Source organism: Macrotis lagotis, chromosome X (genome assembly GCF_037893015.1).
Source record: "Macrotis lagotis isolate mMagLag1 chromosome X, bilby.v1.9.chrom.fasta, whole genome shotgun sequence".
Classification (NCBI taxonomy): Eukaryota; Metazoa; Chordata; class Mammalia; order Peramelemorphia; family Peramelidae; genus Macrotis; species Macrotis lagotis.
The window spans coordinates 624,956,960-625,076,304 of record NC_133666.1 but is presented as its reverse complement, the minus strand read 5'-3'; the positions used below and the strand labels follow the sequence as shown (position 1 = coordinate 625,076,304).

Below are 119,345 nucleotides of genomic sequence, written 5' to 3'. Positions count from 1 at the left end.
AACATCTAAATCCAACTGGAAGTGATGCTCCAACAAGGCACGTAATCATGGAGCTTATGAAGACATAGCTATTGTACCCATAGCCACTGGCTGAAAAGGAATTCTTTCTGAAATAAAGAACATTAAAGCTAAGTAATGTTTGTCACATGACTACTGTTGTCAGATGTTAATGCTACACGCGATTTACCAATATTGCTATATTGCAGTCATGATAAGCAGAAAATCAAGATTTAAATGACTGGAAACTCACTGCCTACTGGAAACTCACAATTCCACTTATAACCCTTGATTTATTAGCAGTTTTTTTCTGACATGAAGTCTAAATTTTCCTTTTTATGACTTCCATCCATTGCTACTGATTCTATTCTCTGGGGTCATTCAGAACAAACTTCCCTCTACTACATGATGAACCTTCAAATATATGAGTACAGCTATTATGTCTCCTCCAAGTCTTCTCCAGGCTAAACCCAGGTTCTTCCAACCAATTGTTCCATAATAGGAATTCAAGTCCCTGCACCATCCTGGTTTCTTTCCCTTATTAAGAATATGTGTGTGTTTGTCATTATCAACTGATTAAAGTCGATAAAAGATAGCGCTATATTCTCTATGGTAGAATAGAGATACCATCATCTTCTTTTAAGAAGCTATGTCTTTCAATTTAACCTGAGATTACAACTTTGCCAACTCACATTGCTGACTCAAAGTATGCTTTTAGGCCATTGAAGTCCCTAGATCTTTTCCGAATAAATTTCCATTTATCCCTGAATCCCTAGTCCTTTGAAGTTGATTTTTTTAACCAAATATAAGATTTTTTTAAAATTTAATTTTATTATCTTGTGATTGAATGTGGATTAGCTTTCACTCACAGCTTTGAGTCACCTATAAATTTTTTGATGCTGTCTATGTTTTTATTCAAGTCATTGATAAGAGTGTTAACACAGGGCCATGTATAGATTGGAGACCTGCCAATGTGACATAAGATTATTAACTAACTTCTGAGCACAGCAGGCTCTAAATTCACCTAGCTTTATGATTGGCTAGTTCACATCTTAATATTTTTTTCCACAAGGATAGTATGAGATGCTATACTGGATGATTTACTAAAGTCTAGACATTTTTTGAAGCATTATCCAGATCAATTAGTTCAGGAACTCTACAAAGAAGGAAATAAGGTTAGTTGATAGTTGACAGAGACTGTCCCTCATGAAATCAGGTTGGTTCCTTTTTTAAACTGCTTCCTTTTCTGATTGTTTATTCATCTCTTTGTAACAGATTATCTTCTTATGGATAGAAGAACTGATAGAGACCCTTACTGAGAATTCTGGGACTTATAAGCTTTTCTTTTTTTCATTAGTTAAGGCAATGGGGTTAAGTGACTTGCCCAAGGTCCTACAGCTAGGCAAATATTAAGTGTGAGGTGGGATTTGAACTCCAGTCCTCTTGACTACAGGGCTGGTGCTCAATCCACTGTCCCCTAGCTGTCCTTTGCTTCTTTTCTTAGCTCAAAAAAAAGATGAAAGAAACGTCATGAAATTTAGGTCTGGATTATGCAGAATCAAACCTTATGGAAGTTTGAAGAAAGCTAGAATGGAGAGTGGAGAAGATCCATTAGAGGGAGCAAAATGGCAGACAATGTGATCAGAAGTGATTGCAGCAGTGACAGGTGGTATCTTCCTCTCAGAAAGCACCAATGGCGATGAGAAGGCTAAGACTGGGGAACACAAGCCTAGATGGCAGAGCAGGGACTTGCCTTCAAAACTTCTTTAAATAATACCTCAAAACGAATTCTAGAACAACAGAAACCACAAAAGGACAGTGAAAACTTTTCCAGCCCTAGACAACTTAGAAGATTAACAGGAAAGGTCCGTTGCACCAGGCTATGTGGAGTAAACCAGCAACAGACCTTGGAGACAACTGAATTAGTGGTGGCAGGGGCAGTTTGGCAGCAGATCAGACAACTGGTCAGAAAATTACTGGGGTTCTTTTACCTACCAAGGGTAGGTAGGACTTTGTTGCTTTGCCCATCCTTGGATCAGGGTCACAAGTTCTGGCTCTCAGTTCCAGGGCCAGGAAGAGCATTGGCATACCAGTTTGTGGACACAAGGGGAGCTGGGACTCTGATCACAGTTCCAGGGTGGAAAAGAATGCTGTGGTGGCTCAAAAACACACTTCTCCCTAGATCATACTACCTTGGAAGAAAAGGAAACTTGCAGGTCTCTAGAATTAACTCTGAAAAAAACTGTAGCTTTGTATAATGCTACCTCCATTCCGGAAGCAGAGCCCCACTTTGGTATATAGCTTAAAAAAATAACCTGGAAAAAATGAGCAAATAGTAGAAAAAGATCCTGAAATGACAGGAGAAATCAAAACAAACTCAGAAGACTTCAAAGTCAAAAGTCCTACATCCAACACCTCAGAGAAAAATATTGACTCCAGGATATGCCTCAAAAAGATTTTAAAAATTAAGTAAAAGAGATAGAGGAAAATCATGAATGAAGTCAATACTTGATTAAGGAGGCACAAAAAAATTAAAGAAAATAACACCTTAAAAAACAGAATAGGTCAAATGGTAAAAGAGGCACAAAAATCCAACAAAGAAAAGAATGACTTGAAAAACAAGAGTTGGTCAAATGGAAAAAAGAAATTTAAAAAAAAATTGTCCCTGCAGAGAACTCCTTAAAAAGGAGAATTGGCCGAATGAAAAAGGAAATACAAAAACTCACTAAAGAAAATAATTCCTTAAAAATTAGACCCGGGCAAATGGAAGCGAATGACTTCATGAGACATCAAAAAAAAAAAAAAACAACCCCAAAATCAAAAGGATAAAAAAATTGAATAAGATATGAAATATCTCATTGGAAAACTACTGACCTGGAAAATACATCCGGGAGAGTTAATTTGAGAATTATTGGACTATAGGGGACAACAAGTGGACAGAGCACTGGCCCTGAAGTAAGGAGGACCTGAGTTCAAATGTGGTCTTATACACTTAATACTTGCTTAGCTGTATGACCTTGGGCAAGTCACTTACCCCATTGCCTTGCAAAAAACAAAAAAGAAGGTAATGGAGGGTAAAAAGAGGGAGATGGGAGGATAAATAGGAGAATAGGAAGGAGGGGAAATACATAGTAATCATTATTGTGAAAAAAAATTTTTACAGTAAGTTTCTCTGGTAAATACATTTCTCAAATATATATATATATATATATGGAGAGAGAGAGAGAGAGAGAGAGAGAGAGAGAGAGAGAATTGAATCTAATTTATAGAAATAAGGCCTATTCCTCAATTGATAAATGGTTGAAGAATATGAATAAATATCAGATGAAGTAAAGGTATCTATAATCCTATGAAAAATGCTCTGTTATTATTGATTAGAGAAATGCAAATTAAAACAACTCTGAGCTACTACCTGAACCTATCAGATTGACTAATATGACAGAAAAAGAAAATGACAAATGTTGGAGAGGATGTGGGAAAATTAAGACACTAATGCATTTTTAGTAGTTATGAACTGATCCAACCAATGGTCGGAGAGCAATTTGGAATTATGTCCAAAGAGTAATAAAAATGTGCATACCCTTTGACCAAGCAATACCACTTCTAGGTCTATATCCCAAAGAGATAAAACAAAAAGAAAAAACCTATGTGTATAAAAATATTCATAGCAGCTCTTTTAGTGATAGCAAAGAATTGAAAATCGAGGGATGCCAATCATTTGGGAAATGGCTGAACAAGTTGCTAAATAATGTGATGGGAATAGTATTGTGCTATGAGAAATCACAAGTAGGATGCTCTCAGGAAAACTTGGAAAGACATAAACCAAGGCAAAGTGAAGTGAGCAGAACTAGAAAAATGTACACAGTAACAGCAATATTGTATAATGTTATAGTGTGAATAACTTAGCTATTCTTAGCAGTACAATGATCCAAGACAATTCTGAAAGATTTAGGATGAAAAATGGTACCCATCCCTAGAAAAAGAACTGAATCTGAATGCAGATTAAAGCATAATTTTTCTTTACTTATTTTTTCTTGGGATTTTTTGGTTGGTTTTCTTTCACAGAATGACATACATGATGGCACAGGTATGACCTATGTTAAATTGTTTGCTTTCTCAATGAGGGGAGGAGGGAGGGAAGAAAATAATTAGGAACTCATAATTTGGTAAAAAAGAAAGCTATAGTTGTTTTTGCATGTAAATGTAAAATCAAATTATTTTATATTGTAAATTAATATTGAATTATAAAGTAAAAAATGGATATGAATACTCCATGGTCAACTAATATTTTACATAGTTATACATGAATAACATATTAGATTATTTGCTGTTGAGGGAAGGAAGAAGGGAAAAAATGTGGGACTCCAAAGCTTACTAAAAAATAAATGTTCATCAAAAGAAATGTAGTAAATTGGGAAACAATCTTTACAACTAATGATTCTGACAAAGGACTCATTTCTAAAATATACAGAGAACTGAGTCATATTTTTAAAACAAAAAGCCATTCCCCAATTGACAAATGGTCAAAGGATATGCAAAGGCAATTTACAGGTGAGATCAAAGCAATTCATAGCCATATGAAAAAATACTCTAAATCATTAATTATTAGAGAAATGCAAATTAAAGCTTCTCTGAGGTACCACCTCACACCTCTCAGAATGGCCAATATGACCAGAAAGGATAATGATCATTGTTGGAAGGGTTGTGGGAAATCTGGGACACTATTACACTGTTGGTGGAGCTGTGAACTCATCCAACCCTTCTGGAGAGCTATTTGGAACTATGCCCAAAGGGCAACAAAAATGTGCATACCTTTTGACCCAGCAATACCACTACTGGGTCTATATCCTGAAGAGATGAAGAAAAATGGTAAAAACATTACTTGTACAAAAATATTTATAGCAGCCCTGTTTGTGGTGGCAAAGAATTGGAAATCAAATAAACGTCCTTCATTTGGGGAATGGCTTAGCAAACTGTGGTACATGTATGTCATGGAACACTATTGTTCTATTAGAAACCAGGAGGGACGGGATTTCAGGGAAGCCTGGAGGGATTTGCATGAACTGATGCTGAGTGAGATGAGCAGAATGAGAAAAACATTGTACATCCTAACAGCAATATGGGAGTGATGATCAAGCTTGAAGCACTCACTCATTCCATCAGTGCAACAATCAGGAGCAATTTTGGGCTGTCTGCAAAGGAGAGTACCATCTGTATCCAGATAAGGAGCTGTGGAGTTTGAACAAAGTTCAAGGATTATTCCCTTTAATTTAGGAAAAAACATATTGTCTGATCTTGTTACCTCTTAGAATTCTTGTCTCTTTTCTAAGGATATGATTTCTCTCTCATCACACCCAATTTGGATCAAGGTACAAAATGGAAACAAAGTAAAGACTGACAGAGTGCTTTCCGTGGGGGGTGGGGTGGGGGGAGGGAAGTAAGATTGGGGGGAAAATTGCAAAACTCAAATAATATCTTTAATAAAAATTAATAAAAAACAAACAAAAAATGAATGTTCAAAACTGTCTTTGAGGGCAGCTAGCCCTGGAGTCAGGAGATCTTGAGTTCAAATCCAGCCTCAAATTCTTAATAATTGCCTAGCTGAGTAGTTAACCCCATTGCCTTAAATAAATAAAATTAAGAAAAACAAACAATCCTATTAATTCCTTAAAAAACCCAGGAATTTGGTGTCTTCTACATATATCTTTTGGGCATTTTTTTTTAAAGCTTTAAAGTTTTGATAACTTCCCTGTCCATCTACATCAATCTCTTAAAATAACTCCCCTTCTTCTTGGGGCATAACTGAACCTGTTATTATTAGCTGAGTATATAGCTCACTAAGTCTCTTATTCCAGTGGAGGCAAGATGAAATAGGACTGTGATGATCCCTGAAGAAAAAGCCTCTGCATCTTATTGAAAGGGAGGGGAGAAATCAGACTAAACCTGCACTGAATCTGACCCAATGGAGCGAGATAGATGTGATCTAGGAGTAATCTTATTTCACTCCTTTTCCTAGAGGGTGGGAGAGATAAGAAGGTTGCTCTCCATAGCAACACCTGTTGGTTACATCTTTCCTAACTTATTCTAGAATTTTCCCAGAAATTGACATCAAATCCACCAGTATATAGTTTCCAGATCGTTCTTCCTTTTCAGCTTCCAGGCCCCCATTTTTAAAAAGTTGGATCATCTGACCTTGACTAGTACTTCAGCATGTCTGTTCTCTATGACCTTTTAAATATCTTGGCAGGACTCCAGGAATCCCATTTGCAAGAATATAGTTCATCTGGACCAGGTGACTTGATTTCATTAAGGTCAACTAGGTGATGCCTTCCCATTGGCTCTTTTTGTTCTGTCTCTTTCATTTTGAAGATCTTTCCCTTTTGTAGAGAAACCAGAAGTAAAGTAAGAGTTAATTAGTTCTAACTTCTCTCAGTTGTCAGCTTACCCTCTCCACTCCAAGTTAGAAGTCCTAACTCTCGTTCCGCTCCTTTTTCTACCATTGTAGCTAAACAACAACAAAAAGACCTTACAAATTGTTTTAGTTTGAACTCTCCTGACGCAATTTTTCATAGCATTGTACCATAATCTTACAAGCCTCCTCTCTTTCCTTCCCTTGCTTCCTTCTGTGCATATTAAAAAAAATATGTCTTGGTTGATGAATTCTTTATGCAGCAGTCTCTTCAGTTAATTTTCATTCATTCTCCTTGTTGGAATTGATTTCCTTTGTATCTTCAGGGTCTGTTTGTTTTTTTTTGTGAAATTTATTTTTTTATTATTTTTCATTTTTCCAAGTATATCTAAAGATAATTTTCAGCCTTCATTTTTGTCTCCTTTTCCCTTTCTTTCCCCCACCCCTAGGATAGCAAGAAATCTGATATAGGTTCCTTATTAGTCATGACTCATGCTGGGAAAGAAGAATCAGAACAAAAAGGAAAAAAACCAAATTTAAAAAGTTAAAAATAGTATGCTTTGATCTTTTGGACAGATCAGATTCCATAGTTCTTTCTCTGGATATGGATGATGTTTTCCATTTCAGGTATTTTAAAATTGTCTTTGCTATATTGTCAGGGTTTGTTATCTGGAAATATCTATCTAGAAAACAATCCAACATCAAGGAGTTTAAAAAATGCTTCTGAGAAATCCCAATCAATATTGACATCCAGGTAACTGAAAGCTTCTTCACTCTATTCCATGTGGAATTCCAATGGAATTCACATTCCATTTTCATCTACTTTACATTCAATTCAAATAAATTTGGTGACCAACTTGGATGGATGGAGGTTTCTAGTAGAATTCCAACCATTGTTCAAAGACTAAGGATGGACAATTTTCAATTGAAGAAAAATCTTTTTTTTAGATTTTTCAAGGCCATGGGGTTAAAAGTGGCTTGCCCAAGGCCACATGGCTAGGTAGTTATTAAGTGTCTGAGGCTGGATTTGAACTCCGGTACTTCTGACTCCAAGGCCAGTGCTTTATCCACTGCCACCTAGCCACCCCTCAATTGAAGAAATTAAAGCTATCTATATAGCCATATGCAAAAATACTCTAAATCAAAACAACTCTGGGGTACCATACAACTATCAGATTGACTAATTTTACAGAAAAGGAAAATGTTAGAGGGGATAAGGGAAAACTAGGACATTGATTCTCTGTTGGTGGACTTATGAACTGATCCAACCATTCTGGAAAGTAATTTGGAACTATGAACAAAGGGCTATGTGCATTCCCTTTAATCCAATATTATCACTACCAGGTCTATAGCCCAAAGAGAACACAAAAATATAGCAGCACCTTTTGTGGTGGCAAAGAACTGGAAATTGAGGGGATACCCATCAACTGGGGAATAGCTAAAGAAATTGTGGTATATGAATGGAATGGAAAGCAATTGTCCTATGTGAAATGATGAGCAGGAAGACTTTAGAAAAAGTTTGGAAAGGCTTACATGTACTGATGCTGAGTCTAACCAGGAGAATATTGTACACATTAACTGCATCCTTGTGTGATGAACAACTATGATTGTGATCAAAGACAATTCTAAAAGACTGGTGATGGAAAATGTCATTCATATCCAGAGAGAGAAATGGAATCTGAATGCAGATCAAAGTATATACTATTTTCACTTTTTGAAGTTTGTTTCTGGTTTTTTCTTTCTTATGGTTTCCTCCTTTTGTTCTGATTCTTCTTTCACAACATGACTAACATGGAAATGTGTTTAAATGTGATTGTTTGTGATTAGCCTATATTGAATTGCTTGCTGTCTTGAGGAGAGAGGAGAGGAAGAAGGGAAGGATAAAATCTTACAAAAATGAATATTGAAAATTATCTCTACATATAAAATATGCTACTAAGTATATTGAAAAATATACTACTAAGATAAAAAAAGGATCAAAATCTCCATTAATTTTGACTCAGAGATCCCATTGCTAGTCCTATAATCCCAGGGGAGGTTTATGACAGAAAATACATATCTACATCAAAATATTCATAGCAGCACTTTTTTTTTGGTGATAAAGTAGATGAGCATCAGTAGGGAAATAGGTTTCTCAAATTTTTTTAAATTCTTCAATTACATCAGTCCTAGAGTCAGGAGGACCTAAGTTCACATCTGACCTCAGACACATTATAATTATTGCCTCAAATTTTTTTTTTAAATGCAAAAAATAAAAGAAGCAGAGTCAAGATATTAGAGTAGTAGGAAGCAGCACTTGGTCCCTCCATTTTCAAGCTCCTCCAAACAAATCTAGAAAATGCACCTGGGGAAAATCCAATGATAAGACATTTTTTCTAGCCCAGGTAAGCCAAAAGAGACAGACAGGACTGTTGGCATTGGGGTCTGCAGGAGGCACTCCAGTACCCAGCAAGAGAATGCAAAAGAAGAGGTCCCAGACTCATACCAGGGATATTGAGTGAAGGGTGAAGGGACACGTGCCAAATGGCAGCTTTGCTGCCCACTATTCAGGATGAATAGAGGAGGGGGAAACTGTGCCCAAAGGTAGAACTTCAGCAATATGGAGCAGAGGGTCCTGGGAAACAAGGTCAGAAGCCAGGAACAGAGTGGGGTCACAGTGCCAGCTTCTAGCTCAGTTTAAAGCATGCAAAGGGATAATCAGTTCAGAAATCTCACATCAAGAGAGCCTGCAGTTCTGTCTTTCTGAACTAGCAGAGCTTCCCAACTGGATGACAGTGACTTGAGTCCAACAGCAGCTTGGGTCAGGAATTCACAGTATTCACCAGGGTGGCAGCAATCAGACTCCCCTAGATCAGACCATTTTTGGGAGCCGTGGAAAGAAAAGTTACAGGTCCTGAGTTTAAGTTGTCCCCTTCTCTAAGAAGACTTCCAAGTATTCCTTTCTTTCCCCCCAAGTGTTCTTAATGAAAAGACCAGAGCTGTGTCAAAATTTTGAAGTTCAAACACAGGATTAAGATCGAAATAAAAAGGTAAAATGATCAAACAATCATAAACTATTAAAAACGAATAAAATGTTTACTTTCAAATTTTTGGAGATTCTGTATGTATCTCCTCTGAAATGGTCAAATGAGGGAAGGAAGAAGCCTACAAAGTTGAATAAGGAGGAATGGGGAGAAGGGAGAATTAGAGAGAAGATAGATTGCAAGGGATTATTAGTCTTAAGCAAAAGCAAAAATGTTAATGATGCTCAAAATATTTAAATTCTTTTAGAATTCTATTAATTCTCTAATTCTTTTAGACGTGGCAAAGAATTGTATATATGAGGAGGTGTCCATCAATTGGGGGTGGCTAATTAATTTAGGGTATGTGAATGTGATGGAGTACTATTTGTCCTGCAAGAAAGATGAAGAGCATGGTTTCAAAAAAACCTGGCAAAATTTATATGAACGGATGCAGAGTGAAATGAACAGAATCAGGGGAACAATTTATACAATAACAAGAACATAGTAAAGACAAACAACTTAGGAAATTTGTTCAGCATAATACCAGCTACAATTCTAGAGGATTAATGATTAAATGCTACTTTTCACCTGATAAATAGATGATGGATTAAGAATGCAAAGTAAGATTTTGGGGGGGATTGGTGGTAAGGGAACACTGCTATTGAGGAAATTTGTTTTGTTTGTTTATATATGTTTATAAAGAAGGGTGGTTTATTTTGCTTTCATTCTTAATTTGGAAGGGTATTGGAGTAGGAGGAAGAGAACATAGATTTTTGCTGATTGAAATGTATGTGTGTATGAATGATTTAAAAAATAAATTCAAACCCTTGCCAATCTGGTTCCAGCTCACTTTATTTCTTTTTACTGGTTATGTTCTAACCAAATTGTGTATTAGTTTACATACAGGAATAAGAAGGGGAAGAAGATCTTTTAAATGAACTGATGAAGCCAGCAGAACCGGAAAAACAATATGGAAAATGATTTATAATAATGTACATGGAAAGAAAAACAATAAAAATACAAGTGTGTAATTATGACAAACCTGAGTCATGGAAAATAATTGAGAAAATGCACCTTTATTCATTGCAGAGGTGGAGGTTATAGGTTTGAAATATTTCACAAATTGTCAGATGGAATTCATGTGTTGCTTTGCCAAAATGCTATTCCTTTTAATTTTTTTTTTTACAAGAACTAGGTCCCTGAGTAGGGAAGTGAGGATATATTTGGAAATGGAAGTGAAAGTGGCAAAAATAATAGACATCAATAAAAATAAGATGTTTTTTTAAAAATTCTGATGTTATTAAAGCTAGGAGGGAAGAATCATTCATCAAATAATTAATAAGTTAAATTTATGTTGGACATATTCCTTGAACATTAGCATTTGGAAAGAATTGGTGCCCATAAGATAGTATAGGATAAAGAAGCAAGGAGGAAGGGAATTAGAATACCATTAGAATACCCTGATCTGGGGAATAAGCTAAAGTCATTTCAATCAACTGCATCTGGGAAATTTTATCAGCCCCAAAAAAGTAACTTTAAATCGAGTTAGCACTACATGGTCAACATTTATAAAGTATTTATTAAGCATCATTTAGACTCTGTGCTGAACCCTGAGGATTGAAATGCAAGCAAAAGAAGAGACAGGCACAGTTCTTGCCCCGGAGAATTTCCATTCTAATCAGGAAAGATAACACACTAAAAGGCAGTTGAAAATTGAATACAAGGGGCAGAGGAGAGGATTCCTGCTGAGTCATGGTGGTAAAAGCAAGAGGATGAATGAAGTGTGGTTGGTCCAGTCCCTTCCTCAAAATGGAAGCCCAGAGAGTGGAGATGAAGGCAGGGAGACCTGTCCAGTTCAAAATAAAAGATCTTCTAAAATAAAAGATCATTTCTTCAATTGAATATGCAAATTCAAACATCAAAATCCTCTTAATCTGCCCTAGCCTACTCTATTTGATGATGTTTCTCCTTATCATTTAACTCTGTATTCTAGCCAAATAAATCTGTTTTCCCAAACTCAACATTCCATCTTCTGTTCCTTTGCTCAGGTTGTCCTCCATTTTTGGTACCTATTCCCTGCTCATCTTCATTTATCTATTAGCCTTGTGATCTGAGCTTCTCCACAGCAGGGACTTTTGCTTTTTTGTGTGTGTGTTTGATCTACAATAATTGCTTAATAAGTACAGGTCTTGTGGAATTTGAATTGGGATCCCCAGCTTACTCCAACTTCAGCCCAGGACAGGTTCACCTCATGGGAAGATGAGCTTTTGTGAGATCCTAGACTAAGTGCGCTCCTGTCTCTTTTCAGATTGTCTTGTTCTGTTTTTGTTTTTATTCCTAGAACAAAAGCAACTTGAGGGCAGGCCACATCAGTCTTTTTTTTAAATTATTTTTTAAATGATGGTTACAACCCTGTTATGCAGCATAGTGCTTCAACATAGCTAGATTTAAATGCTTAGCTTATTTGAGGAAGAGCTACAGTCACCCATGGACTGAAAGCCAAGGTGGTCAAGTCAACAAACTTTTTTTTTTTTATATGAAGCTACTATGTGTTTGACCCTGCAAGAAGTGCTAAAATATAATAATAATAGTAATAAAAATAAAATAAGCAAACAAACAATGCAGTCCCCACTTTTAAGGAGAGCCAAATAGGAGTGGTATTAGTAGTGGCTTGGATCCTAAGACCCAATCCTACATCTTTCCGGAGAAGGGTAAGAAGGCTCTTACAGTGGCTAGAACAAAAGTGATGTTTGTCCTTCATTCTCAAAGACCATGACATCAGGGAGGTGATGCCATTACAAGCACATGAATTGGATTTGAGTGAGAGGGTGCCATGATACTTCTTCAGCCTCACTTTCTCCTTCAGAGCCATCTGGGTCCAGATATGAATCAGGACAATTGAGGCTAGAACAAGAGTACTTTCAGCTGGGAGAAAGAAGAATAGATACAGGTGTATAGCATTTTCCCTAATTGGAAAGTAGGTAGCCAATCCGAGGTGTAGTTGCCCCCTGTGTGGGAGACAGGATGAATTTAAAATCCCAGTGGGAGAGGTACCATCAAGACAATCTGTTACTGGTTGTTAATCTGTTGGGTTTTTTTTTTTTTGCGGTAGAGTTGAGTGGAAGCTCTGTTGCTTTTGGTTTGACAGTACATTTTTTGGCACCATTGCTTGGATAAAGAATCAAGTTATCATTCAGCCTTGACTGGATGTCAGTTGGGTGTTTCAATACTTTTTTAAAAACTTGAAACCTATCGAGGAATTAAAGATTTTTTAAAGCAGTAAGTAACGTCTTTATTATTCTGTTCAGAAGACTGTAAGGTCGGGCAGGGAAGACTGACTTTGTTCTATGATTCTTGGGCTCTTTCCATTTATTTAAATTTCTTGGTCTTGCTTCTAAGAAATATGCTGTCTCTAGGACTCTTCTAATGAAGATGGGATATCTATTGGAATTGAGCTTTGAAAGTCCCACCTATTAACTTTGCTATTGTTTCTTTGCAGTGTGAACATGAAAATCTTTGGGACTATTGCTCCTGTTTTATAAAACCCATGATAACTTGTTTTCCATTTTTTTTCACTATCATTACCTTGCAGCCTATCTCCAAAAAAACAAAAAGAGAGAAGGGGTTTCTTAGGTTGGTCTACTGGTTAAATCCAGAGTTGTAGTGTATATGCACTATTACCACTAACTGTCTGGATAACCTTAGGCAATCATAGACCTTGTAAAAGAAAGCTGAACTAAATGAATAGCCATCTCTCTCTTGTCCATTGGGTTTCTCCAAAGGGTTCATCATTTTTGAACTGGTACACTTGTTATGGGTCACAAACATAGTCAAATTTGTAGCTGATGGCTCATCTGGCTCGAGTGTTTTGGCCAAATCTAAGTTAGGTTTTAGTCTTGTGGGTGTTGAGTACCACAACCTTACAATTCCACAGCTGGTAGCTTACTGTTGATTACATCAATTGGCTTACTTATATTAATAAGACCATGGGTTTCAACAGTCCAATGCCCCTTTTCTTTTGTATAAAGAATCTGGAAACCCAAGAAATGAACTGACTTGCCTAAAGTTAGACAGATAGTAAGTACAGCAGATCTGAAACTTTGACTTGGTAGGGCTTGGATTCAAAATCTCTCCAACTGAGTATTTACAGGATGTGACTTGGCCTAGTAGGGTGGTGCATATTATAACCCCTACTGGTGAGAAGGGGAGATGGCGGATGACTTGAGCTCAAGAATTCTGAACTGGAGTAGGCTGGAAGGCTATCAGATGTTTGATCACCAATATGGTGAACCTTAGGAATCTGGGAGCCACCTAGGCTGGCTAAGAGAAGTGAAACAGCCTGGACTGGAAATAAGAGGTCAAACTTTCTATTCTAATCAGTGTGGACTGGCTTTGCACTTCCAGACTGGGTGGTATAGGGAGACACAGTCGCCTTAAAAAGGAAAAAAAATTATTTAATTTATCTTTAGTAATTTCTTAGAATCTTTCCAATCAAGTCAGTTTTAGTGGTCTCCTTTCCTTAAACAAATTCCATAGGGTTAATGGACGTTTGAGAGAAGAGATTTGTATGGCATATATTTGATATTTTTTTTTTTTGTAAGGCAACTGGGTTAAGTGGCTTGCCCAAGGCCACACAGCTAGGTAATTAAGTGTCTGAGACTGGATTTGAACCCAGGTACTCCTGACTCCAGGGCTGGTGCTCTATCCACTCTGCTGCCTAGCTGCCCCTGATTTTTTAAAGATGTAATGCTGACATTATGTGATGACCAGCTATGATAGACTTAGCTTTTCTTAGCAATAAAGTGATCAAAGGAATTTCTAAAAGACTTGTGATGGAAAATACCATTCATATCCAGAAATAGAACAATGGAGTCTGAATGCAGATCAGTGCATTTTAAAATTTGCTATGTTTTCTTTTGTTCTAATTCTTTCACAATATGACTAACATGGAAAATATGTTTAACTTATATTGGATGATTGTCATGAAGAGGAGGGAGGGAAGAGAGGCAGAAAATCGTGTAACATAACATCTTAAAAAATGAATGTTGAGGGGCAGCTAGGCGGTACAGTGGATAGAGCACCGGCCCTGGAGTCAGGTGTACCTGAGTTCAAATCCGGCCTCAGACACTTAATAATTACCTAGCTGGGTTGGCTTTGGCAAGCCACTTAAGCCCATTGCCTTGCAAAAACCTAAAAAAAAATGTTAAACTATCTTTACATGTAATTGAAAAAAATTAAAACTAAAAAAGGATAAGGATTGCAGGGGAAGAGAGAATGCTGGAAATGGTTGGAGATGGCTTTCATACTCTAGTTGCTTCATTAACACAATCAATTGTTGCACTAATCAGCACTTTGTATCACTGAAGTACATTAAAAGATTTCTTTGACCTAATCAGTGAGATTAGGTACTTCTGTGACTTCTTTTCTTCAGAATAAAGACCATTCTGAGCTAGGAACTGGTGCTGACCCACTTATTATGCAGGATGAGATTGTTGCTATTGATATTTCCTTTGAGGTCCAGTTGCTTCCCTTTACAATAGAAAGTTCACTCTCCCTTTCCCTTCTCATGCTCCTTGATTTCATGTGAATATAAAAGCCAATTTATGGTAAAGTGATACATTTATATGTGCAGATGATGATGCTATGATATGAAATTACCTAGAACAAGCCTAGATATAGATTAGGGAGTCATTTTGCTATGGAATGAGGTTCTCTTCTCAGGAAATTGTTTGCCTTTTCTTACATTTTGAGGCATTCGCTCATCACGTAAAGCTATAATCTGGGCAGCATATAGATTAGATTTTGAGAACTTCATAATTAATGAGAAACTTACATTTACACATAGTTATTGGTTCTTTAAATAAAAATCTCATACCTTAGTGAGCCAAAACAGTAAAGGTCCACAGGTGGATTTCTAAAATATTAAAATAAATACTGGTTATTGCTAGACACGTATTGAGTCTGGAGAACAGGAAGACTTAAATGGTAAAGAATGAATTTAGCAGATTGTTCAATAGCTGGGACTTCCGATGTTGACTATAAATTCTTGTGATACACAGTGAAATGGGTTTAGGTAATTGTCTCTTATTCTTGGTTTCTGATGTCATCATTATACAACTAATAAATTATCAATTCCATCTACCTCTGTCCTCTCCAAGTGTTGACCAGACTATTCTGACAACAGAATAGTCATGATATCCTAATCTTTAGGAGTTTTTTTTTTTTGCAAGGCAAATGGGGTTAAGTGGCTTGCTCAAGGCCACACAGCTAGGTAATAAGTGTCTGAGACCGGATTTGAACTCAGGGACTCCTGACTCCAGGGCTGGTGCTCTATCCACTGCACCACATATTCCAATCTTTAGGTAATTTTGCAGTCATGTGAGCTATTCCAGCTGTTGAATAATTTGGCTGGCAGTTGTTAGAAGTTTAAAGTAATTAGGGAAAATGTTGCTCTTTTTTCCTAATTATCTTTTTTTCTCATGAGACCCAAGTACCAAACACTTAATATTTTTGGAAGCATTGCAAGCCTCTAATGGTTGAAGGAATGTCTCCTCCTTGATATTAACTTTTGTTAGTGTGTGGATTATTTTAACATAAGAAGCTAGTCTTTCCTAGCCTAATATTCTTGTTTTGTGTCTGTGTAAGCTTCATTTGTGCTGATCAAGAGTATCCCAAAATAACTATAGTCTTAATAAGTATGTTTGGTTATCTTAAGGTTTAAAAAGGGTTAGAAGATGAGGTTTTTTAGGTTATCTCTTTTAAAAATATTTATTTTTCCAACTATATGAAACTGGTGTGACTTTTGTAGATCACTTTTCCCCTCCAAAGCAAATGGGATTAAGTGGCTTGTCCAAGGCCACACAGTGTGTGAGACCGGATTTGAACTCAGGTACTCCTGATTCCAGGGCCAGTGCTCTATCTACTGTGCCACCTAGCCATCCCCTCTCGATCATTTTTTTTTTTTGCAAGATTGAGTTTTACATTTTCTCCCATCCTCTTTTCCCTCCCCCCTCCCCCTGAAATGAAGCAATCTAATATAGGCTATATGGGTAAAGAAGCATCAAATAAGAAAAACAATATTAGAGAGAAAATATATGAGAAATTCTAAAAATTGAAGATAGTAAGCTTTGGTCTGCATTTAAACACCACAATTCTTTTCTAGATATGGATGGCATTTTTCTATCACAAGTCTCTTAGAATTGTCTTTGATTATTGTACTGCTGAAGTGAACAAGTTCATCACAGCTGATCATAGCTCAAAGTTGCTGTTAGTATGTATTTGCTCTTCTAGTTCTGCTCATTTCATTCAACATCAGTTCATACAAACCTTTCCAAGCTATTCTGAATCCACATCCCTTGTGATTTCTTATAGAACAATGTTCAATCATAGTCATATACCAAAATTTGTTCAGCTGTTCCCTAATTGATGAACATCCCTTAAATTTCCAATTCTCTGCCACTACAAAGAGTTGCTTTACGATTCACAGTAATATGAAAAATTTCTCTAAATCACTACTTATTGGAGAAATGTGAATTAAAGCATTTGAGATACCACCTCACACCTCTCAGACTGGCCAATATACAGTAAGGACAATGATCAATGTTGGAAGGGATGTGGGAAATCTGGGACACTAATGCATTATTGGTGGAGCTGTGAACTCATCTAACTTTTCTGGAGAGCATTTTGGAATTATGCCCAAAGGGCAACAAAAATGTGCATACCCTTTGATCCAGCAATATCATTACTGGGTCTAAATCTCAGAGATTATGAAAAAGGGTAAAAACATCACTTGTACAAAAAATATTCATAGCAGCCTTGTTTGTGGTGGCAAAGAAGTGGAAATTAAGTGAATGTTCTTCAATTGGGGAATGGCTTAATAAGCTGTGGTATATGTATGTCATGGAACACTTTTTTGTTCTATTAGAAACCAGGACAGATGAGAATTCAGGGAAGCCTGGAAGGATTTGTGTGAACTGATTCTGAGTGAGATGAGCAGAACCAGAAAAACACTGTATAACTTAACAGCAACATGGGGGAGATGATCAACCTTGATGGACTTGCTCATTCCATCATTGCAGCAATCAGGGACAATTCTGGGCTATCTGTGATGGAGAATACCATCTGTATCCAGATAAAGAATTGTGGAATTTGAACAAAGACTATTACCTTCAATTTAGAAAAAAATTATCTTATGTAATTTTGCTGTCTCTTATACTTTTATTTTTCTTAAGGATATGATTTCTTTTAAAAAAAGAGCTGCTTTAAATAATTTTGTTCATATGAGTTTTTTTTACCCTTTTTTTACCCTTTTTCATGTAGTGATATTGCTGGAAGATGAGGCTTTTTTAAACAGAAAAGGGAATGCCTTTCAAGATGAGTGAGTTCTCTCGATATGTTATGGATAACTAGTCTGAAGATACATAGCTCAGATCATAGTTATGCCATAAATTGAGAACAAAATCTCACAATACCTTAGAACAAAGCTCTTGGTAGGACACCTAATCAAGCCTCTAAACTTATTTATCCAAAGGGGGGGAAAAAGATAATGTTTGTGGGTGACCAGTCTGATAGTGTCACTGGTCCCTCTTTCTAGATGGAAAGAAGAATTCACTGGATGGAGTAGTGAGAATCAAGAATTTTTTTTCAAGATTGTCACATGGATTTCTTCAAGATCAGCACCAGTGATTTATCTTAGATCAAATTTTACCAAAATAAATGCTGCCTTTAATGTGCAAGTCTTTTTTTTTTTAATTTTAAGAAAGATTTTATTTATTTTTACAATTTTCCCCCTAATCTTGCTTCCCTCCCCCAACCCCCACAGAAGGCAGTCTGTTAGTCTTTACATTGTTTTCATGGTATGCATTGATGTAGGTTGAATGTGATGGGAGAGAAATCATATCCTTAACGAAGAAAAATAAAGTATGAGATAGCAAAATTATATAATAAGATAATGGATTTTTTCTTCCTAAATTAAAGGTAATAGTCTTTGGTCTTTGTTCAAACTCCACAATTCTTTATCTTGATACAGATGGTATTCTCCATCACGATACCCCTAAATTGTCCTTGGTTGTTGCACTGATGGAATGAGCAAGTCCATCAAGGTTGATCATCATTCCCATGTTGCTGTTATACAGTGGTTTTTCTGGTTCTGCTCATCTCACTCAGCATCAGTTCATGCAAATCTTCCAGGCTTCCTTGAATACCCATCCCTCTTGGTTTTAATAGAACAATAATGTTCCATGACATACATATACCACAGTTAACATATACTAGAGTTTGTTATGTAAGTTTTTTAAATTCTAAATTGAGTTATTAGATTAATTCCTAAATTTAGCTATCCTAAATTGAAACTAGAAAAAATTAGCCTTGTTGATATAGGGTTTGTCATCTTTATCAGTTGCCATAAAATCTGAATTAAAAATGACTTGAGGGGTCTTTGCTGATTTACTTCTCTCTAAGAAGATGTTTATGCATCTAATGAATTATCTAATTTTTTCATAGGTTATTTTTTTTGGTTTTGAAGTATGAATCTATTTTTATTTAAGGCAATGGGATTAAGGTATTTGCCCAAGGTCACACAGCTAGACAATTAAGTGTGTGAAGCTGGATGGATTTGAATTCAGTTTCTCCTGACTCCAGGGCTGCACTATCCACTGAACCACCTAGTGCCCCTTGCTGTTCTTTCTTTTTTTTTTTTTTTTTTTTTTTTTTTTTGCAAGGTAAATGGGGTTAAATGGCTTGCCCAAGGCCATACAGCTAGGTAATCATTAAGTGTCTGGGACTGGATTTGAATCCAGGTACTCCTGACTCCAGGACCAGTGCTTTATCCACTACACCACCTAGCCACCCCTTGTTCTTTTCTTAATAGGAATTAATCCCAGATTTTTTTCCCTAAGAACAGAATTTGCAAATACCTCCACCAGGGCAAGTCAACTAGCACTTATTAAGGGCCTTCTATGTGACATGCACTATAGTAAGCCCTGGAACATAGCCTATGGGGAACCATAGCTTACTACCAAGCAACTAATTTGTTAGAGCTCAAAATTGTTTTTAAAACACTTCAACTGGTCTAGATCAGCATTCATTTCCTTGAGCCAGTAATCTTCATCCATTTAATTCTGTTCAGAGAAACAGATTTGGTTCTAGTGTTCAGTTTCTCATTTGATTTTTTAAATTAACTTTTTTGTTTTTACATGTCCCTTCTTGTCCATAGCCTTCCTTGTGAAAAACAGCCCTGGACACAAAAGCTGTGCTATATTCAATACATGTCTTTCCCCCAGCCACTGGTGGTGGGGGGGCATATTTTCTCATTTATCTTACAGTACCAAGGCCAGTAACTAAAATTGATGGGATTTCTGCAATCTTCTGTAATTCTTAATCAGTAATATTCACTGTAGATGTGAGATTTTCCATAGCCTTAGATGTTTTGTCTTCTCATTTTTCACTTGGCTCCTAAACAAAGGAGAAACTTTGCCCTAGGCATGGTGGTGGTGGTAATCTCAATCTTTTCTACTCCAGCTATGATGATGAGCCACACTGAAGTACCTTGTTACTGTGTTGTCTCATTGTGGTCTTCATTCTGTTGAACTTGGTCAGTATAGCAATGTTTCCAAGAATATTTTGAGTGCTTCTATGCCTGCATGAACAGTTGCTAATGTCACGTTTCTCTTCTGTATTTCTCTTTTTTTGCAAATTAGAGGAATTCTAATTATTCTTTCCTTCAGGGAAAAAATTGTTTATTGCATATTGTTCTGCAAGCACATTCATTTTTTTGTTTTGAATTCAAGTTACTTCATAGTCTGTGTTATTAAACATTTATTAAACACCTACTGTTTGCCAGGTATTTTGCTAAACTAGGAATACAAATAAAGACATAAAATGGTCTTTAGTCTTTCAAGGAGCTTAAAATTTAGTTTTGTCTTGAGGAATGATGTGTTTATGGAGACAAAAATCCAGAAAAGCAATAAGGTGGAAAATGATGAGAATTCCCTGGGTTCCTTACTTAAAAATAGTGGAAGATCTGCCTCCTATCCATTCTCTAGCTTCTCCAATTAGAGAGAGGCCGGCAGGCATCCTTAGGGGCAGAGTGTACTGAGGAAGTATGAATTTCTGAGTTGATTCCATCTTGTTGAGTGAAGAGTTTCTGAACATGAAAGAAAATAGTTAAGAAAAATTGTCTGAAGTCATCCTTACTGACCAATTTGGCCCATAGCTCCCTCCTTCTAGGACAGAAGGAAATTGCATGGATTTCTCACTTTTCCCTATACTAACTACTCTTAAAAAATGGTCTCTATCCTATTCTAGGGGAGGAAAGTTGGTTCAAGAGTTGATTCACTTAAAAAAAAGCATTGGCCTTGAGGAAAAGATCCTAGTCTTCCTCAGAAAGTGACAAGGAAATGAGGACTACAACGAGCTCCTCCTCAAGCTCTGAAGAAGAGAGTGAATGGGAGGGAGGAAAATGTGTTGCATTGAAGTCTTCACCCAGAAGTAAGTGAGATGGTGAGATGAAATATAATGGCAATTAAAACAATGGTGTACATGATATACAGGACTACTCACATGGCATCTGTCTTGAAAGCGAGAGACTTTCTAGCTTTCAGCCAAACAGTACAAGGATCTAGTTCCATCTCTATTATTCATTCTAGTAAGAACTCACTTCACTTCTTTATTCTTAGAAAAGTGAGTACTTGATACTATTTGAGACCTAGGATCCTGGGACTTCAGGCACAGGACTTTAGGTGGGTGTCAGATAGAATTATGGCTTCTTAAGGACCATGAACAGCACCTGGGGCAAGTGTTCTCATTTGAATGATTAAATGGGGGAGAAAAAACTCAAGTCTTTCTTTCTTCTATTAGTACTCAAGTCTTTCTTTCTTTCTTCCATTAGTACTCAAGTCTTTCCCCTGCAATCTCTTAGATGCTGAGTGCCAATAGTAGTTATTCTTAGAATATTTTAAGTATAGAATAAGTCAATAATGGCCTCATTTTAAAAAATGAGAATAGGTCAGTATTTAATGCATTAAAAAATGCATTCTTCATTATGGAAGTAGCAGTGCCTTGGAAGATTGTGAAAGGTTAAGATCAGCAAGAAACAGTACCATGCTTACACAGCACTGCTGCTCTCAGGGGAAAGACTAGAGTAAAGAAAGGGGTTGCTAAAGAAAATCTCAATTGCTATCTTTCTCTTCCCTAATCCCTTCTGATCACCTTTCCTTCCCAACCCACTGAAGACATCTCATTTTTATTCATAGTTGATTGATTTAGAGCTGGAAGAGATCTGAGAAGTCCAAATCTTAAGTGATTGGTCCACAGTCACATGGATTGTATGGTAGCAGAGACAGGATCCAAAGCCAGAAACCATTGAGCTCTCCATTTGTAGGCATCCAGGATACTGTTCTGCTTCCTCTGTCTTTAAACTCCCCTTCTCCCAAACAACAACAATAACACGATGACCTCACATTGCCTTCTTTAAACAGGATTGTCAGGTAGTAAAAGGGTCACCAGGAGCTCTACTATACAACGGAGATCTTCAGGGTGAGTATATCTGTAATAGTTTCCTTTTTTTTTCCAGATTTGTTTAAATCACTATTGGTTTAAATCACTATTGGTTTAAATCACTATTGGTTTAAATCACTATTGGTTTAAATCACTATTGGTTTAAATCACTATTGGTTTAAATCACTATTGGTTTAAATCACTATTGGTTTAAATCACTATTGGTTTAAATCACTATTGGTTTAAATCACTATTGGTTTAAATCACTATTGGTTTAAATCACTATTGGTTTAAATCACTATTGGTTTAAATCACTATTGGTTTAAATCACTATTGGTTTAAATCACTATTGGTTTAGAATGTTGGGAGGAAAATTTAGAGAATTTTAGTTATTCTTAAAACTTTTGAAGTATCTAGTTTTAGTTTCCATTCCACCTCTCCCCTACTTTTTTTTTTTGTTAGTAGGCTTCACCTGGCAAGCTTCATCTGCTTCCAAAGACCACATTTGTGAACATGTAAACTGATTAATATCAGACTAAAGCTTTGAGTGCTGTTTAATAGTCTCATTATATAATTCTTTTTAGGGGACGTAGGAATTGGTTGGTGGTAAACAACATTTTGTCATCTTGAGTTGATTGGGTTTATCTCCTATATGAAGTAGGCCAGACGTCTTGAAAAACTAGCTAGGTAAAATGGGGTCTAGCTTAGTAGTTAACACAAATAGTTCTCTTGATGGTGACCATGAGGAGAATGCCTCCTTTCAAACAAGGACTTCCTTTTGGTTGACAGAGTCATTAAACGGAAAGTAACATGGTCTTCTGAAACCTCTTCATCAACTGAGGAAGAAACTTCTAAAGTAAGTAGCTTGCTGTCCAAACATCTTGTTATTCAGTCATGTCTTCTAGTTTTCTTACATCAGATACTTTTGAGGAGGGGAAAAGGAATTCCCAAGAAAGTAAGTCTTATGTTCTATTTCAGTTATAACTATTTAAGTAAGGAAATCATTTAAATGATGATGAGTTATCTGCAGTTCCCATGGTATATGGGGAACTGTTATGGTCTCTGACCAATTGACTATCCTCTCTCAATTGAAAATAGAAAATACAAACAGCAAATAAATGAGGTAAGCTAAAAAGGTATTCAGATGTGAAAATACATCCCTGCCTTGTATCCCTTTGAGAGAAATGTTTTCATAACTAAAAAGGAAGTGAGAGCCTAGACAGAGATCAGGTTAAAAATGTATCATTACCCTAGAAGTCTTCAAATATCAAAGAGGTAGTTAACGGTTTTGATGAATAGACCAAGATACTTGTAATCAGGAAGACATGACCACTGGTACTTAATGGATACCTGTCTTATTCTTCCAGGGACAAGGAGGGAAGAAAATAAAGAGTCAACCCAAGAAAAGGTAAGAACAGTGGACACGTTCTTGTCTCTTGTATAATTTTGTGGGTGTTAAACCTGCCTTATTTAGAATCAGTCAGAGGATCAAACGTTCAGATCTAAACAGGACAGATGTTAAGTTGTGGTCAACTCTGGGCTTCTCCCTTCCTTTGGTCTAGATCTTACTGATAGGCAGTATAGTGAATAAGCTGTTGAAAGAACAGAGTTTAAATCTTATTCCTGAGGCTTAACCAGCTGCGTGATTCTGTTTACTCATCTGTAAAATGGGAATACATAGAGCAACAACCTCAGTTTTTAAGACTGAGGGGGAAAAAGACATTTGTTAAGTACTTTACAACCTTTAAGGTGTTAGATTAGCTATTTTATTATTATATCCATTATTAGCTATTATCAGAATTCTTCCCAAGGTGTTAATTTTAACATAAGGTTTTATTTTAGTGGATTTTTTCCCTCTTGGACACAACTCCTTATTTCATTGACATGTGACTTTGAGAGCAACTATTTTTCATAGCACAGAATGCCTATGGATCTAAGGAATTCCCTCTAACAATGCAAACCTTAACAGTTACTGTTGGTAGACTTGCCTGCCTTCTCTCATTGGGCCTGTGTTCAAAATATTTTCCCATTTGATAAAATCTGCCGGAGCTTATGCTTGGCCCAGGTTTGGCCTAGGTTTTTGACTCTAGAATTAATTAAGACCTTAGAACCTTTAAGAACTTATTGAGAATTTATTATATCAGAATAATGCTCCAAATCCTCCAAAAGAGGACTTTTCATTTTTTTCCTGGACTTGTTATGTTAAAGCACCAAACCATTCTGTCCCTAAATTTCAAATTTCATGAAATGCAACCAAATCACTTTTCCCTGAAGGACAAGGTCTGGTACATAGTAAAGCTTATAAATAAAATCTCATTAACCGTTTACCTTTTGAAGCTTGGAAATAGAGACTTGCAAGTCACCAGTAGATTAGAGCAATTAACTTCATCATTTGAAATAACTCCTTAGTAAAGTTATTGTTGTATCTTCAGCACTGATCTTAAATTTTTCTATCCAGGCCTCCTCCAAAAGAATCCACCTCAGCTTCAGCGGCAGCATTCAGAGAGGTAGGATTTTTCTTGTTTGGATGACACTGGATTTAGGAGGAATAGATTTTCGTTGTTTTAATCTATGAAATTGGTGTATTAGTATCTGCTTCTCAGAATGGTAAGGATCAAATAAAATAGGGTACATTTAATGTCTTGCAACTTTAAAATGCTTTTCCAAATGTTCACTATTAATGTACCATAAAATACTAGACCTCAGAGCCTGAACTCTAATTCTTCAGATGTTTTTTCTCACCATTGTATATGCTTTCACTATCTTGGGCAAGTTGTTTAATGTCTGGAGAAGTTTGTAGAAACTCTAAAATAAGAGGTTGAACTAGAAATCTAAGGAGTCCTTTTAGCTCAGTCTTATAACTTCCTCCTTATCCCTCCAACCGTATTATTGAAAGTAAAGGAACAGAATAATTGAATTTTTATGTTAGGAAGCATACTAGCTGAAACTCCCTTACCACACAAGTATCTAGGTGTATCTATATAGATATACGTATATATGTATATATTTACACATGTATATGTATTCCTAAGGAGATAGTCCCCTGGGAATTCTAGGTACAAGGTCCTTGCCTGTCCAGGGAGTAGAAGGAAATCTTCCTTTGCCCAGGTTCTGTTTAAGAAGAATGGACTTTCCTGGAATGACTGTTCTGAGATGATCCTTCCCTCTGGTTTATTCTCCCTGGTCTTTGCCACTCTTGCCCCAATACCACATAGAAGGATAAAGGAATGCCAGGCACAAGGCTTGGGAACCAGTTTGAGATTGTTGAGGGGGACAGGGTAGAGGAGTTATTATTTCTATGGCAGCTAGATGGTATAGTGGAACCTGCCTTAGATACCTGTTAGGTGTTTGACCCTGGGTAAGTAATTTGATTCTTTGTGCTTTAGTTTCTTCATCTATAAAGTAAGAATAATAGTACCCACCACACAGGATTGTTCATGGGGTCAAATGATCTGATCCATGTAATGGGCTTTGCAAACTTTAAGCTTCCATAAATAAACATTAGCAATTCTATACTCGCTCTAAATATCTGTTGGTAGAAAAGAAAGGTAACCTTTAGGTTTAGCCAGGCTTATTGAGGAGCCTTGGTGATTTTAACTAATGATCAATATAGAAGAACTGAAGTTTGATTCAGCCTTGACCATGTCAAATTGCAGTTGGAATGCACTTTCCCCTCTACCTCCCCCCACATCCTTTTACAATTAAGATTAATTATAAGGGGTCAGTGTGAAGGAATAGTTATTTTTTTCTTCTCTTTCTAAATCTGTTCCTTTGCAGAAAAGGTTTTTACTATAAGGGGAAAAAAGATTGGTACAAGGTCCAACTTGTAGAGTTATTCCTGTTCTTAGGAAAAGCTTTATCATATCGTTCAAAATGTTCCCTTTAAGGGGTAGCTAGATGGAACAGTGAATAGAGCATCACCCTGGAGTCAGGAGGACCTGAGTTCAAATCCAACCTCAGGCATTTAATAATGACCTAGCTGTGTGACCTTGGGCAAGTCACTTAACCCTACTGCCTAGAAAAAAAAAATTTGATACACTTGAAATGTGATTCATACTGTTCCCTACTGTTCCCTATACACAACTGACTGGGAATCAGGATGAGTTTGGTTTGCCTGAAGATAGGACCTGGATCCAATGCTTGTAGCTGGGAATGATGACTTGATTTATTTAATACTGGGTGACCTTTCTTTCAGATTCCACAGTGTCCACAGTGCCTGCAGTATCTGGATGACCCTGATCTGAAACATTTCATAGGAGACCCCAATGATGCTGTAAGTTTGTTGTGGGATTGGAGGGAGGAAAATGGGAGTTCTACATCTTTATCTTCTTAGCTCTTCTAACTCTGAAATATCTCTCAGTTGGAAGAACCAGAGATGCTGGCTGACAAACTCTTGTGCATTTTCGATGACAATGAACAAGATATAGAGAGCTTAGACTACTTCCCACAGCACAGAGTAACATGCTTCAGGTAACGTGAAATAGGGCTGGGGTGGGGAGGAGAGGTGGTTGGTTCTTTAATGCTTGGATTGATTAAGCTTATGTATTCAAGACACCTTTAAACAATTAGATGAATATAGTTTAGAATCCTCCCTTTCCATCTGCTAAAGGTCATTTGACCCAAGGAAGAAAGGAGGTAGTGATGCATTCAGGGCTTCAAATCGAAACTTAAATTCTTTTCTCAAACTGACTACCTATGTAAATTCATATGCATTTAGGTTAATCAGTAATGTAAGGATGAACTAACTATAAAATAATTACAAGTTGAAAAAAAAGGGGGGGTATTTTCCCAAAGGACTTATTTTTGAATACAAAGGGAATATCTTCTTTGGTTCTTGCCTAGAAAATCTGAGGATGTAACTGAGAGTCAAATTCATCTCCACAGACTGAAGGTTTCCTTCTCATTGTCAAGAATAGGGATTCTCATTTGTCAAATATTTTAAGAGCCAGTCATGACATCACCTTCTTGACTTCATGGTTTTCTTTCCCTTTTTGTATGTTATTTTATTTTTTTCTAACTACATGCAAAGAGTTTTCAACATTCAACATAATAAGCTTTTGATTTTTATATTTTTCTCCCTTTCTTGTTTCCCTCCCCCTTCCCCATGACAGTGAATAATATGATATAATTCATACAAGTATATTCAGCTTTAACAAATTTCCAAAATAGTCATATTTCCATATTATTCATGTTGTGAAAGAAGAATCAGAAAGAAAGGGAAAGAATCATGCAAAAGGGATAAAAAATATAAAAAATTATAAAAAAGTAAAAATAGTGTCTTGATTTGCATTTAAACTTCATTCTTTCTCTGGAAGTGAATGGCATTTCCTATGAGAAGACTTCTAGAATTATTTGTTTTCTGAACTGCTATGGAAAGCTAAGTTCATCATTGTTCACAGTAAAAGCAGTGTGATGATAATCTATGTTCTCCCAGTTTTGTTCCCTTCACCCATCATCAGTTCATATAGGTCTTTCAGGCTCTTTTTTTTGAAATCTGATCCCTCATGATTTCTTAGAGAATAATAGTACTCCATCACATTCATATACCACAATTTGTTCAACTATTCCCCAATTAGTAGGCATCTCCTTAATTTCCAATTTGCCATTGCATAAAGAGCTGCTATAAATACATATTTTTTAACTTGTTCTCTTTGGGATATAAACCTAGTAGTGGTAAAGATAGATCTTCCTTTTGAGTTAGAAGATCAAACAACAAAAACAATTTTTTTTGAATGGCTACTATTAGATGAAATATCAAGCTAGGTACTACAGGGAATAAGAAAACATAAAGACAATCCATGCTCTCTGACATCATAGCCTAATAAGAGAGATAAGGGTGCAGAAAGGTGTCAAAGTGCATAGAATGCCAGACCTGGAACCTGGGAAAAATTGAGTTGAAATCTAGCCTCAGACCCTTACTAGCTATGTGACCCTGGTCAAGTCACTTAAACTTTTTTGACCCAGTTTCCTTATCTGTAAAATGGACTGGAAAAGGAAATGGCAAAACCAATTACGTGTTTTTGCCAAGAAAATCCCAAATAGGGTCACAAAGAGTTGGGCAAGACAACAATGGCTATAGAGAGAACTACACATATCAGTGATCTGAATTTACCATAGATATATTTCATGATTATAGGATGCTTTTTATAACTTTCATTGAATTCTCACAACCTTATAAGAATATCATTATGTAAACTCAATCACAGGTGAAGAAACTGAGGTTTGGGGATCAGGAGCTTGCCTATGGTGATCCTACAGTTAGTAATTATTAATTATTAAGTAAAAACTTAAAGAAATAGCTTTAATCTTCTGGAGATTATTCTCTATTCTGCTACATATAACCTATAAGTTTATTTTTTCCATATATGTAATGCTATGTTTTTGTACTATATTAACCAAATGGGTTTCTGAGTCTAAGACTTTAGAATTTGTTTAAAAATTTATAAAGTTAACTTATATAATACAATATTTGTTCTAACTTTGTAAGATAGGTATTACAAGTGTTTTTTTTCCCTCTCCATTCACCAGTGTTTATGACAAACTGGGCCATCTGTGCCCCTTCGATACAGGCCTAGTCGAAAAGAACATAGAGCTCTACTTCAGTGGTATAGTAAAACCAATATATGATGAAAGCTCAAGTCCAGAGGGTAAGGATACTTTTCAGATTTTTTTTAAACTTTTAATAAATGCAAGCATAGGCTTTAAATAAAGAAATCACCCAAAGCTATCAACTCCTGATGAAGCATAATTGTTTAATTTGTTAATTCTGGATTTTTAAATTATAAATGTCATGTTTACTTTTTTGGTTAATTGTATATTTGGATTTGGTTACTCTTAGCATTGGTATCTGTAGTCAATGGTATGATAACACAAAACGGAGCCTATATAACTTCATTTCTTTTCTCAATATATTTGCCATTAGTAATACTAGTTATTCTGTTCTGATTCAGTATATCATTCAATAATTTTTCTAATCATTGCATATAAGTTTCCAGATTTTTGCTCTTGAAGATATAATTGCTATGAATTTCTGTCCCTGTTCCTCTGCCCCAATAGGTAAAGCGCAGTTTTCATCTGAAGGACTGATTAGTCTATGACCAATTCATTAGCTTCCATGCTACCACATGTCTTCTTAAAGACTACACAAATTCAGTGCTACTAATGTCATAGTATGCCTGTTTTAACACAACTATCGGCAATGAATTCTTGTTTCTAATATACTTATACCAACTGAATGAACAAAATTTTCACAGCTGCACTTTAGTAGCAGTTGTTTCTACCACTCAGAATATATACCTTTTAACTTAGGACTTCTCTATCAGAGTTGAGGTCTAAATTTTTCTTTATTAAAAGAGAAAACGTATTAAACATGCATTTTGATTTTTTCTTTTAGGTGGAATCAAAGCCAAAGCACTTGGTCCTATAAATGTATGGTGGATTACTGGTTATGATGGGGGAGAAAAAGCTTTTATTGGTTTCACAACAGGTATCTTAAAAGATGACTTCATCTGTCAGTTTGATGTGCCTGACTTTTTTTTTTTTAAACTAAAGGTCCCACTTTTTAAACCTATACAAAATTCTTTAAAGCTAGTTTTAGTTAGTTAATACTTGGCTAGTACTGGATTTGATACTAGGAATATCCAGAAGAATAATTTAATTAAAAAAAGAACCAGTTCAGAGATTATAGATATAATTATCATATTTGGACAACTTACTGGTCTATCTATAAATTGAAACTAAAGTGTCATATAAAAGGAAGAAGAGTCAAATTTTCATTCTATTCAGAGGGACCAAATTCTACCTGGAAACTGTCTCTTATTTATTAAATTGAGATCTAGGTTCTTGAGCATTTGTTTAGACATCATGATGGTTCAAAGACTGATTCTTAGTTATGTTTCCCAAATTTCACTATTTGAATATTCACTCTAATGTGCTTAAATGGCAACCCTGGAACTGTCTCTATTTATTTTTTTTCCTTCTCACAGTACCCCTTGTAGATTTTAAAAATCAAATTTAGAGCCAAGAATGATTATGTTGTTGGGGAGGCTGAGGCTGGTAGATCTTGAGTTTAGATGTTTTGTGCTACAAAAGAGCTTAAAGTTGACTGGGTATCCATACTAAACTTGAAACAAATCTGATTTCTCCCAAGAGTAGAAGACCACCAGGAAGGCAAAGGAGGTATAAATTGACTTTAAAAAATGGATCAGGTTAAAGTTTGCAATCTGATCCACATTAGGTTTAGACCCCAGAGTGGTCACTGTACTTTCAGTCTGAGAAAGATAGGGAGAACAAAAAGAATCATTATTTTAAACATTATTTTCATATTCCTAATCACCTCTATCCAACACTCCAATTAGGACTCTCTTCTTTTTGCTCAAAACCATTAAAGCAAACCAACAAACATAGGAACCAATTTGATATTTTGTATAATCTTTACCCATGCTTTTCACTTTCCAATTAAGGTATTAAGATCCTCTGAAACAATTTTATCTAAATTCTAATGCCTTGAGTGTTTGACATAATCTTTCTTGATATAGCTCTAAAAATTCTGTTCTTATAGGTTTTGCTGACTATATTTTGATGGAACCTAGTGAGGAGTATGCTCCCATCTTTTCACTGATGCATGAGAAGATGTACTTGAGTAAAACAGTTGTGGAATTTTTGCAGACAAATACTGATGCTACTTATGAAGATCTCATCCATAATATAGAAGTGAGTGTCCTGAGTCCTTAGTACTCTCCTGTGGAGACTCAATTCTTCAGAAAGTTAAGTTATAGCACAGCTTTCAGACTTCTGTTTTTTTTTTGTTTTTGTTTTTTTTTGTTAAAACAAAATAGAAGTTCAATATTGTCCCAGGGTAATTCATCTGGGGCTTGGTATGGATTTACTCTCTTCCCCCCCCCCCAATAAAACTTAATAGGACTTCTTTATTGGCAAAGAAAAATTGGTTCATTCTTGACTTCTGTCTCTTTTCTCCCCTCAATGCACTATTTTACTTCCTTTCATCTTTTTTTCTTTCTTTCTTTCTTTCTTTCTTTCTTTCTTTCTTTTTTTTTTTTTTTTTAAAAAGACAACAATTCTTCCTCCGGGACTGAATCTCAGTCGGTTCACAGAAGATTCCCTCCTTCGTCATGCCCAATTTATAGCAGACCAAGTGCAAAGTTATGATGAGGGTCGAGAGACTTATGAGCAACCTATCATCGTCGCACCCTGTATGAGAGATGTGATTAGCTTAGCTGGTGTTACCTTGGGACAAAGGTAAGTATGTAACCTCTTAGAGATTGTTTTTAATCTAGGTTCAATTTTATTTTCAGTTTTAAATTCTTTCCATCCCACTTTTCCTTCTTGCCTCATTAAGGGGGAAAGAAAAACAAACCTGTTATGAATATTTATAGTCTAGCATAACAGATTTTCACATTGGCTATATCAATTGTGTATGTATATGTCTTATATGGGGTGTGTGTGTATATATGTATATATGTATATGTATATATATAATATATATATATACATATATACACACACATACACACACTTCAATCTGCACTCTGAATCTGTTTCCTCTCAGTAGTTAGGGTAGCATGTTTCACATGAGTTCTTTGGATCTATAATTGGTTCCATTGTACTAAACAGAATTTCTAAGTCTTTCAAAAGTTGTTCATCTTTAGAGTATGTTTATTATATAGTCATATATTTGACTGTATATGAATATACAGATACATATAAATATAAACCAGGAAAACATGGTTGTGTTTGTTTCAATTGGCATCACTTAATATGTCTTCGCAGTTTTTTCTAGAACTATCTTCATTTTTTAAGCCCAAAGTATTCCATCACACACACATATACCAAAATTGTTTAGCCATTCCCTTGTTGCTGGGGAATTCCTTCAATTTTGAATTTTTTTGCCACCAATAAAGAGTTGTTATAAATTTTCTTGTACACATATCTTTAATTTTATTTTTTGATTTTGCCCAGTAAAATAACTAGGTCAAGTGGTATGTACAGATAAATAGCTTTTTAAGTATATTTTCAAATTGCTTTTCAAATTCATTGGAACAGTTCACAGATCCACAACAGTGCTTAATGTACCTATTTTCCTACAGCACCTATAGGATTTGTCGTTTACCTTTTTTGTAAACTTTGCCAAAAATATGTATGATTTTGCATAATTGTAGTGGTATAAAAGAGAAAGGGGACAGCACTTCTAGAAATATTCTTCCTTTCAACATAGATGATCCCTTTGCCATCTTCATACAAAAATAAAAAGTGACCACTATATGTAAGACATTCGGTCCTAGTAGTCTCATCTTTCTGAAAGAGAGCTACTTTATTTCTTCTCTAGTTTCATTATCAATAACTAAGAGGTTCATTGAATAAACTTAATTTTATAGACTAATCTTTAAAATTAGGGGCAGCTAGGTGGTGTAGTAGATAAAGCACTGGCCCTGGAGTCAGGAGTACCTGGGTTCAGATCCAGTCTCAGACACTTAAAAATTATCTAGCTGTGTGGCCTTGGGCAAGCCACTTAACCCCGTTTACAAAAAAAAACCTAAAAAAAATTAGATATCAGTATGGGGAATAAATCTGATTTAACTTACTCAATTTGGGACCTCCCCAAAGCATCAAAGAATAAATTTCAAGGGGAAGGGTCTATGAACTTAGATGGGGAAAAATTTTACATTTTGATTTTTCACTAACCTGTAATTGAAACTTGGAATTTCCATTTTTGTTGACTTGACATCTGTTTCTCTGTCAGACGAGCTGCTAGGAGGCAAGCCATGGCACACGCTTCCAAAGTAGAAAAAGGCAAAGCCCCAACCAAAGCCACTACCACCAAGCTTGTTTACCAGATCTTTGATAGTCTTTTCTCAGAGGAAATTGACAAAAATGGAAAAGAAGAAGGGGAGAATGCAGTGAAGCGTAGACGGTGTGGTATCTGTGAGGTAAAGCATATTTGGCTTGATTTGTGGAAAATGTTTCTGTCACCTCTCTGGATTTTACTTCTGCTACTTTCTGGTGTTATGTCCCATTGAATCCTCCCTTTAAGCAAACAGTTGAGAATGAGTAATTGACTTTAATATTCATAGGGAGTATATGACATTTTACCTGTGAAACTCCTACCTATATATCTTTTCTTTGGGTTTCAGATTTTGGTCGATACAATTCCCTGGAGTATGATTGCTTCTTAGCTTTCATGTGCATTGTTATACATTCAGCATTGTGCTTGTTTTGCACTGCAGTGATTGAGGTTTCTTACTGTGTTTCTCTGAATTTTTTCCTGTGTCATTTCTTTTGAAAATGCTCCTGTGACTTGTGAGTCAATTCTTTTCTGATGGGCAGGGTTCCTAATTTCTTGCTGCTATAAAGTGCAGTTTTGTGGTCTAGTATAGAGTTTCTTAACCTGAAATCTGTGGATCTGTAGTTGATAACTACTCTTGGTGCCCCACCAAGAGCTCTCCCTTCTCAAAGAAATGAGAAACTTGGTCATCTAGAATCATACTTTGAAAAAGTCTCTAGATTTGGAGGTAATGGGAATAGGGGAAAAAATTACACCTTTATTTCAATATAATTGATTTTCTTTGAAATCCTTTGTACTTTATGAATTTAAAACTATTCTCTTCTAAGAAATCCATGACTACAGGAGTTAGAGTGAGTTTCAGAAAGTGTTGTGGAAAATAAGACCAATCTATTCCTAAAGAAGTTGTAGAATGAGAATCAAAAGATTATTCCTCAAGTCAATGTTGCTACTCTAGACCAAGAAAGGCATATATATCTGTATCTATCTATCTATCTATCTATCTATATCTACATCTATATAAATATATATAAATGTGATAGAATGATATACAAAATATGATTGTGACTAGATTACTTATGATTTCTAATACAAATTTCACTAGACATGGTTTTTGACTAAAGATATTCTTGCTTATAGGTTTGTCAACAACCTGAATGTGGAACGTGTAAAGCATGCAAGGATATGGTTAAATTTGGTGGCAGTGGGAAAAGCAAGCAGGCTTGCCTACGAAGAAGGTAAGTTTCTAACAATCTGTGTCTCCTAAGTAGTCACCTACATTGTGTTCCCTCTCTAATACTGTAGGACAAAGTCTTACTAAAGTCCTATGTTAAGGGCCCACCTTATCAAAGGTTCCTCTCCATTCTTTTCTCATGACAACTTCTAGGTCTCTCCTTTCCTAGACTTGAAGGATAATTTCCCTGAATATTCCTTTCACCAATGCATTTGATACTACTTCTATGCCTTGGCAAATGGCAAGAGGTAGTAGACGAAATATTAGTCTAAGAATCAGGAAGATCTGGATCCAAATACTGCCTAAGCCACTTCCTGTGACCTGTGAACAAATCACTTGCCCTTTCTGGGCCTCAGTTTCCTTTATTCTTTAAATAAAATATGAGTTTTAGACTAGATGACCTTTTAATGTCCTTTCCAGTTTAAAGTTATGATTCTACAGTCTTCAAGAATTGCTATATCTGGTTTGCCATTGGCAATTTCTCTTGAGGGTAGCCTTAGACAATAAGTTTGCTGCCCTTTCTTGGGCTTTTATTTGAAAACTGTCCAATGTAGTTGGACCTGTCAATGTTTGTCCTTATTCTACTGGTGAAAGCTTTGAGAATCTGGAACCTTGTCTGTGTTTGTCCCAGGGAAGCACATAGAGTAAGATCAGTATGAAATTCCTCAATTCTCTTTTTTAAAAAATTAGGGTATTAAACCTGTAATGTCACTGATATTAGAAACTTCTACCAGTGCACATCGTTACTTTCTCAATAACTTATAATCTTATGGAGCTGTCTAGAGAACTGAGAGTAACTTGCTCATACCTTTAGTATGAGAGAGAAGGGGGCGGAGCCAAGATGGTGACAAGAGCTGATCATGTCTTAGGCGCTCTCTCATAAAACTTCTAAATTAAGGACTCTAAATTTTTGAGACAGAACCCACAGAGGAACTCAGTGAGGCAGTTCTCCTACTCAAGGTAACCTGGAAAAGAACAGAAAGGCTCTGCTCCCCGGGGTTGGAGGGGCGGCCTGCCAGAAGGGTAGCCTGCCAGAGTGAAAGAACTTCAGCCTCCTGGAGGCAGCCCCAGGGCTCTGGGAGTCTCAGCTCACAGCAGCGGGGGAGTTTCCTGACCTATATCCTGGGGAACACCAGGCACAAACTGGGGGAACAGCGGGGGACCTCTGCCAGAACAAACATGTAAAGTCCAGCACTCAGGGCACGCAGCAAGCAGCAGCATGGCCAAGGCAATCCCAATCCAGGAAAAAGAAGTAGGTGGAGCCGGTAAGCAGGAGCCCCCAGGGCATGAGCCCATTGAACCTAGGGAGGGGAGTGAAGAGAGACTGCTGAACCCTGTCCCTGGAACAGGAATCTGGGGTTCTGACCACATTCAGATCCTGATCGCAGTCTAGGCCCCCCATAGAACAGCAGGGCCCCCCATCTCAGCCCCGTGGCAGAGGGGGGTACACATGGTCATTCATAGACCAAGAAGGAAGACAGAGCCTCTCACAGTGAGACCCTTGTGGGAATGTCCCAAAAGTGCAGGAAGTACCCCCAAAACAGGCTAAGGCTGGGAAAATGAGCAAGCAGAGAAACAAGAAGAACACCATTGAGAAATATTTTACCTCTGAGCCCAAGAAAGATCAAAATAATCAGTCTGAAGATGAGGAAGCATAAGCTCCTGCATCTAAAGACTCCAAGAAAACCAGAAATTGGGCTCAGGCTATGACAGAGCTCAGAAAAAGACTGAAAATCAAATGAGGGAGTTAAAAGTAAAACTGGGAGAAGAAATGAGAGAGATGCAGGAAAAAAACATGAAAATGAAGTCAGCAGCCTAGTCAAGGAAATCCAAATAAATGCTGAAGAAAATAGCATGCTAAAAACCAGCTTAGGTCAAATGGATAAGAGTTCAAAAAGTTATTGAGGAAGGGGCAGCTAGGTGGCATAGTGGATAAAGCACTGGCCCTGGAGTCAGGAGTACCTGGTTTCAAATCTGGTCTCAGACACTTAATAATGACCTAGCTGTGTGGCCTTAGGCAAGCCACTTAACCCCATTTGCCTTGCAAAAACCTAAAAAAAAAAAGTTATGCTAACCCCCCCCCCCAAAAAAAAAAGTTATGGAGGAGAAGAATGCTTTAAAAAGCAGAATTGGCCAGATGGAAAAGAGTAAAGAAAGCTCTGAGGAAAACAAATCCTTCAGACAAAGAATAGAACTCAGGGAGATTGCTGAATATATGAGAAATCAGGACTCATTACTTCAAAACCAAAAAAATGAAAAATTAGAAGAAAATGTGAAATATCTCATTGAAAAAACAACTGATATGGAAAACAGATTTAGGAAAGATAATTTAAAAATTATTGGAATACCTGAAAGTCATGATCAGGAAGAGTCTTGACATCATTTTCAAAGAATTATTACAGGAAAATTACCCTGATATCCTAGAAGTAGAGGGCAAAATAGAAAGGGAGAGAATCCAAAAAAACCAACCCCCAGGAATATTATAGCCAAGTTCCAGAACTCCCAAGTCAAAGAGAAAATATTACAAGCAGCCAGAAAGACACAATTCAAATACCGTGGAACTGCAATCAGGATCTCACAGGACTTAGCAGCAACTACATTAAAAGCTCATAGGGCTTGGAATATAACATACCAGAAGGCAAAAAACCTTAGAATGCAGCCGAGAATCAACTACCCAGCAAAACTGAATGTCCTCTTCCAGGGAAAAAGATGGACTTTCAATGAACCAGGGGAATTTCAAATGTTCCTGTTGAAATGGCCAGAGCTGAATAGGTTTGATCTTCAAATACAGGACTCAGGTGAAGCATAGAGATTGGAGGAAAGGGGGAAAATATGAGTGACTTGATGATGATGAACTGCATATATTCCTGTATAGAAAAATGACACTTATAATACTCATTTGAGCCTTCTCAACTTACAGAGCAGGTAGAGGGAGCTTTTATAGATGAAGCACAGGAGAAAGCTGAATTTGAAGATATAATATATTGTAAAAATGGAATCAATAGGGAAATATAATGGGAGAAAAAGGAGAGGGGAAATAGGCCAAGATATTTCATATAATAAGACTTTTCTTTATTACAATGAGCTATTGCAATGATATGGAAGGGGGAAGGCAAGGGGGAATGAGGGAATCTTTGCTCTCATTAGAGGTAGCTTGGAGAGGAAACAGCATATATACTCAATGGGGTATAGACATCTGGAATAAGGAGGGTGGGGGACAGGGGGAAGAGGGGGATGTGAATGAAGGAGGAGGGGATGGACCGTGGGGGAAGAGTGGTCAGATATAACACATTTTCTTTTTTATTTCTTTCAAGAGGCTGGGATTGGATGGCCTGTCCAGGGCTATAGGGCCAGGTGGATGCTGGGCCTAAGGGGTGGTATGGGGGCTCCTCTTGGCCCCAGGGCCAGGGATCTGTCTGCTGCACCACTCAGCTACCCTACAGCAGAGTCAGAGTGAAAGGAGAGAGAAAATATAATACATGGTAACGGAGAAATACAAAAGGAAGGAGTTGTGATCAGCAATGGCAATGGTGGAAAAATATGGAAGTAACTTTTGTGATGGACTTATCATAAAGAATGTGATCCACCCATGACAGAGTTGTTGGTGTTGGAACACAGATTGAAGCACATTTTTTTATTATTTTTTGGGGGGTGCAGGGCAAATGGGGCTGGGTGGCCTACCTGGGGCCACATAGCAGGGTGATCGCTGGGTGTCTTAGGCCAGATTTGGACCCAGGTGCTCCTGGCTCAAGGGCTGTCTGCTCTGTCTGCCACCCAGCCACCCCTACTATTATTACTATTTTACTTTATTTTGGGTCCTTTTTTTTTTCTTTTGGTTTATGCAGGGCAGTGGGATTGGGGTGGCTTGCATGTCACACAGTTGTTGGGTGTACCAGGCCAGATATGGGCTTGGGTGCTCCTGGCTCCAGGGCTGGTGCTCCATCCACTGTGCCACCTGGCCATACCTACAATTATTACTATTATTTTTTTATTTTAATTTTAATTTTTTTCTCTCTCCTTTACTTTATTGCTCAAGTGAATTTATATTTTTTGGGGGGAGGGGGTACTTTGTTTACTCTTAAACAAGAATATTTTATTATATAAAAAAACATTGTACAAAATGAGAATAAATAAATAAATATTAAATTAGTATGAGAGAGAAGACTTAATGCAGGTGCTTTCAACTTTGAGATCAAATCTCCAGCTCTTTGGTCATGCTATTTACATAAAGATCTAAAAGAAAAAAAATAGTTGATTATTAATGAGTGATCAAAATTCCAGAGACACCTCAAAACCAAATGTATTGGTGATCTTCTAGGTGCCCAAATCTAGCTGTGAAAGAGGCAGAAGAGGATGAAGAAGTTGATGAAGATGTTTCTAAAGCAATCCCACCCAAGAAAATGCTCCAACAGAAGAAAAAGAAATGGAACAAGACTAAGATCTCCTGGATCGGATCTCCATTTAAGGTAATACTCAGGAAATTATTTTGTTTCATTAAAGGAAAAAAATCATGCTACCATTCTAATAAATACATAATTGTTGCTACTAGGTAAAAAAGATATCCCTCCAAACTTAACTCAATCCTTCAACCCTAAGATTTCATAACTGCTGAATAAATATCTTCAAAGTCTACTACTCCTGACACTAAAATAGAACTAGCATCATCAATACTCCAAATTTCTCAATATACCTACCAACAAAAATGCACTATTTCACAGGATTGTTATAAGGAAATTATTTTATAAACCTTAAATTGACATGTACAAATGATGGGGATGGAGTATATAGCAAGAGATCAATTTGTTTTGGATACCTTTTTTTGTCAAGCTTCTTAATTTCAGAGAAAATAAATAGTCACAGAAATAGAAATTGATGGCTAAATGGTTTTAATAATGGTTTTCTGAGTTGCCAAAATTAGGTTTCAAAACATGGAAAACAAAGCAAAACAAGACCCTTGTCCAACTTCTTAAAAATGAAATTTCTTAAAACAAAAAAAGAAAAAAAATGAAATTTCTTTAACTTTGGATCAGTTGTATTGGAGTTGAGTGTATTAGTGCCAGTCTTCATTTGGACACTCAACTATTTGTTTAATGAAGGTTACTTCAAAAATTAAGCCCTTTGTTTTCATTTGCTGGGGTGGGGGAGGTGGGAGGAGGTATGTGTTCTGAGGCCTTCTTCCATATCATATATACAGTTGAAGAAGAAAAATACTTGTGTTTTCTTAGATAACAACCTAATTTATTTCAGAACTTGGCCCATGTTGTTTTTTGGCACCTAGAAATTGATATGAGACTTTTAAAGTGGAAAGGACAGCTATATATTTACAACTTGCATAAAAGACATGGAAAGAAGACCATGTAACTTGTGGTATCAGGAACAGAGTTCTTGAAGCTTTTTACTGAATTAACATGAAATGGATATCTTGTGATGTTTTACAGGAGGGAGAGAAAACCTACTATAGGAAGGTGTACGTCAACTCTGAAAAACTAGAAGTAGGAGATTGTGTATCCATCAGTCCCGATGACCCCTCTAAACCATTATGGCTAGCTAGGTTTGTATTTTATGCTTCCTCTCTAGCTACCTTTTTTCCCTCTCCTCTTTCTATGTACTCCTCTTTTCAATGTGTTTGGACATTTCTTAGGGGCAGGGAAGCATTTGAGTTGACATTAAGAAAATTATATTCTTTGATCACTTATTCACTGGGGAATGATTGTTGGGTTCTATGTTTGCTGGATCACTACATATTTTGGATATTAAACACTTGACGAAAAAATGTTGCTTTGACTTTGATTCATAAGTTTTTCTAAATTCATATAGTCAAATTTATCTTGCTTGTCTTAGAACCTCCCTAAGCCATTGTAAGGAAAGTATCCTATGCTATTTTAACTATTTCAGGGTACAACATGTCTTGCTAAATTGTTTTCAAGTTTTAATAATACTTCTTGCCAACTAAAGAGTTCCTCCAAGAAATATTTCTGATTCTGTTGAAGAATAGGTTTAGTTGGATTCATTCTTCTTGTTTAGGTTCTTTGCTGAGTTTTTAAAATGGGTGCCAAATAGTTTACTGCTTTATTAAGTAACTGAAAATCTGAAAGTATTTTACAACTCCCCAGCCCCCATTATTGTTTCTTTTTCTTTTTGGTTTTTATAAGGAAATGAGGTTTAGTGACTTGGGCAAGGTCACACAGCTAAATAAGTATTAAATTTTTGAGGATAGATTTGATATCAGGTCTTCCTGACCCTAAGGCCATTGCTGTATCCTTTGCACTACCTAGGTGCCCCTCCATTATTTTTCTTGAGATTATGGGGATGGTTTTTGACTTACTGAAGAATGTTCCCTTGTTAATTTAGCATATGACTAAATCTGTGAACCTAGATAGTATAATCATTTGTAGTGTGTTATTGGCACAATCCAACATGAACAATGCAAGTGTTTAAGTCACATTTTATCTTTTAAAAACAAGTTTTTATTGAAGACCTTTTTTATCATCAGTTATCCCTAGATTTCTTCTTAGGGCTATCTCAAGATGGCAAATAGTATTTTTAAGGACCAAAAAAGAAGGGAAAAAATCAACACAACTGTATAGAAAAACTCTAAAAACTTGTACAATGTATAAAACCTCCTACTTCTATGAAGAGATGGATTGAAGATGTTCTCTCATCTCTTCACTCAAGTCATGCTTAGTCTTTATAATTTTTTTTACATTAGCTTTGGATTTTTTTGATATTTTTTCCATTTACATTGTTTTAGTCATCAAATATGTCTTCTTGGCTCAGCTTACTTCATTTTTCTCTATCAGATCATATAGATCTTTCCATGCTTCTCTATGTTCATCATAGTCCTCTCACAGCACAGCAGTATAGCATTACATTCATGTACTACAAATTTTTTTTAGCCGTTCTATAATTGAAGAGTTTCTATTCTGTTTTCAATTATTTTGTATCACAAGAACAGCTACTACAAATATTTTGGTATAAATGGGAACTTTCTTCTTATCAATGACTTTTGTGCCAAATAATGGAATCTCTAGTTCAAAGGGAATGGACATTTTAATCATTTTAGTTGATTAATTCCAAAATGTTTTCCACAATGCTTATACCATTTCACAGCTTCACCAAAAACATATTAGGGTACCTATCATTCCACAACTCTTCATCTTTGCCAGTTTGCAGGATGTGAGGTAAAACTCAGGACTGTATTTAATTTTTTTAAATTTCTAAAGTGAATATATATTTCTATGTGTATGAATTATATATAATGTTATTTATAAACCTTTAATGCCTTGGTAGATGTATTTTTTTATTTGGTCTGAATAAGACTTCTTTACCATCACTTCTTTCTGGATTCTGTGATTGCTATCTAAATACAGTATTTGGGCATTGGTGGTGATGGTTAGATTTTGATAGCCTGCTATTTTTGCTTTCAGCTGATTTGGGGGCACCTTTGGAAGTCACATCAGCAATCAGGGATAATTGTCTTCTGTGCCTATATATATATTTATTTCTCATAATTATCACTTACATTCAAGTATTATGTCAGGCAGAAAAGGAGGAGCCTTTGCTTTAGCATGATATGCAAATTTAAAGATCTGATTTTCTTTTTCTGCTTCTAGAATCACTTCAATGTGGGAGGACAGCAGTGGACAGATGTTCCATGCTCACTGGTTTTGTACTGGGACAGATACTGTCCTTGGGGCAGCAGCAGACCCTCTGGAGCTCTTCTTGATAGATGCATGTGAAGATATGCAGCTCTCCTACATCCATAGCAAAGTGAATGTTATTTATAAAGCACCCTCAAAAAACTGGTCCATGGAGGTAGGCACAAATCTTGTGATCTAACTTGGGCTGTTGAGTCACCTAGAACATTTCTAAAATTTGAACTCTTGATGTGTGGAAGAAAAAAATAAAGGTTTTTTTCCCCCCCCCTTAATCTCCAAAGGGAGGGTCAGATGTAGAGCTCAAAATGATTGAAGATGATGGCAGGACCTATTTCTATCAGATGTGGTATGATCCAGACTATGCACGGTTTGAGACTCCTCCAAAGGTTGAACCTTCAAAGGATAATGAATACAGGTGAGTATATCAGAATGAATATTCACATTGGTCTAGTACACTTTTAGTTCAGTCAAAGGCTCTTTTGTGTCATTCTAAAACTATAAGATTCTGGGAACAATATGAGATATGGAAAAAATTTAGAGAACAGTTGTCATAAACATGCCAGGATAGCAAAGGAGACTAATTTTTTTCCTAATAAGTGGTTGCTACCCTATGGTAGAAATAAAATATCCTGACTGGTGCTTGTTACCACCCCCCTCACTGGCATTGCTGAGCAAGGTCCCCAGAGGTCCCATCTCTCTTCTTCAGATACTCAAACTAACCATCTGCTTTCTGAAATCTTAGTCCAAAGTGACAAGGATCATTGTAATACCAAAGCTCTCCTTAGAATGATGAAAAAGGGGGCGACTAGGTAGCGTAGTGGATAAAGCACCGGCCCTGGAGTCAGGAGTACCTGAGCTCAAATCCAGTCTCATACACTTAATAATTACCTAGCTGTGTGGCCTTGGGCAAGCCACTTAACCCCATTTGCCTTGCAAAAACCTTAAAAAAATGATGAAAAAGCTTCACAGACTAAGGTAAGCTGTGGGAAAAAAAGACTGGAACAAGGTGTAGGAGAAGGTGAACAAATTCAATATTCTATGTTTAACTAACTCTCCTTTTTTTTCCTTTTCCAATTCCTGTTTTTCAGAGTTGTAAGTAGCTTAAACAAAACTCTCTTCTCTGGATTTACTACCTATTTTCTTTTTTTTTAAATTTATTTTTATTAAAGATATTATTTGAGTCTTACAGTTTTACCCCATCTTGCTTCCCCCCCCCCCCCCCCACAGAGAGCACTCTGTCAGTCTTTACTTTGTTTCCATGTTGTATCTTGATCCAAATTGGGTGTGATGAGAGAGAAATCATGTCCTTAAAAGAAGAGACAAGAAGTCTAAGAGGTAACAAGATCAGACACTGGATACAGATGGCACTCTCCTTTGCAGACAGCCCAAAATTGTTCCTGATTGTAGCACTGATGGAATGAGCAAGTCCTTCAAGGTTGAACATCACTCATGTTGCTGTTAGGGTGTACAGTGTATTTCTACTTCTGCTCATCTGTTCCTTAAAATAATTAGCAGTATCTATCTGAAACCATCAACAAGCATTATATTCAATGGGGAGAGGCTAGAGGCATTCCCAATAAGATCAGGGGGGAAACAAGGGTACCCATTATCACCACTACTATTCAATATTGTATTAGAAATGTTAGCATCAGCAATTAGAGAAGAAAAAGAAATTGAAGGAATTAGAATTGGGAAGGAAGAGACAAAACTCTCACTCTTTGCAGATGACATGATAGTCTACCTAGAGAATCCCAAGAAATCATCTAAAAACCTACTGGAAACAATTAGCAATTTTAGCAAAGTTGCAGGTTATAAAATAAACCTTTATAAATCCTCAACTTTTCTATATATACTACCTATTTTCTTATGCCCATCAATCTCAGTTTTGCCCTTCCTAAGAACCCACTGGTTCAGAACCCTTCTTTCATTGTGCTTTCTTGAAACCCTATTGTATTGCTGATAAATTTCTCCTCATCTTAGACCTAGATCTCTTGTCCTTAAGATCCAGAACAATACCAGAAACCCTGTTTCCTTTTTTTTTTATCAGATCACTTGGTAAAGATGACTCTGGAAGAGGCAGTGAGAAGGAGGTCTTTACATAATATTCTCCTTACTTTAACCTAGTGTTCAAGTCATGTCATCACTCATTTGATGTCATGGTTTTCTTCAATTACAATAGACAATAATCATCACTCAAGGTTCTAGAGTTAACCCTGAAGAATTTATATACATTGGTTCTAGTCTTATCCATGAGCTTCCATCCAGTATGCTTTTCTACTAACTCCCAAATTGATTATAAGTTAGCCTGACAAATTTGGTTTTTGGAGAGATGGTATTTGTTGTTCAATTGTTTCAATGGGATCTATCTCTTTGTGACCCTATTTGGGGCTTCCTTGGCATCGATATCTCAAAATGTCAAGGTAGTGTAGGAGTTCCTTCTTCAGTTAAGTTTTCAGATGGGGAATTTGAGGCAAACAAGGATAACTGACTTGCCCAGTGTCACACAACTAATAGGTGTATGAGATTAGATTTGTAATCGGGTCTTCCTGAAAAGCTTTATCTACTGTCCCACCTAGTTGATGATGTGCTATAATTAGAAGAGCTTTTATTTAAAAATTTTTTTCTAGGAGATCTGAGATACATTTTTTATTAGCAAGAATATCTTTTACAGGGAACTGCTCAACAACCAGGTTGGTTTCTTTGGGAATTTCTGATTAGACTGACTTTTGCAGTCTTATCCAAGCCCTACAAGGAGAGACATTTCTCTTCAGCCAACTACAAATTGCTTCTATGTGTCATATCTGTTTATATTCAATTCATATTTTTTTTACACAATTGATTGAGGTCCCTGAGAATTATTTACACTTGAGTCGGCAGTTAGAGGCCTATCAGTTAAAGCATTTTTGTTAGTGACATTAACTAGGATTGGGGGATATGAAAAGCTATTTTTAAATAGAAAGAGGCTTAGTCTTTTTCTTAAATTCTTAGCCTCTTCACAAAGTATCTTTCTCCTCTTTCAGATTCTGTGCAAGCTGTGTCCGTATGTCTGAAATGATAGAAAAGGAAACTCCTAGAGTCTCAGAGCCTCTACAAGAAGTCAATGGCAAAATATTCTATAACATGGCAATGAAAAATGATGTACAGTACAGGAGAGGAGATGGAGTTTTCTTATTGCCTCAGGCTTTTGGATTTTTGTAAGTATTCACTTGTGCAATGTATCTGATTAGGTGACTTGGTGATGCTCATGATGGAAAAATATTGGTTTGTGGTATATGTCCTATACCCAGAATCATTTCAGGACTCAGTATAGAAGCTTATCTATATATATCTTAGGAAGCTCCTATTAAGTAGCCTTAACAACTATGAAAAGCTAAATAAAAATCCAGCAGTTATCATGCCCTGAAGAACTAGACAAGACTGGCTCTGATTAGAGTGGTTGTAATGATGGTGGTAAGAATATCTTCCTCTGAATATTGTGTTAAAAACCAAATGAGATAATTGCGAAGTGCTTAGCCTAATGCCTGCTACATCGCATTCCATTCATAGCATGAATGCTGTTTTGTTGCACTGTGTCTTTGAGTAGGCCAGGTGATCTAAGATGGATAATTTCTTTTTGACAATTGAAGCTCAGAAGTAAACTGGCAAATTGGCATTCAAATGCATGTTAATACTTCTAACTCTGCCTATTGCTATTTTTTTGGAGGCAACATTAGAGGGATTCCTTCAGACAGCACAAATCATATGGTTTCTGATCTGAGGATCCTATCCATGTTATATCCATATTTGAGGTATTGAGTGAAGGACTTTGGAAGAAGGATTCTTCTAGAGATCCAATAAATTCTTGTTAGGATAGATTTTTTTTTTGAAACATGAAAGAAATGAGTTTCCTTTTAAGTCAGATGAAAGGTTCATCCACCTTGAATATAAGCTTTTATTAAATATTTTATTTTGAGTTTTACAGTTTTTCCCCAATCCTACTTCCCTCCCCCCACCCCCTGTAGAAGGCAATCTGCCAGTCTCTACATTGTTTCCATGGTAATACATTGCTTCAAATTGAATATGATGAGAGAGAAATCACATCCTCAAGGAAGAAATACAAAGTAAAAGAGATAGCAAGATCAGACAATAAGATATCAGGCTTTTTTTTTTCTAAATTAAAGGTTATAATAGTTCTTGGTCTTTGTTCAAACTCCACAATTCTTTCTCTGGATACAGATGGTATTCTACATCAGAGAGCCCCAAATTGTCCCTGATTGTTGCACTGATGGAATGAGCAAGTGCAAGGTTGATCACCCCCATTTTGCTGTTAGGGTATACAGTGTTCTTTTGCTTCTGCTCATCTCACTCAGCGTCAGTTCATGCAAATCCTTTCAGGCTTCCCTGAATTCCCATCCCTCCTGGTTTCTAATAGAACAATTAATTTTCATTTCTCTAAGAAGTAATTATTTAGAGCAATTTTTCATATGATTATGGATTGCTTTGATCTCCTCATCTGTGAATTACCTTTGCATATCCTTTGACCATTTGCCAATTGGGGAATGGCTTTTTTTAAAAATTTAACTCTGTTTTCTGTATATTTTAGAAATGAGTCCTTTGTCAGAAATACTAGTTGTAAAGATTGTTTCCCAGCTTACCATATTTTTTTTTGATCTTGGTTACAGTGGCTTTGTCTATGCAAAATTTTCTTGTCTATATAAAAGCTTTTTTATTCAAAATCTAGTTTGTTTTTAATGACGTTTCCCATCTCTTGGTCATAAACTGCTTACCTTTCCATAGATCTGACAGGTAAACTAGTCCTTAATCTTTTAGTTTGCTTATAATATAATTCTTTTATGTCTAAATCCTGTACCCATTTTGATCTTATCTTGGTATAGGGTGAGAGGTGTTGGTCTAATCCAAGTTTCTTCCATACGAACTTCCAATTTTCCCAGCAGTTTTTATCAAAGAGTTTTTATCCCAATAGCTGGACTCTTTGGGTTTATCAAACAGCAGATTACTATAATCACTTCCTGCTATTGCACCTAGTTTATTCCACTGGTCCACCACTCTATTCCTTAGCCAATACCAGATGACTGATGCTTTGTAATAAAATTTTAGATCTGGTGGGGCTAAACCACCTTTTTTTGCACTTTTTTTCATTGAATCCCTGGAAATTCTTGACTTTTTTTTTTTTATTTCTCCATATGCATTTCTTACCACTTTTTCCTAACTCAGAATGTAAGCTTCTTGAAGACAGTCCCTTACTGCTTCCATTTGTATTTCAAGTCTATAACATAGTACTTAATAAGTACTTGTTGATCAACCAAGTAATGTCAATTAAATAGATTACATGAACTCTTAACAGGTTCCTCAAGAAAGGAGACTTTTCAAAATTTTTTTTTAAATTATTAAATTAAGATTATTAAATTTCCAGTGGTGGCACTGAAATCAGAAAAAACTAAGAAGTTAGCACTATTTGTTATGAGGGTTACCTTCCCCACCCCCAAGATTCAGAACATGGTCGACTTGACCAATGGCCTCTGATCAACTTTGTACAATAAAAGCCAACTCTCTGAATGGGAGTCAGTCCCTGAGAGTCCCGCAGTAAAAGTACTGATAAGCCAGTTATTTTGACTATGCCTTGAGACTGAAGAATGGCATTTCTACCATGAAAATATTAATTCTAAAGTCTGGATAATAAAATAGACTCATCTGTTTTTCTTTCCTCCTGGTAATAGCCTATGAACTAAGTTCATTCAACACTTTTTTTTTTATTGGTAACACATATTGACTTTAAAAAGTCTTATGACAGAAATTCTTTTGACCATACCAATAGAACAAGGGAGAGTTCTGTTTCAGACTACATAAAGTTTTCTTATTCTCTACAGCATCAAGACTCCAGTTATAATCAAGAAGTTGAAAGAATCAGTGAATGAGGACCAATACCCAGAATACTATCGAAAACAGTCAGATTATATTAAAGGCAGTAACCAGAATGCCCCTGAGCCATATCGCATTGGACAAATCAAAGAAATCTTCTGTGACAAGGAAAGTAATGGAACAGATATCAAACTCAGAATTAACAAATTCTACAGGTGGGCAGCAACTACAAACTTTAATTTCTCCAATTTTAAATAGACTTTATTCTCCAGGACAAGAATTGAATTTCTGTGTGTTTATAGTATGGATCAAGTACAACATTGTCCATTTCTCTCCCTCTGCACACATTTTTCCAGCTTGTTTCTTGACTTAATTGAACTCTGCTCCTGGGGTAAAGGAGCCACTATTTCAAGTTTCAGGTTTTTAGTTTTTTTTTTTTTTTCAGAGCTAGTTCTGGGGGGGGGGTGTATAAGTTTTGAATTCTTCCAAGATGGTATGATCTCAAGAGGTGTGGTCACTCTTCTTCTGGGCTGTGTTTTGGTCTGAGTGGCCACAAGCATTCTTTTCCACCCTGGAATTGTCCCAGAACTACTTTTTGGCAATGTAAGAGTCCCAGTGCCAGCCTAATATGTTCTAATATGTTGTCTGATCCTTCTACTGGTTGTGGGCTAAGAGCTCCAGAAGCTGTTGCTACTGATTCAGTGCCATCAAGACTTGCTGATGACTTGATGAAGAACATGACCTTTGGATTGTGTTCTACTCTTAACCCTGCTGACTTGTTTTTTGGGGGGAGACAATGCCATGGGGAGTTAAATGACTTGTCCAAGGTCACACAGTTAATAAGTATCAAGTATCTGAGGTCAAATTTGAACTTGGTCCCTCCTGACTCCAGAGTCAGTGCTCTATCTACTGTGCAATCTAGCTGTCCTTTCCTGCTGACTTTCTAAATTGTTTTAGACTACAAAAACATCTCCAGATGGGGTTGCCTCACCACTGAGGAACCTTTCCTCCCATGTAAGGTCTAGCTTCTCTGAACTTCGCAAAGATGGGGTTATAGTTCTCTAATTTTTTTTTCTGCTAATGCTCAAATTCTTCCTTCTCTATAAATTAGTTCTTATCCATCCAATGAAGTAATCAATGATTATTTCATCATGTTTGTTGAGGATCTTCTGTTTGTCTTCATTACCCTTTTTGCCTCAGTTTCTCATCCTCTATGGTAGCTTTCTTATTGAAATCACGTGATTCAAGAAAATTCTTGGAAAACATCTTGTCTCTCTGCTTCTCATCCTCAGTCTTATATTTCTGTTTCCTGAACAAGTTGCTTTCCTTGCTCAAACAACCTTTGTCACTGGTGTTTGTGATCTTGTTCTCTTGGCCTCTGTCTTTATTCACAGCAAAAATACTGAGGATGCCATTTGCATCTATGTCAAATGTTACTTCAACCCCTATATTCTGGGGTTGGGACAGGGAGTTCAAATTTACTAAGCAGGTTTTTATCCTTTGTCAGTATTCTCTCTACTTTTATAAAGCCAAATGAGTATATTGACTTGGTTGTCTGAGTAGGTGAAAAAGGTCTGTGTATGCTTGGGAACGGATGGTGCTATTGTATTGGATCAGAACAGTTTGCTTTTATTTTAAAATATATGAAAATTCAACAAGTAAGTTAAAAACAGTCCTGCTGATGTTTCCTTTTGAGCATTAAAAAATTGCTTTGACCTAACTTCATTTTTTTTTTTTTTTGGATTATCTTTGCCTTCCTCTCTCCCTCTTACTACCCTCCAATGGAGAATGGGCAGGAAGAAAGCCAATCTTTATTCTATATGAACAGTTGATCAATACAAAAAACCCCACATTGATTGTATCTGAATGTTTGTCTTATTTTGCACTTTGAGACATCAAGTGAGTAGCATATTATTATTTGTCCTCTGGAATTAGCCAATGAATGTTAAGGACAACAGAACTTTCATGGTCTGTCTTCAGAGTCAACCATAGGCAAAATTTGAAGTTGACAGTCCTTTTCTGCTGGCCTTTCCCCTCTTTTCTGGCTTTTAAAAAACATCAAAACCTAAACTCTATGAAACTACCATTCTCAGAAGAGGGGAGAGAGGGAAGGGAAAAATCTGGAACTCAATCTTATAAAACGAATGCAAAAATTCTCAATTTATAATGGGGGGGGGATAAAATACTATGTTAACTGCTTAGGGCTACTTATTTTAATAACCCAACTAGGTGCTCCAGATTTCAAGGCTTCTCAATACTTACCTTTATCCCCTGTTCTGACTACACATGCATGCGAACAATCCTGCTTTTTGCCATATGTATTCCATATATATTCCCTGGAGTTCTGACATCCTGTCAGACCTATAGGCATCTTGTAGAAAAGGATCTATGCTTACATCTGAGAAAGGGTAGTTCTTCCTTTGTAATATACCACTTCAGTGGAGCATCCTGAAATGAATCCCTACCTGGAGACAAAGTAGGACTTGTAGAGACTGGGGAAAGGTTGGTTTTATGGCATTGTCCTCTCGTGCTGAGATACACAAAATAATCTATTAAAGCTCTCTATTTTCTTTAACAGTGTCTTACAGTAAAGACTTCATCTCTTACAGACCAGAGAATACCCATAAAGGTTTGACAAACAAATTTTCTGAGGATATCAATCTGTTATACTGGAGTAAAGAAGAAGCTATTGTGGATTTTGAAGATGTACAAGGCCGCTGTACCATTGAATATTGGGACATGATGACAGAACCTCTTAAGAAATATTCTCTTGGTGACCCAGAACACTTTTATTTTCAAGAGGTAATCCTCTGCTTCTATGTCTGCCTCTTCTCCCCTCCCCCACCTTTTTTTTTTTTTTTTTGCAAGGTTTTGTATCAAGTATCTGAGGCCAGATTTCACCCCAAGGACTTCTTGACTCCAGGCTCTGGAGTCAGGAAGTCCTTGGGGTCAAAGAGGGTAAAAAGAAGTTGATAGGAGGTATAATTGAATGGTAGAAGTAGGATTTAGGATGAGCTTCCCCATGGAAAGTTTCAGGTGATGAAGTAGTCCAGAGGAGAGAATACTGAGCCTGGAATCTAGAAGACCAGAGTTCATATTTGGCCGGAGGCTCTTAACTATGTAACCTTAGATAAATCCCTTAAACCTTTTGTTTGCCTCAGTTTTCTCAAATATAAAATGAGGAGAATATTACCTAACATTTCATGGTTGTGAGGATGGAATGAGATAATCTTTGTAAAGTGCTAAGCATGGTCCCTGGCATACAATAGGTACTTACTAAATATTCATTCTTTTTTTCCATTGAACACACTAAACTCTATGAAACCATTGAAAGTGTTTATATAAATAAGAGTGCAATCTCTGAAGCTGGGAGATGTTTCATCTGTATCTACTTGAAAGATTTTATTTTGAGTTTTACAATGTTTCCCCCATTCTTGCTTTCTTCCCCCTACCCCCCACAGAAGGCATTCTGTTAGTCTTTACATGTTTCCATGGTATGCACTGATCTTAGTTGAATGTGATGAGCAAGAAATCATATCCTTAAGGTAGAAAAATAAAGTATAAGAGGTAACAAATCACATAAGATAATGGGTTTTTTCCTCCTAAATTAAAGGTAATAGTCTTTGTTCTTTGTTCAAACTCCATAATTCTTTCTCTGGATACAGATGGTATTCTTCATGGAAGGTAGCCCAAAATTGTCCCTAATTGTTGCACTAATTGATGGAATGAGCAAGTCCATCAGGGTTGATCATCACCCCCATGTTGCTGTTAGGGTGTATGGTGTTTTTCTGGTTCTGCTAATCTCTCTCAGCATCAGTTCATGCAAATCCTTCCAGGCTTCCCTGAATTCCCATCCCTCCTGGTTTCTAATAGAACAATAGTGTTCCATGACATACATATACCACAGTTTGTTAAACCATTCCCCAAATGAAGCACATTCACTTGATTTCTGATTCTTTGCCACCACAAACAGGGCTGCTATGAATATTTTTGTACAAGTGATGGGTTTTTTTAGGTTTTTTGCAAGGCAAGGGGTTAAGTGGCTTTCCCAAGGCCACACAGACAAGTGATGTTTTTACTCTTTTTTTTTTTTTCCATAATCTCTTCAGGGTATAGAACCAGTAGTGGTATTGCTGGGTCAAAGGGTATACACATTTTTGTTGTCCTTTGGGCATAATTCCAAATTGCTCTCCAGAAAGGTTAGATGAGTTCACAGTTCCACCAACAATGTATTAATGTCCCAGATTTCCCTCATCTCTTCCAACACTGATCATTGTCCTTTCTGGTCATGTTGGCCAGTCTGAGAGGTGTGAGGTGGTATCTCAGATGTTTTAATTTGCATTTCTCTAAATGATTTGGAGCAATTTTTCATGACTATGGAGATTGCTTTGATTTCTTCAGCTGCAAATTGCCTTTGCATATCCATTGACCATTTGTCAATTGGGGAATGGCTTTTTTTTTTTTTTTTTTTTTTGGAAATTTGACTCAGTTCTCTGTATATTTTAGAAATGAGTCCTTTGTCAGAAATACTAGTTGCAAAAATCATTTCCCAGTTTACTACATTTCTCTTGATCTTGGTTACAGTGGTTTTGTCTATGCAAAATCTTTTAATTTAATGTAATCAAAATTATCTAGTTTGTTTTTTAATTGTTCTCTATGTCTTCCTTGGTTATAAACTGCTTCCCTTTCCATAGATCTGATAGGTAAACTACTCCTTGATCTTCTAGTTTGCTTATAATGTTTTTCATGTCCAAATTCTATATAAATTTTGATCTTATCTTGGTATAGGGTGTGATCTAAGTTTCTTCCATACTAACTTGCATCTACTCTTTCAAAGGCTTCTCTAGGAGAATATTCCAGAGTAAATAACATCCCTGGTCCTGATTTTAATCTTTTTTCTTAGTTGACTTGGATAAAGGCATAGATGGCAGGTTTAGCTAAGTGACTTTGTCTGCCATTTCATCCAAATTTCTATCTTCTCCAGAGTTAATAATAGTTAGCTAAATTGGATTTAGTTTAATGAGGAATAAGTTCAAGTATGAGAATTATTTTTTTTTCCAGTCCAGGTATATAAGAGAGGGAGTCATAGATAAAACAATATTTTTGTGGAAAAATCTGTGGTTTTTGGTAGATTATAAGATTGATATTTCAAGGACAAAACATGAGATCCAAGCAGCTAGCTTGAACTTCAGCTATATTGAAGAGAGACTCTATTCAGGCCAAAAGAGGTAAAGGGATAGTTATAATTGATTTTGGTCAGAACCCATCCATCCTTTTCATCTCTGGGTGCCTTCTCTTAAAGATGGAGACAAGCTGGTGTAAGTTTAGATAGAGATTCAGGAGCCAGAAAAAGAGAATATTTGACAGACTAATACTTAGAAAAGAAAATTAGATTTCCAGGAAGTAGAATGCAGACCAACAGGGGAAAATTTTAAAGAGTTAGCTCAAATCTATAGCCACTACATGTATAGTACAGTGGATGAGGAATCAGGAATCTGGCCTCATATACTTGGGAGCTAGCAACTTCTCTCTCAATTGTCTTATTTGTAAAATGGGAATAATATGATAAGGTATAAAACTTTGCAAAGCTTAATGTAACATAATGCTAGCTATTATTAGTTACATGCATAAGTTTAGATTAAGAACTCCAGGTTTCACATGAATTATTTGTGCCTGAGTTTATATTGATCTGAGCTGCCACAGTAAGACATACTATAATTTGCCTCAAACATAGTGATGTCATTTTGGTCTTCTTTGATAATGGAGAGAACCATCCAACCAGTTAACTATTACTGGTAGTAGTTGTCATATATAATCAAAGAAGACCATGACATCATTCATATATATATATATATATATATATATATATATATATATATATATATATATATATATATATATATATATAATGTGTGTGTGTATATATGTATATATGTATATGTATATATGGACATGACTTGCACATTATGTTTATTGTAGTTAGGGCAATGTTATACAGACATCTTTCTCACTACCTTTTCCAGAACTGTCTCATTCCTTGGATTGATTTGATAGGAAATAGAACTTCTGATGATGGTCTGGATAGTGGTAGATTGTCTAGAAAATATTGGGGGGATAGTTTTCTCTAGTCATTAGGGTGCTTTGAGACCTCTCAGTTATACTATAAAAGGGAATTATTGAATAGGTTGGACAATAAGACTTCTCTTGTGGGTGGAGAATAGATCTTGAACCAGAGAAGTCCAGAACTCATCTAGCCTAATCTTGTTGATGAGGAAAACTGTCTTGGAGAAAAGATTTGATAAGTCTCAAAGCAATAAACATCAGAAGCAGTATTTATATTCATGTCTCCTGATTCCCATTTGTGTGTGTATGTATGTGTCTTTCTCACTGTCTTATAAAGCATCTAAGATTATTCCCAAATCATCCTGTCTTCAGGCTTCTATAAAATGTCTGGTTTTTAATCTCTTGACATATTTCCATTCCACATAACTAAACTTTATATCCTCCTAGGCCTATAATGCAAAAGGCAAAAGTTTTGAAGAAGTTCCAAGCTATGCCCGTGGGGATAAGGACAAAGGAAAAGCCAAAGGTTTGTTGTATATCTGTAGTTTTGGGGACTTGTCTAATTCTTTTAGTAGTCCAAATAGAACTTGAGGTCACTTGGGAGTAAACTCTTAAATCTTCTAAATAGTTTGGTTGCTTTATTTCAGCAAATCTCTCCTTTTCTCTTGTTCTGTATTTTTTTTTTTTTTTGGCATTCCTTTTGATGTAGTCAGGCACTGGGATTCTCTAGGGAAGGTAGAATCTCTGCAATTGGTGTGATTTTTGGGGTTAAGCAATTATGAACTAATAAACAATAAGTATCTCCTTATCCTCAGGCAAAAAGGAAAAATCTGTAGCAATGGAGTCAAGTGAACCGGAAACAGTACTAACAGATCTATCCAAACTTCGAACCCTGGATGTGTTCTCTGGCTGTGGAGGATTGTCTGAAGGCCTTCACCAAGCAGGTAAAAGTAGCAGGGTTTTGCCCTGGAGGCTCTAGTTTAAGCTTTTCATTTTCCTGCAAGACTCTCCTTTAAGAACTCTTGAACTCTAAAGACATTTCAAAAAATGTGTCATGCATAGCATATCTTCTTAAACACTTTCTGAAATATATATATATATTTTTTTCCTTCCAGGAGTATGTAAAACACTGTGGGCCATTGAAATGTGGGAGCCTGCAGCCCAGGCATTCCGCCTGAATAATCCAGAGACCACTGTGTTCTCAGAAGACTGTAATGTTCTCCTGAAATTGGCTATGTCTGGTGGAAAGACCAATTCCCTGGGTCAGAAGCTGCCTCAGAAAGGAGATGTAGAAATGCTCTGTGGTGGCCCACCCTGCCAAGGGTTTAGTGGCATGAACCGCTTCAATTCACGTACTTACTCCAAATTTAAGAACTCCCTAGTTGTCTCCTTCCTCAGGTGAATGGCACTGGGGAATAACTATTCCCTCATCTTTACTTTGTAGTCTTTGCCTTTTGCTTACTGTGGGGTAGCAAGCACAGGATATCTTCACATTGCTAGTGAAGATGGCTTCATTCAAGAAAAGGAAGTCCCTACTTCCTCCTGTTGGAGCACAGGGATTCTACCTTTCCATTTTCCATATGGAAATTTGCTATAAAGGGACTTGCCTTGGTTCTTTAACTTGTGGGTCATTCTATCACATAGTCACCTCTAAAGAACTGAGATAACTGATTGACTAGGCAGTAATATCCTAGTTTTAATTTTTTAGCCCAAGAAATGGCAGTGTGAAGGGCTATGGACCTAAACAAAACTTCCCTCTCCATATAACTCCTTTTGGAGGAGGAGGAAGAACTGATTTTTTTTTTCCCCTAGGCATGCTTGCCCTGACTCTTTAGGATTGGTTCCATATATAACTTTTTCTTGAGGTCCCCTGCCTCTACTCTCTTTACTTTCTTTACCAATGTAAGGTGTGGGGAGTAGAGAAAATTTGAAGTTCCTTTGTTTGAAAGGACTTTATCTTGAAATAGATTATTAATTCATGAAGGTTTTAGTTTAGATCAGGGATTCTTAACTTGAGATCTACAAACTCACTTTGAAAAAATACTTTAACTATTTTCAATATCATTGGTTTCTTATGTATCTTAATATATATCTTTAAAACTTCATTAGTGGGGCTACATAGCAGGGTTATCTTTGGGTGTCTGGGGCTGGATTTGGACCCCGGTGCTCCTGGCTCAAGGGCCAATGCTCTGTCTGCCACCCAGCCACCCCTACTATTATTACTATTTTATTTTGGGTCTTTTTTCCCCTTCTTTGGTTTTTGCAGGGCAGTGGGGATCAGGTGGCTTACATGTCACATGGCTGGGTGATGGTTGGGTTTATGAGGCTGGATATAGACTCGGGTGCTCGTGGCTCCAGGGCTGGTGCTTCGTCCATTGCGCCACCTGGCCATACCTACAATTATTACTATTATTTTTTAAATTTTTTTTTTCTTCTCCCCTTTATTTTTTTGCCCAAGCAAGTCTATCTATATTCATGGGGGGAGGGGTATTTTGTTTACTTGTAAACAAGAATATTTTATTAATATAAAAAACATTTGTACAAAATGAGAATAAAAAATAAGTTAAAAAAAAAAAAAACTTCATTAGGTCAAATGGTTCTATGACACAGAAAGATTAAGAAACTCTGGTTTAGGGTAAGGGTCACAGTTCCTTAGGGTTCCTTTTCTCAATTCAAAAGCTTAAAATATAAATTCATTAAAACCAAAAAAAAAAATCTCTTTAGTAGTCTATTGGTCATTGAGCTAAAAAACAAAAGTTCTCTCTATCTGGTCAGATTATTCATTGGCTTTTTCTCTTTAAACATAAGATACAAAATTCTTAGCTTTACCTAAGGAAAAGTATCATCAAGGCTGATGGAAAAAATAAAATCTACAACTCCCAGTATCTTTAGTTACTGTTAGGTTTTCTACAAAGACTCTTACTGGACTTATTTCTCTTCTCCCACAGCTATTGTGATTACTACAGACCTAGGTTTTTCCTACTAGAGAATGTAAGAAATTTTGTGTCATTCAAACGTTGCATGGTCTTGAAGCTGACCCTCCGATGTCTGGTTCGAATGGGATATCAGTGCACATTTGGTGTATTACAGGTAGGCTTATACTAAGATATTGGGAAGGGGGGGAAGATAACCAAGGAATATGACACTAAAGTCAGTATTCTTAACGTAATTACATATAAGTTTTTCAACATTCATTTCCGTGTATATGTATAAATCACACATTTTTCAACCACCCTCCCTTCCTACTCTCCTCCCTCCCCTCAGCTGTGAACAATCTGCTAAAATTTATGCATGTACATTTGTGTTTAAACATGTTTACATAGCAGTCATTTTCTACACTTTTTAGGAAGCAAATGTATAATGAAGACAAATTTTATCACCCTCCAGAAACAGAAGACACAAGACTCAAGGGACCCATAGACAGATATAGAAGACATACTAAGTCTGATGGGTTCAAACATCAGTCTACTATTTGATACCTGTGTAACTTTGAGCAGTCACTTGGTCTCTTAGGGTTTCCATTTCCTCATCTGGAAAATAAGAGGCTCCATTTAGTCATCATTATTGTCCCTTCTACGCTCTAAATTTGTCATCCTCTGAGTTGAATGTTCTTCTAATACATTTGTTTCTTTTGCTTCCTGTCAATGGATTAGAATGAAGTTTTGGCACTGATTTAAAACCAAGCTTGTCTCCTAAGACAAAACGAAATTGGTATAGGTATAAATGTCCTCATCTCAATGAGTAGCCTCTCTTGATAATCAGTTTCTATCAACACATGAAGATAATTTTTAAAATTTAATGTCCTCTAATGCCTTAGATGAAAGGTCCCATATTCAGCTAGCATGTTGGCTTTGTTTCTCCCCTCAACTTTTTCTATGATGAGTATATTAATGACACCTAAATCAGATTGTCTTGTGTTGTCTTAGGTAAATATTGAAAAGAAGGCTGTGGGATAGAGGAAAGGAATGATAATTAAACTCCCTGAAAGGGAAAGTGGTGAGAAGTTTGATTCTGTTTTCCAGTGTTCAATACTGTTGAAAGCTTATAGTCAGTTTAATGAGATGAATCAAATCAGACAAATGAAATCAAATCATTTAATGAGTACACATGTAAATTGCATTATAAATCTTAAAGTTCTATATAAATGCTAGCTATTATTATTATTAGTCATAAGTAGATGACTCTATTATTATGATCATTTGCTATGATTATTAATCTTGGCAAAGTAAATTCAGCAGTTACCTTTAAGACTATATAACTGAATTTATCCTTATTTGCTTTTAGATGATACTATTTGTTGTTATGACTCTGGAAGGGCTAGCTATGATAATTTAAAAAACCCTAAATATATAAAGAAATCTATTTTTTAAATTAAATGGTCGTTTTTTTTTTTTTCCAAAAAATTTAATGTACCATGCTCAGAATGGCTAAGGTCTGACTTCAGGGAACTGAACCAAAAGGGTTTTTCCTCTATGGCTCATGTTCTCCTACACAAGACTTCTTTTTTTATTTTATTTTTTAATATTTAACTTTAATTTTATTTTTCCAATTGCATGAAAGTTTTTCAACATTCATCCCCTTGCATATTTATAAATCACACATTTTTCTCAACCACCCTCCTCCCCTCAGCAGTGAACAATCTGGTAAAATTTGTGTATGCGCATTTTTGTTTAAACATGTTTACATAGTAGTCATCTTCTGCACAAGCTTTTGAGGGAGAAAATGCATAATGAAGGCAAACTTTCTCACCCTCCAGAAAATGCAGAAGGTACAAGATCTGAGGGACCCATAGACAGATACAGAAGACATACCAAGTATTCCCAGAAGGTGGTTAAAACTCTCTTCAGAAGGAAATTGAACTCAGGATAGCATAGCTATTCTAATAGAAGCCTCTTCCCCATCAGATCTTCTGGGAGACAGCCCCACTTTCTGAAATCCATTCTCAAGGAGATGCTGAGGGGGCCAATCCAAATAAATGAATATACCTTTTGTATTGTTTTCTATGTAAATGGCAGTTCTTTCTTCTTAAAAATATCAGTTTTTACATCTGTGCCCTAATTTCATGTAAGATATTTTTGGTAAGAACTAATTTTTATTCTTGAACATCTTTCTAGACATGTATATCTTTATTTTCCTACTCAACAGGAGTCCAGAAGTATAGGTGACTTATTTTTATGATGGAGTAGAATCAAAGTTTGTGAAATATAAAGAATTTCCTTAAATAAAAATTTGCTCTACTTATACAGACCTACAATTCATCAGGAACTGAGTCATGGACAAAACTTGATTCCAGATCCCTTTTGAGAGACCTAGGCTGCCATTAATTTCCTCTATCCTATTATTCACTGGAAACCTCAATAGCTTAATATCTTATTTGGCTAAATTGGTTAGAAATGATGTTTCTTTGTCTTCTGTGCCCAGGCTGGCCAGTATGGCATTGCTCAGACGAGAAGAAGGGCCATCATCCTTGCTGCAGCCCCAGGCGAGAAACTCCCCAAGTTTCCAGAACCCTTGCATGTATTCACAACTCGAACCAGTCAGCTCAGTGTAGTGGTGGATAGCAAGCGATTTGTTAGCAATATAACCAGGTAAAGGCATTTAGAAACTACAAGAAAATATGACAAGTTCTATAAGTCAAAGCCTGCTCAGGGTCAACTGGTTGGAGATGGGGCAGACTGGAGGTTGTAGAAAGCAATAAAAAAAGCAAGGGATTTGGGTTGGGGAGGAAATGCTACACAAGTAGACTTCCTTTGCTCTAGCATTGGTTTAGACTAGTCTCATTTGCCAGCTCTTGTCTTAAATTCTTTGTTGAACCATTAGTCAGAGGACAAGAAGTCTAGTCTGATGGAATGTCTATAAAAGCATCATTCTTCATGTGTAATGATTTCAGGATAGATAGGAGGTACAGGAGACAGAATACTAGACCTAGAGTCAGAAAAACCTGAATTCAAATCTGGCTTCAGTCACTTATTTGTGTGGATAAGTCACTTAGTCACAGAAGAGGAAACTAAGGCCAACAGTGGTTATCTTCTAATATTTGTGTGAAGTTCACATGAGATACTTAAAGTACTTAGAAATAAACCTTGGCATATAATAGAGATTATAGAAGTGTGGGTTATTATTTTTATTATTATTATTTGGCACATACATTAAATCAATAAACATTTATTAAAGCCTACTCTATTTCAAGCATTAGGAATATAAAAAGAGGTAGAAGGCAGTCCTATTCTCAAAGAGCTTACAATTTAAAGTAAAATCAAGTCTGAGTAGCTGCCTTTTTGTTTCAGGTTGAATTCTGCTCCATTTAGAACAATTACTGTCTATGACACAATGTCAGACCTTCCAGAGATCAAGAATGGTGCTTCAATAGAAGAGATTGCTTACAAGTGGGATCCCAAATGTTGGTTCCAGAGACAGATGAGGGGCTCAGAACAGCGAGTTCTCAGGGACCACGTCTGTAAGGTAATAGGCTACCATGAGAATGTTTCTTGTGGTCTCATAATCCAGGTTAGTGGCTGGTCTTCAACTGCATCCTTGATATACTTCAGAGATACTGGTAGGTTTGTTTATAAGGATATTTAATTCTACAATCAGACTGGGAGGAGACTTCAACAATCTTCTAATTTTAGCCATGCCTACAAAAAATATCCCTGGAACAGTGATTCTTAATCCTGGGTCCATGGTTAGAACTTGAATGAACTTCCTATCAACTTGGATGGGGAAAACTTGTGTCTTTATTTCAGCAGAATTTATATTTAATCCTATGTCTTTTATTCTATATATTCAAAAGCATCCTTCAGAGCAAAGGAGTCTGTCAGCGTCGTCAGCTTTGCCAATTGCTAAAGCAATCCATGACACAAATGTGGAAAAAGCTTTGGATTGGGTGATATCTGGAGGAAAATCTAAAGTTTTAAAACACTTTTCAGAATTGTGGCAGTATGAACCAGAAGTAGTTCAGTTCAGGCCTGGCTGGGAAGGGTTTGGGAGGGAAGCATCAAAGGAGCAACTTTGACTTTGGTTGCAGGACATGAATGCTTTGGTGATGGCTCGAATAAAACTGATTCCCCTGGCCCCAGGGTCAGACTGGCGAGACCTCCCAAACATCCAGGTACACATATCTGATGGCACAGTGACCAAGAAGCTCCGCTATAGCCATCATGACAAGAAGAATGGACGTAGCAGTACTGGAGCCCTCAGAGGGGTCTGTGCCTGTGCGAAAGGTAGGGGTGTCTGTCTATTTAGGTTGTGTCTTCTCTCTGATGCTATCTCAACAGGAATGAATTGCCCCTACCCCCAATTTTTCCATAGATTGTAAACTATCTTCATTTTGTAGAGCTGCTCTGAGATCATTGAGGGAAGGGAATAAAATATTTCCTTGCAAATGAGTATCTTTCTATCTTCATATTTTCCTACTTCATTAAGTAAATTCAACTAGCATTTTTTTGATCTTCCTTTATTTAAATTCCATTCTATGTCAGTTAGTGAGAATACAAAACCAAAAAGGAAACTGTTCCTGCCCTTGAAACTTGCATTCTACTAGGGCAAACAGAGTTATTACAAAATAGTTACCAACAGCACAGTGGTTTTCCTGGAAGGGGATTCCAGCAACTGAAGCATCAAGATAGGTGCTACCTCCCACTGAAGGTTTAAGAGGAGTAATGGAGGAAGGAGACGGTGTATTCCAAGAATGGGGATAGCCTCTGCAAAGATATGGAGATTGTGTATGAGGCCAGACCTTTATTCTCTTATTCAGTTGGATACCAAATAGTTTATCATTTGCCCATTTCAACCTGGCTCTTCCATTCAGGTAAACCGTGTGATCCTGCCGACAGACAGTTCAACACCTTGATTCCATGGTGCCTGCCCCATACTGGGAACAGGCACAATCACTGGGCAGGACTCTATGGAAGGTTGGAATGGGATGGCTTCTTCAGCACTACGGTTACTAATCCTGAACCTTTGGGCAAGCAGGTAAGGATGTGTCAGGGGGAAGAAAATTAAATTTACCCTTTTCTCCACTTTCATGGAAACAAAAAAAAAAGTTGATAGCTACTACCAACCCTTGAGCTATAAACTAAGGCTTATCCCTCACTTGTACATGGACCTGTAGCTTTAGAGGATGGTCTAAGCTGGCCTCAGCTTTGCTTTAAATATAAACAGAATGGTGATTTGAAGACCCAGGTTCAGATTTTTCCATCTCCTGAAGCTTATTAGCTATAATCCTGCATCTTGGGCAACTCTCTGGACTTAAGAGGAAAGTCAGACTTTCTTTGTCCTTTAGAAAAAAGGGCTCCCACACTAAAAATGGCCCAAATTCCATCCTTTTTACTTTCAGCAGGAATGATAAGAAGACAATAATCTGTGTCCCAATGGAGATGCCCATCCCAGGAGATTTTCTCCAAAAGTTTTGTTGCAGTTAAGCACTGATCCTGCTTTTTTTTTTTTTTTGCCATCATACTACAGAAAGGAGAATCGTCAGCATTAATTTTCTCCATTGTTCTTTAAGACTACTGCAATTTCATGCTTTCTAATGAAAGGAAAACTTGGGGGTTGATGGCATGGGTTTTTGTGTCCACAGGGTCGAGTACTTCACCCTGAACAGCACCGAGTAGTGAGTGTACGGGAATGTGCCCGATCCCAAGGATTCAGAGATACTTACAGATTGTGTGGCACCACTTTAGATAAGCATATACAGGTCAGTCTTACTCTTCCTATGACTATCTTAATTGGAGGGGGAATGCATTTCTGAGGCTACTATACAATTCTTTGTTGGGAACTCTCAAGCTTTGCTTAGTGCATTGACTTGAACAAAATGAAGTGTCTTCTTGCCAAGTGAGTCTCATATAAATTGCATTTGGCTTTTCTCCAGAAGGCTTTAGGTAGTCTCTAAGAGACCCACTCAAAAGCATACTAGGGAATGGAATGAGAATTCTTCCTTGGGATAGAATGGTATTCTGATTCAAGTCCTTTAATCTTGATCAGATTGATGCTATCTGCTGATAGCAAGCTAAAAAGCAAGGTGTTCACAGGGATCTCTTTAGGCACAGGACCCTATGTACAAAAACCAAATTTTATTCCTTCCTCTCTCCCATGCAGGTGGGTAATGCAGTACCTCCACCCCTTGCCAAAGCCATAGGCCTGGAGATCAAGCTTTGTGTATTGGCCAGACTAAAAGAGATTGACTCAGGTAAGTGTCAGTATGGCTAGAGGACTTTGATGTGGGAAATGGGTTATGCACTGTTACATTTTAGGGGGAATGTGTGGTAGCTCCATTTCCTCCCTTTATTGATCAATGAATCTCAGTTCAGACCATAGTAGGAGGGAAATCACTCCCTTCTGGGTGGGCTTCCTTTACTGAGTGTCAGATGCTAAGTAAAGATTGAGTATTCTAACACCTTACCCTGCTGTGTCTGAGAGCAGCCATGATGTAGAGAACTCTAGGCTCTATTTTGTGTGTGTCCATATATTAGGATTTCTATTTGATATAACCTTTAAACTGTTGCATTTGCTAACAAGATACTAAACCATCCCTTTCAATTCAAACTCAAATTTGTTTTTTTTTTGTGTGTGTGTCTTGTTTTTCTTCAGTTAAAATCAAAGAAGAGGCATGAGGGACAGAGTTAATATGGACTACTCTTCTTAATGCGCCAATCTTTTTATTCCATTGTATTCATGAATTGTCTACCTCCCTGGCTGACATTAAACTGTTTTTAATAATCAAATTATTAAACTATGAAATTGTAAAGTGCCTTTTTATATTGTCTAGATTTTTAAACTTTTTAAATTATATATTAAATGTAACTTCTAATGACTGAAATGTTTCTGATGTTTTTAAATATAATAAATCTTTACAAATGATAATGTGTCTTTCCTGATTCTTATGTAACTCAAAACTATATTTCTGAAACTCTTCCAGTTTCTCTTGGCATTTTAGGACTTCTAAATAGGCAGTCTGCCACAGCTTAAAATGTTTGCAGTTGGAGAATGAAGTTTCCTTGTAAGATCTTCTCAACAAGATTTTTTTTTTTTAGGTTTTTACAAGGCAAATAGGGTTAAGTGGCTTGCCCAGGGTCACACAGCTAGGTCATTATTTAGTGTCTGAGGCTGGATTTGAACTCAGGTACACCTGACTCCAGGGCAGGTGCTCTATCCACTGGGCTACCTAGTTGCCCCCTCAACAAGATTTCTTAATCAAAGGATGGCAGTTGTTCTGGATCTAAAATAAAGAGTCAAAGGTCTCAATTCTAGATACTTAATATCCTGCTAAAACAAGAATTCAGTATTATATCAATCCTAGGTATTCAGGGACTGCAATAGTGTTCACTTAGGGTAGCTAGGTGGTGTAGTGGGTAGCACCAGCTCTGGAGTCAGGTGTACCTGAGTTTGAATGGGACCTCAGACATTTACTAGTTGTGTGACTTTGGACAAGTCACTTAACCCTGATTGTCTCACATCCAGGGTCATCTCCAGTCATACTGATTCATGACTGGACCTAGAGAAAGTGAGACTGACTTAGTACTGCCCTCCCCCCCCCATTTCATGAGTTTGTGGTGGTATCACCTCCCTGATGGTCATGGTCTCTGAAAATAAAGGACAAATCATCAGTACAGTAAGGTTTTCTTGCTTAAAAAAAATCAAAGGATTTAGAGCTATAAGAACTCTCAAAGGTCTACTCAAAGACTTACTTCAGGGCAGCTAGGTGGCGCAGTGGATTGAGCATCTGCCCTGGAGTCAGGAGTACCTGGGTTCAAATCCAGTCTCAGACACTTAATAATGACCTAGCTGTGTGGCCTTGCGCAAGCCACTTAACCTCATTGCCTTGCAAAAAAAAAAAAACCCTATAAAACACTCTCACTGTACTGATGATAGAAATAGTAAAGAATGGGTTTAAGCATATCACTTGACCTCTATATTAGTGACAGACCCAGAATCCAAACTGCAGATCTATTTTATGCTACGACTAATACTGTTTTCACCATATCCACTTCAGTCTGTGGTTTTAGAGAGGCGACTAGGTGGTCCAGTGAATAGAAATCCGGGACTAGAGTCAGAAAGATCAAATTGTGAGCTGGCTGGGTGACCCTAGGCAAGTCATTTGGCCTGTTTGCCTCAGTCTCCTCAACTGTGAAACAGGGATAGCGGCACTCTCCTCCCAGGATTGCTAGGAGGATCAAATGAGATCCATGAACTGCTTGTCCCAGGGTCTGAGGCACGGCCGAAGGGCTCCTTTCCTCAGGCTTAGTTTCTGTACCAGCTGAATTCCTTCCCTCCATCTATCCCTTCTCATCTTATCCCTTAACTAGTGCGGAGATCTAGCTTTCCCCCCAAATCTCCCTAGTCTCCTTGGGGGGAAGCGGGAGGGGGATTAGCTTTCGCATAAAGACCACTGAATCTGTCCCTTTCAGGGGCGGCCAGGCGGCGCAGTGGGTAGAGCAGGGACGCTGGAGTTCAAGTCCGGCCTCGGACACTTCACAATGACCTAGCCGTGGCCTTGGGCAAGTCGCTTAACCCCATTGCCCTGCAAAAACAACCACCAAAGATCCTGTCTCCTTTTGGAGGGGAAAGAAACGGGATTTGGGGCTGGGGGAGAGGGGGAGCCGGAGTGGGCCCGGAGCGCGGCGGGGACAGAAGGCGGACGCCGCCCGCCTGCGCCGGGCAGCCTCCGCCGCTAGGGGGCGCCGTGACGACAGCCGCGCCTCGCGGCCTCCCACCCGAGCTGGCGGAAGTAGAGCTTAACATTTCCGTTTCCGGTCTTTGGCCCGGGCTCAGGCTGCGTGGAAGATCCCGGACGATGCCGACCGGAGACTTTGAGTGAGAAACCTGGGCCCCGGCCGCGGGGCTGGGGGGCCGGGGGGCCGCGAGGCTGGGGGGCTGGGGCACCGGGGGCGGGGGGGGGGTCGCTCCGGCCGGGGCCCGCGGCGGCAGCGGCCCGGGCTGGAGCCGAGGCCGGCGGGGCGGGCGGGCCTTGAAGGGAGCCCTGAGAGGCCTGTTCTCCTCCCGCAGCTCGAAGCCCAGCTGGGCCGACCAGGTGGAGGAAGAGGGAGACGATGGTGAGTGCGGGCCGGCCGGCCCAGAGCCGCCCCTCCCCCCGCCCCCCGCCCCCCCGGCTCCGGCCTGATTCCTGCCCCTTCCCCACAGACAAGTGTGTCACCAGTGAGCTCCTCAAGGGGATTCCACTGACCACAGGAGAGCCCAACAATGAGCCGGAGCTGCTGCCGGGTGGTGAGTCCCCCGTGTCTGTCCGTCTGTCCGTCCCTGTCTTTGTGATCTGTCGCGTCTGGGTCTCCATCTCGCCTCTTCTTGGCCTGTTTCCTCCCCAGCTCCTCTCCCCGCCCCGAAGGAAGTCATCAATGGGAATATCAAAACCATCACTGAATATAAGGTAGAAGAAGACGGCAAGAAGTTCAAGGTGGGTTCCGCGCTGTCTTTACCTTTTTCTTATCTGTCGCATAGGGTTAGGGACCCTAAATGGCCCATAAGTGAAAAAATGCTTGTTGAATGTCCTGAGCCTCGAAGATACAAGTACACCAAGATACAGTTCTTGTTCTGGAGGTGTTCCTAAAGTGGGAGACCACATTTATGGGGCGGGGGTAGCAAGGCTGCCTTTATAAAGGACTATTTTGATCTAAGGAGTGACAGGATTGGTGTTTGAAGTCATTGGGGAGTTAATGGACAGTAGCAATGAAAGTACTGATTTGATTAAGCTTCTGAAAGGAAGAGGTAGGATGTAGGGGTGCTCTGTAACTAGTATGATGGTGGACCCTCCCAATTCCTATGTAGAATTCATTGACTAGCCCACTCGATAGATCCTTTCCCAGTCCCTCTCTTTTCTTGTCTGTTGTATAGATTGTCCGTACCTTCAGGATTGAAACTCGGAAGGCATCTAAGGCTGTTGCAAGAAGAAAGGTGAGAATGATTTTGGGATTGAACAGTTCTCTTCAATATTTTTTTCTTTAAGGTCCTTTTTTTTTTTTGGTTCTTGCAAGGGTTAAGTGGATTGCTCAAGAACACACAGCTAGGTAATTAGTAAGTGTCTGAGGTCAGATTTGAACTAAGGTACTTGTGACTCCAGGTCCGTGCTTTATTTACTGCACCACCTAGCCATCCTTTAAGGTCCTCCTTGATACCATTTGCTTGCTTGCTTCATCATGGCACAGCACAGCACGAGAGAGTGGACTTTGAGTCAAGGAGAGGCCTAGATTCTAATCTTGACCCTGACACTTAGGGGAGCCATGGGTTCCTGGGCAAGTCATTTAGCTCTTTTGAACTTGAGTGTCTTCATTTTTAAAATAGGCATGTTAAAAACCCCACCTGTTGATTATATTGAATTAAAAAGTTTTTGCACAGATAAAACCACTGTAACCAAGATCAAAAGAAATGTAGTAAATTGGGAAACAATCTTTACAACTAATGATTCTGACAAAGGACTCATTTCTAAAATATACAGAGAACTGAGTCATATTTTAAAAAAAATTCCCCAATTGACAAATGGTCAAAGGATATGCAAAGGCAATTTACAGATGAGATCAAAGCAATCCATGGCCATATGAAAATTGCTCTAAATCATTAATTATTAGAGAAATGCAAATTAAAGCTTCTCTGAGGTACCACCTCATACCTCTCAGACTGGCCAATAAGGATAATGATCATTGTTGGAGGGGTTGTGGGAAATCTGGGACACTATTACACTGTTGGTGGAGCTGTGAACTCATCCAACCTTTCTGGAGAGAAATTTGGAACTATGCTCAAAGGGCAACAAAAATGAGCATACCCTTTGATCAGCAGTACCACTACTGGGTCTATACCCTGAAGAGATGATGAAAAAGGGTTAAAAACATCACTTGTACAAAAATATTCATAGCAGCCCTGTTTGTGGTGGCAAAGAATTGGAAATCAGGTAAATGTCCTTTAATTGGGGAATGGCTTAGCAAACTGTGGTGTATGTATGTCATGGAACACTATTGTTCTATTAGAAACCAGGAGGGATGGGAATTCAGGGGAGCCTGGAAGGATTTGCATGAACTGTTGCTGAGTGAGATGAGCAGAACCAGAAAAACACTGTACACCCTAACATGGGGGTGATGTTCAACTCTGATGGACTTGCTCGTTTCATCAGTGCAACAACCAGGGACAATTTTGGGCTGTCTGCAGTGGGGAATACCATCTGTATCCAGATAAAGAGCTGTGGAGTTTGAACAAAGTTCAAGGAGTATTCCCTTTAATTTTCTTTTATATATATATATATATATATATATATATATATTGCAAGGCAAATGGGGTTAAGTGGCTTGTCCAAGGCCACACAGCTAGGTAATTATTAAGTGTCTGAGACCGGATTTAAACTCAGGTACTCCTCACTCCAGGGCCCATGCTTTATCTACTGCGCCACCTAGACGCCTCTTATTCCCTTTAATTTAGAAAAACAAACAAAAAAACCCACCTAATTACAGAACTGTGAAAAAAGTTCTTTGAAAACCTTAAAAATCTAGAGAAATGTGAGTTGTTAGATTTGATTTTATATGTACTCTTCAGCCAGGAGTGGTGAGGAATCCTGTAACTTTATTGGTGTTGCTGGGTCTTGGAATTTGAAGAAGTTTTGGGACCAGGAACTAAATAAATGAGAGAATAATAGGAGGTCTGCATTTGAGAATGGATTCAGAATATGAACATTTCCAGTCTGAAAAGAAAAGCTATGAGTAGGCTGGATCTGGGGCTAAAATATTTGGGCATGTGAGAACATAAAAACAGGCAAACTTAGAAGAGAAAAGAATGACCCATGGTAGGGATAATTTTGAAAACTCATTACTCCAGAAGTGAGTACTGAATTCACTTCAATAGATTATTGGTAATTACTTCTCACTTGACAAGCAGTCTAATTGATGACCTACCTCCTTATTTATTCCTCTAATGTTTTAAGATTAATTAAATACTTTCCTTACCTTCCCTCCACTTGAAAAAACTGTTTTGTTGAGGTAGGATCAGATCTGATTTTCTACACAGAAAGACAGGAGGAGTGTATGGAAGCAGAAGGGAAGATGATTCCATTTGAACTGCTCCTGTTTGGGCTGCCTCATTAGATCAGGAAGTTCTCATGATTGGAATTCGGTGACAGTTTGGAGGAGTAGGGAAGGTTTTTGTTACATTTCAGAAGTCCACTTCTCTGAACAGTTCTCTACTTTTTTAAATTCCCCAAGGATGGCTTCACAAAATTCCTCAACAGAATTATCCAGCCAACCTGCCTTGTGGTCTGTGGTTCAGACCAAAATCTGCCTAGCCCTCTTCTAACCCAGTTATCTTCTATCCACAGAACTGGAAGAAATTTGGCAACTCACAATTTGATCCCCCTGGCCCAAATGTGGCCACCACTACAGTCAGCGATGATGTTTCCATGACATTTATTACCAGCAAAGAGGTATTCATGGGTACTGGATCTAGGAAAAAGGTCCTCAGGGTAGGGTAGGAGCAGTTCCCTTAGGGTAAAACATTTCCATCTCAAGCCCACTCTTCTCCCCAGGACCTGAATTGCCAAGAGGAGGAGGACCCAATGAACAAACTGAAGGGGCAGAAGATTGTGTCATGTCGAATCTGCAAGGGTGACCATTGGACAACACGTTGTCCCTACAAAGACACCCTGGGACCTATGCAGAAGGAATTGGCTGAACAGTTGGGGTTGTCCACTGGGGAGAAGGAGAAGCTTCCTGGAGGTTCGGAGATGGTATCTGGGCTGGTGGGCATGTGGGTGTGTCTGTAGGTCTTTCCATTATGAATGTCACAGAAGTTTGGCCCTGGAGGGTCTATGGCTGGGGGAACGGGGAGCTTCAACAAAGTGGGAAGTCTCCTTGATAAGTATCCTATCATGGCCCTGGAAGCAACTGGGAAGGGGGGATTTGGGTGGACCATGGGTTATTCCCAATCTATATTTATCTTCACAGAGCTGGAGCCTGTACAGGCAGCCCAGAATAAGACTGGGAAGTATGTACCCCCAAGTCTTCGAGATGGAGCAAGTCGAAGAGGGGAGTCTATGCAGCCCAACAGGAGAGGTATGGGAGGGATCCTGATGGTGGGCTGAGTTTGAACTGAATGGTAACAAATGGTTATTAAGAACTTCATAGTTTGTAGGGGCCTTTGTCCCTAAGAGAGAGAAAGTGCCCTAGGACAGGACCTGGTCTTTGCTCTTGTGAAGTTTACATCTTAGTAGGAAAATAAGAGGCCAATTCACTGTTGTTTTACCGTTGAATTAGGAAGTTACAAAGTAAATATGCTCTTCAAGATCTGAGAAAGTTCAGCTGATTGGGCTGTCTGGGAAAGTTCCCTAAAGGAACTAGTTTTTGAATTGTCTCTAAGAGGAGCAGAAATCCATCTGATTGGCCACCAGCCATAAGAACAAAGTCCTGGCAGTAGGAGAGTGCAGTGGCAGTGTCTAGTGAGGGGTAGTGTAGGCCAACTTGGGTGGAGGCACATGAGACAAGGTCAACCATGTGAGGTGGCATCTGCTTCTAGAAGCAGTGATGGATAAGTTTGAATTCGACTCAGTGTTGAGCCATTGAAGAAAACTTTTGAACAGTGTTGATATGAATGGAGGCAGGGAGCCTTGAGCACATTTGTAGGAAGATGACAAGGAGCAAGTGGCAAGGGAGGGATCAGAGATGCAAGAGAAAGGGAGGTTCCTGCTACAGCAAACTCTAGGAGACAGGTGGGAAAGAAATGGGATTGGGGCAAGGGAGGAAGGTATAGCCTTAGGTCATATTGAATGCCACCAGTATTCTCTGTGCCATCTGCTGTCAGTGAGAAGAAAACTGGTATTTGAGGATAGAAGAGAAAGGAAATGGTTTGAAACTGGGATCTCTCAGGGAATTGACAAGAAATACAGTAACAGGATTGTCAGGCTGTATCAGCAGCCAAACCAAGGTTATGGTGGGTTATGGTGTAGTGAGTTAAATCAGTTCGAGACAGAGTTGTAGTTTGTGTCTTGGTGTTCTACTCTTGCTCTTCCCAGGGCTGAGGGTATGGGTGGGTGGGGGCTGTGATGCTGTGGGATGGCAGGTACCTAGTAATTATCTAGCATTATTGCCTGTTGGCTGGGCCTTTCCAAACCACACCCATGTTTGTGTCTTCCAGCGGATGACAATGCCACCATTCGAGTCACTAACCTGTCAGAAGACACTCGGGAGACTGACTTACAGGAGCTGTTTAGGCCATTTGGTTCTATCTCTAGAATCTATCTGGCCAAGGACAAGACCACTGGCCAGTCCAAGGTAAGCTTGCTGACTAAATATAGCAGAGGACTTGTCTGGGTGAGGGGGATGCTAAAGGGATGGGGTGACTAACCTGGAACAGGAGATTGTATTCTGTGTAGTTTCTGGATGGAGGGAAGGCTGATAGATCTTTAACACTTCTCCCAGGGCTTTGCCTTCATTAGCTTCCACCGGCGGGAGGATGCTGCTCGTGCCATTGCTGGTGTGTCAGGATTTGGCTATGACCATCTCATTCTCAATGTGGAATGGGCCAAGTAAGTTTCTCCCCTTCCCAAGATCCCTGGGCCCAGACCTAACTTAGGAGCAGACCCTCCATCCTGGATCATCTTATCAATGATTTCTGGGTTGTGTTTCCTACATTTAAAAATTCTAATTGTTTCTTTGCCTTTTCTGCAGACCTTCAACCAACTGAAGTTGCTATGTCCACTCTTAACCTGGATTGGAAAAGAACCTGACTCAAAGGGTTGGGGCTGGAATGGAAGCCAAGGGCAATAAATAGTCACATCTGCCCCAAGTCTCTTTATTTTTCTAAATAGATCTTGAGCCAGCCAGAAGCCACTTGATAATCATGGCTGTCCACCATCCCCAGACCCAAGCCTCTTCCTTGGGTTCAACTTGGGCTTTGAGCTGTCACCAGGTGGTGCCCTCACTCCCTGCTTGGGGCTCTCAGTACAGATTTCCTTCCCATCCTTCCCATCTGGCTCCTTCTTGAGGGCTCATGGAACTTTTCTCACTGTTATTCAAAAGACTTCCAATCAGTGCCAATTTTATTCCATTTTTCTTTAAAAATTTTATTTACATCATTGTCACTCCTTTATGAAGTGGTCGATTCACTTCACTCCACATCAGAATCCTCCCTCATTATAGAGAAATGATAACAAAAACATCTTGGTCCATGTCTGAAAATGTGTTGTTCCATACCGGTTGTTTTCCTCAGCCAAGAGGGAGGGAGGGATCACCATCAAATCCACTGAGATGGATGGACAACTCTTATCAGGCAGTTTTTTCCTAACATTATTGAAATAATTTTGTAAATTCTGATCTTGCTTCTTTTGTATCAGTCATAGCTGGCTCTGCCTTTTAATGTCTTGAGACCATAGGCAAGTCACATAACCCCTGAAAGGAGGTGGGCATGGAGGATGATAACTCTGTGATGTCCCTGTCGTACATCTATCGTTTTAGGAAACAAGTCTTCTCATAGTTCTCTGAATTCTTCATATTTGTCACTTGTTAGGGGTTCCATTATGTCCATTCCCTATAATTTGTTTCTCTTGTTCCTTAATGGGCATCGATATTTCTAATTTTGTGACTATAGAAAATAATTATTTTTAGAACACTTAAGCTGTTCAAAATTCAAAGAGAACAGATCAGGTGATGGCCTTCACCCTTCAGGGGCATATAGATTGGGAAGTGGAATAGACCATGGGCAGAAAAACTGCTAGATCCGCCAAAGGAAAGAGAAATGTTAGAGGAAATCAGACTGTTTTCAGCTGGGGTTGGGGTGTTGGGGGATTAATTGCTGTATGGATCTGGCACTTGGGCAGAAGCATGAGGGAAAGCAAGGCTTTGGTTTCAAGTGTTCTAGGCTCAGCAAATGGCCTACACAAATGTAAGGAGGTAGATGTTTGTCAGCTGTAAGGAATTCTTAACAATCGTTTGGTTTGAAGTAGAATTCTTCAAGTCGGCCATTTACGGGCAGAAGCCTTCCTAATGAATATGTCTCATTCTAGAGCAGTAGCCATGGAAGCAGGGGAATGATAGCAGATAACATCAGGTTGGCAAGCTCTATATAAGATGGGTTGGAAAGGAGGACTGAGTCTAGGGGACCAGTTAGGGAGCAAGGGCACAAGAGAGTCCAAAGTCCCTTAATCCTTCCATTAGTCTGGCATAGTGGTTTCAGGGAGGTAGGAACATGGGTCCTTGTCACTCCCCCCCCCCACACACACACACTGGGTCTTGTACAGGTCATCCTGACAAAGACACCATTCGGCATTTTTAGTGGTCAAGATTCAGGTGGGCTTATTGGCCTCAGAGATGTATCACCACTTTTGGATCCCTGACACAGCTTTGAGCATCCGAGGCTCGAGGCCACAGTTGTATAGAGCAGTGGGTGGAGACACATGGCTAGTGGGACAAGCACTCTGCTTGCCTGGTAACTGACGTACAGACCAAGGTCCAGAGCCTCTATAGCCTGGCTCTTACTTGAGAAAGTGCTGCAGCGGTCCAACCAGCGCCGGCGGGCCTGGGTGTTCAGGACATGCATGATGTGGTATGGGATGTAAGACACAGCATAGAGGACCACCCCACTCACCACTAGCATTCCTACCTTGAGTTTCTCTGGTCTTGTTATGTTGGGATTGGTCAGGATGACCCAGCCTATGGCCCCGTAAGCCAGGACAGTGAGCAGGAAGGGCAGGCCACAGCCCAGCACTGCCATCACCAGGCTGTAGACCCAGTACTCTGGCAGATGGTCATCTTGAGCTGTTCCCAAGCATTTAATACAGCCTTCAGTCTGATTCTCGTGACAACCTGCCCCTGTGCTATTTTGGTGCAAGCTAAGGTGGGAGAACTTGAAGGTAGGTGCTGCCAGGGCAGCCACAAGGCCCCAGCCAGCCAGGCTGATGGCCCAGGCGTGCTTCGGTCGCACGTGACCGTGAGCAAAGAATGGGTGCACAATTCCTAGGTAACGGTTGAGGCTGATGCAAGTGATGAAGAAAACGCTGCCATAAAGGTTACAGTTGAACAGGAAGCGCTCTAGCTGACAGGCAGCCTCCCCGAAGCTCCAGTGCTTGGGCGGGTAGAAGTAGACGATCAGGGGGGGCAGGGTGAAAGCATAGAACAGGTTGCTGATTGCCAGCTGGGCCGAGAAGATGATGGCCGGATGCCACGGACGCTGCTCCTGGCAACTGAAGTGGTAGAGGACCAAGCTATTTCCTCCCACAGCCACGAGGAACTCAATCACTAGCACAGGCCACAGGAATGTCTCCTGGTATGGATTCAAGATTTTGCTAGCTGCTTCTGTCATCTCCTGCAAACAGGTGCTGCTGGGTGCTTGGGTCATGGTTCCTGGGGAAGGGGAGGCAGACCTATTCAGGTCTATTCAGTTTCCTTCTCCCCCCAGCTCTAGAGGGTGATTAGCCAACTCTGATCCCCACCCCCTCCCACATGCCCACCAGTTGGGGCTTTAGAAGTTACCATGAAGTAGTGAAAGCCAAATAGTGAATAGCAATCACGGAGTTTGAATTCTGACTCAGACATTAACAGAAACTTGGGCAAGTCCCTCAACTTGCTCATTTGTAAAATGAGTGATCAGGACAGGTTGGTTCTAGTTGTAAACTAGCATCTAATTTACTCACTTCAATCTCACTGGACAAAAAAACCCAGAACCTGCTCTTTCTACCCAATTACTTTGGCATATCTGGGGATTTCTGCCCCCCACTTTGGTTGTGGTTGGCAATGGAACCATGAACCCGTTTACTTAAGGAAGTGATTTGGGTTCCAGTGGGAGCAGGTGAGGTAACTGTCCCGCCCGATCCACCGCCCAGTTCCCCTTCACCTGGCCTTGCTCCTGGTGGTGACGGCGGGCTCTCCTCTGCTGCTTCTGTCTCAACTACCAGGCCCTGCTCTGGCCTTAGTCAGACTGCCTCAACCCCGGTAGTTAGCCCCTCCCTGAGCATATTTCCTTCCTCATTCTCTCACGCCCCCACCCCACTCCCGGACCAGGGCTCTTCAGGCAGACAGCAAAACCAGACTTTCTCGCTCGCTCCTCCCGCCTACCTAAAATAACTCTTAAGTAAAGCAAGTGGCCTCAATTTGATTTTTTTATTGGATGTAAAAGCACAAGCCATTACGTTTTTTCATCCATCTATTCAAACTCCATAGCTGCCAAGACCTTCTTGAGCAGTAACACAAGAGTGGGAACTGACCCCCAACTTGCCTGTGCAAGGGGGGCAAAGACTTTTGTTAGAGCCCACTTCCCTTTAACTGCCCAGTGTTCTTTTGAGACTGGAGTGAGATGGGCAAATCCTTGTTTCCCTTGCACTTACTCCAGAGCCAGCTGAGGGGGGTGGGGGATTCACACTGCTTGCTGGGCTCTCATACTCCAGTTGGTACAACACAATCTGTCAGTGATGTCTCATGACAACATGACCATCCTCCCCAACACTCGAGACAAGATGAACCTCCCCCCTTCTTCCTCCCAGCCATAAAGGTCTTACAGACTATATATAGGATAATACGGGGGTGGGAAAGGAAACGGTTCCTTTGTCCTTAGAATGCACAAAGTTCAATGTATTTATTCCCTCCCCAGAAGACAGAATGGCAATCAGTTCATCCATCAGCTGAATCTCAGGCTCTGGCTGCTGCTGAAGATTTGTGGTGGGGCCTCTTAGAGACCGAAGCTCTTCCCAGGGCTCGACCACGAGGGAAGTGGTGAGCTGTGGCTCCTCTGAGCTGTTTGCCTTTGGCTGCCTGGAACCTCCCCTTTGGATGCTGTCCTCTGCCCCTTCCCGGTCTCTGGTCACCGGAGATGGGCTGTCCAGGGGACTTGTTGGGTCGTCTTCGTTTTGCCTTTGGGAACATGTCTGGGAAGGGGTGTAGGGGAGAAAGTGCCATCAGCAGAGGAGATGGGAGGCCTCCAGTCAGAATTGTACTGTCCAAGATCACCCATCTCCAACTCACCCTCATCTGGTTCTTCACCAACGGCTTGGCGAAAATATTCAGCCTCATCTTCTTCATCAGATGCCTGGGCTGCTCCCTCAGGCTGCCCAGGGTCCTCTGCATCACTGTCCCCATCCCCCTTGTCCGTACTTGGGGGCTCTACATGCTGCATCCCCGCCAGGCTCCGTTTCCTAGGAGGGAAGAGTAAATTTGGGGACTGACTTAGGCCTTCAGCCCCAGGTCACCTCTCCTCCTGACTTCTCCCTCTTAACATGACACTAACCGATGTGCCTCCCGCAGCTCCTTCTTTCGCTTGATGTCCTGCTCCTGCTTGCTTCGTCTTTCAGCCTTCAGCAGGAGCTTCTGCTCCCTGGTGGCCAGTGTGGCCCTCAGCTCCTCCTCAGATTTGTGCACTGGGGGGGAAGAAAGGGGGCCAAGGAGACCCTCCTTGAGCATTAACTCTCCTTCCCCAACCCCCCCAGGCTGTGGGAAAGAACAACCTCCCTCCAAGTTCCAATGCTTCCTTGCCCTCCCTGGCTTACCAAGGCTGTGGTAGAGGACATTTCCATCCCCAACACCCTCTTGGATCTTGATGAGCTGCAAGGTTATCCTGGGGCCAATCTGGAGGGTTAAAAGAAACTATGCTAACTGCCCTGTGCCCACTTCCCACTTCCCCTCCATAGCGTGCAGGGCCAGAGGCATCAGAACGTTTACTTTGAGTGATCACAGAATGTCACAGCAGCGTTGTCATCACAGACCACAGCCCTTTGCTGAGCTGGACTTGTCCCCTCCCTAGCTCTCACCTCAGTAAGCCGAACCGCACTCTGCTCTGCTTTCATGTTCCCACGGCCAGCGAGGACTTGAGGCAGCTCTGTCACATTGTGCTCCCCATCCGGCTCTGCCTCACTCTCTGACAACCCTGCACCCCTGGGGAGACATGGGAATGGGTTGGGGTCATGGCAGTGAGAGCCTAAGGATGGCAGGTGGCTCCACCCTCCCCCACATTAGTTATATCCCAGCTCACGTGGCAAGCAGCTCACTGACATCCTCCAGGCGGCTCATGTTTGGGAATTTCTCTTGTAGAAGCTTCTTCATCCCCCGACTGGCCCCCACAGGAACGACTTTCAGGCTGCTGCAGGGGTTGGAGACTTGGGGTCAGGGGTTATGGAGGCCCCAGGGGTACCCCTCTTCCTTCCTCCTCACCCTGGGGTCTCAGAGCGTTTACTTGGACACAATCACAATGTCTCAGCATTGATTTGATCATCATGACTATCCAGGGTTGGAGGCCGTAAGCAAGCACATCCCAGCCACAAGGCCCACACTTGAGCACAAGCATACACTCACATACTCACTAGTGTCGGAACTGGAACTCTTGGGAGTCAGGGTCGTAGCTGAGGAGAAGGCAACGCTTCACACAATTCAGGTTCACCTGGCAAGGAGAAAGCAGCACTTGAGAGGCCCTGGCTCCAGCAGTTCACATGGAGTGGAACCTTAATGTAACATTCACTCCCCCTATCCCCCCCAACACATCTTCACACTCCACCTACCCACCCAACAGATGGGATATACTATTACATCATCAAATATACATTTATAAACATATATAATATTTGATTTCATAACAAGCCTTATCAGTGGTGTTGCTACTATCTTTATTTTAGATGTATGTAAATTAGCTGAAAGGTTTGTTAATCAGCTGGTGACTGAGGCAGGATTTGAACTTAAGTCTGTCTGACACCAAGTCCAATTGCCTCTAAAGGCAGTATATTGATTCAGGGACTCTACTGGGTCTACCTTGTGCACATTGATGGATGGAAACATGTTCTGGAACACAGAGGCGGTGAGCTTCACATGAAGTCCATGGGGGCCAAAGCCATTCAGCACCAAGAGTGGTGGGTGTGAGAACTGCTGCTCGTGCATCCGGTGTCGGCGCAGAGAGGAGACGACATCTCGCACCAAGGAGTACTAAAGGTGGAGGGGGGCAGGGCTGACCTCAGCTGCCAGCCCTCGGCCTCCCCAGTGCACCATTTGCTACTTGACCTCTCACCTTGTTGACTCGGAAAGTCAGAGTAGGACCCCCAGGAAGTCGGATCAGCCTCTAAAGGAGAAACCGGAACAGTCACACAACTTCTGAAAAGAGGAGCGTTGAGGCATTTAATGGGGATTAAAATGTTTGGGAACACCATATAACTCCCAGCTATGGGGAATATAGAAAGGGATTTGGAGGGGACATGGAAGCTCAGGTTCTTTTCTGGGAAGAGGAGAACTACACAGAAGGGATCTTGGCTACATGAGATGAAGAGATCACTTACAAATGTCACATTTTTCTCTGTTTTGCTGAAGATGAGGAAGTGAGAGACACCTAGAGGGCCAGCCACAGCCACACAATCCTTAAGTGAGTTCCGACGTCGAACCTATGGTGGTACAAAAGGTGCAGAGTAAAAGCTGTCAGGGTCTGAAAGGGGGAAGGGGAGGTTCTCCTATAAGATAAGTCACGAAAGACTTACAAAGAAAATGTTTGGGAGCAGAGCTCTTGAGCAAGTGAAATTGAGAAACCCAGGCACAAAAAAAAAATTATATCATGACTTATGACATAATAAGTTTGCCTGGAGACTTAGTAATCTGGTTAGGGTATGTGTATGTGAGGTAGTTAAAAATCTAAGAAGTAGAAAATCACTCAAAACCTTTAATCCAAACAGGAGTTATGCTAAAAGGGCTGCAATAACAGTCAAGACCTCAAATACAAATAAAGTATAGCAAACAGGGTAACTAAAGAAACGGTTCACAGATCTATCCAGAGGCAGACAGGACCTTGGGTGTCATCAAGTCCAATACCTTCCTTTTACAGATAAGGAAATCTAGGCTCAGTGAGTGATCTGCCCAGTCATCCGGCTAATAAATGTCAGAGGTGGTATCTGAACCTGGTCCTCTTAATGTAAGGAGTTAAATTTGGTTTCATAAGCCTTCTGGCAATTGGTAGGAAATTCCACTTAAGACTAGAATGAGACCATGGGAGGATAAGCTTTATTCCAAAAAATAACAAGTATGAGGGCTGGACCCGTAGCAGTTTCCTAAAGAAAGGCTCAGTACCAGTGGCTCCTCCTGTCTTTCATTACTGAAGACCAAAGTGACATCACTATGTTTGAGATAAATTATAGTGTGTCAGACTGTGGCTGATCAGAGTAAGAGCTGGGAATGCTCTATCACAGGCTGGGCACAAATAGTCCACATGAACACCAGGAGTGTTCTCAGCATCAATAATAAATTCAGGTTGATTGATCCTAGGACAACAAACTAGTTTATCAGCAGGTTCTTATCCAAAGTCCTTCCACTCTGGCAAGATGTCATACTTTCTACTCCCTGCTGTGCCCCCCCCAAGTTAGCTCTCCACCAAGTAGCTACACAGAAATAGGAGATGCACAAATGGGGGGGGGCGGCAAAGGTGAAAAACCATGTGGATGAGGCTCAATAGGAAACAAAAATGAAACTAATTATAAATTCCTGATTCCCCTCACTGATAATTTTATTATTGAATGAAATCAAATTCAGGAAATTCAAGGGGGGGAACTGCTCTTCTTGACCTAATTCTGATCCAGAAGCAGGAACCAGCTGGCAAATACAGGATAATAAAACCCTGAGAGGTGATTATTCCACCACATTTTGTAATATATAGTGGCAGACAGAAAGTTAGAATGAGAATCAGGAGTGCCTGAACTATAAAGTCCTCCCTTTAATAAAAAATCTTAACTGTTTGATCTTGGGCAAATCACAACTTCTAGAGGGTCCCAGATAATCCTTAAGACTAGAAGTCAGAGAAAAATTGCAGATTTGTTTATAGGACGTTTCTAGGATCTTCCTCTAAATCTCTGATTCCAAAGCAAGAAAATTACAGGTCAGGACCAAAAAAAAGGGGGGGGGGAAGAATGCAAGAATTACATTAAATTTACCCTGGAATTAAGAATCTGAGTTGAAATGGGCTTCAGAAGCTGCCTGCTCCGAACCATCCCCCCCAGCCCTATCCAATCACACAGCAGGAGGGGGTCTCGGAGGCACCTAGTTTGGGCCCTTTGACTGGCAGAGAAGGGAGGAAAGCAAGGCAGATTAGTGGAGCTTCCTCTCGGTCACGATGCTCTGAATTGGTCTCGGGGGGCAGCGGGGCGGGGGTAAGGGGTCCTGCCCGGTCCCGGAGGGAGGGGGTGCCGGCGGGGGCGGACCTGCAGCGAGGTGGCCGTGTAGGGCTCCATGACCCGCCGCACGTCCAGGCTGAGCTGGCGGACCCCGGGGCCGGCGGGGCCGCGCGCGAACACGAAGGAATGCGGGGCGCTGGCGTAGGCCTCCTGCGCGCGGAGCTGGGCCGCGGCGCGGGCGCGCTTCTGGTGCTGGCTCTGCAAGGGAGCAAGAAGGGGAGTGAAAAAGGGGAGCCCGCGGGGGTCCCCGCCCGAGCCCAACCCCGCGCCCGGGACCGCACCTTCCCGTGTCGCCCCATGACGCCGCCGCCGCCGCCGCCACGAGAGAAGCCACACACGCCGGCTGCGCACGCGGCTCCTCCGGAAGCGCCGGGAAGAACTTCCGGGGCGGAACCAAAGGGGAGGTGGAGAAAAGCCAGGAACCAATCATTGTCTTCTGAGGCGGAGGATGGACGGCCCGGACCCTCCTCTTCCTCCTTTTCCTTCTAACCAGCGCTTCCGGGCGCACCGTGAGGCTCGGCACCCCATTTCCCATTCACCCCAACAATCAGTCGTGTCTTACCCCTTCCCTCCAGCGCCTACATCCTCTCCAGGAAGGCAGTGTATTAGACCCAATTGAGCATGAGCATCCTTAACAGCACTTTGCCCGTTATCCCCCGGCCGCCCTCTGGGGGGGTCTCATCCAAACCCCGGACCCCTCATCTCCTCCCCAGGGCCTCTGGGCTCCTCCCTCCTTCTGATTGGACACGGCGGAGTAAGGGCCCTGGAGCTCCTCCCACGTCCTCCATTTGGTAGGAGAGCCACCTGGGCAGGCGGCCATCTCACCTGGGCGCCTTTCACCTTTTTTTGTTTTAATTTTAAAGTTGTCTTCCATTAGATTGTGAGCTCCTTGAGGGCAGGGACCGCACCTAGTGGTGATGATGATGATGATGAAGGCGAAGAGGATGATGTTTGCCCTTCCCTAGGTGACATCAGGGAGGTGATGCCATGACACGCACCTTGAGTGAAGGGGCTGCCATGCTGAGGCACCAGCCTCGCTTGCTTCTCCCGAGTCACCTGGGTCCAGCGTCCAAACATGAATCAGGACGACTGGATGTGTCTCACCCTGGGTGTGAGACGATCGGGGTTAAGTGACTTGTCCAAGGTCATCTGAACTCCTCCTCCTGATTCTAGGGCCGGAGCTCTAGCCGCCTCGCTTTCATAAATGTTTACTGTTAGACTGACTGAAATGGGTACCATTACCCCCCTTTTATAGATAAGGAAACTTAAATAACTTGCCCAGTTGGTGTTTGAGGCAAGATTTTAATTGGGTTCTATCTAAGTACTTGGAGCAAATATATACAATTAAAAGATCATTTTCTTAGGGAAGCTGGGCAGATCAGGTAATGCTTCCTCTAGGAGGTGGTCTATGACCCTGAGCTTTCAAGAAAAGGAAGAATTCCTTTGGTAAAAGGTGATTATGTTCCAAGAACTCTGGACACTTGTGCAAAAAAGCCTAGGGAGGAGAGATGAGATGTCCTGTGGCAAGGGGAGAAAGAAGACCAGTAAGGTTGTGTGGTAGAATGATTGGAGTATGTCAGGAAGGGGAGAAAGAAGACCAGTAAGGCTATATAGTAGAATGATTGGAGTATGTCAGCTAGCCACCGACAAACTCAGGGAAACACAGGTAAAATGCAATTCTTACTCTCCAAGAGCTCACTGTGTAATGGGGCAGCAATAGGCAAATAACTCTTCAACTCAAAAGACACACCTATTTTGGGTCAGATCCTTTTTGGGGACACAAAAATAGGCAGATAGTTTCTGCCCTCTAGGAGCTTACAATCTTAAGGAAACAGAGACAACTTGTAAACAAATATATGCAAAACAAGCTATAGATACAAGAAAGATACGAAATAAAGAATAAATAGATAATTAACAGAGGGAAGGATCTGGAATGAAGAGGGGGTTTTTAAACAGTATAGGAGGTAGGATTTTAACTAGGAACTATGTACAAACAAGATGGGGTAAATTGGAGTTATTGGACTTCTTTTATACTCTTGTCATATAACATTAGAGATTATAATTGTTTGTTTGCATGTAAATCTTTGGAGCATGCATAGCATACTCTTTGTTGGAATTCTTAGTAAAACCTTAGTGAGTCTACTTCCAGGAACTCATGGTAATGCTCAAAGAACATCTGTTCATCACTTCAGAACAAAGCTATGCTTTGACTATTCCTTATTGATGATAGGGCAACTAGGTGATGCAATGATGATCCCTGGGCTTGGAATCAGAAAGACTTACCTTCATGAGTTCAAATCTGGCCTCAAATCTGGCTATGTGACCCTAGATAAATGACTTAATTCCATTTATTTCAGTTCCCTAATCTGCAAAATGAACTTGTGTGGGATAAAAATCCACTTTAAAAAAAATAGAGAGACACCTCTGAACAAAAAAGGAAAGTTTATTTTGGCTTTTCTCAAGAAAAGGGCACCCCCAAGTCTCACAAAGGTAGTGAAGATCAAGGAGCTGCCCAGAGGCAACAGTCAAGCAAGATTTTTATGGCCTAGCACAATTCCCCCATCCCCCATGCCCTCTCTTCCAACCTGATTGATTGTTTTCAGAGTTATAATCTTTAATTGAAAAATCTACCCAGCAACAAAGAGAAGAATAAAAGGTTTTCATAAAATATTACCTCACCATCCAGATGGCAAGGGTATCAGAAGATTTCTAATGAACTGTTAAATGACTTAATGTCTGAGTATGCAAGGTCTTCTAAGGGACTCTACTGGCACTTACCAAAATAAGAAAAGGCAGGCTACTGTTCTCACAGTCCATTATCAAATAGGTGGCTAACTAAGACTGCAAGTTCTCTTCTTTGGAAGTATTCCACTATTTCCTTCCATAACAGAATCAATGCAAGGTCTTTCTGGAAATAGTCCACTGTTTCACTCCCTAGCAGAATCGGGAGGGTGTCTGACTGAAAATACAAGGCCTCTCTCCTTCTTCTAAGAATAGTCTAAGGGTAATAGTCTGTCTTTGTTTTAATGATTTTTAACCCTGAGAGGACTTCACTAAGAATATTAACTCTTTTTTTTTTGAGGTTTTTGCAAGTCAAATGGGGTTAAGTGGCTTGCCCAAGGCCACACAGGTAATTAAGTGTCTGAGGTTGGATTTGAACTCAGGTATTCCTGACTCCAGGGCAGTGCTCTATCCATTATGCCATCTAGCTGCCCCAGAATATTAACTCTTTTTTTTTTTAGGTTTTTGCAAGTCAAATGGGGTTAAGTGGCTTGCCCAAGGCCACACAGCTAGGTAATTATTAAGTGTCTGAGACCGGATTTGAACCCAGGTACTCCAGGGCAGGTGCTTTATCCACTGCCACCTAGCCGCCCCTGATGTTAATTTACATTAATGCTTTATAATCTTCAAACCACTACACAAATTCTATTTTTGTTATTAACATCAATATCTTCATCATCTACTGCTTATCAATGGTATTAGTTGTTGTTAATGTTACTGGTCAGAATATTGGAGGATCAATTGTTAGATGATATTCAGAACATGATAACCAGTCAATTGATCTAATTGTTGTTCAGTTGTGTCCAATTCTATGTGACCCCCATGGATAAAGTTCATGGGATTTTCCTGGCAAAGATACAGAAGTGGTTTGCCATTTTCTTCGAGCATTCTAAGTGCTCGGAGGTTTACCAAGTACTTTACAAATATTATCTCATTTTGTGTTCACAATAAGCCTGGGGTGATTATTATTGATATCCCCCATATTACAGATGAGAAAATTGAAGAAGTCAGAGGCTAAGTGACCTGCCCAGGATCACACACCTTATTGGACATAAACTCAACTCCTCCTTCCTCCTGGTCTAGCACTTTCTTCCTACAGGCTGTCAAATATCAGGGATAATTTCCTGAATGGGTACTCAAGAGCAAGAGTTCTAAAGAGATATATATCCTCCAATTAGAACTCTAAGGAGAGAAGTACTCTGCTCTGGTGATCCAATCTATTAGGTAGAGTCTATGTATTATATGATTCTTAGACTCCTTTGGGACAATAAAGTCCATGATAGCAGGAATTGGGTTTTATCTAAACACTGTCTCCTTTAGGACTTAGCACAGGACTCTACACAGAGAACGCATTTAAGACATGTTTTTTAATTGTCATAGGATCTTATTGTGAAAACATTAAGTTTTTTTTATAATGTAACTAAAAATATTTTAATGGTATCTTTGTAGTTTATTTTTTACCTTTATTGACATTTTATTTAAATTTTTCCAATTACATGCAAAGCTAGTTTTCAACATTTTTCCATTTGCAAGTTTATGAATTCCATTCTCCCTTCTCTTTCCCCTTTGACTGTGAACAAATTGGTAAAAGTTGTACACGGACAATCGTAACTGAAAATATTAAGAAATAAATATTTCTGCAGACTAAAGTCCTTTCCAGACTTCTTTGAATAAAGGAAAACAGTACTATTCAACCTTTTTTAGGAAACTAACCTCCATTAAATTCCTTTTTCCCCCCATCTCTCTTACCTAACCACATTCTATCAGAAAAATTGCAAAAAGATTAAGAGTAAACTGGAAGGCTCTACAAAGTGGATTAAATGTGACTGACAATCAGGTTTAGAACAAGAAATACTTTAATGTAATCAAGGTCATTGCCTACCACCATTTTTAATGGTTTCAGAAAGTGATTTGTTTTAGGACATTTCAAGTGACTATTGTTTTGTTTAATGAAGGAAACTATTAACTAAATTGTCAACTAAACTTTGGACCTTTGCTCAATCTCCACTGTGAAATTTTCTTTATTGAAAAATCCTACAATCCCATAGATTGCAACTTCAAAATGACTTCTTTCATAAAGAGTGTGGGGGGGGAATAAGGGTACTACATCAGTTTGGTCATTTCTCTCCCTTAGCAAAAATACATCAACATCAACAGTAACAAACCAATAAATAGCCCACCTCCTCCTTATACCACATACTCCTGCAAACAAAACAAAACAAAATAAAAAACCAGAATAATTTTAACTAGGATGTAAACTAGGGGTATCTGACTACATTTGCCTAAGTCCTAGAATGACCTACCTTTCTGGAAGGCTTGTGTTTATATGTAGACTATTTTTTTCTTTGACCATATGATAGATGAAGAAAGCACCTTAGAGATCATCCAGGGTCTTTTTATAGATAATATGGGCTCAGAGAGAGAGAAGAAATTTGCTCAAGGTCACACAGCTAGAATTCAACCAAAGATTCAGATCTAGGTCTGACCCCAAATCCAGGGTGCTTTCTTTTGTTCTTTGATATTCTATCCATGTACATTTCTCTGCCTCAATCTTTTATTATCTGCCTCTCTTGGTCTTATCCTGTCTGTCTCTGCCCTTGTTTCTCTTTCTCTCAGGTTCAATGTCCTCCTGGTCTTTGCTTCCTTTGACAGGGGTATGGGGAAGGTTTTGGAGGTATGCATGTAGGGGAATTGGCTTAAGAAGAGGATGTTGGAAACAAGATTTGGCCATTGCTCTCATTAAATCTCTGAAAGGGAATAATGGGAGAGTAGTATCTGTGTGCTCATATTTTTGCAGAAATATATATATATATATACACAAATGAGCTCATGTCTGTGTTTAGGTGTAAAATTTTATTTCTGGATCCAGGACAGTATGTATGTTACTGCTGTGGGGTCTATGAGAATATGGTGCTGGTGTTGGTTAGTGTCTGTGGGGTCTCCATGACCTCTGAAGTCCATGTCAAATGCCCTTTTTTTTACTCTCATGCTCTGTATCCTGTACCCTGTGAAGGAGAATGTTTCTTTTTGGCAGTGACAACAGCCATCAGCCCTGCCTGGGCCCCATCATTGCTGCCTCTGGACAGGGAGCTGTCAGTGGTCAGTGGGAGAGAAGAGAGAGTAAGAGCCAGGAAAGAGGGAGTGGGGCAGGATGGAGAGTCAGTGACCAGTGGGGGAAGGGATGGGGTGGGTTCTGAGCATCTGCAGAAATTCTTAGAAACAGACCCCACAGATGTTTACAGTTGGGCTCCTGGGCAGAGATTGTGCAGCTCCAGGGGTTGGTCTGGAGAGGGCGGGGACATGAGGGTCAGGCACTAGGCCTGGGCAGTTAGCAGCATCTCTGTAACAAGATTCTCTTTCTCCCCATCGTAGAAAGTGAGGAGAGAACAGGCCAGGAGGGTGAACCTGAGGAACTGTGAGCTGTGACTGGTGAGTACCCTGACACTGAGCACCCCCCCCCCAGCCACAGAGTGAATGGGGGACTCCCATCACCTCCAGAAAAGGTAGAAACAGAATGCATTTTCTGAGGCTTGATTACAACACATCAAGGCCTATCTATGCCAGCCCCTTCCCCACAGCAGGCTTAGCGGTGGATCTATAGGACCTATAGGAGCACCTATAAGCCATTAGTGCTATGGAAGTCCATGGTTGACTAGGACATTCTCATCCTACCTACACTGGGGCAAAACTGCTGACTCCTGGGTCAAACTGTGTGTGCTAATGAATCTGAGTGATATTGAACCAAGGACCAATATACATCTCTGTATATTTGAATATATAATATAGAAATACAAAAAATATCCCTATGGTCACTCTATGGTGGAAATGAGACAGGAGGAAAGCCAAACAGCTTGGCCTTATTCTCTGGGGAACAGAAAAATAGATATGGTCATGGGAACTGTGCCTGCCCTTCCCCCAGATAGATGCTTGCAGCTGAGGAATTTCCTTTGAGTTGGATTAGTGTACTGTTTTTGAGGGGTTTGTGATCAGGGTAGGAGGTGGGGAGGAATAGATCTAATCTCTGGTCTCTCAGTTCCATTAATCCTTCAGTCTGAAGAGTCCACCTCTGAGTTAGAGGGCTAGCAAGATCAGAGTGACCCTAGTATCCTTATTCACTTGGCTGAGAGGACTTTTGACCACATATGGAATTGCTGTGACCGGACCCATCAGTCTATCCAGACTCACCACCTAGCCTCCCCTAGAATGGTGAAGGTGGTCAGTGTGAAGAGGCACTCTATGTGGATATTTAATGAAGATTTTTCACAAAGCAATATAAATGTTCTTTTTTTTTTGGTCTGGGGACCTGAGGAAAAACCTGACCCTGACTTGGTGGGCAGTTACCCAGACCAAGGCAGGATGAAGAGACCTGATCAACAGATATTAGAAGATGAACTAAATGATGAAATAATATCATTATTGTTATTAATAGTAATGAACACATTATTATTATTTATAATACTTCTACTGTAAATAAGATTTTTAAAATTTTTATTTATTTAAGGCAATGAAGGGATTAAGTGACTTGCCCAAGGTCACATAGCTAGGTAATAATTAAGTGTCTGAGGTCACATTTGAACTCAGGTCCTGCTGACTCCAGTACCAGTGCTCTATCCACTGCACTACCTAGCTGCCCCTGTAAGTAAGGTTATTTTTTTTTAGCTTTTTTTTGTAAGGCAAACGGGGTTAAGTGGCTTGCCCAAGGCCACACAGTTAGGTAATTATTAAGTGTCTGAGACCGGATTTGAACCCAGGTACTCCTCTGACTCCAGGGCCGGTGCTTTATCCACTCCGCCACCTAGCTGCCCTATAAATAAGGTTTAAAAAAAATGTTTCATCATGGCAAGCTCATGAGAGGGGCATTGTGGATGTTATCACTTATTTATAGATGAAGAAACTGAGGTGCATAGAGGTAAGGTGACTTGCCCAGCATCATGAAACTACTGAATGTCAAAGTTAGGAGTAAGTTTTTGGGGCTCTTGGATTCTCTCAAAGAAGGGGAAAACTCTGGCAGGAGCAACAAATGAGCTCAGAGTTTAGAGTCTTCTGAAGGCATGATCTCTCTCTCCACACAGCTGAGCCTGGCCTCCTTCTGTTACAGGTGACCATGGAAATGCACACATGGAGTCCAATACTGCTTTTGATGGCCATCCTGAGGGGGCTGAGCCCTGCTCTGGGGGAGAAGAGATCTGCAACCACCAACCAACGCTGCACTTACATCTTTATGGCTCCCCAGCAGAAGTTCATAGGGGCTGTGTGCTGGAGTGGAACAAAGGCATCAGCCCCTTGTCAAGACAATCCTGGGGCAGATGAGCTTCAGGCTCTTCAGGTCCAGCTAAGACAGCAGGAGGTGCTAATCAAGGAACTGAAGGAACAGTTGGCTGCAGTTGGGACCACTATCAGCGAGGTCAGGGCCTTATGTGGGGAGACTCGGGACCCTGGCTCCCACTCCAGCCAACTGCAGACACCACAGTTACCCCATGGAAAAACAAAGGGTTCCCAGGGGGATGGATTGGCCCAGATAGAGGGCCAGGTCATGAATGCCTTAGCAGAAGCCCAGAGAGCCACTATCCAATACCACCAATTGGATGCCAAATATGATACTCTGGCTGTACTAGTCAATGACCAGAACACTGTCATCACCAAGCTGGAGCAGCAATGTTCAGGAGGGTCCAGGAATCAACAGATGCAGGACCTGAACAGAACAACTGGACAGGTACAGCAATAGTCTCTGTTAAAGGAATAGTCATTATCTTAGGAAGTAAAGCTTTTGGAGAAAGATTGTTATTTATAAGATGGTCATTGTTATGGGAGGAGGGTAATTTCCCAAGTACAATTAGACTCAGTCTCACTTCTATCTCATGTCCAAATTTGTCAATCTTGGGAAGGAGAGAAATTGACTGATTGACATGTGGCAGGTTTGGGGACCTGGATTTTCTTTCCTCCTTTGGGCCAGGTGTTCCTTTTCCCAAAGCTACCCATACTATTGTTTCAATTTTAGAAGCATTTAGTATCAGTTAACTCTTTCCTCCACTGCTTAGTTGGTGTTGTGAAACCTTGTTATGGTGAAGGATGGGTGAGGGTAGAAGGAGAAATTCTATTATTGGCACTGTTCAACTTCTGATCCCAGGATGAGCAATCTGAGGTAGAAATTCAGGATTTGGATGGGGGCAGAGATAAATAGTCCAGGAATAGATGAGATTAATTCCTTAGGAATAGGGATACAGAATAAGTCTTTTAGGGAAAAAAGTTGTATAGAGATGGTCCTCCTCCCTCCAGCCCCTCAGAAGAGGTGGGTCATCCTAGGACTTGAGTCTTGGATGATCAGACGTTCTGAGTTAATCATTGACTTCTACAGGTCTTGCTACCACCCTCCTTGAGTCCCTCAGAGCTTGGAGGGCTTGTGAGTAATGGCAGCAATGGTAGGGGAAAAATGCCTCGTCACAGGGAACAGGGCAGGATACCTGGTCAATCACAGAGGCAGCAAGGGGTCCTAGCCTCTCCCCTGCCCACAGGTCTCTCAGGAACACCTACACAGACAACAGGTAAGGTGTAGTTCAGGCTTATGACTTTGGGGGCAGAGAACAGATTTTAAATCCCTGTCAGAAACAGGTGGGGAGAGGGAGGTGGTGGGAATAGGGAGGGGGAAGGGTCTACAGTGGGATCCCCCCCAAATTTAGGCCAAGTCCATACCCAGGACAACCTTCCTCTTCCTGTCCCATTATCCTAGCCATCTTGTGGGTCTTCCCATGACCCCTTCATCCCTTGCCAGGGCAGACTATGTATGTCTTCATGACCCCTAGGCCCATGGCAAGATTGCTTGGAGGCCCAAAAGGGCAGGCAGGGGATCAGTGGGGTTTACCAAGTGAGACTGGGCCAGAAATCAGTGTCAGTGTGGTGTGAACAGCAACTGGAGGGTGGAGGCTGGATGGTCATTCAGCGGCGACAGGACGGCTCTGTGAACTTCTTTACCAACTGGCAGAACTATAAGGTAGGTATGATGGGAGGGGTGGGTTAGGGGCTCTGAATGGTTTAAGTACCTCCATAGCTCTGGCCCACTGAAGACTGGTCTCCCTTCCTTACTAGGTGGGCTTTGGCCAGCCAGATGGTGAGCACTGGCTGGGTCTTGAGACCATACACCTGTTGACCCATCTCCGGGATCATGAGCTTCTGGTGCTACTGGAGGACTGGAGTGGCCGTGTGGTCTATGCTCGATATGATGGATTCTCCCTAGAGTCTGAGAGTGATCACTACCGCCTGAGGCTTGGCCACTACAGGGGTGATGCTGGTGATTCTCTGTCTTGGCACAATGACAAACCATTCAGCACTGTGGACAGGGACAGGGACTCCTATTCTGGTGAGGCCTGGTCTGGCAAGGGGGGTTGGGTTGGTGGATCTGGCCAGGTTCTTCTGGTTGAGTAGATATCTAGCACTCCTACTCCTATGAGGGCAGATAGGGATTAGGGGCTGAGGAATGGTGGAATGGAGAGGTTGAGGCAGGGGTTGGTTGGCAGAAATAATACCTAACATATAGAGCTTTAAGTTTGGCAAACATGATCAGACATCCTGAGTTAATCATATAGTATCTCATTAGGTCTTCCCAATATCCCTATAGGGGAAGATACTGTTATCATTTTACTGGTAAAGAAACTGAGACAAATAGAGGATATGTGACTTGAGCAAAGTCGTACTGCTAGTATCTGAGGCAGGATTCAAACCCAGTTCTTCCTAATTTTAAGTCTACCAATAATGTTACCTAGCTTTTTTTTTCCTTGGGAGGGAGGGGGCAGAGGATGATGGGAGAAAGGGAGGGCAGAGAGAAACAGAGACTGGGGATTAGAAATCACTAACAAGAACAGAAGACTGAAGAACCTGATTATACAGCAGGTATGGAAAGTAAAGTGAATTTTGAAGTGATTGGCAGTAACTTGGAGATGTCAGTTCCTTAGTCAATAAACATTTACTGGGGGCAGCTAGGTGGCGTAGTGGATAGAGCACTGGCCCTGGAGTCAGGAGTACCTGAGTTCAAATCCAGCTTCAGACACTTAATAATTACCTAGCTGTGTGGGCAAACCACTTAACCCCATTGCCTTGCAAAAAAAAAAAGAATAAACATTTACTGTATGGAGTGTCTGATATGTGCTAAAAACTGGAGATACAAGAAAGGCAAAAACTGGTCCTTGCTCCAAGAAGTTTATTGTCAAATGGGGGAGACCACATACAAAGAACTATGTACAAACAAGCTTTATACAGTGGTAAGTTAGAAATAATCAACAGAAGGAAGGCATTAGAATTAAGGAAGACTTGGAAAAGCTTCCTGGGTAGAGGGGAGGATTTTATCTGGGACTTGAAAGACAAGAGAAGCCAGGAGGCAGAGATGAGGAGGAAATGCTTTCCAAGGCCTGGGGGAGAGCCAGTCAGGAGAATGTAGGGTCTTGTGTGAGAAATTGCTAGGAAGCAAATGTTCCTAGGGTACAGAGTATTGGTGAGGGGTTATAAGAGATAAGAAAACTGAAAAGGCAGAGAGGTCAGCTATATACAGCACTGAACTCCAAACCAAGGATATTCTATTCAATCCTGATGGTGTGTGACTTGGTCCAGACCTTCTGTCTATGAAAATCACTTTGAGGGCTGAGTGGGAAATATTGACTAGAGTGGGAAGAAGGCTAATGACAGGGAGACCAACCATCTGGTTATTATAAAAGGCCTGGTATGGGATGTTGAGGGCTTGTGTCAATATGATGGTAGTATCAGAGGAGAGAAGGGAGCACATTTGAGAGATATCATAGGGGCAGCTAGGTGGCGTAGTGGATAAAGCACCGGCCTTGGAGTCAGGAGTACCTGGGTTCAAATCTGGTCTCAGACATTTAATAATTACCTAGCGGTGTGGCCTTGGGCAAGCCACTTAACCCCATTTGCCTTGTAAAAAAAAAATTAAAAAAAAAGAAAAAAGAAAAGAGAGATATCATAAAGGTAAAATAATAGACCCTGGCCATAGACAGAATATGGGAGGATGAATGATACGGATGACATCTAGGTTGTGAGCCTGGGTGATTGGGAAGATGGTGTTACCCTTAATAGTAACAGGGAAGTTAGGAAGAGAGAAGGGTTTGGGAAGAAAGATAATGAGGTCAGTTTTGGACATAATCAGTTTATTGTGTCTATAGGATATCCAATTTGAGAGGTCCAATAGACAGTTGGAGATACATTGCTAGAGGTCAGCAGAGAGGTGAGGGCTGAGTAAGTAGACTTGATAAGCATCATCATCAAGATGATAATTGAATCTATAGGAGCTGATGATCACCAATACTTTAAGTGTGAATGTCTCCCCTGGGACATCCCTTATTAATGGGTATGACTTGGATGAGAATCCAACAAAGAGGATCAAAAAGTAATCAAATAAGGAGGAGAACCAAGAGTAGTTTCACTGAAACCTAGACAGAAAAGAACAGGATGATTGACAGTCAAAGACTGCAGAAAGATCAAGAATGAAGACTGAGAAAAGACCATTAGATTTGGTAATGAAGAAACCATTAGTATGGAGAGAGCAGCTTCAATTGAATGAAAAGATTATAAATCAGCATGTAAAAGTTAAGAAGAGAATGAGAGGAAAGGAAATGGTGGTACTGATTGGAGATGCCTTCTTAAGGGATGGTGGCTAGCAAGAAAGGATGGAGCAAGTGAGAGTTTTTGAGGTTGGGGAAGACATAGGTAGTTTATAAGCAATAGGGAAGCAGCCAGTGAAAAGGGAGAGACTGAAGATTAGTGAGAGAAGGGAGCTAACAGAGGAGGCAATCTAATGGAGGAGATGAGAAAGAATTCTGTGTGTAGAGGGGTTCACATTGGCAAGAAGGGTCATCTCATTATATAAGACAGGGGCAAGAAGGAGATAGTACAAAGTTGCTAGGTAATATGAGATAAGGATTGAGGAAGAAGGCATTTTCCTCAGCTGACTTCAATGAATTATCTATACTTAAGTGCGAGATGTTTTTTCTCCTAAAGGAGAAGGTAAAAGGACTCAAGATACTCTTCCCATTTATCAAGAATGTCTCTTGGAGGAAAAAGGGCTTCCAGATAAAAAAACAAATAAGAAAAAGGTGCTAGGGCAAAGGGAATCCTAATCCATGGTACTAAGTTGAAGAATGAAGAATGGGTCACAGAAGAGAAAGGGAAGGTGGACCACTGAACACTTGGAGCTAAGTGACCACTATGGGATTCTTTACAAAGACAGGAAGAGATGGACCTTTGAGGAAGAAGCAACTGATTGTCTTCTAAAAAGTGAGCCTAGATTCATGGATGGCAACAGGAAGCAAATCACCCCATATACAACCAAGGACACAGAGTGGTCAGTGAATTTCCAATGAGGTACACCAGGAAAGCTATTTGTTGATCTAATGTCAACAATAGAGAGATCTATCTACTTGAACCTTTCCAATGCTTGTCAAATCTGATGCCTGTTACTTCTGATGATTTGTGTGGGAATGAAGGAATCTGGAAAGAGGCAGCTAAGTGGTACATTGGATAGATTGCTAGACCTGGAGTCAGGAAGACCTGAGTTCAAATCCAACTTCTGATACTTACTAGCTATATAACCCTTGGTAAGTCACAACCTCTGAAAAGGTTATGGTTGGTGTCCTGGGATGGAATGAGTTAGGGCTGAGCCAAGTCTATGTAGTGGTGGACCAGACTGGTTGGCAGGTCAGGATGTCAGATCTTGGCACTCTCTCTCTCTCTCTCTCTCTCTCTGGAGCCCATTTCGGACATTGGTTAGGGAAAGTCAGAAAGTAGCTCTAGAAAGAAGGAACAACTTCTGCTCCAGGTTGCTGTAGTTCTCTCTCCTTTATTTTCACTCACCCCATTGTAATAGCTGGCCATCATCATGGCCTCTGGGTACAGAGATGAGGAGTAGGATGGTGAAATCATCACTGTCTCTGGCAAGGAGAGGATTCATATTCATTCTCTAAAATGGAGATTGACTAACCCTCTCGGGTAAACAATGAGACATTGCCTCAGATTTTGACCCATAGAATGACTAACAAATTCAGGACCACAAACACAGAGACCCAAAGTTGCAGATTCCTCTATTCACAGTACTGGGCACTCAGGCTCACGGACAATCACAATTTCTCAGTCTCACAGATGCATACACTCAAAAAGAAAGCTAGAAAGATGACAGTTCAAACAGATGAATTTGAAGAGGGCTGAATGAGCTTATCCATCCAGTTTCCATGTCCCTAGAGACAGGATGTCTCCAGTTGAGGGTTGAAGGGATCTGTCCTTAACTCAGAACTATTCAACTGTTATCAATGACTTTAGATGAAGGCATAGAATCTTTTTCAAAGTTGATCAAATCTTTATCAGAACTGGGAGGGATAGGTCAAACAAGTCAAAGAAAGATATGCTCATCTTATTAAATCTGATAGGGATAAATGTAAAGTCTTTTGAGATTCAAAATCAATTTCACAGGTCCAGGATGGGGAGAAAGACAATAGTTCATGTAGAGAGATTTTAGTTAGCCACAAGTTCAATATGAAATAACAGTGTAATAACTTAGTATCTAAAGACTAGAACACATTTCCTCCTTTGCAAAATGAGGATTGAATTAAATGGCCATTGAGGTCCTTTCCAGGTCTAGATGTATGATCTACACATTAAGCTTAAGCTGCATTAACAAAGACAGGCAGTACTAAGGGAGAAAATGAGGGAAGTGACAATTCTGGGATCATTGTCCACTTTATCTGTTTGTTTTTAGGTCAAGACACCATGTTTTAGGAAGGACAAACTAATGTGACAAACTAATGAATGCAGAGGACTTTGACCAGGATGGGAAGGAGATTGGGAGGGATTCCATTTGAAAATTGTAGAAGAAAATAGGGGTATTTAGTTCAGAGAAAAGATGATTTAGAAGGACAAGTAATCTTTGTCCTGAAATTTTTTTTTGTTTGTTTTTTAGGTTTTTGCAAGGCAAATGGGGTTAAGTGGCTTGCCCAAGGCCACGTAGCTAGGTAATTATTAAGTGTCTGAGACTGGATTTGAACCCAGGTACTCCTGATTCCAGGGCTGGTGTGTTACCCACTAAGCCACCTAGCCATCCCAATGTCCTGAAGTTTTTGAAGGATAGCAGGATGGTACAGTGGATAGGAGTCTGGGCCTGGAGTCAGGAATTAGTTCAAATCTGATCTAAGACAAGACACTTCCTAGTTTTGTGATCCCATGATGAGGAAGAAGAATTAATCTTGTTCTGCTTGGGTAGAGACAGGGTTGGGCTTGATGTCAGGAAAAACTTCCCATCATTTAGAACTATCCACAGATGAGATGGCCATGGAAGGTAGTGGATTCCCTTAACTTCAAATGAAGGTTCAATGACTCCTTGTTCATCATGTGTGTAGAAGGCCAGCCCTTGGGTTGAATTTTGTCAGAAGTGGACTGATCTAGGTTGCCTTTACATTGCCATTTCTGTAAGGGAAGACAAAGCTGGGGCGGGGGCGGGGGAGTGAGTAGGAGAGGAGCAGAGCTGGGGTATTGGGGCTTTTATTCTAGTAATCGAGAAAGGGGTGGGGAAGAAGACAATTCTGGGATTAGGATCCTACCCTGCAAAGGGGAGGGGAGGGGAGATTCTCAATACTCCTGTTCAGAGTTAGTCTTGGGGATCATTGCGTTGTCACAACCTGTCTATCTCCCCTTTCCAGAGGTATATGAACCTGGGGGGTGTAGATGTTAGTGATGGATTACGCACGCAACTCTTGATTCACCTCTTCTTTCTCTTCTCCTAGGTAACTGTGCTCTATATCAGCGGGGTGGTTGGTGGTACCATGCCTGTGCCCATTCCAACCTCAATGGCGTCTGGCACCTCGGGGGCCACTATCGAAGCCGTTATCAAGATGGTGTCTACTGGGCTGAATTTAGGGGTGGTGCCTATTCACTCAAGAAGGTGGCTATGCTAATTCGGCCTCTCTGACTCCTGACCTTCACTCTTTGATCTTTGGTGGGGGGAAGTGTATTTGATCATCTTGGACTGCCATTTTGTGTCTTAGAGCTTGCATGAGTTGGGGGTCTGCAAAGCCCAGGGTATTATAAACAGTATTCCCCCATTTTACAAATCATACCCCATCAAGCCCATACTGCCATCACCTTCTAACCCTTAGCCCTGCAGGAATGAGAAACTGCCATTCAGGAAGAGGGCCAGTCTCTTTGTTTTTCTAAACATGGAATATAAAACAGTAGCATCATAATGTATGTCTATGTATATGGCATGTGGGTATGGGGATTGTGCTGTCTCCCACATGGAGGGGGTTAGGAATGTACCAATGTACCATCCTGCTACCCTTCAAAAACTTTAGGACAAAGGTCACTGTCCTTCTACATCACCCCTTTTTTGAACTAAATACCCCCATTTTCTTCTACAATTTTCATACGGAATCCCTCCCAATCTCCTTCCCATTCTGGTCAAAGTCCTCCGTATTCATTAGTTTGTCCTTCCAAAATGACTCCTTGTTCATGATGTGTGTAGAAGGTCAGCCCTTGGGTTGAACACCTCCAAAATGCGAAGGTGCACACAGGCCTGAATAATCTGAGGCTTCCCCTTAGTTACTTGTCAGATGTTCCCCAGACCATAGTTGAGCACCTACCCTCAACTTCTACTGGTCTCATAGATCAATACTGATCTTCCAAGTCTATAGGAGAATCAGGGTAGGAAGGGTGATTGAAGTCTGCTAGCTGCTTTCCTCTTCTTCAGCTTCCTCTTTGAGGTCCTCCAGGATCAAATTGTCTATGTCTACTATAAGGCTGCCCTGGCTAAGGCAGGTGGCTACAGTAGAGCCAGTGCTTTCATGGACAGGACTTGAGAATAAGACCACAGGCAGATTGTTCTGTTTTCGGCTTCTGGGGTGCACACAGGATGTCCCTGTTATGAAGGATCCTAGAGGAGAAGCACAAATATTAAGATTTGAACCTTCTCTGTTCTGAACTTGTCTGCAGTCTTGAGGCCTCTGTGTACCTGGTGAGAGACTGGTTCTGAGCAAGCAAACTAAAGGCAAAAGTATGTTAGCTCACATGAAGAGATAGGGCAAAGAAAAGAAAGGGACTGAGGGTTTGGGGGCTCCACCTTGCCGGTTGTGGCAGTCCTCAGCGAAGCAGGCATGTGGGTTTTTTCTGCTTTTCTCATTCTGGTTTCGGCGTGGGGGGAGGATTCGACTTGGTAGAACAGAGTTACGGCAGTGGTAGCATGGAGATGGAGTTCCCATCTGGGCATAACCCCTGGGGAGAAAGCAAGAATAGTTGGGGCAGGTCAGGAAGTAGGCCAAAGAGGCAGTGTGAGTCAGAGATTAAGAATGGGGGACTGAGAAAGTAAGAATGAAAGAAAGACACTGGGGGTTGGGCTGGGAGGTTTAAAGTGAGAAGAACCCTTGGAGATCATCTATAGCTAGACTTCTTTTTTTTATAGATAGGGAAATTGAGGTCTAAAGTGGGGAAATGTTTCACCCAATATAAATGCTGGGATTCTAACTCTGATTTTCTGGCCCCAAACCTAACGATCCTTTTATGTACTGAGGTCTGGGGACAAGGGTCATGGGACAGGGATCTGAGAACTCACGTGAAGATATGGCCACACTGTAAACAATGGAACTCAGCTTTTCCCCACATCTTGTCTTTGGGCACTGGATCATATTTTACTTTACACTTCCGGCACCGGGACACCTAAAATGGTCAGTGTGAGGAGGGTAAGGTCTCCTCTCAGGGATCCCATGGGACCCAGCCTCAGTCCTGGTCTTGGCCCCTTTACCTCTTTGCGCTTGGGCACCCGGCGCCACCACATGTTATCACACGTAAAGCAGGCAAACTGGCAGTCTTCACTCGGCATCTGGTCCTTCTGGACATCATCCAACATGCGAAGATTTTTCTCTGTCAGGGGTAGTATCCTAATGGTGGATGCCACCTCCTATGTGGGAAATTGGGGATAAGTTTTGAGTACCTCATCTTCCAGTGTGACTCCAATGGATGTTCTTACCCTCACCCTGTTCCCCTCATACATCAATGTCTCTGTCCTTCAAGACCTTTTCTTGACCCTGTGCAGAGAGGGGAGATAGAGAAAGGATTCTAGGTTAGGACCTGCATTGATCTTCAGGTACCCCTGTACCCTCAATCCTGGAGCTCTTCACTTGGTAAAGAGGCAAACTCTGAAGCAAGGATCAAGGCCCAGTCAGGGAGGAGACCTCAGTCCACATTTCAAACCTTTCCTCAAGATTCTCAGCCCAACCCCTAATCCCTCTTGTGGCATTATATCTTGAGCCAATCTGGATGTCATATTGGGGGTAGGAAGAAGAAAAGCACATATGAGATTGAGCTAAAGAGATTGTGGAGGTAATGGGGAGAGAAGAACATGAGGATCTGGGAAAGAGATTCCCAAAGTTATCTCTCTTCCCTTAGCCCAGGGGTTCCCTGAGCCCAGGAATCTGGGTCCCTGGGATTTGCTTGTTTAAGTTGGAGACTATTGGATCTCCTTGCAACTATGGGGCAAATGGGGGGAGGAAACTTACCTGGATAACTTGGTCGTCTTGGTGACAATCTTCTTCTGATCTGCCCACTTCAGAGAACAAGTTTAGAGAATACAAGAGCTGTCAGAAGATATTCTAGGCTCAAGGGCCTTTAAACAGTCTACTCATTCCCCAGTGGTCTCTGATAGACTCTGACCATTCTGGACACTGGTAGCCTCTGGGACACCCCTTCCATGATCTTCCTGAATATCTAGGTGCCCTCCCAGACATCTAGTATTCAACAGATTCCCTCTCAATAAGTCCTGCAATCCCTCCTGAACTCTCTAGGGCTTCCTCCACATTCTTTCCTCTCACCCCCCCCCCCCAATATGATTCCTGCTGACCATTAATTTGCTTAGCCACCCAAGAAGAGACCAGGGAATGGTCGTTGTGATATCTTTCCATTAAGACATTTGCCTTCTTCACAGACACGTGACCATGAAACTTCTCCCTAAAGCGTCTGACATTCTTCTCCAGCTGTTAAGAGGTTGAGGTAAGGGAGGGAGACATAGGAACATCATTAGTGCCATTGCCAAAATGCTTGAGAAACCTGAAGGTTAACACTGGAAAGAATCTGAGCTAAGGCAGTAAATTCCATTCCTCCTTGGGTGTCTTGCATATATTGTTAGATTCAAACTTGGGTTTCAGTAGAGCTCTGCTGAGTATACTTTCTTAAGAAGACAAATCCTAACTCCATTGAAACTCCAAATAACTACCAATCTCACCTCGTTGATCCTAAACAAAACACATCCTCCATGATGATTCCAAATGGCACTCAGTCCTTATGGAAACTATACCATCCTGCTTCCACAAGCCTATCAAAAGGCTCTTCTCACAACCAGCTGCTGGAGTCTGCTGGGACCCAACTGTTCTTCCCCTCAATAAACAGATTTGCATTTACTTCCATGTGTAGCTCTTTTCTCCTGATTACCACCTTTCAGGTGTCAATTCCCTAACCTATGAAATGGGCACGCAGGCCAGGTACTTGTCAGGGTGAGGTGGGGGAGGACAGGTCACATATGCACCTTGTGCTGGTTTTCTTTTACTTCCAACCCCTCTCCCTCCCACTGTGGGTGGTTAAGGGGAGGAAAAACAAGAGATAGGGGTATGTTTCAGCAGGCGCCCCCCACCCCCTCCGGCCCCTGACCGGCCAGCGTTTTTGTTTTTGTTTTTTGGAAAAGGTCAAAGTTGTGGTTAGAGGGGCCCAAACTGCAAGGCAGGTGAGAAACTCTGAGGCTTCTCAGAAGGCTCCTAGGGCGGCGGACCCGCTAGCCGGCTCCCCAGGCTCCAGGCCAGGGACCAGGTAGGAGGACAAGGCCTAGCTTAGAGTTGGGGGGCGGAGAGAGAGGCAGAGTTGGGCTCCTGGCGCTGCACATCTGGCTCCGGCCCCCCGTTCTCTCACCTGCACCTTGGAAGACTCGACTGCGGCCATGCTTGTTCCCGCGGCTGGTGGCTCTCCAGGGTCCCACCTCTCAGGTCCCCAGGACCCAGGAAATTTGGGGGTTTTTCCGCTCTTCTCACCTCTTTTGCCTTTGCCTAGAACAGCACCCCGCCTCCCCCTCTTTCACTCCCTTTTTCCGCCTAAGTTTCAGTTTCGCAGAAAAGGGCGGGACCTCAGAGGGGTGGGGAGATTCAGAACCTGAGGCTACACTTTCCAAACCCAGCCCAGCCCAGCCCCCCAATCTGAGAATTAAATCTCTTCGGGAATGATGGGGTCCGGGAAATGAGGGTGGGCTATGCAACCAGGGTGGGACTGACTCGACCCCAATGGTACTGTCCCACGTCAGAAGAAAAATCCCTTCCCCAAAGGGTCAGAAGTCTTAAGCTGGAAGGACACCCCCCCCCCCCCAGGTCTCCTAGTCTAACTTGAATCTCAGTAGAAAACTCTACAAAGATCACCGAGCCCGCAAGGCTCCAATTAGGAAGGTTTTGGTTGCTTTGTTTTTCCCTAAAGCTGCTTCTCAGTAATTTTTATTCATAGCCCAGAGTTCTGCTCCTTGGAGCTAAGCAGAATCATTTTCATATGTTGGATCGTCTCTGATATTTGAAGAAAACTATCATCATGTATCTTCCCTAAATCTGTTCTTCAGAGGAAACATCTCCAGTTCCACTGACCAATTCTCATATCCTCAAAAAACATGGACTCTTGCCCATTTCCGTTTTCCTGCTCTAAATACAATTAACTGCTTCCTTCCCCACCCTCCATCTCTAGCCATACTCCAACCCATATAATCTTGAATATCCTTCTCTTCAATTTATCAACTGCTTCTTTAAAAAGAATTCAGTTTACTACCACAAGCATTTACCTAAACTTCTATGTCTTTCCGGCTCCTGTGCTGGGGTCTGGAGATCCAAACAATCCCTGTCTTTAAGGAGATTACATTCTATTCAGAGACAATACCATGTACAGAGAAAATGAAATATAAAATACATGTGTTGCACTTCCTCTGGTTTCCTTACCCAAATGACTGTAGATGACTGCTCCTTTCTTTAAGGTTCTAGAAGAGCTCTCAGTGACTGGGTTTTTTCTCATACCCCCACCCAGACACTTCTGCACTGATTATCATTCCCTAATTAGCTTTTAGAAAGGGCATTTACTGGACAAGTATAGCAAGAATGGTTAGGGAAAACAAACAAACTAATTATCTAAACAAGGAGGCACATTTTCCTATTGGTCATACTAGGTGTGTGGGCTCAAACTTGAAAGTATTAAGGTAGAGAAACACACACATACACACACAAACACAGAGATGGAGCATATGTGGCCAAGGAGTAAGCAATTCCTGATCATTAGGAGTCATTTCCTTCCTTTATTGAATCCTCATGAAGTTCTTCATAGATATAACTCTTCACTGGAGGGATTCCAGAGGGTAGGATGGGTAAGTGGGATAGAGACTTGGAAGAAATAGGGTCGACAAAAAATGGCTATGAGGTACCAGAAGGTGGCGATTCAGGAAGAGAGCTTCTGCCTAGGTTGCCTATCACATAGAATAACAGGGATTCTGAATTAATAGGGCAGTAGATTGCAATGCCCTTCATAGTCCAAAGTTAATATTGACTTGATTACAAGCTCAGAGCAAGAAGCAAAAATTGGGGGGGGGGAATTTGGTCCTCAGTAGTATGGCAGATAACTACCCTCTTTGTTTTTTTGTTTTTTACATGATCATCAATGTATAAGGTCAGAAGATACCTGGATCATGGATAGTTATAGAGAAAGAAATTAAAGTTGAAGTTTTCACCATCCAATCCTTAGGTCAGTTCTGTCTCAAACCCAATTTTTTTCTTATTTTCAATTTTTATTCATATCATTTTTCGTATCTTTTTATCTGAATTTATCCTTTCCTCCTCTATGTAGTCAGTTATTCCTTTTTTTGTGGCAAATGAACATATTGGAATTTTACTGAATTATAACAAACAACAACTATAAAGAATTTAGAAAATCAGGAGGGCTTCTATGAATTGCTGCAAAGTGAAATAAGCATATCCTAAAATATTTATATATATTTATATATATACATATATATACATATATGAAATGATTATAACTATGTAAATATAAAGAACAATGAAAAACATGAAGGGAATACTGTATAGTTATAACTAAGGATGGCCCTGATTAATTATACTAGCATTAATAAAGTATTTTAAAGTTTGCAAAACTTTACAGGCATTATAATATTCACAAATATTCTCACATTTCTCCCCTCCCCCACCTTCTTCCCCACACAGTCTTGTCTATTGGTTCTCATTTTATAGTCAATCATTCCTTTTAACAAAGAATAAAAAAGAAAAAAGTTCAGCAAAACTAATCCAGACAGCAATCTGTGGAAATATCTCACCCCCACAGCCCTCCACCTCTGCAAAGAAGGGAGAAAGAGACAGTATTTCATCATAGCATTACATAATCTTTATTTATATTTACAATATGCTAGCTGTGCATATTGTTTTTCTGGTTTGTTTACTTCCCTTTGCATTAGTTATTATGCCTTTCTCATTCTTCTCTGATTTTTTTTTCATTTCACAAAACATACTAATATTCTATTTCATCCATATACCACAATTTGCTTAGCCATTCCTCTGTCTGCTATTTTTAGTGACTTTATGGGTTAACCCAAGATGTTGTCCTTTACCCAGGAATGATGGGGTTTGAATACTAGATCTTTCATTTTTACTTTAATTCAGGAAACATTCTTTAATCTCTATGTGAATGACTCATTCTTAGAGATCACACTGGTGTAACCAACTGATTAAAATCTTGACTGGAATCGGGGCTAGAGTTGTTAGAGCAATTTCTGAATTCTTCTAATCATTTATATCCCAATATAGAAAACCTTGAAAAAAACAACGAGGGGTGGCTGGGGTTGTGTGTGGACTGAGCATATTCATTTGGTAGTGAGCTAATTATTCAAGGCCTGAACCTGGTCGTTTCTCACACCTGTGTGATGTGAGTGAACTGGAACAACTCAAACTTTGGAACACTACCTGGTCACCAGCATAGACAAAGGACTCCAAGTAGCTGTTTTGGTCATACCTCTTAGAAAGTACAGAAAGTACTGATTATCTCTGTGAGTGGGCAAATGTATTTTATGGACCTTTACATACCTTTTATATTTGGGATATTGGATCAGTGCATTTGGCAAGTATCTTAGGAAAACCTTAAAGTGCTAGTATAGCAATAAAAGCTTGATCATGTGCTATTTTTTGGAAGGCAATTAAGAGACATCGTCACTTTTCCATTAATTAGTAAAGGAAGGGGGTTTATCTTTTCCCCCAAACAATAAGTTGCTTTTTTGTTTTTTTAGGTTTTTGCAAGGCAAACGGGGTTAAATGACTTTCCCAAGGCCACACAGCTAGGTAATTATTAAGTGTCTGAGACCGGATCTGAACCCAGGTACTCCTGATTCCAAGGCTGGTGCTTTATCCACTATGCCACCTAGCCACCTCCACTAGCCCTTTTTTTTTTTTTTTAACATGAACTGTTTATTTCCCCTACAGGATGGGAAGAGTCAGTACTTGTTCTTTCTAGCTTATGGTCCTCCGAATTTTTTCATCCCCTTTCAAGCTCTTCCATTGCCTTCTCCTTCACCTTCTTTCTCAAAGGATGGCTTTGTCCACTACTTTATGTTGAAAATAGAGGACATTTGTTACAAGGTTATTTTTCTTTTCCACTTTGCCTATCAAAGCTCCAGCCTATGCTTACATCTCTTGAGGACATTGTGACCCTTGCCAAAGCCAATCCCTCTACTTATTATGCTCTTGATCCCATCTTCTCCTGACTCCTTCAGGCACTTATCTTTTAAATTATTTGAAGGTATCTCTCCCTACAAATAAAGCCAGGACCCCATCTTCCTTTAAAAATCCTTTAGCCCCTTCTTCTCCTTAAACTATTGTCCTATATCTCTTCTTTCTTTCATTGCCACACTAGAACTAATAAACAATAACCACTTCATCTTCCTCTCATTTCTGATCCCTTTCAATCAGACTTCTGATCCTATCACTCATCAGAATGCTCTTTCCTATGTTAACAGTGTTCCTTTAACTGCTTGGTCCAGTGACCTTTTTATCTGTCCTCATTCTTAATTTCCCAGAAGCATCTGACACTATATTCTCTGGGATTTTGAGCCATGACTCTCTCTTGATTCCCTTCTGCTATCTGGTCATTCTTCTTCAGGCTCCTTTGCTGGATTATCATTTATGTTTTGCACCTTACCCAAGGGTTTTCCCCAGGGCTCTGTAGCACATTCTCTTCTCTTTTGTGCCTGTACTCTTTCTCTTGGAGATCTTATTGCTTTCCATGGAATCAAGTATTCACTTTCTACAGATGACTCTTATATATATATATATATGTATATGCCCGTTGTCTTGCTCCAGACCTTGAAACATACATCATCAGTTGCCTGCTGTATAGCTTCTCTTGGATATCCCATACCTATCTCCAATTTAACTTGTCCAAAATAGATTATTTTGCCTCTTTGTCTCTAAACATTTTCCTCCAAACTTTTCTGTTACCCTCCCCATCATTCAGATTTATAATATCTTTCACTCTTCTCTTTCCCTCATGCTCCATATCCAATCAATTGCTAAGTCTCGTCTAATTTACCTCCACAATCTCTCTCAAGTTCATCTATTCTTCTTCACTCAGACAGTCATCATTCGATTTCAGACCTTTATGGTTTCTACCCTGGACTACTGCAATAATCTCCTAATTCATCTGCCTGCTTCCAGTCTCTCCTCTCTCCAACTGATTTTCCACATTCTGCCATGTTACTCTTCTGCTCAAATATCATTATCAGCTCCCTATTGCTCACAGACTCAATGGCTTCCTTTTTCTTTTTCATCTTTTGCAAGGCAATGGGGTTAAGTGACTTGCCCAAGGTCCCACAGCTAAGTAAGCAGTGTCTGAAGCCAGATATGAACTCAGGTCCTCCTGACTCCAGGGCGTGCTCTAGCTGCCCCAACATGGAGTGTCCTCATCAATAAGGGTGTTGTGCTCTATGAGAAGGGCAGAATTGAAGCAGCTCAAAGGAAACTTGTTATCTGTAGGTTTATAATACCCATCCCAGATGTTCACATAGACTATTTGTGCCCAACCTGTGGTAGAGCATTCTGAGCTTATATGGGTCTGATCAGCCAGTTGGGGACACTGTAATTTATCTCAAACTTAGTAATGTCATTTTGGTCATCTTTGATACTGAAGGACAAGAACCAACCAACCAACCTTTGCTTATAGGATTAAGATATAAACTTGTTAGGTTGGCACTTAAGTCTCTCCACAATCTGGCTCTTCCCTACATTTCCAGTTTTACTTTACATCAATTTTTTCTGATCCTCTTTATGAACTCTACATTCTAATCAAATGAGACAAATGTGCTTTCCATCTTTATACCCACATCTCAGGATCCTTGTTTTCCCCCAAGACACATCTCAGGTGCCATCTCCTCTCTGAAGCCTTCCTTGATCTCCCTTAGTTGTTAGGAGTCTCTTCTTCCTCACTCTTCTTTGTACTATACTTATTGGTATACATCTGATATCTCTAGTAGAATGTAAATTCTTCTAGAGTAGGATTTCCCTTTTGTCTTAGTATTCTTTCTCAGCATTTGGCCCAATGTCTTGTACATAGGCTTGATGAATCCATGATCTCATCCTTGTGATGTAGTCTTTCCAGTGATACAGAATGCAGCCTGGCCACACTTTCTTATTCTTTATTCACCCTGGCCTTTCATAAATCTTTCACAGGTGTCAACCCAATGCACTGAGGGAGTTTCCCTTGTTTTCTTGATATTATGTATATGCCTATACAATAATCCAGGTTATGCTACTAGCCTAGGCTTGAGAATGGAATGAAAAAAACCACTCTGGAACATTTAGCAGGAAATGAAAGAAGGTTTACTTATTCATAGCAGGATATAGAACCTACTCTGGAGCTTCTCCAATTCCTACTTGTACTGGTGGGCTGAGTCTCCAGAGAATGATTACACAACAGACTTGTCCAGGACAATTTGGAAGCCTTTATCATTAGCAAGTTCTTATCAGAGAGAGAGTCTTTCCCTGGACTTTTGGAACTGCATAGTCTAGTTTCAGAGATCCACTGGAGAAACATTAACATTTTAATTTTCTGATGTGTTCTCTTTACAAGTCAGAGCACTACTTCTGAGATCTTTTATCTCAGCGCTTATGCATCCATTGATTTACAGTATTCCTTTGTTCAAGATCACCCAACCACTTAGACACACATTGCAGCCATGAAGAACAGCATGGATTTTGCATTCCTAAAACCCTAGTGCCTATAATTGTCTATACTAAGATGGTTTATAAATACATTTTTTTTCCCTTTTTTGCATCCAAGTATACGTAGGCTGCTTTCCTTATTGTTAGGTCCTTTTCTGTAGGTCCAAGGATAGGATTTGCTTATTAGCATGGAAACCCCAAGTAATCATATCCGTGAGCTTAATATTTTTGGGGGGGTTGTCCTATATGTGTTCTGTGTTTACTTTTTCTTTTAAACTAAGCCTGCTTGTCCTATTAACTGGGTGAGTTTGGGATTCCATTCAGAATGCCCTTGTAGTGACAGAGATCTACTGGAGAAATTGCAGGTACCTTTTGGCATAGGCACTCAGTGGAAATTTTCTTGCACCTTTAAGGCCACCAATAGTAGAGGGACCCCTGGAGAAATTTTGGTAAACCCTTTGTAGAAAGAGACACCTAGGTATTTTGACCAAACTCTAATTAGATAACCCAATGTTGTATTGGGGAAATCATGAAGAGTTTAAACCAAGACAATTTGGTTTCTCATTTGAAGGTAAAGAAGAGATTTCCAGTTGACCCTAAGTCTTTAATTCCTGTGGATCAAGTCCCATAAGTCCCGGAAGACCTGTAGGAACCAAGCCTTCCTTTTGAGATGGAAGTTTAATTTTCTTAAGTATGAATTTTTCTTTTCTGGTGGATTTTTTTTTAGGTTTTTTTGAAAGGCAAATGGGGCTTGTCAAATGCCTCATGGCTAGGTAATTATTAAGTGTCTGAGACCGGATTTGAACCCAGGTACTTCTGACTCCAGGGCCGGTGCTTTATCCACTATGCCACCTAGCTGCCCCTTCAATGACTTTAAAAAAAAAACCCAATCCAGCCAAGATGATATAAAGTCTTAGAAAAATTGGGCCAGCCTATGTTTCTGTGTCCTAGGAAATACTGCTTCTATTACACCAAAGAAGCATGCATGTCCAGTAGTTGTAGGAGCACATTCCTAGCCTTCTTTTGTTGTCATAGATCCTTTTTAGTCACAGATCTCCCTGTCCCTCAGTCTCACAAGGTAGGCATCCTCCAAGACTCCTCTATTTAAGTTCTTGCCAAGACTTATTCATTTCACCTTTGCACCATCTTCTAAATATGCCCCCTTTTCCTCCTCTGTCATTGCAGCCCTTCTACTATAAACCTTTATCACCTCATGCTTGGATTATTGCAATAGCCTGATGGTGGACCTCCCCACTCTAAACCATCCTCTATTCAGGTACTAGATAATTTCCTAAAGTGCAGGTTCAAGCACAGCTCTCCTTTCTCCTCCTACTCAATAAATTGCCCCTAGTATCAAATACAAAACTGTCTGACGTTCAAAAATCCTTCATAACCTTGCCCCTTCCTACCTTTCTATTTTTCTTATTTTCTATGCCCCAACAGATACTCTGATCCAGTGACACTGGCCTCCACAAATAAGATATTCTATCTTTTGGTCTAGGGCATTTTCTCTGACTGTCCTCCATGTCTGTAATGTTTTTGCCCTTTTGCTCTACCTACTGATCCTCCTAGCTTTCCTTTAAGTCCCCAGAAAAAAAATTCCTTTTGATGGAAATCTTTCTCAACCCCTTTTAAGGTTTTTCTCTCTGTTCATTATTTTCTATTTATTTTGTATATAGCTTGGTTTGTATATATTTGTTTGCATGTTGATTCACCCATTATAGTTTAAGCTCCTTGAGTTCAGGGACTGACTTTCGCCTCTTTTGAGTATTCCCAGAGCTTAGCATAGAGACTGTTTTTTTCCTCAACTGATATTTTATTTTGTTTTTTCTGATTACATGTTATAAAAGTTTTTCAACATTCATCCTCATGCATATGAATATTTTTAAGTTACATAATTTCCTTCCACCCTCCCTTCCCATCCCTTTCCCCTCAGTGGACAACAGTCAAATGAATATTGTACATACGCATTTATGTTTAATGTGTTTACAAATTAGTCTTTTTCTATAAGAGCAATAGGATTAAGGGAAAAGAAAGAAAGAAAATCATGAGGTAGGAAAGAAATACATAGAGAAATTTTTAAAAAGTGAATGTAGTATGGGGCAGCTAGGTGGCGCAGTGGATAAAGCACCTGGAGTCAGAAGTACCTGGATTCAAATCCGGTCTCAGACACTTAATAATTACCTAGTTGTGTGGCCTTGGGCAAGCCACTTAACCCCATTTGCCTTGCAAAAACCTACAAAAACAAAAAAAAAGTGAATGTAGTGTTCACTCAGATTCTGAAGGTTTTTTATTTTGTTTTTTTTTCCTCTGGATGGTTATAGTATTATCCATAGTCCATCTTTTGGGGTTGTCCTAACTCTCTGAACTGCTGAGAAGAGTTGAATCCATCAAGACTGTTCAACTCACAGTGTTGTTAATGAGTACAATGTTCTCTTGATTCTGCTCCCTTCACACAGAACCTGTTTCTTGGTTGGTACTTCTCTCATGCTACTCTCCACTGGTTATATACTTCAGCCCACTCCAACTACTATAATCTTTGCATTGCCCTTCAAGTGATTTTCAACGTTCATTCTCTAGAGACCTTGGTGTTCCTTGCTTTGTTGTTATAAGGTATCACCAAAAGAATAGCACTGGGACAAAGATAAAGCTTCATTCTAGAGAGGAACTTGTGATCATTAAAAGCATCAGGTAATTTTTTGTGAAGGTATGATAACTCTTGTGTCTCCTCTTGTACAGTTCTGGAGTCAGTTCATTGTCAATGCATAATGAAAGTATATATACAGATATGTATGTAGATGTTGTAAATAATGTGTATATATAGAAACATGTATATTTTGAAAATATATTTATATATATATATACAAACTGATGGAACAACTCTATTGGTCAACCACCCAACTGGATATCTCTGTCTGCATATGTCTGCCTTTCTCCATGTCTGTCTTTCTCCATATCGATTTCCTTTTCTCTGTATTTTTATATGCGATCCAGGATGGCATAGTAGATATGAGTATTGGAAACAGAAGACCTAGGTTTGAATCTTGCCTCTGGTACTTACTAGCTGTGTGTGACAGTGGACAAATCACTTCAATTAATTTTTCCTTTGGATCAGCTGGATGAGGAGAGTACCAAACCTGGAGGCAGGAAGACTCATCTTCCTGAGTTCAAATCTGGTTTCAGATACCTATACCTGCTAACTGTGTTTCCTGAGTAAGTCACTTAATGCTGTATTAGTTTCCTCTTCTGTAAAATGAACTAGGGGCGGCTAGGTGGCGTAGTGGATAAAGCACCGGCCTTGGAGTCAGGAGTACCTGGGTTCAAATCCGGTCTCAGACACTTAATAATTACCTAGCCATGAGGCATTTAACAAACCATTTAACCCCATTTGCCTTGCAAAAACCTAAAAAAATAAAATAAAATAAAATGAACTAAAGAAGGAATGGCAAATTCCTCCAGTATCTTTGCTAAAAACACTCCAAATGGAGCCATGTAGAGTCAGACACAACTGAAATGACTGAATAGCAACAATTTTCCTTATCCATCTCACAGAGTTCATAGAATCATAGTATCATGGATTTAAATCTGGAAAGGACCTTGGAGACTATCTAGCCTGCCCTCATTTTAGAAGGAAGGAGGAATCCAATGCCTGATGATGTTAATTGACTTGTCCAATGTTGGTAAGAACACAGACAATAAGAACTAGGTCCTCTGACTCCCAATGCACATACTGCCCCTATACCATATTGTCATGAAACTCAAATGAAATAATGTATGTAAAGGTTTATTCAAAAAGTCAAAATGCTATATAAAGTTGTTAGTTATTATTAAGGCTAATAATTTTATCATTACTTCATAGGTGAGAAGAAGCATAAAGTAAAACAACTTAAAGAAAGCTTGCTAAAGTATCTTACAAAGAAAATGTATCCCACAAGAATGAAAAAAAGGGAAGGAAGATGATAGAGAGAAGACAAATGGAAAAAGTTTACAAAAATCACTGTAACAGATTGCTTTCTCCATCAGACAGTAGAACTCCTTACATAGACCTTAACCATAAAGTTCTGGGTATGCATTTGGAGAAGTTAGAAATAATATTAAATAGAATAAAGAGGGACAGTTGAGTGTAAGTGTAGGCAGGATTAGATTTAGTGTATATAAAAAGGAGATCCCTGTTATAGGTGACACAATTGAGAGATAATTGAGGGATTGATATACAAGGTGGGATGAATGGAAGAGATAAAATATGTAAAAATATTGAATCCTAAAAAAAGACAACTGAGGAAACATTAATAACTATCCCTGTGCACCTATTTTGTCATCTAATACAAAATCTTCAAGAGAATCATTTATACATGAATTTAAAAATTCTTAATGGGCAGAATTAGGAGGGAATAAGCAGACTTAATCATATGAGAGTTGCATTTACCAGTGAAATCATAGGGATAGTTCCAATTGTATCTTTATTATTATAGTTTTGAAAATAGTCATTTTTCCATTTGGTTTTTCCATTGGGGATAGTTAACTTGAACTCTTTTTCTTTTTAATTAATATTTTGTTTTCCAATTATATAAAATAGTAGTATCTACCTATCATTTTTTTGTAAGGTTTTGAATTTTACAATTTCCCCCTTCCCTCCCCGCCAAGGCTGTCTGATAGTCTTTACATTGTTTCCATGCTATACATTGATCAAAATTGAATATGTTATAAGAGTAAACATAAACCCGCCTCCCCCCCTAAGAAGATGAGAAACCTCAAGAATAGAGAGAAAAAAAGGTACTTCAGTCTGTGTTCAGATTCCAATGGCTCTGTTTCTGGGGTGAGTTGCTTTCTTTATCATAATTCCACCAGAGAAGTTGCTTCAATATTTTTCCCACATTTGCTATTACTAACTGTACCTCTACTCTATTTCTTCCCACTCTCATTTATTCTATTCTCTCTCTCTCCTTTCATCCTGGCCCTGTCCAAAAGTGTGTTGTATCTGAGTGCTCTCTCCCTCGATCTTCCCTCTCTTCTATCACCTATTCCCCCTTCCCTCCTCCCATTCCCCCTTATCCAACCCCCTTTCTTCTCATTTTTCTCTAGGTTAAGATAGATTTCCTCACCCTATTAAGTGTGTATGTTATTTCCTTTCTGAGCCATTTCTGATGAGAATGAAGGCTCACTTATTCCCCCTTGCCTTCCCCCTTTCTCTTCCATTGAGAAAGCTTTTTCTTGACTCTTATGTGAATTTTCTTAGCTTCTTCTTCATCTTCTTTCCCTTTCTCCCAGTACTTTCCATTATCGCCCATTGACTCCATCTTTTTACTATATTACACCATTATATTCCGCTCCTTCCTATGTCCTCTCTATATATGCTCCTAACAGCTCTTATAAATGAGAAAGTTCATATGAGTTATCAATATCTTCTTCCCACACAGGAATACAAACAGTTCAATATCATTAAGTTCCTCATAGTTAGTCCTTCTCTTCCACTCCCTCTATGGATCACCAAAGTCCTGTACTTGGAGATCAAACTTTCTGTTCAGCTCTGGTTGTTTCAATGGGAAAGTTTGAAAGTCCCCTGTTTCATTGAAAGTCCATCTTTTCCCCTGAAAGAGGATGTTCAGTTTTGCTGGGTAATTGGTTCTTGATTGTAAACTAAGATCTTTTGCTTTCTGGAATATTATATTCCAAGCCCTACAAGCCCTTAATGTAGATGCTGCCAGATCCTGTATAATTAACTTCATAAGCAGGCTTTGAATCCAGAAATTCCAACTCCAGAGCCAAGGCTTTGTCCACTGTACTGTGCTGCTTCCCTCATACATTCTCTCTTTTTTTTTTTCTTTCTTCTAGTTTGGTGTTGGTTTTGACTAATTGAGAAATAAAACTTGGTCAAAATCAACACTGAACTAGAAGGAAAAAAAAAAAGAGAAAATAGCTTGTCCTGTGACAATCACAGGGGGTTCTCTTTTTTCATTGCTAGCAAGATTCTTGCCAGTCCCCCTTAATTACCTGATACTTCACCTGGAAGATGGTCATCTACTTAAGAGCCAGTGTAGCTTCAGGAAGAACTGACATAGTGTTTATAGTCCAACAATCCTAGGAAAAATGCCAGGAAAAGAACAGAGATCTTTGTCGAACTACCCAAGACCTTTGATACTGCCAACTGTGAAGGTCTTTGGCATATCATGACAAAATTTGGCTGCCCAAAGAAGTTTATCAGTATTGTACATTCATTTTAAAGTGGCCTGCTTGCACAGATTCTGAATAATGGATAATGCTCTTGCATTTTCCCAGTCACCATAGAGTAAAGCAGGATTATATACTTTATCCTCTTTTCAGCAAAATATTTTCAACAATATTGACTGACACTTTCAATAAGAATGAACATGGTATCTAGGTCAACTACTGCACCAATGGTAAATTCTTTAATTTGAAAAGGCTATAAACCAAGACTAAAGCGGAGGGAGAGTTGATGTGTAACTTTTTGTTTGCACTTAGGATTGTGCACTCAATGCTGCCTTTGAAGTTGAGATTTAACAAATGATGGATCAATTCTTTGGCCCTAGTTATAATTTTGACTCAATAATTAACACCAAGAAAATAGAGGTTCTCCACCAACCAGCACAGTCCAAATGTGGAACCACTGGTTATAGCAAATGGAGAAATTTTGAATGCTGTAAATAAATTTACTTATCTTGGCAGTATATTTGCCAGGGATGTACACATAGATGATGAGGTTGTACATATTGGTAGAGTTAGTTCAGGATTTGGGAGGCTCCAAAAAATATGTGAGAAAAGAGATATTAGGCTGCTTATGAAACTGAAGGACTACAGTTTTTTTATTTACCTTATTGTATGCCTATAAAAGCTATATTGCATACCAGTGTCATGCCAGGAAACGGAATCATTTCCATTTGAATTGTCTTAGGAAGATTCTAAAGATCATCTGGTAAGATAAAGTACCACACAATGGGGTCCTTTCTTTTTTTTTTTAAGTTTTTGCAAGGCAAATGGGGTGAAGTCTTTTTTAAAATTTTTTTTTAAATCTTTATTTATTTATTTATTTTTAGGTTTTTGCAAGGCAATAGGGCTAAGTGGCTTGCCCAATGCCACATAGCTAGGTAATTATTAAGTGTCTGAGGCAGAATTTGAACTCAGGTACTCCTGACTCCAGGGCCGGTGCTCTATCCACTGCACCACCTAGCTGCCCCCCTTCTTTCTTTTTTAAAAAACATTTATTTATTTTTCTAACTACATGCAACAATAGTTTTCAACAATCATTTTTTGTAAGGGTTAGAGTTTCAAATTTTTCTCCTTCCCTCCATTCCCTTCCCTTAACCCCTAACAGAAAGTAGTCTAGTATAGGTTATATATATATATATATATATATATATATATATATATATATATATAACTATGTTAAACATATATCCATAGTAATGATGTTGTGAAAGAAGAATCAAATTGAAATGGGAAAAAATTAGAGAGAAAAACATAATACATAAGAAAAGATTGAATCAAAAGACTGAAGATAGCTTTGGTCTGCATTTAAACTCCACAGTTCCTTCTCTGGATATGGAAGGTATTTTCCATCACAAATCTTTTAGAATTGTCTGATTATTGTACTACTGAGATGAACAAGTCCATCATAGTTGATCACCATACATTGTGGGTGTGTATAATGTTCTTCTGGTTCTGCAGTGAGGTCACTCTCCTGCAAAGAGCACAACTACAATGGACTGGCTAAATATATATTTGTCTAAAAGACTATTTTATGGAGAACTCATACAAGACAGGCACTTACATGGTGGGCAGAAGAAATGATACAAAGACACTCACAAGATCTCTCTGAAGAACTTTGGTATCAATTGTGGGATATGGGAGACAATGGGACAGGATCATCCAACATGGCATGGCCATATAAAAGAAGGTACTGTGCTCTATGAATGAAACAGAATTGCAGTGATTCAAAAGAAACACTGGGATGCCCAAATTTAAAGAAATCTATCTCTCAAATGATAAACAGACTATTTCTGTCCAATGTGTGATAGATCCTTCCAAGCCTGTATTGTTATGATCAGCAATAGTCACACACAATTGATCCTGATATCCTGATGTCATTGTAGTCCTCTTTGAATATGAAAGACAAACAACATACCAATAAACCTAAATTTACAAATAAGTTAGTGGTGTGACTATTTACCTATATGCCTATTTCATAGGTATTTAATAGAAACAACTCCTGAATTACTCTGACAGGTAATTAGTTATCTCCCATCTTTTAAAATATAGTTATAGCTTTTTTTTTTGAGGCAGTAAAGATTTGGTTTATTACAGTTTATTAAGGAAGACAATTATCATATGGCTTAAAATCTAATCTAAGATTTTGTAATAATTATTTATTCAACTTGAGTCAGACACCAGGTGGTACTCAGCCCTCATAACCTGGTCTTTCACGCCTCCAATACCTCCCCACCCCCCAAATCTGATCTTACTCTTTATTTGAACCTCCCTACCCTGCCACCCCACTGGCTGTTCTCTTGGCTCTGGAGATTTTCTATAACTGTCCATCATGTCTGGAACTCTCACCCTTCTCATCTTCCTCTCCAGGCTTCTTTCAAGACTACCTTCTACAAACAGTCTTTCCCAATCTTGCTTAATTCTAGTACCTTCCTTCTGTTGATTATTTTTATTTTATCTTGTATTTAACTTATTAGTACATTGATGTTTGTATGTCATCTAGATTGTGAGCTGCTTGAGGACAGGATCTGTTTTTTCCTTTCTTTTTATTCTCGGTGCTTAGAAGAGGAACTGACCCCTGGTCGGAGTCTAATAAATGCTTATTGACTTAGTTGAATGAGAATTTGCAGTAGACTGCAATATAAGTTATAGCCACCAGGAGGGGCCAGAGTCTGAGTTGTTCCCTCTTAATAGGGGCCTACTTTTTGCCTTTCATTTTCATTATTTGAGAAAGGTTTTTCCTCCCCTGGATGAACTCCCATTTCCTTTGTTCTAATCCAAGGGAGTTGAAGATATTTTAAAAAAAATGTTGAAACATTAATTACTACAGTTACTTTGACTACACTCTCCAAGTTTCCTAATAAAATGTGCAAGATTTTCTCTCCACCTTCCCCTTTCTTCCCAAAACATCATCCCTTAAGATCAAAGGTAAATAATAATTTAAGAAACATAAAAAGGCACATGGCATACATATATAGTTTACCCAAAGAGTTACCGAATCAAGAAGCTGCATGCATTGTCTCCATTATGTAAAAGCAGCTATAGTAGGAGTGGGCAGGTATAATCTAGCTGCCTTGGCTTCCTACAACTCACCCCCTCACTGTGACCCATTATTATTCCTTATTCTGGAATACACAATTCCACTGGAATATGGACTATTCCAATTAGTAGGTACTCAACAGCCCATTAGTGACTCATTGCTCCCTCTCCCCCTCCCTGCATCAACAGAAGATGTTATGTTAAAGAAAAAGGTATAGAATTTTCAAACAAATGAATTCTATTGTCCAGCACATGCCTAGGTCACTGGAGCCATTGCTCAATTAATAAGAATTTCTTATTTACCTACTATATGCCAACCATTGAGTGTAATAAATCATATAGATTATTATAATATAATAAATATAAAATAATATAATAATCAGGCAACTATAGGTGGTGAAATCAGGAAGACTCATCTGATCTCAGACAAAACTAGCTGTGTAACTATGGGCAAATCACTTAGCCTCAGTTTCCTCATCCATAAACTGATTGGAGAAGGAAATGACAAACCACTACAGTATCTCTGCCAAGGAAACCTCAAATAGGATCACAAAGAATTGGAAACAACACACAAATATTATACATTTATTATAATAAATGAAACAGTCTCTCAAGTAGCTTATTGTCCAATGCAGGGGATGTAAGGACGTATATTAATTTAGATAGACTACACATAAAGAGAGTAACTATCAGTAAATTCAAAGTAGCTTAATGTATCCAGGAGAGTTTGAGAGAACTCTAATCCCACACAAAGTAGTGGAAGAAAAGATATAAAATTGTGCCTTCAGCCATCAGTGTCAGGCCTATTGCCATCAAAAAGAGAAAGAACAAAGATAACGCCTCCTGTTACAGTCCAGGCTCCCGTATAAGTAAGCAATATATTGACTTTCCCCATCTATTATCCAGGGGCATCCAATTAATTAGATCCACCAATTTCACCTCATCTGCTTCATTAGACCACTGAAGCAATCAATTTCCTGGGTCACAAATGAGAATTGTTAGATGTGACCAAGTGCTCCTGGCCTAGGTCTTCAGTTTTCTCATAATCACCTCTGAGTTGACTGCTTTTTTCCAAGAAACAATGTAGGAGTTAAGATCAGTCAGTAAGTCTTGTATTAGGCATTGTACTAAGTGTTGGAGATACAAAGAAAGCCAAAAGATAGTCCTTCTCAAGGAGCTTACAATACAATGGGAAGACAACAAGCAAACAACTATGTAGAAAGAAACTATATATAACACAAGGAGGGAAAGATCAATGAAGGGAAGGTGCTAGAATTTAGAGGAATTGGGAAAAGTTTCCTATAGAAGAAGAATTGCTTTCAGGATTCATATAATTGACTTAGGGGAAAAAAACCAGCATCTTGGTTCTCTAATTGTACGGGAAGAATTGCCATCCTTTCCAAAATCCTTATGTGGTAGCAGTGAATTCAGGATTCTCCACTGCCCTCCCCATGACTATTCATCTTAAATAATTGGGAAGTCAAGCTGAAGATGGGTGGGAATATATTTGGAGATGGATGATTCCTTGTAGGAAGGAACCTCATTTCCTTTTCTTTTTTGGTATGTTTAATAAATTTCAAGTCACACAGTCTGTGCCTACCTGTTTCCTGTGAATGTGGTGCTGAGAGCCTGGTAAAGATAATGACTGATAGGGGAGATTCCAAATTGTAGGATAAGAACTCCAGAGTTATAGATTCCCAATTTTGGAACACATCAATCTTGATTAAATTCTGAACAAAGCCAGTGTGATTTCTTAGCTCCTTTGAGCACACACTATCAAGGTAGAAGGTAAAGGCAGCCTATACATTTGTAGGCTGTCCCTGTAGAGACTAGAGTGGTTAGGCTATAATTTGTATAACAACAGTCCAGAAGGCTTAATGGAGACCAAAATACAAGCTGATTTGGATTGTTTGTACAGCTTTCTGGCTAATGCAGTGCTCCAACAGTCATATGTTATACCTACAGTGTCACATTTGCAAGAAACCTCACCTAAAATTACAACTGTGAGTGTTCCATGTGGTTACTTCCTGCATTGCTATTCTACATATGAACCTGCAGCTGGTGTCTCTTCCTGAAACTGATTTTTCTACCCTATCATTCTATTACCAGGGACCCTGCCTGGGTCCTACTGCTGCTTCTGCCAAGTCATGACTTATTTTATTTGTTTTTATTCAGAAATGAACAAATACAAATAATATGACTACTTTTATGAAATATTACAATAAAAAATTTTACACAAAACTGTAAATTTCTATGATATAGAGCTTGCTTTTCCTTTTAGTATATGATAAATTCAACATGCATCTCTCAAAGCTTTTCCTGTTTTATTGAGTTTTCCTCTGTTCTCTTCTGTGTAGTAAAAAATGTTTCAGTGACCTACTTTCTTTCCTCTCTCTCTCTCTCTCTCTCTCTCTCTGCACCCCTATCATTATACTTTCATTCCTCCTCCAATAAAATTGAAAAAATGAAGAGAAAAAAATCCTTGCAAAAAATAGGCATATTTAAGCAAAACAAATTCCTATATTGCCATGTCCAAAAATGTATGTCTCATTCTGTATCTTTAGTCCATTACCCTTCTCAGGAAATGGATTAATGCTTCATCTCTCCTTTGGAAGTGTGGTTGGTCATTGCATTGTTTAGAGTTCTTGAGTCTTTCAAAGTTGTTTTTCCTTCCAATGCTCTTTTTTTGTTTGTTTTTGCAAGGCAATGGGGTTAAGTGACTTGCCCAAGGTTACACAGCTAGGTAAGTATTAAGTGTCTGAAGTCAGATTTGAACTAGGATCCTCCTGACTCCAGGGCCAGTGCTCTATCCTAGCTGCCCCCACAATGCTCTTTTTATTATATAAATAATTCTCTTAGTTCTGCTCACTTTATCAGTTCTTATAAATCTTCCCAGTATCTTGGAAATCATCCTTTTTGTCTTTTCTTATGGTGCAATAATTCATGTACTATCATTTGTTCAATCATTCCTCAAATGAAGGGCAATCTCTTAGTTTGCTATTCTTTACCACCATAAAAAAGAACTGCTATAAATATTTTTGTATATATAGATCCCTTTTCTCTGTCTTTGATAACCATGAGGCACATTCTTTTACCTTACTCTTTTTCTCTCTTTCTTTTTTCTTTCATTGCATTTTGAAATCTGAGCTGACTCCCTCCCTCTCTCCCAATCCTATACTAGAGAAGGCCAACATTTCACACACACACACACACACACACACACACATGTGTGTGTGTGTGTGTGTGTGTGTGTGTGTGTGAAAACATACAATGAATACTTCCATATAAAAGTTCTTTCTCTGGAGGGGCATCTTCCTTCAGAGGTCCTTTATACTTTATTTGAAAATTCATATTACAGAACTATGCCCTAAAAGCAGTAAAACTTATCATTCCCTTTGACTCAGCAATACCAATACTAGACTATATCCAAAAGAAATCACAAAAAAATGGAAAAAGTCCCACATGCTAAAAAATATAGCAGCTCTTTTTGTAGTGTAGTGGTGAAGAGCTAGAAATTGAAGAGATGCTCATCAATTGGGGAATGGTATGGTATATGAATGTTATAGAAAGCTATTGTTCTATAAGAAAACATGACTGGTTGGACTTTAGAGAAACATGGAAAGAATTACACAGACTGAAACTGAATGAAGAGAGCAGAACCAAGAGAACATTGTACACATTAACAACAACATTATGAGTTGATCAGTTATGATGAATGCAGCTTCTTTCAGCAGTTCAAAGATCTAGGCCTGGGAGGACCCAATTGCAGGTTCACATGTAGTATAGAAGTACAGGAAGTGACCACATGAAACACTCACAGTTGTAATTTTAGGTGAGATTTCTTGCAAATATGACACTGTATGTATAATATATGACATTTGGGGCACTGCATTAGTAAGAAAGCTATACAAATATACAAATCAGCTTGTATTTTGGGCTCCATTAAGCCTTCTGGACATCATTCTGATGCTATACAAATTATCCAGATGAGGAGCATAATATCTGAGTTGTCTGATAGGTAGTACACTATCATTCAAAAAGTCTCTTCTGAGACTCTGGCACATGTGTTTGAGAGCCTAACCACTCTAGTCTCTACAGGGACAGATTGCCCTTACACCTTGATGGTGTATGCTCAGAAAAGCTAAGAAATCACACTGGCTATGTTCAAAATTTAGTCAAGAGATGATATGCTCCAAATATCAAAATTTGGAATCTATGACTCTAGAGTTCTTATCCTACAACACCATCCACATCCAGAAGAAAACAAAAAAACAAAAAAATCACAGAATCTGAATGGATACTATGTTTACTTTTAAAAAACTTCTCTTATGTTTTTTTCCCCTATCTCATGGTTTTCTTTCTTTTCCCTTGTCCTAATTCCTCATTCATAAAATGACTAATATGTAAATATGTTAAATATAAATGCACT

General features: G+C 39.6%; 6 protein-coding genes across 6 annotated transcripts; 3 read left to right on the top strand and 3 right to left on the bottom strand.

Moving 5' to 3' along the window:
• The first annotated feature begins 22,555 nt into the window (after positions 1-22,555).
• Positions 22,556-65,251, top strand: LOC141499458 (DNA (cytosine-5)-methyltransferase 1-like). Its single transcript, XM_074202164.1, has 30 exons — positions 22,556-22,560; positions 22,693-22,759; positions 23,271-23,311; positions 24,362-24,410; positions 26,099-26,176; positions 26,264-26,373; positions 28,432-28,550; positions 29,297-29,389; positions 30,464-30,615; positions 30,974-31,161; positions 32,663-32,849; positions 33,842-33,939; positions 38,254-38,401; positions 39,374-39,486; positions 41,549-41,750; positions 41,875-42,008; positions 44,614-44,787; positions 47,461-47,667; positions 50,062-50,254; positions 53,963-54,041; positions 54,331-54,459; positions 54,631-54,913; positions 56,464-56,605; positions 58,937-59,103; positions 59,803-59,977; positions 60,540-60,735; positions 61,323-61,486; positions 62,094-62,210; positions 62,612-62,702; positions 65,055-65,251. The coding sequence occupies exons 1-30, from the start codon at positions 22,556-22,558 to the stop codon at positions 65,249-65,251; spliced, it is 4,098 nt and encodes a 1,365-aa protein (XP_074058265.1).
• EIF3G (eukaryotic translation initiation factor 3 subunit G) lies at positions 65,239-71,278 on the top strand. Its single transcript, XM_074203338.1, has 11 exons — positions 65,239-65,326; positions 65,519-65,565; positions 65,654-65,737; positions 65,836-65,924; positions 66,362-66,421; positions 68,823-68,927; positions 69,030-69,219; positions 69,448-69,555; positions 70,634-70,770; positions 70,918-71,024; positions 71,167-71,278. The coding sequence occupies exons 1-11, from the start codon at positions 65,307-65,309 to the stop codon at positions 71,180-71,182; spliced, it is 963 nt and encodes a 320-aa protein (XP_074059439.1). The 5' UTR covers positions 65,239-65,306; the 3' UTR covers positions 71,183-71,278.
• An 86-nt stretch (positions 71,279-71,364) lies between these two features.
• On the bottom strand, positions 71,365-74,405 carry P2RY11 (purinergic receptor P2Y11). The gene is made up of 2 exons (XM_074203337.1): positions 74,327-74,405; positions 71,365-73,836 (listed from the first exon to the last, which is right to left on the bottom strand). The coding sequence occupies exon 2, from the start codon at positions 73,829-73,831 to the stop codon at positions 72,773-72,775; it is 1,059 nt and encodes a 352-aa protein (XP_074059438.1). The 5' UTR covers positions 73,832-73,836; positions 74,327-74,405; the 3' UTR covers positions 71,365-72,772.
• Positions 74,406-74,578: 173 nt separating this feature from the next.
• On the bottom strand, positions 74,579-79,974 carry PPAN (peter pan homolog). The gene is made up of 12 exons (XM_074203336.1): positions 79,898-79,974; positions 79,644-79,814; positions 77,742-77,843; positions 77,477-77,527; positions 77,224-77,394; positions 76,782-76,858; positions 76,454-76,561; positions 76,233-76,356; positions 75,972-76,050; positions 75,713-75,842; positions 75,451-75,620; positions 74,579-75,353 (listed from the first exon to the last, which is right to left on the bottom strand). The coding sequence occupies exons 1-12, from the start codon at positions 79,913-79,915 to the stop codon at positions 75,118-75,120; spliced, it is 1,437 nt and encodes a 478-aa protein (XP_074059437.1). The 5' UTR covers positions 79,916-79,974; the 3' UTR covers positions 74,579-75,117.
• Positions 79,975-80,037: 63 nt separating this feature from the next.
• On the top strand, positions 80,038-98,813 carry ANGPTL6 (angiopoietin like 6). Its single transcript, XM_074203335.1, has 7 exons — positions 80,038-80,407; positions 85,770-85,826; positions 87,496-88,110; positions 88,753-88,939; positions 89,198-89,385; positions 89,481-89,751; positions 95,168-98,813. Exons 3-7 carry the CDS (start codon positions 87,502-87,504, stop codon positions 95,350-95,352), a joined length of 1,440 nt encoding a protein of 479 aa, XP_074059436.1. The 5' UTR covers positions 80,038-80,407; positions 85,770-85,826; positions 87,496-87,501; the 3' UTR covers positions 95,353-98,813.
• SHFL (shiftless antiviral inhibitor of ribosomal frameshifting) lies at positions 90,541-99,701 on the bottom strand. The gene is made up of 8 exons (XM_074203339.1): positions 99,330-99,701; positions 98,272-98,404; positions 97,931-97,977; positions 97,424-97,459; positions 97,177-97,332; positions 96,988-97,091; positions 96,499-96,650; positions 90,541-96,312 (listed from the first exon to the last, which is right to left on the bottom strand). Exons 1-8 carry the CDS (start codon positions 99,357-99,359, stop codon positions 96,107-96,109), a joined length of 864 nt encoding a protein of 287 aa, XP_074059440.1. The 5' UTR covers positions 99,360-99,701; the 3' UTR covers positions 90,541-96,106.
• Between the last annotated feature and the right edge of the window lie 19,644 nt (positions 99,702-119,345).

What these genes read in the sequence shown, in the direction of transcription:
- LOC141499458 (XM_074202164.1), top strand. An exon ending in AACACTTTTATTTTCAAGAG is followed by an intron (nt 50,255 to 53,962) that starts GTAATCCTCTGC and finishes ATATCCTCCTAG; the next exon opens with GCCTATAATGCAAAAGGCAA. An exon ending in CTGAACCTTTGGGCAAGCAG is followed by an intron (nt 61,487 to 62,093) that starts GTAAGGATGTGT and finishes TTGTGTCCACAG; the next exon opens with GGTCGAGTACTTCACCCTGA.
- EIF3G (XM_074203338.1), top strand. Translation starts at nt 65,307, where the DNA reads ATGCCGACCGGAGACTTTGA. An exon ending in GAAGGAGAAGCTTCCTGGAG is followed by an intron (nt 69,220 to 69,447) that starts GTTCGGAGATGG and finishes TTATCTTCACAG; the next exon opens with AGCTGGAGCCTGTACAGGCA. An exon ending in TATGCAGCCCAACAGGAGAG is followed by an intron (nt 69,556 to 70,633) that starts GTATGGGAGGGA and finishes TGTGTCTTCCAG; the next exon opens with CGGATGACAATGCCACCATT.
- P2RY11 (XM_074203337.1), bottom strand. Translation starts at nt 73,831, where the DNA reads ATGACCCAAGCACCCAGCAGCACCTGTTTGCAGGAGATGACAGAAGCA.
- PPAN (XM_074203336.1), bottom strand. An exon ending in CAGAGAAAAATGTGACATTT is followed by an intron (nt 77,528 to 77,741) that starts GTAAGTGATCTC and finishes TTTCTCCTTTAG; the next exon opens with AGGCTGATCCGACTTCCTGG. An exon ending in GTCAGTGAGCTGCTTGCCAC is followed by an intron (nt 76,357 to 76,453) that starts GTGAGCTGGGAT and finishes ATGTCTCCCCAG; the next exon opens with GGGTGCAGGGTTGTCAGAGA.
- ANGPTL6 (XM_074203335.1), top strand. Translation starts at nt 87,502, where the DNA reads ATGGAAATGCACACATGGAGTCCAATACTGCTTTTGATGGCCATCCTG. An exon ending in AACACCTACACAGACAACAG is followed by an intron (nt 88,940 to 89,197) that starts GTAAGGTGTAGT and finishes CATGACCCCTAG; the next exon opens with GCCCATGGCAAGATTGCTTG. An exon ending in CCAACTGGCAGAACTATAAG is followed by an intron (nt 89,386 to 89,480) that starts GTAGGTATGATG and finishes CTTCCTTACTAG; the next exon opens with GTGGGCTTTGGCCAGCCAGA.
- SHFL (XM_074203339.1), bottom strand. Translation starts at nt 99,359, where the DNA reads ATGGCCGCAGTCGAGTCTTCCAAGGTGCAG. An exon ending in GGTGGCTAAGCAAATTAATG is followed by an intron (nt 97,978 to 98,271) that starts GTCAGCAGGAAT and finishes TGTTCTCTGAAG; the next exon opens with TGGGCAGATCAGAAGAAGAT. An exon ending in TGAAGGACAGAGACATTGAT is followed by an intron (nt 97,333 to 97,423) that starts GTATGAGGGGAA and finishes TTTCCCACATAG; the next exon opens with GAGGTGGCATCCACCATTAG.